General features: G+C 36.4%; 2 protein-coding genes across 2 annotated transcripts; one reads left to right on the top strand and one right to left on the bottom strand.

The window, feature by feature from the left end:
• Positions 1-22,946: 22,946 nt before the first annotated feature.
• Positions 22,947-24,015, bottom strand: LOC131066084 (uncharacterized). Its single transcript, XM_058000774.2, has 2 exons — positions 23,944-24,015; positions 22,947-23,834 (listed from the first exon to the last, which is right to left on the bottom strand). Exons 1-2 carry the CDS (start codon positions 24,013-24,015, stop codon positions 22,947-22,949), a joined length of 960 nt encoding a protein of 319 aa, XP_057856757.2.
• Positions 24,016-31,992: 7,977 nt separating this feature from the next.
• Positions 31,993-117,524, top strand: LOC131064925 (AUGMIN subunit 6). The gene is made up of 14 exons (XM_057999269.2): positions 31,993-32,489; positions 52,124-52,180; positions 52,427-52,521; positions 82,305-82,461; positions 84,986-85,111; positions 85,277-85,430; positions 88,692-88,752; positions 88,836-89,157; positions 89,913-90,038; positions 93,329-93,472; positions 103,139-103,391; positions 103,538-104,035; positions 104,477-104,685; positions 117,011-117,524. The coding sequence occupies exons 1-13, from the start codon at positions 32,226-32,228 to the stop codon at positions 104,536-104,538; spliced, it is 2,319 nt and encodes a 772-aa protein (XP_057855252.1). The 5' UTR covers positions 31,993-32,225; the 3' UTR covers positions 104,539-104,685; positions 117,011-117,524.
• The last annotated feature ends 26,655 nt before the right edge of the window (positions 117,525-144,179 follow it).

Below are 144,179 nucleotides of genomic sequence, written 5' to 3'. Positions count from 1 at the left end.
CTCTTCCAAACACAGAATCACTTATACAACTCAAAATTATATCTCTAGCCTTCTCATTAACTTCCTTCGACTTTATCTCATCTGCAGTCTTAGCACCACCCTGCGACTCTTTATATCTGGTCTGAATGATTTCCCAAATTCCATTATGCAATGTCTCCAAATGCAACTCCATTCTCTCCTTCTAGTACAGAAAATTAGAACCTTGTAATGCACTTCCCAAGCCATACTGGATCTACCTCAAGCGGTTAAGATTACTAAAGAGGAACCTTGCTCTGATACCAATTGTTAAACCCAAGGCAGGACTGAGAGGGGGGTGAATTAGTCCAAAACAAAAAAATTAATGTACCACATAAACAATTAACCATCAACACATATCAACACATGAACACCAAGATTTATATGTGGAAAACCCAAATAGGGAAAAACCACGGCGAGCACTTGCCCACGAGAATATATCCACTATGAATATAAATGATTATAAATGGGAGCTCACTACTCCGGACTTGCACACCAAGGCTAACTACTCATGGGGAAAGATACAAAGAAGACTTGCAAAACTTGAAGCTAACTGCACTCAGGGCAAGATATAGAAAAATGATCAAAAAAGAAGGATCTCTTGATCATAAAGTTGTCCTTGAACTCTGCATCAAGCAACCAACATCAACACATACAACTCTGATCTCAACTGCCAACACTTTGTCTCAAATCTCTATCATAGTCCCAACACAATTTGCATATCATTCAAACACGACTCTTCTTTTTCTCTTTACCAAACCTCACTAATTATCTTCGCATCATACATCTACACTCCACACCTCATAATCACACTCTTAACTCAATCACACTCATCATTATATACAAGATAGATCATCAAAGCTTAAACCAAGTCAGCCTGAATCAAAATATACTTTCCAAACTAAAAACACACACATTGATCCACTCTAGGAGAAAGAGAGGACAAAAACCAACATCTTCCAAAAATCAATTCACCGATCTGCAATCACTAGAACATAACCAACAACATATCCACACTCTATGCATCCATATAAGTAATTAATAGTCAACAACATACTCTCCAATGCAAATAACTCAAATCCGGATCTCCACACGCTATAGTGAGACCCATAACATATTAAACATGCTTCCACAAATCATATTTGAACCTAAGGATAGGTCAAACATATAATCTCACAACTAGCAACAATCAATGTCACAACACCCAGAGAACACAAGGATGTTTCTAGACCACAAAATCATCATATTCATAATACCAAAACTATATTCAATGAAGATAATAATAATATTGAACACCAGCAACAAATTCCAAACCCAAGCACTTCCAGAACAACCAATAGAACAACTACAACATCAACAACACAACAAGATAACTTCACACCACAAACATTCCAAACCAATCCGGAACAACAAGTTTGACATCAATGACAACAACACATCAACGCATACTTCCAATAGTTTGAGCATTCTTGTCATCCCATCTTTTGTGCCTTTAGAGGTTGTTGAATTGGTGTCTTCATAGTAGTTTGAGTTTGCTTTAGTTGATTTAGCATCTTTTAATTCAGACAATTGGATAGTTTTTTATTAAGAAAAAATAGGTTTTGAGGGGACCTGAAACCCCTTATATCATAGATTTAAGATAAAGCATTAAAGAAACACAAGAGAGCCTAGGACTTAGAAACAAGACTGGCTACGAACCAAGAGCAAAAAACCCAGTAGCCACCAAAAGACCAGCAAAAGGCCAACGATATGCTGGCAAAATTAACAACACAAACCAACTACTTAAAAATATCTAAAGCCTAGGAGGCCTCCTTCTCAAGCAGCAACATAGCCTTGGTAGCTTCCTTAAGGTCTAACAGATCCCGTGGAAGAGACTCTTCCAACGGTTTAGTGCCCTGCCTTGTTCTCCTTGTAGTATGGGGACTCAACTTCAAGCTCGAGGCCCCAGCATCATTTTCCAGATCCACAACACTTTTCTCATTATGAATACTCTCCAGCTTGGAAACCAAAACATTCATGTTGACCTCAAAAAAATTCATCATAGCTACACTATTCTCCATAATTTTCTCCATCCCTTCCTCAACTTGCATTATCTTCTGGCTGATCTTGTTGTTCTTCTGATCATTTCTGCTCTTTAACAGTTCCATAGCCTCACCATTCTTCTTAAAAATCTCTAACATCATATTTTTCTCCCCCACTATCCAAGTAGCATACTCATCTGTATCCTTAGCCGCCCTCTTATTGTTTGCCATCTGCCTATCTTTTTTTTGCTTAAGCTCCCCCTCTTCAATTTTAGCATTTGTGGCTCTAAGTTTTAAGTTTGGAGTCTTAATTTTATGGAACATCCACCTCTTGAAACGGTACTGATCAATCGCGGAGCTCCTAGCAGTGCCCAGTATGTCAATCAAGGTATCTGGCTTGTCCTGTAAGTCCTCTAAGTCTAAATCCATCAGCTCAGAATCTTGTTCATCATACTCATTAAGAGATAACTTACCCTCCTTCTTAGGATAAGACATATCATTCATGGAATTATCTCCCGATCTAGGAAGTGAACTAGCATTCTCCTTCTCATTAGAGTCCGACTCCCCATTGTCATCACTAGGTTCATACTCCTTATAATCATCCCCCAAATTATTTTGAATTTGCTTAGCCCTAAGCTTGCAGAACTCATAAATCATGAGGATAAGTCCTTGATGGGCAAGAAGGCTAGCTTTAGGATTTTTAATGAAATCTGCCACATTATTGTTCAGAGAACAGGCAATACAATAAGGGACAAAGATCTTAATGCTATGGCGAAAATGGTTTAAAATGACAAAATGATAGTTGTAGATTTTAGTAAACCTACCCTCAATAGTGACATACTCCATAATTGCCCTAAGCATTTTCCTTCAAAAAAATTTAATTTGAAGAGGGGTAAAGTAAGATTTGTTTGACTTTACCAGGTTATCCCTCTCCACATCAGACTTCGAGAAGGTCTTCAAAACACTGTCAGACGGCTTCTGATCCCTGAAGAACTTCACACCTTCCATAGACATGCTTGTCACCTCTGCAATTAGCTCCTCATCCAATTTGAAAGTTTGGTCGAACAAGGTGACATTCTTCTTAGACCAACCCTTAACAAAGGCTTTGCAGGCATGATCCTTCTTTCCGTGTAGCTTCTCCATGAAACTCGCCACTCCTCCCTTCTGGAACCTCCTCCAAATTTTATTTTCCTTCCTCCAAGCTTGGTAGCTCGAGGGTTCAATCCTATTGATATTGTCACCCATGGTGATGACCAGCCCGAAGATATCAATCACACTCACACTTTGAAAACCTTGACAGTGTAAATAGGGTAAATGAGCACTAAGAGACTCAGTGGATAAAACCACCTAGAAAGCTTGTGAAAAGAGTCAGATCATCCCGCCTAGAAGTTTCCCCCACTCAGAATAATAATTTTCATTCCTGCTCTTGTTAAGTGTAATCATTATTAGATAGGGGGGATTGATACCATTAATTTGATCAAATAGTAAGTGCCCCTTCACCTCAAAAGGTAATGATCCTTCATTTTGCCATGAAAAAGAGGCAATAGAACTAACTCCAAAGTTAGCAAAGAAGTTCGCACACATGTTGGCTTCTCTTAAAGCATGAGTTATAATACATTCCTCAAAGTCATCAATAATCTTAAGAGAATTAAGAATGATATTCTTAATATTCCAATACGGATTATCCAGTCTTTTGAGACATTTAATAATGTTTAAAGAATCTCCTTCAATCCAGACTTCATTAATATTTAAATGTCTAGCAATTTTGAGGACTTTCAAAACTCCCATGGCCTCCGCTATGTGATTAGACTGAATTCCCGATGGAGAAGAAATAGTAGCCACACAAATCCCACTAGAGTTTCTTATAACATTCCCACGTCCTGCCCTATCAGGGTTCCCCTTAGCAGCACCATCAAAGTTAATTTTCATCCATCCCTCTGGAGGGTAGCACCAGATAATACCATCCCTACTCTTTTTAACTCTGAAGTTATTGATGTCAACTTGAAGATCCCAATTCCTAGCAACAATCTTATCCTTCTCCTTGACATAGGATGGGGAAGTAGGTCCAACACCACCAATAGACAGGTTCAAGTTCTCTCTAGCAACTCTGCAAACTTTCTCAAAAACATTCTCAGAGGAACAAGTGACATTTATGAAAATTCGATTGTTTCTTTCTTTCCACACCTGCCTAGACACAAAAGGCAATAACAAAGACCAAAGATTTTTCAAAAAGGGATTAGAAGAAGGGCACTTCCATTGAATAAAAAAATCTTCCACCTTCTCAAGAAAGACCCACTCAATACTCCAAAGATTAAGAATTTTGCTCCAGATATCAGAGGTAAAAGGACAATGAAGAGCAAGATGAGAGACAGATTCACTAGCATTAAGGCACAAAAAACACCTATTAGGAAGTTGAAAACCTATCCTCATGAGGTTATCAAGAGCAAGGATTTTATTTTGAAGAAGGAGCCAGAAAAAAATGTTGATTTTAGGAATAAGAATCTTAGACTAGGCTTTGGCCCACACAGGAGGATCAAGAATTGGAGGGCTCAAAACCTTGATGGCAGAGGCAACTGAGAAAGAACGATCCGAAGTCTTCTTCCAGATAAAAAGATCATCATGATTTTGATCCACACAAAAGGACAACAAAGCCTACTAGAGAGGAGAAAAGACAACATCAATATCCTCTAGCCTAACCCAAGAAGATTGCTGCCAATAATGACTAACCAAAAAGCCAAATATTTCTGTACAAATCTCCATAAAAGGCACCAAATTATCATCACAGCATAGGGGTCTCTCAAACAGCCAAACATCTTCCTAGAATCTGATCTTATTACCTTTTCCAAGAACCCACCTAGCACTGGCACCAACAACTTGTTTAGACTTAAGGATGTTATTCCATATAGCCGAACCCTTGGGGATGTTGTTCGATTGGAGGAAGGAAGCAATATTCGGAACATCCTGAAGATACTTTCTAATCCAAACCGAGTTCTAGTCCTTTCTGTCACCAAAAGACCTCCCAATGTGTTTAGCTAACAAAGCATTATTAAAGTCTTTTATAGTCCTTAATCCAAGGCCCCCATAACATTTAGGACTATAGGCCCTTTCCCAAGCAACCAAGGGAAGTCTTTTTTTCTCTTCTACCCCAGTCCATAATTTTTTTTTTTTGAATTTTATCTATAGCATCAACAAACTTAGAGGGGATTTTAAAAAGACTAAGAGCATAGATAGGAAGATTTTGAAGAGAAGCCTTCAAAAGGTGCAACTTCCCCGCTTGACTCAGCTTTCCACCCAGCTAATTTCTTGAAAAACCTATCCACAATAGAACTCCAAAAGGAATTAGGAGGAGAGACCCCTAAAGGTAACCCCAGATAGATTAAGGGGAAGGAATCAATAGAACAACTGATAATCTGAGCAATCTTTCTCTGCCTGCAAAGGGGAGTGTTAATGAAAAAAATAGTTCTTCCAATCGATCAACTGGCCAGAGGCTCTAGAATAGGTTTGAAGAGCACTTTTAAAAGATCTAGTTTCATGAACAGAGGCAGTGCCAAGGAGGATAGTATCATCCACAAATTGCTGATGGGAGCAGACCATGTTGGAAGAAGAATGCCTAAGACCCTTAATATCTCTCGATATCACCATCTTATGCAATAATCGACTCATGATTTCAGCTAAAATGGTAAACAAAATTGGGGAGATAGGATCCCTTTGCCTTAGACCCCTAGTCGGCTTGAAAAAAGATGAGGGGGATCTGTTAGTAATAACAAACATAGAAGGAGTAGAGATAAGTTGCCAAATAATCTCTGAAAATTTACCATCAAAACCAAAAGCCTCAAGAATTGTTTTCAAAAGGAACCAATCCACTCTGTCATAAGCCTTAGCAAGGTCAAGCTTTACAAGGAAACCATCTTTTTTAGAGGCGATAAGAGAGTGAAAGTTCTCATGAACCAAAATTATAGAATCCAAAATTCGCCTTCCAGGCACAAATCCATTCCGATGCAAAGAAATAAGAGAGGGGAGAAAAGTGATTAATCTGGAAGTCACCACTTTCGATATACTTTTATAAAGAGAATTAGAGAGACTTATAGGTCTGAACTTGTCCATAGAGTCTGCACTAGGTTGCTTAGGAATAAGAACCAAAAAAGTGGAATTCACCTCCTTAAGCAACAATTTAGTTCCAAAAAATTCTTTCACAGCTTGAACAATGTCCTTCCCAACAATATGCGAGAAGTGATGAAAAAATAACATGGGGTACCCATCAGGCCTAGGAGATTTATCTCCTTGAAAAGAAAAAAACATCCCTTTTAATCTCATCATAAGAGGGAATGGCACATAAAACCTTATTTTTTCTCCAATCCAATAATCTTCGGAATATTTTCCAATAAGGAATCTAGATCTTCACTATAGAGGTTAAAATCAACAATAAGGAGTTCAAACAATTGGATAGTTGAGAAATATTCCATATCACACATTTTGAAACTATTCCTTCCATTTTCCATGTAGTTGTTTCAACCTTAGGCACTTGACTTATTTCTTCCTAAGGGGATGAATGTGGATTTTCACTCTTGGATCATCATCGACATTCATCCTCGAGCCTTCATTTTCAGCATTGGAGCTTCTCTCTGATGGGGGGATACATCATCTCTTCTTTTCTCTCCTATGGAGGGAATATTGATTGTACTTCTATGACTAATTTTTTACTTGGGGGGCCACTTTGATTCCTTCATCTTAGTCACATGTGGTACCTTAGCTTTTTCATTTCATTACATTTCTTGCTTTTGGAAAGGGTTTTTTTCCATTCAGTTTTTCTCCTTTTCTCCATCTAGAGAGACCTCATTGGTGTGATTTGCATTGGTTTGCACAAGAGTACCTAATTATACCTAGTTGTTGGGACTCATTCATGCATGCATTTTTCATTCATCATTAGCTCTTGAGCTTATCCCTAAGTTAATCTTAAGAGGGGGTGTTGGAGTAATTTTTAGATAATTATCTAATTATTTATTAATTAGATCCTTTAATTGATTTTCCTCTTAAGCTAAACTTAGGTGATTTCTTATTATCAAAAGTTTTCTTTTCTAGTTTTAGTTCTAGATGTGGTTGAGCTTAATTTAGCTCCTACTTTGTATTGCTTTAGTTCTCCTAAATTTAACATTAGGGTTTACACCTAGGGTTTCATTCATCCTTTATAAGGATTTATTCATTCATTGTAATTGTACCTCTAATATTGTGTATCTTTAATATATAATTATGCATAATATATTTGAAATTCTTTGGTTGTTATAGAGCACATTATCTTTGCTTGACCTCTTTTGTTTGGTAAGTGTTTTGCTTGCAGATGATTCTTAGCTCTTTTGGTTGATCATCAACTTCTACAAACCTAGCAATAATGATAAAATAATAGCCATTAAAGGAGGATGACTAAATGTTTCCGATGAGATCAATACCCCATGTAGAGATGGCCCAAAGAGTTTTGACAATCTATGATTCTTGAGATGGTGCATGAATGAGATCTTTGTGTTGAGCACTTATGGGCTAGACATTTTTTGACATGTTGGCATGTTTTTTTCATGACGGGCCAATATTAACATGTTTTGAGGAACTTCTAAGGGAGATCATACCTATAGTGTGGGATCCATAGACACCTTTATGGACTTCCTTGACTGTGAGGTTGGCCTCTTTAAAATTTAGGCACCATAGTAAGGTACAATCAAAGCTCCTTTGATATAAGATGTCACCAAGGAAGGTGAGTGAAATGAGTGATTAAGGAATTATTTTCATTGGTTATGTATGATGATAAGAATAAGAGTTTGGTTATGGAGATAGGTATATGTATCATGAAACTAATAGGAGTTGGGACCAACAATCTTGCATATTAGTTTGACATTAGTTATGTAGTATGCATGCATCAAAATTTACTTAGCCAACAACTAATATTGTTAATTATCTTATGAAATTCTTAAGAAGCAAATAATGATGCATGGTGGTTATCTTGTTAAGGCGAGACAGATGTTCAAATTGGATGTGGGTGATGTATTTTTACAACCTATCAACCACTTGTTTGTAATTGATTAGTTTATCATCCTTGGTTTGATATAAATAATTGACCTATCTAATATGAGCTAAAAATATTCATAGAAGTTATTGAAAACTGAATTATACTATTATTTTAAGAGTTAAAAGTAAGGCCACATATTTACTAACATTGTTGGTGGGTGATCCCCAAATACTGTTTCCCACTCTTTGGCCAATGTGGGACATTAAATCATCATTTTTAACTAAAAATTCACTTTTTGACACCATAGCAACTAAACCATTAAGAATTTGAAGATGATACAAACTAGTGATTTGTGAGATTTTGTGTATTATCACTAGTTTGCATCATCTTCAAATTCTTAGCGGTTTCGTTGCTATGGGTGTCAAAAAGTGAATATTTAGTAATAAAATGAGACTTTTTTTACGTATCTAATAATAACTTGTTTTTTATATTAAACAACATTAAAAAAAGATACCTTTATGTTGTATCAAAAAACTTTTTCCATAGAACGGATAAATTCTAATTTTTAAAATATAGATTTGTAACACCAATATCTAGTGCACATATATTTTTTTGTAATTTTTTGTTGCATATTTTTTAATTATTTTTGAAGTCAAAATAATTATAATTTGGACATTCGTGTATGTTGTAACACATAACTTGTTTTATAAATATGCAAGAGCATATAATTGGAATACTTTGAGGAAAAGTGGCTCTACATGGGCACCATGGTGCAATGGACATTTTTCAAATTTTCACCCAACACCTCAGCAAAACCCTATCTATATAGGCATTAGACAAGAACCGAGGATGTCAGAGTTTTCCAACAAGGACATAGAAGCTAACAGAAAGGTCCTGCAATAAGAAAAGGGGGATATTGGAAATGAGGAACCTTATTTTTTAACATTCCTCAATAGCATCCTTATTTCAAATAGTGAGCCAATAATGCTAGTTCTGCCAGCTCCACTGTGGTGCAGGTTATTTCACCAATTTTTTTTATTTGATAACATTCATTGCAAATTGAAGTGGACTCTTCTTTTTGGACTCTTGAGCTCATGACTTTTTGCCACGATCTATAATTTTCACGATTCTTGTGACATTGAAAAGGTATTGAGGAGATTTGTCATTCTACTACGCATTGTTTTAAGGTTTGGCCCCAGGTATTACCTATTGATTTTTTACAATTTGAGGCATTTTCTTGATTACTTGGACATCCTATTTATTGGAGATAAACTATTTGTTGGAAGGCTTCTTTTCTAGTTGCATGTCATATTAGATTTCTATATTCATGTGATGGTTCTATATTTGATATTTTGAAGAAATATTATAGTTTGTAATGGGTTTTTCATTTCATCCTTCTTTGATCATCTTTAAAAGGGTAAACTATAAACAATATAGAGACAACATAAAATTTTACCCATCTTAGATGGCTTCAAATGTTGCCACACTTGTATAATCTTATTCCCCTACGTAACACTCCTAGTAAGAAATTTGCCTGGAATTGCAAAAGGGATCATGTCTTAGGAGATATTGTTATGCATGTAAATGATGACATTTTGGAGTCTATTGTTATTTTTGAGTGTCCCCATTCTCTTTGGAATTAAATTTCGGAGTTATATGGAGATCTTGATACTCGACTATTCCCAGATGATCCTATTTTAAATTATCATGTGCCCCTTCACTCTTCAAAAAGGATACCCTATGATTGTGATATTGTTATCTAATTTGATAATTTTGAGTACTTTGAGACTTTAGATGAGTATGAGGTTGTTTCAAAGGTTCCTGATTCTTCTTTAGAGATAGTTGATGTACCTTTAGTTCCATTGAATCTTTATGTAGCATCATTTGAGAGTTCCATCATTCATGTTGAGAAAGATCATCACTGTCTTTCAAATTTGGTTGGAGGACACATTTTATTGTCTTTCAAATTTGGTTGGAGGACACACTTTGGTTTTTCATATTTGTGGTTTCAAGATGGCTTCATTTCAAGAACTTTAGACTTGGTTTTTCATTTTTCTTCTACAAATTTTGAGGACACATTTGAGGAGTTATCTCTCCTCTTTGATGATAGTCATTGCACTTTTATTGTTATATCGTATTCACCTCCATGTTCTACATTTGTTTTTGCATAGTTCAAGTTTGTCGCCTTCTTCTTTGACTAGGCATGTACTTGATTGGATTGTGGCATAATAATATTTCATGAACAAGGAGACACGTGAATAGTTTTCAAAGACATCATCATCATTCTTCATGCTTCCATCTTTCATAGCATATTCTAAATGACAAGCATTCATGTATTCATACATGGTTTTGTTTCTTTCCAAGGGGAGAAATGTTGTTTGTAAGCATTGGACCATGTTTTGCCTCCACACACTTACCATTCTTGGAGAAGATTATTCGTTGTGTGGTGGTCAGTGGTACATATTATCTATCTTTCCCTCTTATGGGGAATTGTAGATTATATTCTTGTGATGGATGCAGTTCTTGGGGGGTATTGATGTTGAGACCTCCATCCATCATTTCTTCCATCACTGGTACATGATTTGCATTATCTCTATTTTTGAGAGGAGTTTTGTCCCACAAGGTTTTCTCCTTTTCTCCATTTATGAGCGATTAGTTATACATGGGTACCTAACATGGCTTAGTTGTTGGGACCCATATTGCATTTTCATATCAGTCTCAAGTATCATTTTCATAATACTCATTCTCCCTAAGTTGCACTTAAGAGAGCGGGGGGGGGGGGGGGGGTTAGTGTGAATGTGGTTATTTCCTAACTACTTATTAGTGGGAACCTATTCACATGTTAAGTTTAATTAGGCCTAGGATTACATCTTAAGTTAGGTGTCACATTCCTAAGTTAGTTATCCTTATATATTAGGTAGCATTCCAATAGTTCTTATAATGAGGCCATGTCTCATTATTTACTTTTAGACACATAGGGCATTTAATATTTAATTTAGGCATTTATATATTGCATTGAGAAATTAATTTTTGTACCAAGGGTAATTGCCTCTACCTCATCACACCTTGCCCTATATATACAAGGTGATTACACATTGTAACATGTCTCATTAATCAATATCATTTATCAATATTCATGCAAGCTCATGTTGCAACATTCTCTTGTGGAAGGTATGTTTCTTGGTTGTTATTTTGAATTTTTGCAACTTCATTATGGGTTCATTATCATTTCAATGATTAAACACATAAACATATAAAATAAATCAGTTAACCTTATAAATAAAAATGTGAGGTGCAGAGACAAATGCACATAAATTATGTTTTTGATTTCCAATGTCACCTTGTAGAATGAGGGAAGATCATACACACCATTGGGCACACATGTTAAACAATCAAGTTAACTCACTATAAATAAAGCAAATGAAAACAAATACAAGACCTTTAAGGTCATTTCTTTGCAAACATACCTACAAACCACATGTTGGTAGTTTGATGCTATGATTTATTGTCAAACACGTAAACACACAACAAGGAGGTAATAAATGACACAAATAATATAATCACACACTTATAATGATTACAAATAGTAAAAAAAATCCAAAAACACAAGGGGATGTGTAAACATGTAAAACGTTCTAAACTCGATAATAAAATGAAATACTCTTTATTCTTGAATAAACTTATAAATAAATTAATAATTTTATCCCTAGCTCTATGGATACACAAAACTTCTACAGTTAAAATGAAATTTTTTATTCAATAAGAAACATACAAAATAATTCTTCAGATTTCCACACATTACTTAGGCTTTTTAATTTGCCTTAAGTTCAAATAACAAAAATAATACAAAGAAGGAATGAGATGTGTCTATTGATCTTCAATCCAAATCCATCTTCAATGCACTCTTTTAGAAATGAAGACGAGAACAAGATTCAGGTGCTTTTTCCACCCAACCTTGAAGCTTACACTTCCCCGAAATTCTTAATCAACCAAGAATACCCGACCCTGGATGAATTTCTTATCAAAAAGAATTTGATAGACACGATGGAATCTGATGCAAGCCTAGAATGATACATGTATTTTTAATTTTTTAATTCCATTAAGAAACAAACAAGACCAATCAAGGATATGGTAGAGAGTGTAAATAAATAAATCCATCTTTTTCAATGGTCAAAAAGTTACTCGGTCGAGTATAATGCCATGCATAGTAAAGAAATATAGTTTGGAAAAGCAAACTATTCTATCTATAATTCCATATTCGACACCCATCCCAGAAGGTAACTTTCCCCAAAAACACATGCAAAAGTATTCTAACAGGTCTAGCTTCCTTTTTTTTTTTTCACATGATACCAAAAATATAATAAAAGACAATCTTTCGTTTCACACATAATTTAGAAAATAATTTTTAAACAAGAAGGTGTAACGCATGTATGCATATTTAGCATATAAAAATATATAAAATGCAAGGATAGAATCTGAGTACACATTCTTCTATTTATTTCTCATAAAATTCGAATAGTATAATTATCAATAACTAACACTTCGCTTTCTATGGTTTACGTGTTTTGATTATCTAGTTTCTATGTTTTTCACAATGAGTAATACAATAAAAATTATATTCGTAATGCACCTAGATCTATATGACTTTCCAAAATTGCATTTGATATAAACCAACATGATTTTTATGAACATAAATCTAATCCATATTTCTAATTATTTTCTACATTATCGTTCTAAAACAAACTATTCTCAAAGCAAATCGAACTCTATTCTTTTAGATTGATACCTTAAAACATTGCTCGAATAAGAACCTACCTGTGAATTTCAAAACCAAATATGAGTTGATCGATGCTAATTCTCCTTTCAAAATCTACTGGTCGTGTTACTTTCTTTGTGTTCTTTATAAATTTCCCAACATTCTTCTTTTCTCTATGTTTCCAATTCTGTTGTTGTGTGTGTTTTTACCAAAACAATAGTCTTATTTATGTTGTTTTCCAACTACAATTTCTCCTAGTTTTTGGGCTTATACCTAACTATTGTTAATGTTTGTTGTGTTACCCATGTGACACATCTAACAGTCTGCATGGCCCATGGCCAACGTTTGTACCATGTAGGCTAAATCCCAACTACTTCCACCACGTAGAGACCATGCTTTACAACACAGTCTGTATACTTATTCAAATGCAACGTGATTATTCATTGCAAAGTTTGTGTTTAACTTAAACACTACATGTCTGTTTTGTTGCATAGTCGATATACTCATCAACTCCCATTTGCAAGGTGTTTTGTTATATGGGATAGTCCACGTAGTGCCCACGTTCCATAGCACATAGTCCTTATCACATTCGAACTCAATGAGTTCGATATGATGCTTAGTAAATATTGATATCAACTTCCCCTTTATAATGCTATATAAAAAGTTTGCCACCATATTAATACACACACACACACACACATATATAAATACATAAAATACATGAAGTATTAAATTTCATAATAATAAGGTATATATATATCATAATTATATAGTATATACATGTATATGATTGAACTCTCTCTCTCTCTCTCTCTCTCTCTCTCTCTCTCTCTCTCTCTCTCTCTCTCTCTCTCTCTCTCTCACTCTCACACACACACACACACACACACACACACACAATACACAAGTGACAAATAAGTTTATTAGCTTCATCCATTCACTCATATCTGTTCACAAAAATCGCATACATCTATAGTCAATTATCATATTTAATCTAATAATTTTAAAAGTAAAACTTACTTCAAAATAAAACATATCATTTTGTAGTCACTCGTGCAAATTCAAATTTAATTAAATCGTAAAATTAAATCATGCAACATATACACATATTTATTCTAAAGTGGTGTGTGAGATCCCATCTATTTTATCGAAGTCCATGAGCTAAGACAACTCTACCTGAACCAAGTTCTCACCTTCATCCACGTTCACATGTTCTTGCATTCACTTGCTCTTGATTGTTTATTAGCAACGACAATCCTAAATTTAATAATAAAGATAATTTAATTCATTCATTTGCATTTAAATTTCCATCCTAATCCACATCAAATTTCAATTTCAATTCCATTTCATCCATCTAATCATAAAATATAAATCATTTCCATAATTTAATAATTGCAAGTAATTATAGATAAAACGGTTCGTGACATCCTTTCCACTTGGAAGAGACATCATCCTGGGTGTCTCATTATTCTAACTATATGCATATAATATCTCAAACATCATAAAGTAATAACCACACATCATAGTCTTGAATCAAAACATAAACAATAACAGTAGCATCCATGTTATCCAAGTTCACAACATGTGAATCAAAATCAAAGTATCAAGGTATCTCATGTAATAAGAAATACTACTCTATGAAAGCAAATGAGGAAAATGATGGTCAATTGTCTCAACATCCTCCCATGTAGCACTATACTCTGTATATTGGTCCCACTAGACCTTATACTAAGTAAAATATCTACTACGTAACTTAGTGCTACGTTGGTCTAGGATTCAGATGGGCTCCACTAACACCACCCCTGGATCCTGTACCTATAAAGATTTCCAATCAAGAATATGAGATGCATCAGGATGATAAGTTTTCAACAAAGAAAAATGGAAAACATTATGGATTTGAGTCAGAGCAGGTGGTAAAGCTAATCTATATGCAATTGGATTAATAACTTTCAGCACATCAAAGGGTCCCACATATCTTGGTGCCAACTTAAATGATTTCCCAAATGAGATAGAGATCTTACGAGGCTTAACCCTCAAAAATACTTTATCTCCTGCAACAAACTATCTAAAAGTCTTGTTTCTATCAACATAGTTTTTCTATCTATTGACTGCCTCTTTCAATCTACTCTTGATCAACTTCATTTTCTCATCCATTTCCTTAAGCATATATGGACCAATGATGCTCCTATCTTCCATCATATCCCAACTAATAGGTGTGCGACACTTTCGTCCATAGAGTGCCTCAAAAGGTGCCATCCCTAAAGATGCATGAAAAGAGTTGTTATATGCAAACTCAACCAAAGGGAAATACTCCTCCCACTTGTATTGTTGATCCATGCAATACATCCGTAGAAGATCCTCCACTACCTAATTAACCCTTTCTGTTTGGCCATCAGTCTGAGGATTATATGCCAAACTAAAGTTTAGTCTGGTTCCCAAAGCTGCATTTAATGTTGTCCAAAATCTAGATGTCATCCTGGTATCCCTATCTAATATAATGGTTTCTGGTACACCATGTAATTAGAATATATCTTACACAAATTTATTCACAAGAGTCAACGATTCATCCTTAAGACTTCTAGGTACAAAATGTGCAACTTTGTTCAACTTATCGACAACTACCAAAATGGTATCATGCTTGTTTTTACTCAAAGTTAATCCTTGGATAAAATCCATACTAATTACTTGACACTTATGCTCAGGTATGTGATGTTGATATAAAAGTCCTACTAGATGAACATGCTTAGATTTCACTCGCTGGCATTCCAAACACTGTGCCACATACTCAATCACCTCTTTCCTGAGTTTAGGTAAAAAATACAAAGTTCTCAATTTAGCTACCATATTCATCACCCCAAGATGTCCTGAATAAGGTGTATTGTGCACCTCATGCAATATCAACTTCCTTAAGTATCCACCTCTAGGAATATACATCCTTCTTTGGTACCTCAAAATACCATCCGGTTCCAACTCATATCCATCAAATCGGTGATCTGAAGGATCTACTCCCAAGGCTTGCTTAACCCTTAGGTAATGCTCATCTTCAGAGAGATTCTACAACACTTGTTGCTTTAAGTTTGACCTAGTAGTAACCATAGCAAATTGATGTATTTTTCCACTGAGAGCATCTGCTACCATGTTTTCCTTTCCTTTGATATATTCAATACCAGAATCATACTCACTTAAGAATTCAAACCACCTTCTTTGTCTTGCATTAACATTAGGTTGTATAAAAATATATTTCAGTCTTAAGTGGTCTGTCTTCAACTCAAATGTCTTCCCTAGAGGGTAATGCCTCCACATTTGTTATGCATGAACTATAGCTAAAAGCTCTAAATCATGTGGTGCATACTTCAATTCATATTGCTTCAGTTTTCTAGACTCATAAGCAACCACTTTCCCTTCTTGCATCAACACTGCTCCTACACCTTCACCTGAGGCATCTATAATCACTGTGAAGTGTCCATTAGGATCCGGTATAATCAAGACTGGTGTTATTGTCAACTTCTGCTTCAAAAGCTGAAATGCCTTATCGCACTTCTCAGTCCATTCAAATTTGTTACCCTTCTTCTGAAGAGAAGTAATAGGTGTTGCTATCCTAGAAAAAACTTCCACATACTTCCTGTAGTATTCTGCAAGACCCATAAAACTTATGACCTCTGTAACACTCTAAGGTGTTGGCCAATCTAGAATTGCCTCTATCTTTGTAGGATCAATTAAAATTCCTTCAGTGGATATAACATGACCTAAATAATGCACCTTTTCCTGAAAGAAAGCACACTTCGAAAACTTACCAAAAAGCTTTCGATCCCTTAGCGATTGCAAAACTATTATTAAGTGCTTCTTGTGTTCCTCTTCATTCTTGAAATAGATTAATATGTCATCAATTAATATAAGCACAAAATCATCCAGGTAATCTCTAAAAATGTTGTTCATAAGGTTCATGAACGTTGTTGGGGCATTGGTTAGACCAAAAGGTACAACCGTGAACTCGTCCATACCGAGATCAAAATGTTGTCTTAGGAATATCCTCATCCTTAATCCTTAGTTGGTGGTAACTTAATCAAAGATCGATCTTAGAGAATACTGTAGCACCCTTCATTTGATCAAAAAGTTCATCTATCCTTGGCAAAGGATATCTATTCTTAATGGATACCTTGTTTAGCATCCTTTAGTCAATACATAACCTCAAGGTACCGTTATCACAAAATATTGCACCCTTGTTGAGCTATCAACTCAAAAACCTCGTGAAACATGGAAACAACCCCAAAGTGTGGGACCTTGCGCAAGGGGGTTGAATCTCTAGAGAGGCTGACTTCCTTCTCAATTTAGGTGCAGGTGTTGAACCAACTCAACACTTCAATACTTACTCCTAAGCCTATCCTAACAACTTGAAAAGGCAAAGGGAATAGATAAATGCTTGAAATAAAAGGAGGTGATGTACCAAGAAGATATTGTTTCTCTCCCTACCTGAAATGGCACAAAGAATCAACTAAAATACCAAGGAGATGCACGAACTTCAATTGTATGAATGACCCCAATGCATGTATGGAGGTTGGAATTCACTAAATGCCAAGAGGGGAGAAGGTTTCCCACAAGTCACACTCAGAAATAAGTTAACACAACATAAATGAGAGAAGAGCGACAAAACATACACCTATTATGAAGGTAAGCAAAACATACACAACACACATAAGTTGAAAGAAGGCAAGAATGGTGATTTCAATTAATTATAAGGCTAATGGCCAACTTACAGTTGCAAAATACAGAATAATACAAGAGAAGTGAGAGAGCATAGAATAGATCAAGCCAACAGGGAGAGAACCCTTTACAATGAGGCTTAACAACCTTTATATACAAAATTGGTTACAAAAGTGATCGTGACCCCTGTATGTCAATCTGAGAGTGTAGGGAAGTGCATGCACTTGACTTTTGTACATGCAAGAAACCTAGCCATACCCTAAGAAGGGTGGATTGACTAACCTTCCAAAGTCAGAGTATGCAGACATGACATAAGTCACTACAACAAGCATGGCCTCGTACCTCTCCTGATGGAAATCCTGCCAAAAACATGAAATGCACCCCTGTGGCTCCACAAAAGAAGGTGCACAAGTCACAAAAGTCGTCGGAGCATTCAAAGCTTTGAGTGTCGATCACGCCATCCAGAAGTGTTGCAAGCCAGAAGGAGTTTGGAAGACTTCAGAGACCTAGGTCACCGAAGTTGGGGGGACTTCGAAGACCTGGGTCACCGAAGTTGGGAAGACTTAGGAACTTGGGAACTTGGGAACCTGGGGGTTGCAGAGTTCCGAGGTTGAGGAATAAAGAACTTGGGAACCTAGGGGTTCCAGAGTTCCAAGGTTGAAGACTTAGGAACTTGCAAACATGGGGGTTCTGGAGTTCCAGATTTGAGGAACAAGGAACTTGGGAACCTGGGGGTTCCGGAGTTCCAGGGTAGAAGAACTAGGAACTTGGGAACTTGGGGTTCCGGAGTCCCAAGGTTGAAGACTTAGGAACTTCGGAACCTGGGGGTTCCGGAGTCCCGGGGTTGAAGACTTAGGAACTTTGGAGACCTGGGTCACCAAAGTTGGGAAGACTAACAACTTGGGAACTTTGGGGTTCCAGAGTTCCGGGACAAGAGAACAAGAGACCAAGGAAGGGAACTTCAGAACCTTGGGGTTCCGAAGTTCTGGGAAAGTGAGAGGAAGAGAAGGCTTGGGAAAGGAACTTCCAACAAGACAACACCTCATAATTTATGATTCCACCGTCTTCTCTTTGATCAAACTGGGGTAGCGCTGATCCATGGAACATATCTTTGATCGGTTCTCACTGATGGACCAAGGGTGTCATAAAATGACAATATTTTTGGCAACCTCTATAGGATGCTTTCCTGCTAAGCATATAGATTAGTAGCCTATGTAATCCTTTGGGCACAAAGTCACAACTGCAAGAAAGAAGAAAACTCTCTCCTCTGTAACCTGCAAAGGATCAAGATCAACCATTCTAAAGGGGAACAACCTATGCTCGTGTACTTCTTGGAAAACAAGAAACCTAACTAATATTTACATTGTTACAATAAGATGCAATTGATGTTTTTTTCTCTGTCAAAGAGGAATCTTTTTAAGGAGTTGATCCCCCTCCTACCATTGTTATATTCACCATCTAGCTACAATGGTTGAAATCTCTTATATGCATCCATTAGATCACACATACTACTCACGTGGTGAAATAACACTTCACTATTTACCTTGCCACCATAGGGAAACCATAGAAAATAGCTACTTGAGACATCTGGGGATGCATGAAGCATACACATAGTAGCAAGGGGGGAGTTTTTTAGGAGTCAACTAACATCAAAAGAACTACTCCTTGCAAAAGATAAGGCATCTCTTTTATACAAAGGGGCATCATTTTTTCCACAATAGCCGACCTCCTCTTGGCGTGAGTTGAAATCAAAAGAAAAGGCCTCAAAATCACATGGTGATGGAAAGTATACCATATCTTTGTCTTGGCGAGCACAAGGGGGCTCTTTAGACACATCAAATTGTAAACTTTTAAGCTCGGGTATACTGTCAAGTTGAGCAACCAAAAGACTATTGGCATGACCAACATGTTGTTGCTCAACGTCATCAAACTTGGCATGTCCCAAGTGACACATTCAAGCTCAGGCACATCATCCCTAGTGCCAAAAGAAACATCTTCACCTTGAATGAAGACCTCATATTCAACATCATCACTTTCAGGGACAAGGGAGAACCAACATACATCATAATCACAAGAGTTGATATCCAACTCATCAGCACAAATCTCAGGTTTATGAGACACCTCAAAAGAAGAACTAAATTTTTTAGATTGTCTCTTTGTTTTTGTTTCCTCCTCCTGGCAATTGAATGCAACAACCTCAGGTTCATGGCACGATCCATCTACTATGCAATCTGCAACAAAAACATTACCCCCTGTGCCCCCCTCAACATTAGCTTGTTGCTCCAGAGCTACCACCGGGGGAGGTGTAGTCATATCCTTCTCCTCATGATCAATAAAGAAAGGAAGAGTTTAAAATGAGAGGACAGTGTCCTCCTCTTTACCTTCACACTCCCCTCATGTTCAATGACCTTCTGTTGCAACTGATTGTTCTCAATATCCTCCTACAGCATTGTCGATTCCTCTTCCTTTAGAGCATATGAAGACTCCCCAATGGCTAATTGAACTCCTTCATCATGATGAGGATGGGAACCATCCATCCTCCATATAATAGGTCTACCCTTAAAAAGGGAGATAGCATCAGGAAAGGGCCTAGATGGTGGGTTATTTTGCAAAAGGCACTGAGGAGAAGGCTCTTGTATAACAACAACTGGAGCTCCCTTGAAACTTGGAATTTTAAAACTAGGGGAGTTAGTTGAAGGCTTGGGAGGTCTCCCCTGCTTGAAGCTTGGGATTTCAAACTTAGGAACCCTAGGGGCAAAAACCTCCTCCTGTATGAGCCGCATCTTTATGGCTGCTAGGTGCTCAATTTCTTTCTTCCTAGCAGAGGCAAGTTGTCTTGCAAGGAACTCCTCATGTTGTCTTTTGGCTCCCATCTGTTGTTGCTGAAGCTAAGCCTGATAAGCAAGTTGATCATGTTGTAAATTCCACTCTTGTTGTCTCTTCAACTCCTCCTGCTTCTTGGTGAAATCAAGCAACACACTTTTGATTTTTGTAATTTGCTTTTTTTCGTCATCTTGGGGCTGGTTGGGTTGCCAAGAAGGTTGAGCAGGGGTGGGTGGGTGGCAAGCATTAGGAAAGTACCCACCTACTGTTGAAGTGAAGTTATTTGGCATGAAACTATGAGCAATCCTAGTTTGGCCCTGTTGGTAAGGAGGGGAAAAATGGTTGGCAATCTCATAGAATGGGGGTGAATAGAAGTTACACCCTTGATATGAACTCATTTTAAAGCATTTGAAAGAGATGGAGCTTTTTTAACAAAATGCTTAAAAGAGCAAATGGACCCTCTCAACCAGAGACTGATAACATACCGCAGATCCACCAAATGATTGCAGAGTTGCCAGGTGCTTGAAAGATGTTGCCTCCAAAGGCTTGGTGAATTGAAGAACACACTGAATCTTTAGTTGGCTTGGGCTTACGACTGCATGACTTTGGAACCTCGAGGTTCTGGAGTTGAGGACTTAGGCACTTCTAAACCTGGGGGTTCTAGAGTTCTGAAGTTGGTGACTTGGGAACTTGGGGGTTCTAGGGTCCCAAAGTTAGGAACTTCATATGAACAAGAACTGGATTTTGAGTAGAGTTGCCAAGTGCTTGAAAGGTGATTGCCTCTAAAGGCTGAAACACTAAGAATTAGAACTGAATCTTAGCATGTATGTTGAACTAAGTCCCACCGGGCATGTCAAAAATTGTTATCACAAAAGCTTGCACCCTTGCTGAGCTATCAACTCAGCAACCTAATGAAACATGGAAACAACCCCGAATGTGGGACCTTGCGCAAGGGGGTTGAATCTCTAGAGAAGGTTGACTTCCTTCTCAATTTAGGTGCAGGTGTTGAACCAACTCAACACTTCAAAACTTATTCCTAAGCCTATCCTAACAACTTGAAAAGGTAAAGGGAATAGATAAATTCTTGAAATAAAAGGAGGTGATGCACCAAGAAGAGATTGTTTCTCTCCCTACCCGTAATGGCACAAAGAATCAACTAAAATACCCAGGAGATGCACAAAATTCAGTTGTATGAATGACCCTAATGCATGTATGGAGGTTAGAATTCACTGAATGCCAAAAGGGGAGAAGGTTTCCCACAAGTCACACTCATAAATAAGTTAACACAACATAAATGAGAGAAGAGCCGCAAAACATACACCTATGATGAAGATAAGCAAAACATACACACCATACATAAGTTGAAAGAAGGCAAGAATGGTTATTTTAATTAATTATAAGGCCAATGGCCAACTTACAGTTGCTAAATACAAAATAATACAAGAGAAGTGAGAGAGAATAGAATAGCTCAAGCCAGTAGGGAGAGAACCCTTTACAATGAGGCTTAACAACCTTTATATAGAAAATTGGTTACAAGAGTGATCATGACCCCTATATGTCAGTTTGGGAGTGCAGGGAAGTGCATGCACTTGAATTCTATACATGCAAGCAACCTATACATACCCTAAAAAGGAAACCCTAAGAAGGGTAGATTGACTAACCTTCCAAAGTCAGAGCATGTAGACATGACATAAGTCACTACAACAAGCATGGCCCCGTACCTCTCCTGGTGGAAACCCTGTCAAAAAAATTAAATGCACCCCTGTGGCTCCACAAAAGAAGGTGCACAAGTCACAAAAGTCATCGGAGCATTTAAAGCTTTGAGTGTAGATCACGCCATCCAGAAGTGTTGCAAGCCAGAAGGAGTTTGGAAAACTTCAGAGACTTGGGTCACCGAAGTTGGGGGAACTTCAGAGACCTAGGTCACCGAAGTTGGGAAGACTTAGGAACTTGGGAATGAGGAGGTTCCATAGTTGAAGACTTAGGAACTTGGGAACCTGGGGATTCCAGGGTTGAAGACTTAGGAACTTGGGAACCTGGGGATTCCAGAGTTCCGAGGTTGAGGAATAAGGAACTTGGGAACCTGGGGGTTTCGGAGTTCCAGGGTTGAAGACTTAGGAACTTGGGAACATGGGGTTTTCGGATTTTCGGGTTTGAGGAATAAGGAACTTGGGAACCTGGGGGTTATGTAGTTCTGGGGTTGAAGACTTAGGAACTTCAGAGACCTGGGTCACTAAAGTTGGGGGAACTTCAGAGACCCGAGTCACCAAAGTTGGGGGAATTTTAGAGACCTGGGTCACCAAAGTTGGGAAGACTAGCAACTTGGGAACCTCGGGGTTCCAGGAAAGAGAGAGGAAGAGAAGGCTTGGGAAAGGAACTTTGGACAAGACAACATCATACTTAATGATTCCCTCATCTTCTCTTGTATCAAACTAGGGCAGTGCTGGTCCATGGAACATATCTCTGATCGCTTCTCACTGATGGACCAAGGGTGTCATAAAATGACAACATGTATCATCCTTCTTCTTTATGAATATTACTAGTGCACCACACAGAGATACACCGGGTCTTATGAAACCTTGCCTAAGAAACTCCTACAATTGAGTTTTAAGCTCATACAATTCTATGGTAGTCATTATGTATGGAGCCTTGATTGTGGCTCGATTCCAGGTAAGAGTTCTATAGAGAAGTCAAATTCCCTTTTTGGTGGTAACTCAATAAGATCTTTTGGAAAAAAATCCAAGAACTCTTTGAGAACCAAATAATCCTTAGGGATCTTCTTGGCATTATCCAAGTCACTTACCATGACAACAACAATGGTACATCCCTTCCTCTGAGATTTCTTGAGTTGCATAGCTGAGATGTGTTTCAATTCAAGAGGCCTTTTAGACCCATGAATTTCAACCGAATTTCCAGTATAATCTAAGCAGCTAACAACTTTATCAGCATAGTTTACTAAAGCTTTATGTTCAATTAGCCAACTGATACCTAATATCACATCATATGATCCCAATGGCGCTACATAAAGGTTAACCCAAGTTTGGAAATTTGGAAGTTCTAAATCACTGCAAAATAGACATGAATCTACCCTCTTCTTTGCTTGATTTCCATATTGAACCATCCATGCATGTGACATATAACCAGGTCTAATAGATAATCTAGAAACTATTTTAGGATCAATAAAGCATTCATTAGCCCCTGTATCGATTAAAATAGAAACTGAGTGACCAAAAAGCTTACTCGTTACCTGGATAGGTGAAGCCTGAAAGTCAGCCTGACAGTTATCTACTGTTGTATGAATCAAATGTAGTGATGCTCCTTGCTGATTTCTTCCTCTTTGAGTTGTGGAACGTTGTAGATAGTTTGAAGCATAATGATTTCCCCCACAATTGTAACATCCATCTCTAGGTCCTGGATGCCCATCTGATCTATTCCTGTCAAAGTTCTGCCTGGTATTGGAATTAGTGAAGTTGGTATTATTGTTCACTTTCTTGTTTCCAACCTTGTTCACTTCTCCTTTATCCTGAGTATTAGGTCCTCTTTTCAGATTCCTTATTTGTCAAATGTAGTTGCCCTTCTGATGATCATTGTTTTGAAAATTCCTATTCCCAAAAACCTGGTTTGGTATTCACATTCTTATGGAAAATTTCCAGCTGCTGCAACTTCTGTTCCTGTTTAGTTGTTTTCTCAAAGACATCATCCATAGTCAATGGATTATGAATATCCACTTATGCTTTAATGTGAGTCCTCAAACCTAAGATAAACTTCCAAATGCGAGATCGTTCATCCATCTGGTACTGCGGAACATACTTTAGGAGATTGGTGAACTTCTCCTAGTATTGAGTAATTGTCATACCACCCTGAGTTAGATTCTAGAACTTTGTCAACTTCTTATTGAAGAATAACCGAGGAAGCCGCCTCTTCCTAAATGATTGCAGAAATAGTTTCCAAGTAATATCATCAGGATGTAACTTCTTCTTAGATTTCTCATTGTCCCACCATGTCGCAACTTCTCTAGTAAGCTGATAAGCAACCTATACTGCATTAGTTTCATTTGACATGTTACAGAGTTCAAAATACTTCTCCATCTCAATTACCCAAGCTTCAGCACCATCACCAATGGTCTTACCATTGAACTTAGGTGGGGCTATCCTTTTCAAGTCTTTGGCTAGCTCCCCTTCAATCCTAGCTCGATGATCAGGTTGTTCCTCGACTCTAAGAATTTCATTTCTAGGTTGCTCTTACTGTCGAGGTTGTTCATTTCGAACCTCACCAACTCTTCTAACTTCTTGTTCAGTTTCATCCATCCTAGCATTCTACTGATTTAGAAGTTCGAGAATCTGATCAAGTCTACCATCCCCATTACTTGATCCATATCTTGTAGTTCTAGAACCCATTCCTACTCAATAATTCATGTATCAAGGATTGTTTCTTAGCATAATGGTCATATGCTCTAGTGTTGTTAACCAACGAGCTCTGATACCAAAATGTAAAGATGTAAAACGTTCTAAACTCGATAATAAAATGAAATAGTCTTTATTCTTGAACAAACTTAAAAATAATTTAATAAGTTTATCCCTATCTCTATGGATACACAAAACTTCTACACTTAAAATAAAATTCTTTATTCAATAAGAAATATACAAAATAATTATTTAGAAATCCACACATTACTTAGGCTTTTAATTTCCCTTAAGTTCAAATAACAAAAATAATACAAAGAAGGAATGAGATGCGTCTATTTATGTTCAATCCAAAGCTATCTTCAATGCAGTCTTTTAGAAATGAAGACGAGAACAAGATTCACATGCTTTTTTCACCTAACCTTAAAGCTTACACTTCCTCGAAATTCTTTATCAACCAAGAATACCTGACCCTGCACAAATTGCTTAGCAAAAAGAATTCGATAGACAAGATGGAATCTGGTGCGAGCCTAGAATGATACATGTATTTTCAATTTTCTAATTCCATTAAAAAACAAACAAGATCAATCAAGGATATGGTAAAGAGTGTAAATAAATAAATCCATCTTTTTCAATGGTCAAAAAGTTACTCACCCAAGTATAATGCCATGCATAGCAATACAATATAGTTTGGAAAAGCAAACTATTCCCTCTATAATTGCACATTCGGCACTCGTAGGTAACTTTACCCAAAAACGCATGCAAAAGTATTCTAACATTTCTAGCTTCCTATTTTTTTTTACATGATACCAAAAATATAATAAAAGATAATCTTTCGTTTCACACATAATTTTGAAAACAATTTTTAAACAAGGTGGTGTAACACATGTATGCATATTTAGCATATAAACGAATATAAAATGCAAGGATAGAATCTGAGTACATGTTCTTCTATTTATTTCTCATAAAATTCAAATAGTATAATTATCAATAACTAACACTTCATTTTCTATGGTTTACGTGTTTTGATTATCTAGTTTCTATGTTTTCTACAATGAGTAATACAATAAAAATTATCTTTGTAGTGCACCTACATCTATATGACTTTCCAAAATAGCATTTGATGTAAACCAACATAATTTTATGAATAAAAATCTAATCTGTATCTCTAATTCTTTTCTACATTATCGTTCTAAAACAAACTGTTCTCAAATCAAATCGAACTCTATTCTTTTAGATTGATACCTTAAAACATTGCTCGAATAAGAGCCTACCTATGAATTTCGAAACCAAATATGAGATGATCGATGGTAATTCTCCTTTCAAAATCTACTGGTTGTGTTACTTTATTTGTGTTTTTCTAAATTTCCTAATATTCTTCTTTTCTCTATGTTTCCAATTCTGTCGTTGTGTGTGTGTTTTACCAAAACAATAGTCTTATTTATGTTGTTTTCCAACTAAAATTTCTCTTAGTTTTGGGGCTTATACCTAATTGTTGTTAATGTTTGTTGTGCCACCCATGCGACACATCTAACAGTCTACATGGCCCATGTCCAACATTTGTACCACGCAGGCTAAATCCCAACGACTTCCACCACGTAGAGACCATGCTTTATGGCATAGTCCGTATACTTATTCAAATGCAACGTGATTATTCTTTGCGCAGTCTGTGTTTGACTTAAACACTATGTGTCTGTTTTATTGCATAGTCGATATACTCATCGACTCCCATTTGCAAAGTGTTTTGTTACGTGGGATAGTCCGCGTAGTGTCCACATTTCATAACACATAGTCCTTATCACATTCGAACTCAATGAGTTTGATATGATGCTTAGTCGATATTGATATCGACTTCCCCTTTGCAATGCTATATAATAAGTTTGCCACCATATTAATACACACACACACACACATATAAATACACAAAATACATGAAGTATATATTAAATTTCATAATAATAAGATATACATATATATATATATATATCATAATTATATACATATATACATGTATATGATTGAACTCTCTCTCTCTCTCTCTCTCACACACACACACACACACACACACACACACACACACACACACACACACACACACACAAAATACACAAGTGACAAATAAGTTTATTTGCTTCATCCATTCACTCATATCCGTTCACAAAAATCACATACATCTATAGTCAATTATCACATTTAATCTAATAATTTTAAAAGTAAAACTTACTTCAAAATAAAATATATCATTTTGCAGTGACTCATGCAAATTCGAATTTAATTAAATCATAAAATCAAATCATGCAACAGATACACATATTTATTCTAAAGTGGTGTGTGAGATCCCATCTATTTTACCAAAGTCCATGAGCTAAGACAACTCTACCTGAACCAAGTTCTCACCTTCATCCACGTTCACATGTTCCTGCATTCACTTGCACTCGATTGTTTATTAGCAATGACAATCCCAAATTTCATAATAAAGATAAGTTAAATCATTTATTTGCATTTAAATTTCCATCCTAATCCATATCAAATTTCAATTTCAATTCCATTTTCATTTCCATTCCATCCATCTAATCATAAAATATAAATCATTTCCATAATTTAATAATTGCAAGTAATTATAGATAAAACAGTTCGTGACAGGATGGGTAATTAAAAGTGTTGTGCTATTACGTGGAGTGCATATGCTACATATAGAGTTTATATATGTTGTTACAAATAACACCCACATTGAATGCATAAAAGTAAAAAATAAATTGTAAATAATATATTCTGTAAAAAAAAGTGTAAGAAAGATGAATGAGATTTAAAAACACTAAAAGTTATTGCATAAATTCTAAAAGATACTACATGTTCTACTCACCATTTAGATGCATTGTAAATTAGGTCAGTTGTATTGAAATTGTTTAGACATGCCTAGAGTGCACCTACCTTACACTACATGTGCATGCATGATGGGACAATGTTGGTATGCCACTGTACTGATAACATGCAACATAGATTAGGGGTTTGGGTTTAAGGTTTGACATAATATAAATATGTTGAGGAAGAGTTCATAAATGCCAAAATTGGGAGTAGGTGCACTATTTGATAAAGAGCTTGTCTCAAATTAGAAAAAAATGTCAAATGCATGTGAGAACAAACAAAAATCACTCAATTTTTTTTGCAAATATGAGAACCATGCAGGGACCCAATCCCACCAAGCTTTCCATAATTTAAACCAAAATACAAAACAAAACATGACAAAACAATGCATAAAACAAAGCTCCTATTGTAGACTTAGCTACACATTCATTTGAGAAAATGAATGCAAAAACATGATGGACAGGGAATAATCATCTCACCAAAACAAACCTCAAGATGACTATGTGATGTTCTTGACATGGTTGATTGTTGTTGGAAGTTGATGTGGTTCTTGAGATTCAATTTTTTTATCTTGGAAATGTCTTGAGGAATGGTTAATTTATAGATTTAGGATATGATGATGGATGGATGAGATTTGATATTGTGTAGTGGAGGATAGGGTTGTTTCATTTGCAAGAGATAATGAGAAGCCCACATATGGCATCTTGTGATTGATGGACATAATTAGGGTAAAAATTGAAAAGAGATATAGATTGAATATTTTCTCATGTTTGATGGAGGGTGAATATTAAAAAAGATCTTTTAAGAGCTTTGCATGTTTGGAGTGTTGAGCAAGGTTATCTTTTTTTTTTTTGAAAAACAACAACAAGATGGTGGAGGAATTTGCAAATGATTATTTAGTTGTTTGAACTTGATTTTTTTTGAACTAATGTGAGGGTTATTTTGGATGAATTACATAAATATTATTTCTTTATTTAATTTACAGTTAATGCTAAGGGAATGAGTAGTTGGAGAATAGATTAAATTTTTATTTATCTCTAACGGTTTGGTGAATTTTGATTTGTAATGGACTTCTAGTATGTTTCTATAAGTAATAAAAACATGAAATTTGGATTCCGAATATGTGACAACACTTTGACAATTATTGAGTTGATACAAATAGGGCATTACTATATGACCTCGTAATAGATTAGGTCAAACTACATAGTTCACTTCTTACTATTTAGTCTAGATTATTACTAATATGACCTAAATATTGTGTCTTCAAACCTATTTATAAAAGTGGTTATGTTGACAAGTATAGTGGGGGTTACTTTTAAGGCAAGAGGAGAAGACCTATACGTGTCTTGATTATAGGTAAGGCCCCTAGGTAGTTATGTACGAGATCACAATCACACAACACATGCATTATAGATACAATTATGATGGAATGATGTTATATTTGGATGTAAAATTTAGCGTTAGATAATACATAATTGCATATCTTTTGGAATGATTATTGCCAATATTGACACTTTATTTTATTTTTAAAGACTTAGGAATTTTTACAAATATATACTTTTTATTTGACTAATTTGAATTTTCAGCATGTTTATCAATGGGACAAGTAGTTTCTTGAAGGATTGACTCAAGAACGAGAAATTTAAATTTTAAATGAGGTGGATAGATGTGTTGTGCAACCTACTTAACTAAGACCATGTTGGGAAATAGTTGGATTAGGATTGATCTAAAATAGTTGGATTTATAGTGCCATTTGGCTCATGAGTTCCAAGATATGGGTTGTTTGTAGACCAAAATGAATTGATTCTAGCATTACACTAATATATCTATGGCATATGCTCAAAGTTTATGAGAAGAAAATATAAAAGTGTTCGGTGTTCACTTTCACCCCTTTCATTATGAAACAATAAAAATGCAAAGTATTTAAAAAAAATCTATCATATGCACTTTTACCCCTTACATCATTAAATAATAAAAAATGGATATAATTTACAAAATTAATCATATGCATTTTAGTATAACCCCCTCGAAAAAGTTTTTCTTTTGTAGGTAAGGTTTCTATTAAGACCTTTGCCCTTTAAAAGACTATATGATCATATGCGAACTATAAATAAAAAATGTTTTAATTTTTCCGAGTAAAAAATTGGCATCTCTAAGCTAATCTAAACACAACTAAGCATGGACATACTCACCAAAAAATATCCCAATCGACACAACTAAAAATAAGATGGGATAATCTCCTAATCAATCAAATGAAATCAACTTAATCAATACCTATAAGGGCCTTATGATATTGGTGCAAAACAAAATCTTCAATGCCCATAATATTGCGCCTCCCCAACCACATATATGATTAAACCTCTTGAGTTGAACCCTCAAGCCAACTATTTCTCGAGTGATCTATCCTCACGATAGCGAAATTAAACTCTATGAATGCACTCTAAATTTTTTACCACTCATTTAAGAGGGGATATTAGAAAATACTAGATATTTCTAGCTCTCCATTCTCATTAATAACATTTAGAGTATTAGCCACCATATTTAAATCCTAAGAAATTTCCACTATTTCCTTCTTCTAAAGGAATATTGTTGAGTTTCCTTAAGAATGATGATACCTCTCAAAAGCTAAGAACCAAGATTTTTTGATAATCCTTGGCCTCATTATGCTAATCTAACCCAAAAAATGAGTTTTTTTTATTGCAAGTAAAACCACCTAGAAAATCCATTCTTTAACGGGTTTGAAATCTATTATAACTACAATTTCCTAGCCATTACTCCAAAACCCACTTCTATAGAATCAAACAAGAAGAGAAAGCAACATGAACCACATACTAACAAAGGGAACAAAACTTAATAAAAAACAACGGTAAAAAAAGGCCATAACTAACCAAATAAATAGAGTACCCATTTGCAAACTATAAGGTAATAATAATCTTGCCATTCCATTGATCGTTGGAAAACATTTGACAAAGAAATATTGAACTACCTTTGTCATAACAAATATTGAAAATTTATGTGTTATTACTAGTGTTTTGGTTATGCCGTTTGGTTTGTACTTTGGGTCAGCACCCAGTTTTTGCTGCTTCAATATATCAAAAACAAATATTGAAAATTTTAAAAGCTTCAAGAGCACAACAAAATTAAGGTGAGTTGTTAGAAAACAAAAAGTGGTTAGTTGGCCCCCCAGTGCTTCCACCAAGTCATTTTCTTTGGCCAAAAGGGGGTTTACATAATTGGTTAGATATTGACCACTTAATCACATTGCCAGTAACATTGCATCCAAATTTTTCTTCCAAACACATGCAAAAGTTAAGAGTCTCTTTCATTAAGGTAGGAACTTCATGTTTTGTGAGACTGTTTTTATTCAGTTATCCACAATTGAATCATCTCCTTCCATAATTAATTTCTTCTTGCTAACCAAAACAATCATGTTTAAACCTTCCACCACTACTAATTATTTTACCTTATTATTAATATTTGAATTTTGAATCTAGATAAAAGAAGCCATCCTTCACCAACTTCTCCCTAGGGTCACACAATGCTCAACTCATACATACAAACCCAAGATTCTGAAAAACACTCAATCAAGATAAGAATTTGAGCTTGAAAAACTCTTTAAAATTTTCAACCTTTTTAAATTTTTCCTAACCAAACTCTTGTGAATTATCTTGTTCATTAAGGAAGAAATAAATAATTATTATATTACACACGTTAACCATTTAATAGAGTTGTAGCTTTAGGGAGTACAAGTTTAAGGAACATTGAAGATGTTTTTTTGTTCTACCACAAAAGGTAGACAACTTACGTTAGTGTTAGTTTTAGTTGTAGATAACCTTGTATAGTCTTCAACATACAAAATACATAAAGTTGTGAGTGCTATCTAAAGAGTCACCTTCCACAATCAACTTCTTCTAACCAACCAAAACAACCATTTTAAACCTTCACCTCTACATATCATTTAGCCTCACCATTGAATTTTAGATCTAGAAAGAAGAAACCACTCTTCACCAACTTCCCCCTAAACCCACACAATACTTTAACTCATACCTACAAACCCAAGATTCCAAAAAACATTGAATCCAATTTAAACTTAAAAAATCCCCAAAAATTTAACCTTGTCTAATTTCTCCTAAAACTCTTGTGAATTACATTATTCATAATTTTTTTTCATTATATTACACATATTGACCATTTAATAGAGGTGTAGCTTTAGGGAATAAGAGTTTAGGGAGGAGCATTGAAGATAGTTTTTTTCTACCAAAAAAGGTAGACAATTACGTTAGTGTTAGTTTGGGTCGTGGACAACCTTGCTTGGCCTTGAATACAGAAAAGAAAATATGATAAAAAGTGTGGGTGATATGTATGTTTAGCCCACTCCAGACGAGGGTACGTTACGATTTTCATCATTCAAAATTAGAGAAAGACATGACGTCCTGTCCCATGTTTACCATTATTTCTCCACCTTGGGCGGTACATTTTAAGTGGAATTTCTGGGAATTTGAAGATATACTCGTTCAAACCTCACTCTCACTGTGCCATCAAAGTGAAAGAGATGTTGATTTAAAGCCGGCCGGGGGCAAAGTCGTTTGAGAGTTATAAGGGAACCTCTCCAGCGGCAGGGGGAAAGAGATCCGGTGAAAATCGAAATGGAAACACCCAAGGAGAAGGAGAAGGAGGAGAAGAAAGAGAAGGACAAGGAGAAGGAGCGGGACAGAGAAAGGGAACGGGAATTCGAAATGGAAGCGGCCATGTACACAAATTGTTTGCTTCTGGGGTGGGATCCAACTGTTGTTGGAGCAGGGGGAGGAGTGCCCAAGGTGGGATTGTTCAGGCATTCCAACCCCCGAGTGGGAGAGAATTTGCTCCATTTCCTACTCTGCGCTCTCCGAGGTCCCGTGCAATCTCCCAAGGTAATTCTGTCACTGGCTTTTGCTCTAGCCTTGCTACATTTCTCGTTGTTTACGTGAATACCAAGGTTGGGTTTTGGTGGGGCGATTCCTTTTGTAATTCGTTGTAATCTTCGGACCACTGATCTGGCCTAGGCCGGGAACTGGTTTCTAGACCCTGCTGGAGAATTTTTCCCTAATCCAAATGGGCTTAAAGTAACCGCCGGCACGATGTTAGTGTTTGCGGTTTTGGATGACACGATGCTAGTGTTTGCGGTTTTGGATGCCCCAAATAACAAACGACGACCTTGCTATCGAACATCTATTCTGTGAACATCCCGTTATCATTTGAGCCCTGAGTCTCACTGGCTCAAAATAACAGTAGTTTCATAGTTTGCCCCTTGGAATTAGCAGAATGTGTATGCCATTAGGTATCTTTTTTTAGCTAATTCCTGAAATTTGAATTTCTGCACTTGTAATGCACGTTGTAGGGCAGGTTCCTTCCGTTCTAACTCTTTTATTGTGTTCAAATGTCTTTCTTATCCTCCATTTGGCTGGTGCGAGGCCATTTTGTAGTTTAGGTTTGGATGTTATGTAAACTTTTTCTTAATCCACTGATTCTTAATTTTCTTCTACCATCTGTAAACCAGGAGTGTTTCTGGGATCAATGGATTCTACTCGTTAGCTTTTCAATTCCTGAAATTATTGCATGAGACAGTTGCTATAGTGGGCAAATTTTGCCCGCTCTCTTGTATTTGCAATGGATTTCTAAACTAAGTAGTATGGCAACTTCTGATTTGGATCCTTGACCATGGTTTTTATTGGAGATTGCATGAAATTATTTTGTTCATTCTTTGGGGTCCTTGATAGTAGGCCGTTATGTTGTTTTTCAATGGAGGCTGTATCTATTCTTAATTCCAAGGCAGAATTATCTATATTAATTTTTAAATTACCTGTGAAATTACTTAGTACACTGAGGGGTATAATTCACAGTTATGGCTGGTTGGTGATGGTATGTAATGCCCACAAGTGGTTAACGAATAATGATTACATACATGATATCGTATCAAACATAACTACTAATTTTAATTAAATTATTAATTGCAAGTTTGGCATTAAAAATTAGTTAATGCTTAACAGGAGAGGGCGTAATAGCTGTTTTTGTATGGTGCATGTTGGGATAAGGAGTTATATTGGTCATTTAAATTTGTTAATTACATTAATTAATCATTTTATGTGTTCAAAAAAGATAGGAACTTGTTAGGACATTAGCTCAGATATTTTAAATATATTTATCTGATAAACATAGAAGGTGCCTTGAGTTAGATATCTTTGAGACATTTTTCAGGGAGATATATTTAAGATATCTGAACTACTGTAATTTAAACATTGATCACGAGTTAAAAGTTTCAAAAATCCAAGTCTTGCTTGATTAAGATAAATTAAACACACACAATCAAAATACAACATAATCAGCATATTTCAAACAACATCCTCACCATTGACTTGCCTCAGATTACATACGATCCTCATGTATTTGAAAGGGAGAAATACCAGCCTTTTGTAATATTTAATTGTATTGAAGTGTTTTCCTTTTGGTTTGCTTCACATTGGGCATGCCATCCTTATTGTCGATGTTTATATCATTTAAATCATCATTTGTAAGGGTGATGAAGTTATATAATCCTTGTCAGGAATTTTTGAACCAAATGAACTCTCAATTTCAAAAGTTTTGCTTAAAGTTCAAGTTTCTTACATAAGATTCTCTATCAGCAGTGATATTTCTATACCATGTAGGACACGATTTCTCAAAAGCCTCTATTGATTTCTAACTTTGATTGGGCATACCTAGATCCATTCTGAGTAATAGATTTTGTCATCCAAGCCCAACCACATTGTTTGATGTTTTCCTAAAACCTATGTAGAGGACCAAAATTACTTGGTCCACAACATCCCCAAACCCCTCACCACCTTGCAATTGGTTGTAGATTGTAGCATATTGACATGTATATCATTGGTTAGGGATTATTTTCAACATTAATTTCCAGCTTTGCAGCATTTATTTAAAAGCAGTTTGATGCTTCCTTTTCTAATAGGTTACCTAGTGTGTTAAATTTCTCTTAGATGGATACTAGTATTCGACGAGGCCCACCCTTCGGTCCCTTGTTTATGTCCTTGTATGCTAGTCTGTGTTCCCATACTATTTTTCCTTTAAACTATGCTTTTGATAAAAGCATATTGTTGCTCGTAGGCATACCCTTTCTTTACTCTTGCATATCTTAATCTCCTAAAAAGGAGATTTTGGTGGAGCATTCATTCCTAAGGATTTGTGGGTAGTTTGTCTTGTATATCTAAGCTCCTCAGAAAGGTATTTCAATGGCACATGGATGGATACGTATATTTCAGGGCGAATCTTGATTTTTTGCAGCTAATGCAATTGAAAAACACTTGATTTCCTTGTAATCTTTAGTCTCCAAAAAATTGACCCTTAGCAACATTTTTCAAACTTGCCTTACCCACTAAAATTCATCTACTTTGCATTGGTAGGACTAGCATCACATACTTTATTGAGTGAATTGAAACACTCAATTATAATTTATATATATAATTCCAAGAATTGGAACTAGATATTCTTTATAGAATAAGTAAGAATCATGTTTGATTCCTCAAGTTTAACCCAAAGGATTAAATTGGACTATTTGTGGACATCCATATATCAATATAACTTTGATATTCCCATAATAAAAGAAATTAAATTGACATAGTTGCTGGACAATTGAGTGGTAGGTGATCAAGAGTCTTTATTTCTTTTATTAGATGAGTCGAGATGGGCTAAAGTGTAGATTGTGAACACAGTATATTTTTGTGACAGCCATTTTTGGTCTTTTCAGCTTCTTGCTTTGGTTTAATAGCATTGGTATTGCCTGTGTAGGTATCATTAAATCCGTACTATTTGTTGGTGTGATAAATCAAAAAATTCAAAGGTATATTTTTTGATTTAAGGTTGTTTTGTTTTTTATTGATTTTTTTAAAGTGTAGCCTATGTAGGTAGATCTATAGTTGATATAGATTGTATGCAATCGGCATAGACTTCTCAAGGTTGTGGTTTTGCATGTGCCCACTCGGTATTTTGTTGGTGCTTAATGCCGATCTAGATGGTTAGCACCTTGACACTACAAATAAACAACCAAGTGCTTATCACCTAGCCAACACTCGCTGACTATTCATCACCATTGCTGCTTTTTTTTGTCACTATGCCACCAAAGCCACATCTTTGCTCGAACTTAGCCCATGGGCCACTTCGTTGGTGTGCCTTTGGAATAGTATTGTTGTGAACTATCTCTAGCCCACAAGGAGCATTTTTTTACAGACATAACTTTTACCCACGAAGGTCTTTTTTTGTGTTCAAATAGGTGTTGGAAAGCTTAATTTTGAGCACTTCATAGTGGTGTAGGTGATATTTCAAATTTTGCTTCAAATACCTAATGTTTCAACTCAATTAGTCATGGTGGAACACCCATGACTGCTAAACTTCTCATTCTGCACAACTATCATGCATGAAAATTAAAAATGAGAAAACTACGAAAATCTAAGGGGCTTTGGCAAATGTTAAATGAAAAACCACCTAAATACACTAAGGAGTTTTAAAAAATTTCTTACAAGAATAACTTAGATGAAGCCATGGGGTTCACAGGATTACATGTATTTGATAATTTGTTGTTTGATATTGAGAGTGCACAATACCCAAATGAATTTCAAATCTTGCAACTTGGGGTAGATTAGACATCACTCTCTCCAAATGATTTTCCTACCATTCAAGATTGTTTTGCAAAGTTCAAAATGGTTTTGTCAAAATTGAAAGGATGTGGACATGATAAAATTGATAAAGAATGCATCTTTTTGATTATGTTGAAATTAAACGGTCCGTGTTAGGTGTTTTTATCTAACTTTTATTCTATTGTGGATGCCTTGGGAAGAGAAATTAAGATGCATAACTTTGAGTTGTCTTTTTGAGTCTTTGTAGGGAGTAGGCCAAGTTGATTTAGGTGGATGCACTTCCTAGTTCTAAAAGCCAAGCTTTGGTGGCCTAATATTCCAAGGGTTGAGGAAAGAATAAGAAGCCGCCTAAGATTGATTGTCCTTTAGGTAGTGAGTCTCCCTCGAAACGGAAGTAAAAGAACACACCCAAATTCAAGTTCACTCCTTCCACTTCTTCCAAGTCTATTGAGTTTTCCTTGGTCATGATGAGGTTCATTGCTTTAAGAGGTTAGGAGCATTGGAGGAAGCCATCTGGTGACACAATATTTTTCTGCATATTGTGCCCAACTCTTCTTCCACAAGCAAATGTTATGTTTTTATTTTACGAGGTTTACATTAATCGATAGGTAGATAGATATTTGATTTAGGTGCTTCACTTCACATATGCAATTCACATGATCTACTTGAGTCTCTTTTTATGATAGTTGGACTTCTTAGATCGTTGTAGGTAACTTTTCCTAGATTCTATTTTTGTGGACATGCACTATCAGTTGCAAGATGGTTGCATAAAGGATGTTCTTGTTCTCTATATTTATATGAACCTTCTTTTTATGTATCAGATTTTTCATTTTGGGGATGAGAAGATAGTTGAGTGTACTCCCCATCATGTGGTTATTCGACAACTACAAGATATTGAGAAAGTTTTTGCTTTAGGGATAGCTGATCATGATGCTCAATTGTATAGGTTTGATGGATTTGAGTCGACATCAGGTTCATCTCTTATAGCACATGTCAACTCATTAAATAGGATTTGTTATGAATAGTTTGGTCACTTTAACTACAAGCATCTTTGATAGTTGAGCACATAGGACTTCGTTGTAAGTCTTATGAGAATTTCATGCATAGAGGGGGTTTGTTGAGGTTGTTTTCTTGGCAAATATCATTAGGATCCCTTTCCTACGGGTAAGGATACTCATGCTAAGGCACCCCTAGAGTTGGTCTACAGTTCTCTTTTGTCATTTCTAACTCCATTTTTAGGGGCCAAGTATGTGTTCACCTTTATTGATGACTTCTCATGACACACATGGGTGTACTTGCATAAGTACAAGAGTGAGGTTCTTGCCACCCTCCAGACCTTCAAAGCATTTGTGGGGAACCAATCAATCAAGTCTCTCTTCAATGGATATGTACAAATAATGGGGGGGAGTATGTGAACTGAGCATTTCAAGGTTTTTGTAATCAGTATGGCATTCAACATCAACACATTGTTCCTTACGCTCCTTAGTAGAATGGTGTGGTTGAGAGGGAGAATAGGACTTCACGTGAAATGGCCAATTGTATGTTTCAGTCTAGGTCCCTTTTGGGCTGTAATAATTAATTGTGCTAACTACATTCAGAATTGTATGCCTCACAAGGCAATGCAAATTGTGACTTCCAAGGAGGCTTCATCCCATGCCAAGCTTGATGTTTTCTTTTTCAGAGTATTTGGTAGTGAGGCTTGGGCATTCATTCTAGATGGCCAACATAAGGCAATGGGGAAGATGAGTGAACGTTTGATTTTTGGTGGCTATTGCGAGTATATGAGGTTTTAGAGATTGTTTGATCTACTTGGGATGTGAAGATTTATAGGTTGTTTGATTTTATTACTTGGGATGTGAAGGTTTATAGGTTGCTTGGTCCTATTTCTTAGGATGTCTACTTTCAAAAAGATGTTTAGTTTGATGAGTTCTTCACATAGATGGATACTTCATCCCTTGTTCATCATTACCTATCTTGATCCATTTCCTCCTGATGCAGAGCCCCGAGGAACAAAGGCTTCTCACACAAACTCAATCCACTAGACCCTCAACTAAGGTCTCAACATTCACATGGATTCTTGGACAACCCTGACAACAACATGAAAGGACTCCTCTACACTCCCCTTTGCTCAATGGGACCCCACTATATCCATGAACAACTCATGGAGATACAAATTCTCACATCAAGTCTATCCTTGACACTAACTCTCTTGTAGCCACCTATGGCTAACTTGGATTACAACACATCCACCATTGCAAAACATGTATGGACGCTATAGAACCTCTTGTCTAACCCTAGAGACATTGACTACAACCAAAACAACATCCTTTTGTCTGTACAGATGCAATCAAGGTGACTGCCCTCTACAAGACACCTACTCCTAGTAGCCCTGTTTTGAACTCTTAAGGCAGAACTCAGAAATCCTCCTAATGATACCACAGACTCTTGACACTTTTTGATGCCTCCATTGATGACACAAAACTCTTCCAAAACTTAGAACCCAACTCTTGCATTAACTGGGTCAAACGCTGCTGCTACAGGATGCCTAATAGGGCTTTTAGGCCACTTTTACAAAGCAACCACACTCCTAAGGTCTGATCCAAAGACACCAATGGGTGGAAAAGGTCTGCACACATCCCAAAACACCAAATCCACAGTCATATAGGGTCCAACACACTTAGTTTTACCCCTGCACAATTTTGAGCAGTCAAAACAGGCTAGTCACATGAAAATGCCTAGCCTAGGGCTTGGTCCCATACTCCACCAGTTCAACGGCCCACTTAGAGACTTTGAAAATCCTAAAATACATTGTCTCCCCTACCATTCCTCAGGATTTGAGCCAATTTGGCTGGAGGAATGTGGGGTTAAGAGTGCATTTCCTTAGAAATCCTGGTTTTGGAGGATTTTCAGACCGCCTGTCACTAAAATGTGGATATCTTGCTTGTTATTCAGTCTTTTCGTGCCAAATCAAAACCAAATGAACATCAACACATCTGCCTATTCAAATTAGTGGTTTAGACTATACATGGGGTCTGTACTACAACCGTACAAGATACTGTTACAGCAGATTTATGTAAATTTCTGAGTGTTTATTGAAATCTGATCACTGTCTTACATCCAAACTTCATCATCATCATTCTTCTCAACCTTCGAGGCTTTAAGCAAGGTTTCTCCAACCTCCTCAACCGACTCCAACTGAAATTTGAATTAGGTAGCCGTTGGAGGGAGATTGGTTACAAAGTGACAACAAAAGTTGTCATCAAATTTGACAACTTTGCACAAGCTTCACAATCTATGACTTGTGCCTATGTAATCTATTAGGACACATCATAAACTTGACAAATAGGCCACATAGAAGCCAACATACATTGCTTGCCTCATTTAGGCATTTTGGATGTCATTTGACCATGGTTGACCATATAGGTCCTAGGAAGTTCACACTACAAAAATGGCATCAAAGCCTTACATGGCTGATCAAAACAAAATGAATGGTCTTGAAAGACCTTATTACAACTCAAAAACATTCAAAGAACCTATAAACACTTCTAAGAGCCTTCATTGTTCAAGTGGTCTTCAAAATCTGCAAGGTGCTCTTGCACCACCTCCTATTGCACAGTCTTTGCCTCATTGGGCTTGCACCACTCTTGAGGATGTTTTACCTCTTGTTGATGATCCCATAGATACTTGCTGCACACATTCATAGACTTCATGAATTAGTCTTTTGAGTCATGCAATTTTAGCTGATCCTTAGAAGTTTTCAAATGCTAAAGGTATTCTTGAGTGGGATGGCACTATGGTTGAAGAGTATTCCCCCTTGATGAGGAATCATACATGGAAATATTGTTCCTCTTCCCAAGGGCACAAAGTTGGTTCAATGCAAGTGGGTATACCATATCAAATATGTTATAGATGGTTCTATTGAAAAGTACAAGGCATGTCTTGTTGCTAAGGAGTTTTCTCAAATTCAGGGTATTGACTATTTTGAGACCTTTGCTCCTATTGCCACGATGGATTCCATTCTGCTTATACTTTCTCGAGTTGTATCATAAGGATGGTTGGTTTTTTTAGGTGGATGTGAAAAGTGCCTACTTGTACAATGATCTTCATGAGGGGATCTACATGGAGTAGCGTCTTGGTTTTGTGCAAGACTCTTCCTTTGTTTGCAAGTTTTGTCACTCATTGTATGGATGATATGTAGCAGATGGTTCTTTGAAAAGTATGAGGCACATCTTATTGCTAAGGGGTTCTCTCAAGTTGAGGGTATTGACTATTTAGAGACCTTTGCTCCTGCCATAAAGATGGATTCCATATGTCTTGTACTTTTTCTTCCTGTATCATAGGGATTGTTTGTTCTTTAAATGGATGTGAAGAGTGCCTTCTTGCATGGTTGATATTAATGACGAGATCTACATGGAGTCTTCTTGTTTTTGTGTAAGACTCATCCTTTGTTTGTAGGTTTCGTTGTTCATTGTATGGATAACTATTGGCTTGCTTTTGGATTCACACATTATTATTTTGCTCCTATAGTTTAAATTTAGAGAAATGGAGTGGATCTTTTGATTCTTGTATTATATGTGGATGATTTGATACTCACGGGGATTTCCACTTCCACGATTTAGACGAGCATTGATGGAGTGGTTTAGCATGATAGATCTTGGTCTTTTGCATTCCTCAGTGCTCTTTAGGTTCACTAGACTTTTTAGAGGATCTTCATTTTTCAGCAAAAGTGCGGTCTTGACTTGCTTCGTAAAATTGGCATGGCTAATTTAAAGTTTGCTCCCAAACCATTTTATGTGTTGTATTGTCTACTAGTTGCCGTACTTCTACAATTGATGCTATTTAGTATTGGTAGTTGGTTGGCAATCTTTTGTACTTGATATTTCGGTGGACTTGTTGCTCGTTTCTCTGAGGAGCCTCATGAGTCATTAGAAGGCAGCCAAACGTATCTTGAGGTATATATAGGGCACATTTCATTTTGGCATTCACTACACTTTAGGAGCTTCTAAGATTGTGGGCTTAATCGATTTGGATTGGGCTGGTGATGATGATTGAAAATCTACTTCTGGTTTTGACTTCTACCTTGGTTTTTGTTCGATTGCATGGTTATGAAAGAAGCATACAATTGTTGCATTATCATCCATAAAGGTTTTGAGTTGTTTTGGCTAGCTAGGAGATTCTTTAGCTTCAATAGTTGGTGATTGAGTTCAAGTTGCCTCTCGATCATCCCATCACTCTTTGGTGTGTTAATAGAGTGCCATTAACATTTCATTCAACCTAGTGGAGCATCAACAGACTAAGCTTATTGAGATCCACATGCATTTCATCAAGCAACTTAGCTAGGATATTCTCAACTTAGGATATTCATCAAGCAAGTTTTAGACTTTGTCACTAAGCCTTTGTAATCATGTTGTTATCTTCAATTGTAATTAGTGCTTGGGGTGAAGGAAGTTCTCCTTGGGGGGTCTTCTCAATTCTTTCACTTTTTCATGTTTTTTGTCTTTTATAGAGGAGTCTTTTCCCATAAGGCTTTTTCCTTTTCTTTGCTTTCAAGAGATTGTTTGTACAAAGGTACCTTAGCATGTCTTGTTGCTAGGACCCATCCTTGCATCCTCACATTTGTTTGTTCCTCCCTAAGTTGCATTTAAGGGGGGTGTTGATGTGAACGAGGTGATTTCCCTAAGTGGTTCACTTCTAGGACCCATTCATACTTATGTTGTTAAGTTTACTTTAGGGCACTTTATGGTACACTTAGGATTATCTCTTTGTGTCTCATTGCATATCTATGTTTTCCTAGTTCTCAACTTGCCTTTATAAGCAAGGCTTTTCTTGTACATTAAATATCTTATATCTTGCATTTCGTATCATTATTGGCAGTATAACATTCTTTGTTGCTTTTCACCTTTGTGTGGAAGGTTATTTGGTGTTGCAAATAGATCACTACTCTTATGAATCCTTGTGGTGACTTCAACAATTTTATCAATCTCCAAGTAAAATTAAAAGTGGCTCACTTAGGAGGTTGAGTGGCCTTAATTGTAGTTCTTTTTTTGTTGTCTAGGTGCATAGTACCAATAATAATTAAGTAGTAGATCATCCTCTAATGATTTGATGATAATTTTTAGTTAAGAAGCTGAGCAACTCTTCTTTGTTTAGTTTGAACCCATCCCATATGGAATTGCTGTATCATCAAAAGTCAGCTCCTCTATCATTTTACACTTAATTCCATTAGAGTGGAAGTCACATTTGCATGAAGCAGCTTGCTTGTTGGGTTTTGAAACTCGCTTATTATTCTTCAAAGTGCCCCATTATTGGTAGGTGATAGCTAAACAATTTATTTAGATTTAGCTTTACAGTTTTGATCCTATTCAATAAAGGTGGATTTCTCTTTTCAAGTTTATTTCATTCCATTGGAACACTTTTAGAGGCTTTTTTTTGATGCCATGCATATTAGTTTTAGGAATAATTAATAATAGTTTACTAGGAAAAATTAAAAAGGTTACAGTTATGGGAAACACTGGTTTTTCGAGATGTTGGATTCAATACAGTGTGGAAAACTCTCTACATGATATTTTATACATAGAAAATAGAAAAAAATAAGTTTATAATATCAAATGTTATGTGCATAATCAGTATTATGACAAACGAGAATAAAATAATGCTACATAGTTCAAAATATCATAGTGAACATCAGCCCATAATAATTTTTAAGAATTAGAACCTTCTCTTTTTGCTTCTTATCAACCGTAGCCCTATTTAGGAAGTTGGTGGTAACTCTTTGAGTGGAATGTCATAGTCCAGCCCATTATAGAAATACCATCAATGAATAGGGTAAAGTTTGAAAAGTCACAACTTGGTAGACTTAATTATAACTTGAACTCAATGATCTGGCCAAATTATAAAACTTGAATTGCTTAAAAACCAATTAATGCAAATTACAGTTACAAAACATATGAAATGAATTTGTTTAATGTTTGGGAAGTGTTTTCTATTAGATTTAAATAAAAGAGTATAATATCTCATATGTGCAAATACAGTAACTAATAATATGAAATGAATGTCATGAGCAAAAATTATAATTCGATACAAGTTACAATAATTTATAATTTTCTCTTCCCACATATGCCTGGTGATGGATGGTGTCCTACTTGATCTAGAAGGTTTTGACTCAGCTTTTGGATCACCATTACTGTCAATAATGATGTTATCTAATCTAGTGCCTTTTGCTTTTGCTGCACTGTTTTTTTTTTTGCTTCTCAAAATCATCAATCTTATCTTTTGTAAATGTGGGATCCCCATCTTAGATAGTAACATTTGCTGTCTTAACTTCCTAATTTCAGGCTGGTAATAGTATGTTAGGTTCTGCTCTTAATTTCTTTATTTTCTGATATCTTCTTTTTGCATTTCTATTCCTAATTGATATTCCCCTTTCTTGCTCCAGTCTCAACTCTTATTTATATCATATCATACCTCTATGAAGAGAGGTGACTGACTAAAATATATATCCCTTCAAAATAAGATGACTGTTCATTACCCATTTAATGCACCCTTTCATAATAGGTCGGCCCATAGAATAAATTAAATAAAATTTGACATAATTATTTCTGATAAAGAAGTTGCTAAACTTGAGGTCAGTCAGCATGAATAAATTGTTATTATTTTATTTTCTTTGCATCTAAGTTGGCTCTGCTGTGTCCATTCACTGGTAATTAAATTATTCTAAACTATGTTGTTCTCATTATTTTATCTCAATACTTATGTATCCCTATTTAATTTCTTCAATCTGATCTGAAGGCCGTGTTCTTAGTGGGGCATGGCACTTTATAGCTTTCCCATCAAAAGAATTGAAGTTGTCTCTGAAAAATAATGTCGTTAAGTTAGAATGCCACTGCATGAATAGGTTGGTGGTGTTGATTGTTTCACTTTCAATTGATAATGTTTCAAATGGGTTTGAGTTTTCTTCTGTCAACCATGTTATGCATTTAGATGGCCTTTTCAAGGTAACCCATTGGGTTTTTCTTCCCGTCCGCTAAGCACAACATTTTAACCAAAGCCTCAAACATCTACAGACAAATTAAAGTTGCAATTAAAAAAAAATGTTAAAAGAAAAATGAATGATATCTAGTAATTAAAATCTAGAAAAAGTGAAGTGAAAAGGATACAATTCAAAATTCAAATTGAACTTGTGACATCATCAATTTTTTATTTTGTGATTGTCTCTCCATCCATTTTCTTTGAATAAGAAGAATCCATCCATTGTTGAATCACTAATGTTTGCATTAAAGATGTTTGCTGTGCAAGGTGATGAGGTTAGTCACGCACTGTGTAGTACTTGCTAAGCACTCAATTGTGACTATAAATGTATTTGGGATGTTCTTGGTGTCTTCACCTGATCACGTTTGCCAATGTGCTCCAATTAAAGATCAAGCAGTGTGCAACACAAGGGCCCCCAAAAAGTGTTGGGTTCCTCTCCTCAGAAGCTGCTGTATTATGCATCACAACTTGGACCGCATTTTTTATGCCAACCTCTATGACAAACTCCTCCAACAATGGACTTAGCTTCTCAACTTTCTTTACCATGTTAAATGTGCTGATGGATCTCAAGAAAAAGCATTTGATCATTTGAAGCTACTCTAACATCAATGAGGGCCATTCTTTCTATTTGTCCACCCATCTGATAATATAGTGCTTCCATCCTTTCACTGATATTTCTTTTTCTCTTAAACAGTCGTTTTTCTATTTTTCACTACTTTCTAGAGGAACAAATCAGTTAAGTCATGTGGACAAGGCACCTTAAACCTTTCCCTGCAAAGGTCAAGGTTGTGATCAAATGCTCCCATTATAGGCTTCTCACCATGTTGAACAGAAGGTGGTTGTAGTACCAAACATTCCAACAGGCAATGCTTTCTTTGTCATGTTTCTCTTTGTTCCAGCCTATACCTTCAAGTGAATGCTATGAACTTAACATGTTCCATTGAATGAAAAATCCCCATGGCTGCATTTGGATGGAGCTCGATGAAGTGGATATGGTCGATTTTGTGGACCATGAGAGGAGCTGACAATCTCTGTATATGTTTCTGCCTCTAAGTCCCATGTCATATCGGGATTCATCACTGCAGAAAGGCTGCAACTGTTTTTATCTTCTTCAATTGTTCTTTATCAAATTGAGGGCTGTATCCACTTCCTATACAATTTTCGTCTCAGCATGTAGATACAATTTGACATTGTGTCCAACAATTCGTTTGAGCTGGTACTTGGGCGATTGCTGTCTCCATATACCACAATAATAATTGCAAGTGATTGATCTTGGGGTTGCTTTGTGTTGACGTGTATTTTGTACACTATCAAACACAGAATAAAATACCCAAGGGTACCTTATCCTCTCTTGAGTAAAGCCTCTGAATGCTGAAGATATCGCGAAAAGGATCAATCAGGGTGACTTCAAGGTTCTTTGTTGTAGGATCTCTACGTGTGGATAAGCTCTTTGTGGTATGATGTGATTTTGCTGGAATCACAAGGGGACTTACACTTCAATGACTTGAACGTCTGATTTGCTTTGAATATTGCTGGAACACAAGATTTTACCAGCTTTGATTTGAAAAAAAGAAAAAAAGATGAGGGCGAGGAAAGGATCTAATCCTAATACTAAGAATGTAGGAGCAATGAATGATATTTGATGAAATTCTAACTAAGTCTTGTTTTGACATCATAGGACCATCTCCACAAGGTTAGTGTGATCTTCGAAGGAAAGCTTTATGATGTTCAAATCATCACTACAGGCATAGACACCATCAGGTTGATGCATATCAATGATGAAGCGACAATTGAAGTTAAGCTTAAGCTGAATGATTCCAGTTGACTACCCAAGGCAAGTCTGCAATCAACAAACTGCTAGTAGTATACGAATTTCACCATCAATCAAGCACATTTCTTCCACTCATCTAATAATATGAAATCAAATATGAGAAGTATAGAGACCATGCAAATTGTCGAATCGACCCATAAATTTCACCATTTCTTCAATGAAGTTTGACAAGTTTTTTACAACAACATCTTGGCAACAATCTTTGCCTTCTCTCTCTACTCTACTCTAATTGCTATTCTATCAACTGACTAATCACCTCCTAACCATTCTCTATTCACTAACTCCTCTCTAACTCCCTTTACAAATGAAGAGTCGGGGCTTATATAGTGCCCACAATACAATTCGATGGCTCAGATGAATTTGAGATCAATGGCCAAGATTCAACAATGAAAACCCTAATTAGGGTTTGTTACAACCATTACATAACATTTAATGCTTGACCAACGATAAAATTACATTTTAAGGACACATGTCTTCTCTGGAAAATTCGACCAATGGATAGCTGGGGTAGGTACATCGAAGTTTGTGCCACCTCCCATGAGTTAGGTACATTGAATTTGGACATGCTGAGGTGGACCAACCCGACTGGAGGAGTGATGACTGGGATGCCAACTCGTCTGACACTTGGTTGATGCCAATTTGATGTTGCTGAGAAGCTAGCTTTAATTAACTCTTCTGGAACTATCTGCTCCTTCAACGAACCCTTGCTCTAATTTCTCCCGTCTTTGATGCGCAGGATGATGATGTACCTCGCCTTGAAATGCTGGATTGGAAGAAGTCATCCTGATTGATCCTTTTCGCGATATCTTCAGCATTCAGAGGCTTTACTCAAGAGAGGATAAGGTACCTTTAGGTATTTTATTCTGTGTTCGCATGTGCGTAAAAAACACATCAACACTTTGCTATGCCATCGTTATAAGTGGCATCCTTGTTTCAAATGCTTTGGCCTCTATGTCTTAATGCCAATAGATACAAATTACAAAGATTTTGCATTGAAAAAAATAAAAATGCAGAACCTGGCTTTTTAAAAACAAAAAATTCAGAAATGTTGAACACTAGGAAGGGTGGATTAATTTGAAGGCTTGTAAAACACAAATGTACTTGTAAAATCATATTTCTAACTGCTTGGAAAAATTAGAAATGTAAAACTAATAAAGCAGAGAAAAAAAGTGCCTGGAAGATCTTTGAAAATCTGAAATCTTGTTTCACAATTACCTGGAATAGCTATATGAAGAGCTCAAAGGCAATGATAGCTGCACGAGTGAGAAGTGAGCGTGTGAAGGGCCTAAAAAGAGAAAAGACCTGCATTGTAGGTGTGTTCCATGTGAAATCCTTATTGCAGACTTGGACTTGTCAAGTACTCAGGGTGAATTTGAATTTGCAACCCCCAAGATTTACTCACAAGTGGGTGATTAACTTGATGTCAATTGCAGCTCACTAGTTTCTTGTGAGCTTTAAATCATGTGATCATTTATCCTTCACTTTTCTTTACAATCAAGCATATTTAGGAACATTGCCTCTAGAGGGCACACTTCTGTAACCTTTTTCCTCATGTGAAGTGATGGACTCCCATTTTTTGCCAAGAATTCTTGTTGCAAAGCATTCTTCATAATTGTTTTCTCCTTGGCCATAAATGTGGTTAGAAACCTCTGTAACTAGGTCTTGCATGCTTTTGGAGCTTTTTGGTGGCCTCTGTCTAACTAGATTTGTGACTTTATTAGGTTGAATAGAAGCCCGTTTACATAACTGCATTCACCATTCAACTTTTTAGCCATCTCTCTTGACTCATTGTTGAATCCCTTTCCAATGTGTCAACGTCATTTGTTCTCCCATGTGAATGTAGATTTTCCTCTTCGGTTGAAGAAGTATGAGTTGTCCATTTAAAGGGTAATGAAGGGGCTGTGCTTGGCTTAGTACTTGTATGTTGGTTGTTTGAGGGCTTCCTTTCCAAAGGATGGGAATGACTGAGCTCTCACAGCTGCTGCATCTGCATCTGCATCCTCTTGCTCTTCTATATACTCCATGTTTGGATTTTTATGTTGCTTACCAGCTTGGTCTAGGTTATGCTTTAATTCCACATTTAAGAAGCACCTAAAAATGGGATTTAACCTGACCAAAGGAATTCTTGTATGTAATCTTCTGCTTTGTGCATTTACATATAAGAACCTTCACCTGAAATGTGCTTCACAATTGTTCTATGTATGTCTCTAAAGAGGGGAATAAAGGTCAATTTGAAGTGTGGTATTGCATTTTGGCCTTCCTCCTCAGCCAAGGAGCTTGAGATTGATGGTATTGTAGAAATATTAAAAACATATCGTGTCTGCAAGGTGTTATAGATTAAATTTTTTCTTAAAACCTTCAGAGGTTGCCATATGTTAATGAAGTATTAATAAAAATCAGACAATGATTAAAAAAACCAATTCAATTATATAACAGAAGAAATCAGTTCCACATTTCTACATTTTTGTAATGTTTCTCAGTAAATTTGGGGGCAATAGGCTAGAAAATCCTAAAGATGTGTAGAAAAGACCTCCCAAAGATTGTGGGTTAATCTTAATTTTGATGGAGATGAGAAAGAAAGTTCAGGATTAAGAGGAGGGATTGGGATTTTCAGAGATGGTGATGGACAACGTGTTTTAGCCAACTTGGACGAAACACAAATAAAAAAGCAGAAACAATGGGTTCTTTAGAAAAAAAGAAATGGCAGAAACTTGAAGCGGAATGGGAGTCAATTCTAATTATGAAGCAGTAAGAAGTGCCAATGCATTGATGATCAAATAAACATTATGCTTCAAGAAATTCGTTGAAATGGTAGAGCCAACACAAACCAAACTAAATTACACTATTGCTGCACAAAAATAAAGAAAGATATTGATCGATTGAAGTTACCAGATGTTTTTCATTACATTGCATTTTGGCTTTATAAAGCCAAGTATATTCCTGTATAAAACTACCCAAAACAACTACAGGAAACTAATTAGTAATTTCCAACTAATTATTTTTTTTGTCTACTAACCATAAACTGACTCCTTTATCAAAAAAATTTATTATTCATTTTAATCTAAACTAAAAACTAATCAAAGATGTAACAATCCAACATTACCCCCCTTATTACATCAATCGGAACAAAGGGTGGAACAGTGTTAAATAGTTAATCACAACAACCCTTCTAGAAACTTTGATGAAGCACCTCTAACAATTCTCCTCGTTCACGTAGTAAACACCAAATTAACTCCCATCAACAGATCTCTTGACTTTGAAACCTGCAAAATATTTGTACAACATGGGAGAACATAAAGTGTCCCCATCTGCCTTGCACAATGAGAGATCAACTTTCCTCTGAAAGTCTACATCTCCTCTGAGTGTGTCAAAATCCCTCCTCTAGTGCTGCACATGAAAGAACAACTCTCCTTGAGTCCACATCTCCTCCCAAGTGTGTCAATATCCCTCCTCAAGTGCTGTCCCTCCTTTGCTGTACAAACGAACTTCAACCAATGTAGATACTTTAACTGCACCCATGAGAAATCTCAAGAAAAGCCGAGCTCCCGCTTGCTCCATGGAGACAGATGTGAAATGGTGCTTCTCATGCAGTATATCATCTATGAGTGAGAAGCTAGCTTGAGATGATAAAATACCTCCAGCTTCCGATGCTTCCAATCTCCAATATGACCTTGTTACACTCTAACTTTTAGAAGTTTTGAATGCCCTCTTAGGTATAACACAGGTGAGATGAGTATAAACACCATGTTTAAAACAAATGAGTGTTGTATTCAGTTGATCGTGTGCTCTTTTACAATATAAGTAAATTATCCTTATATATCTGTTTACAAATAATTTGACTTTATTCACAATACCAGAATAACACTAATTTTAAATTACCACCTTCAATAATATGCTTTTTGTAGTATATGAAAAAAATTACTGAAGAAATTATCGAACTCCTGTCTTTTTGGCCTATGTAAGATAAATGTCTAGCTGGGCTATTCCAACAGATAGAAGAAACCAAAGGAATGCCTAGAGTTCATGGCCTTACACTTTCTTACACCCTTCATTGCTTTGATATCTCTGTAAATTACTCATATCAATAACACTTTATGATGACACACTGTGATAAACCCTAGACCACGTCAATCTGTTCTTACATAGAAGAGTAACACTAGATCACACGCTTTATAAAACTTTGCCATACATATTATATGATATGTCTGCAACTGCCTTATTCCTATGCTCCCTTCTCTCCGAACCCTTTATTCTATAGCATTTAATCACCAATGTACGGTCATTTGCATATATTCAAGGCTGCAGTAAATGATCTTCTATCAATAAATGCAAGCAGTAGAGGTCTGTCAATAACGATAGAGAGCAATGCAAACAGAAACCCTGGCCCACTGTAATCAACTTCAATAAATTAATAAAAATCTCTCAAATCCAATCCATCCATGCTCCACATTTTTATCAAGTTGTTACAATATTTTCTTCATCAGTCAACACTGACTGTAAAAATGGTAGCAACTGCACACAGGGCACCTCTCCTTGGCAGCGTTTTCAACTTCTCTTATTCATCCATCCATTATTCTAAATCATGTGTTTGTTGGATTGCATTGCAAACAAAATTTCTCCTCCCTATGCTTGCGTTTCACTACTGCAAATCAAAATGAAGTCTATAACCTTCTCCGCAGACTTGTTCCCATAGATCTCATCAAACACTAATTAAAAAGGCATAATCTTAAAATGCATTTGTAATGTTGGTGAAAATTGGACTATCACGCCACTATAGTATGCTTCTAACCGCTCATGAAATACTAACAATTTCTTCAAAATTTTTCTGGGTTTTATTCTTCTATTCTTCTTTCCGAAACATTTTGAATTTTGAAATTTTATTGAGAAACTAAAAATATATTGTAGTTATACTTCAATTGTGTTAGGTTGATGTAACAAATCGCCATATTAAAATTAAAACAATTTGCCAACATATGATATTTCTTTGCAAGCAGCTTCTTCACAGGCATAACATCATGAATGCTGTAATACCATGTCGAAATGTTAGAGCCAACAGAAACCAAACTAAATTACACCATTGCTGCACAAAAATTAAGATATATATTGATTTATTGAATTAACGAGTTTTTTTATTTTATTTTATTTTTATTACATTGCATTATGGCTTTATAAAGCCAAATATATTCCCCTATGAAACTACACAAAACAACTATAGGAAATTAATTCCCAACTAATTATTGTTTTATTCTACTAACTATAAACTGACTGATTTATCTAACTTTATTTATTAATTATTTTCTATTTTAATCGATAAACTAAAAGCTAATAAAAAATGTAATAACCCAAGGAAATCAAGATGGAGTCTAAGAATTTCAAAATCTCCTGCTAGCATATTAGGAAGACAGGAAATAGAGTGGCCAATCTAGTGGCTAGTTGTTGGGTGGACAAGTTGGGCAAGAGGGTTTATATTCATAATTTTCTGGCCATGTAATTTTTTTTTTGAAATGTGAGATCAATAAGAGGCAATACATTTGTGGATAAGAAGTGTGTTTATGTACTCGTAGTGGTGCCTTTTTACATTTGAATCAAATGAAAGAGATTGATATAAGAAGAAAGAGAGTAATGAATAAACGATGAACAGCACCCTTTTACTTTTTGGAAATTTCTTATAGTTGGAATATGCGTGATGCTGAAGAAGTGAGACTTGCTGACAAGTGGAAAAGCGGATGATTTAATATATTTTTGAATACAACCTTCTTTTTGCTACTTTATTGCATTTGGAATATGCTTGGAGCTGAAGGGAAGTTTACTGGTAGGCAGAAAAGTAAATGAATAAATTTGTTTTTGAAAGTTATGTCATATTTTTACTTTCTGCACAGTTAGACAAAAAGAAGGAAGAACATTGCATTCTGCTTTTCTATAGGGTACTTTTCTGGATTTCTCTAAAGGTACTGATTTTTGAATTCTGGAAGTCTATCCTTTAGAGTTTTAAGGTTTTGAGGGAGAAGTTGCATTTCTGCAGGATTTTGCTGGTGTTTGGCCTATATTTGATGCAGCACAGTCTCGAGACTTCCGCAAAGTAAGATTTTACCAGGTTTCTTGAAGCATTTGATAATTTAATTTATTGAACATTTGATTTATTGAGCCAATTGTCTTTATTGATTTCTTGTGCTAAAGTAATTTTTGTTAATAGTTCCTCTGATTACTTGTGAAGTTTCATGTAGTTTGATGTATATCACAGCATTCCAGTAAAATTGCTCCTTTTCTTCTCGAGGTTTGGGCTTTTCATGGTACCTTGACAAGTAGATACCACTGATTTTTGCAGATTGTGCAAGGTCTAATTAATGAGCTTGAGTCTCAGGGTGCATTACCTAGAAGTAATTCCAGAGTTTCGTCACTTGCCACTTGTTGTGGTCAAAGGTTTGCATCTTTACAGCCCTTTAACATCCTTTTGTGGAACTGGATGGGTGGTCATCTCTAGCTTATTATGATATATTATTTTTGATAATTATTTTGATTGTTGTTGATATCAAAAAGCTACTGTTAATGCATTATGAAAGGGTTTAGAGCAATATATCAAGACTCATTCATCCTAGTACATAAATCTAGTCGAGGGTATTAGTTACTTATAATTGGGGAATGGAGATGGTGTTGGAAATGTGACCCTTCAAATTTAAAGAACAGAGAAAAGAGTTCAAAAGTAAGAAAATCACATTTAAAAATTGAAAGCTAGTTGGCTAAGGATAATTTCCACCAAGGAAGAGTATACTAGCATACATCCAATTTCAACAAATTTTAAAACAGTAACTGTCCTCGTAGACTTTAAAGATATGTTATAATTGTTTATATTGTAATCATCAAGTCAGGTACAAAGATTTTCAGTCAAAGACCTTGGTGGTTAATTTTACTTTATTGATCTTTGTCGTTTTTGGGTGGAAATGCAAGATATGAGTAAGTCTGTATATCTTATTTAGTTTGTATTTTCATTTTTTATGTGCAGGAAGCCCATTGTCGCACAGGGAAATAATATAGGAGTAGGTTTATTCTAGAAAATAAGATGGGAATAAAGCATAACATCATAATTTTTAACACCCTTCCTAGAGGTAAATACATGTCATAACCTGATCCTGATCTGTATGCTTTACAAATCTTGTATGGATGGGGTGGTTTTGTGAATGTATCAGCTGTCCGCACTTGAGTCACAGAATATTTCAACCATATCTCTCCAATGTCTATGTGTTATCGAATATGGGGAAAATGTATCTCAATATGTTTGTTATTTCATCACAGACATGAATAAGAGTTATTTTCATTGCAATATGCCTGTCTTAGTGTTTAACTCCTACATGGATGTTTTGTGAATGAGCATGTAACCAATTTCACGAAACTTCATGAGCAACAATGGCAACAATTTTAAAATGTAATTCTTATAATGCTTCTAGATTCGATTGTGTGCAAGATAAAAATCTTTCACACAATCGAATCTAGAAGCATTATAAGAATTATAGCATGGATTGTGGAAATCTGATAGCATTAATTTTATAATGTGCTTAAGTGGGAGAAAGAGCTTTGTTGTTTCTTGCTGGTCCATGAAATGATTAGTGTTCCTAGGCTAAATGCATAACCTGCCGTAGATTATCTATCATCTGTTTTGCTGCTCATCAATGATCAATATTTGATTTACTAGCAAACAAGAAAAAATTGCTTTCAACACATTGAGATGAGACCCAGCAGTTGTAAGACAGATCAAGCTGCTAGTCAACTTCTGAAAAATGGGCTCATTGGTCTATTGAGGATCTCCATGCATTGATGACTTAAGACTACTTTCCATGGGAGTAGATACTCGATTTTATGTTCCAACTATTCATTTCTCCAAGAATTGTTTTGCATTTTTTTTTTGAGATAGGAAAGTTTATCATTATTTTTGCAAAACCCTACTGTTATGTAATAATTCAAGAAATCTAAATCGGTTATGTCAGAAATAGAGGATAAAACTGATTTTATTTGGTGAATTGTGTTGGTCTTGTTGCACATAGTTTCAAACTCTTGTGGCTGTGTCATATACAGTTCCTCCTCTAATCTCTATTTAGAAATGCTTTCTTCATTTCCATATTTTAATTTTTCCATTCAAAATGTGATGCAGTGGCTGTATATAATTTGATTGCCATCCTTTTGTTAATGAAGTAAAGGTATCCTTATAGTCTTTAACCTTCTCTTGCGGGAACCTCTTTTCCACCAACCTCGGCTTGCACTTCTCCAAACTTGGTTTTGCTTTAACTTTGAACTTGGTTTTGCTTTTCATCATGTCATCATGCTTTACCTGTGTATTTCTTTCCCTTTTTGGTATCCTGTTTTCTTCATTGGAAGAATTAAGCTTTAGTTCAAATGCAATGCTAGTCATCAAAGCTGAGTAATAAAATGTCAAATTATGATCAAAATTTAGTGAATCAGATACTTTTTTGCTTTTCATCATGTCATCATGCTTTACTTCATGGCATTATCTTTGCTTATGTATTTCTTTCCCATTTTTGTATCCTATTTTCTTCATCGGAAGAATTAAGCTTGAGCTCAAATGCAATGCTAGTCATCAAAGCTGAGTGATAAAAATGTCAAATTATCATCAAAATTTAGCAAATCAGACACTTTTTTGTTCCCTCCTAAGCTTTTCATTGCAAGAGGATACAAAATATTCTGAAATGTGATTTTCTTAAATTCCTGCCAGTTTGATTTGAAGATTTGTATGTATGGATCTTTATATAATCTGTTTTACCTCATTAAGAGACATTTTCAGACCAAGTATCTATTGCCATTTTATGACACCCTTGGTCCATCAGTGAGAACCAATCAGAGATATGTTCCATGGACCAGCGTTGCCTCAGTCGATCAAGAACAAAACCAATGGAATGATGAAATGTTAAGTGTTATCTTGCTAGGAGGCGGTTTTGGGCTTTCCTCTTTTCCTCTCTTTCCCCCAGGTTTCCAAACCTCCTTTCCTCCCTTTCCTCCTTTCCTTTCGGACCGTGGAGTCCCAGATTCCCCATGTTTCCAGACCTCGGAATCCTGGAACCCCCAGGTTTCCAAACATCCGTTCTTCCCTTTCCTCCTTTCCTTCCGGACCTCGAAATCCCAAAACCCCTAGGTTTCGGGACCAAGGAATCTCGGAACCCCTAGGTTTCCAAACCTCCTTTCCTCCCTTTCCTCCTTTCCTTCCGGACACCAGAATCCCAAAACCCCTTGGTTTCAGGACCCCGAAATCCCAGACCTCCGGGGTTCTTGACTCCCTTTGTAGCGTTTTCCTAAGGGCTCGATGTTCGACTTCCAAGGACTTGCGACGCTTCCAGATGATGTGATCAACACTCAAGGCTTTTAATGCTCCACCAACCCTTGCGACTTGTCTACTTTCATTCATGGAGCTATAGGGGCGCTTTTAATGTTTTTTGCAGGATTGCCATTAAGTGGATTCCAAGGCCATGCTTATTTATGGTTACTTGATGGCGTTCATGTTAGGTCTGCATGCTCTGACCTTGGAATGTTTGACAATCCATCTTCTAGAAGTACTCTTCTTGGGATTGCCTTGTCAGGGTATGGTCAGGTTGCTTGCACGCACAACCATATTAGATCTAGGCACTTCCCTGCCTTCCCGGATTGGCATTATTTTGCACACGCTAGGGTCAAGGCTTCCTATCCTTGACCATTGGTCTCTCTTCTATGACTAGTTTGCTATATATAGGCTGTTAAGCCTCGTTGTAAAGGATTCTCTCCCTCTTGGCTTGAGCTATTTCATGCTCTTTCACTTCTCTTAAAGATTTGTATATTTTCTTACATTTCTACAACTGTAAGATTGGCCATTGGCGCTTGAGAATAAATTGAAATCATCATTCTTGCCTTTTTTCATTTTATGCATGTTGTGTATGTTTCCTTACCTTCATTATAAGTGTATGTTTTGTGGCTTTTTCTCATTTATATGTTGTGTTAATTTGTTTCTGTGTGTGACTTGTGGGAAACCTTCTCCCCTTTGACATCCAACAAATTCTAACCTCCATACGTGTGTTTGGGGTCATTCATGCAACTGAAGTTTGTGCATCTCCAGGGTATTTCGATTAGTTCTTTGTGTCATTTCGGGGTGGGGAGTGTGAGATTTTGCCAAGATCAAGGGCACAATGAAAAGTATAAAAGAGAGACAAAAGAATGACAAGAACAAACTGTATTCTCATCAATGTACAAATGATCAACTGGATTAACCAATACAATGAATATGAGCCTGCTTATATAAGCAAAGCCATATGCACACAATCATGACATGTGGCTCAATGAGAAACAAGGGTAGGTAAGAAATACTAGGGGTAGGTAGGAGAAATAACATAATATTCCACAAGAGGTGGATGACCCACCGAATGTGGAGTGTAACAGCAAAATAAGACCATAAAAGGTGGAATTTCTCCTACAAGCTATATCCCTATGTGCACACTTCCCTAAGTGTCTCAAATCCAAACTACGAAGAGATGCATTATCCATCCTAAGTTAACTTAAGTAAAGTGTACTAGTATCCATAATGAATATTTATTTACACCAACACCCCCCCTTAAGTGCAACTTAGGGGAATGAAGACTCAAGTCAACAATGCAAGATGGGTCTTGGCTACTAGGCCATGATAGGTACCCATGTACAATATGCAAAAGCAAGCAAAACTATGCAATGCAATCTCTCACAAACGAAGAAAGGGAGAAAACCCAGTGGGAAAAAACTCCCCCCCAAAAGAGAGATGAATGTACAAAAGACTCTCAAAGAAGAAGGACAAAACCTCAAAAAGGAAAAAGTCCCCCCCCATAAGAGACGAAGGAGAAGTCAGCTGACCCCCCCTAATGAGACATCCCACACCCCCAAGAGAGCTCGCAACTGCTGGAACTTACTGTCGGTGAAAGGTTTGGTGAATATGTCTGCAACCTGCTCCGCTGTAGGACAATACTGCAAATCAATGACTTGCTCCTGAATCAGCTCTCGGATATAGTGCATATGGATCTCGATGTGTTTCGTTCGTTGGTGCTGGACCGGGTTCTTCGAGATTGCAATAGCACTTTGATTGTCACAATGTAGAACTGTCAGCCGTGGAGTGGTGAACCCAAACTCTGTGAGAATCTGCTGAAGCCAAATGGTCTTAGTCGCTGCGTTAACAACTCCTCGATACTCAGCCTCAGTCGAAGAGAGAGCAATAGCATGCTGCTTCTTGCTCTGCCAACAAATGGGGCCTGAACCAAGGTGAAAACTGTAACTTGAAGTAGACTTACGATCATCAAGATCGCCAGCCCAATCGGAGTCTGTGTAACAAACCAAGCGAAGTCCTGTGCCTGTTGCATAGTGAATCCCATAGTGATGTGTACCTTGGATGTAATGAAGGATGCGTTTGGCGGCTTTCCAATGAAGCTCATGTGGTTCCTGCATGAAGCGGGAAACCATGCCAACTGCAAATGAAATATCAGGGCGTGTATGAGTCAAGTAGATGAGACTACCCACAGTTGACGATACAATATGGCATCAACTGGTGGAGAAGAACATTGAGCCTCAAGCTTGACTCTTGAAAGAAAGGGGGTCGATGCAGGCTTACAATCAGCCATATGAAAGCGTGCAAGTAGATCAAGAGCATACTTGGGCTGCGATAGTGTAATCCCGGAAGGTGATTGTGAAATCTCTATCCCGAGAAAGTAGTGCAAAAGACCCAAGTCAGTCATAGCAAATCTGTCATGCAAAGCAGATTTGACACTGCCAATGATGGATGCGGTGCTCCCTGTAATGATCAAATCATCAACATAGAGCACAAGTATCAAGTGAGAGTCATCCTGTCGCAAAATGTAGACATTCGGATTGGAATGACACCTGGTGAACCCTGCGGAGAGAAGAAAGGAATCCATCTTGGCATACCAAGCCCTGGGGGCCTGCTTAAGGCCATAGAGAGATTTCCTTAGTCTGCAAACCAAGGAAGTAGCTTGGATGAAACCTTGTGGCTGCTCCATATAAATCTCCTCATCAAGATCACCATGAAGAAAAGCACTCTTCACATCCATCTGATGTACAACCCAACCATGAGCTGCAACAATAGTAAGTGTCAAGCGAATGGAGTTCATCTTGGCTATTGGCGCAAAGGTCTCAGTATAGTCAACACCTGGAACCTGAGAGAAACCTTTCGCAACAAGCCGAACCTTATACTTATCCACACTACCATCCGTTGCAAACTTGGTTCGATAGATCCACTTACATCGAACCATCTTTCTCCCCTTAGGGAGATGGACTAAATCCCATGTGTTGTTCCTCATCAAGGAACTATACTCTTCCTCCATAGCGTGGTCCCACTCAAGAACCTCTGATGCTTCCCGAAATGTCTGTGGATCGGAAGCAGTAGCAATGAATGCATGTGGAAGGTCCTGATGCTGTGATCGAGTCCTCTGTGTATCTGAAGGATCCCCAACAAGAGAACCCATTGACTCAAGTGTCTGTCGAGCCCAACGAGGTCTAGGTGGAGGTGGAGAACGAGGCTCCTCAACTGCAAGTGGACCCTGCGGAGGTGTAACCTTGCGAGTCGGAGTTGAAGGAGTCTCATCATCTGAATCACCAGCATCACTATCCACAATGGAGGAAGGTGGAGGAGGTAGAGAGGCTAAGCTAGGAGAGCTTTCCTCAAAGTGAACACTCCTCCCAATAAACTCCTCATGTGTCTCAGGATCCATCAATCTATATGCCTTAACACCCTCAGGATATACAACAAATATGCAAGGTCTACTCTGAGGTTCCAATGCCTTGCGTTTCTGCGGAGGTATGCGAGCTCATGCTGGACACCCAAAGACTCTGAAATGTCTCACAATCGGTTTCCTACTAGCCCAAGCCTCAAAAGGAGTAATACCTTGCAAAGCTTTGTGAGGAACCCGATTCTGGATGTGTGTGGCACAATTGATAGCCTTTGCCCAAAAGGCGGGATCAAGAGAACGTGTGTGTATCATACAGCTAGCCATTTTTTTGAGAGTTCTATTCTTGCGTTCTGCAACTCTGTTCTGCTGTGGAGTGTAAGCAACAGAATGCTGAAGATCAATCCCCTCAAATGTACAAAAATCCTCAAGTCTTTTGTTCACATATTCTCTTCCATTATCTGTACGAAGAATCTTGACCACTTTCCCGAATTGCTTCTCCACACGAGTCTTGAAGTCTTGAAATCTGTCAAATACTTCACTCTTATGAATGAGAAAGTAGACCCAAGTGAAGCGGGAGTAGTCATCAATGAAGGTGAGGACATAGCAGGCCTTGCTAAATGAAGGTGTTGGAAATGGACCTGCTACATCGCAGTGAACAAGTTGAAGAACTTCCAAAGCTCTCCAAGCTTTACCCTTATCAAACTTCTCCTCGGGATGCTTGCCCATGGAACAACTTGAACATACACCCTCTAAAAAATTGATTCGAGGTAGACCTGTGACCATGTCTTTAGTGCTGAGTTGCTGAAGATAGCGGTAGCTGAGGTGACCAAACCGCTCATGCCATAGCTGACTTTCTGAATTTGAATGAGTAAGCAAGGCCCTAGAAGGAGAACTTGGCACAAAGTGGGAGAATGAATAAAGCCTTGAGTTGTCATTGACTTGTCCCACTGCTACCAAGGCATCATTATCAAGTTCCTTTACCACAATTGAATCTGATGTAAACTCAACCTTTTTCCCATTCCCATAGTGAGTGATTTGGTAGATAGAGAAGAGGTTGGTAGACAAGTTAGGAACATAGAGAACATTCTCAAATGTTCCATCATCCATGTCAACTGAACCTTTCCCTTCAACCTCAACTTGTGTATCATCACCTATGTAAATTTGAGGTACCTTAGATGGCTCCAATGAAGAAAACTGCTCCTTTGTAGAACCCATGTGATAAGAGGCACTTGAGTCAAGTATCCACTGCTGTGAAGAACCTGTTGTAGCCACAAATGCTTGCCCTTTTCCCTTAGACTGTGAGGAAGAGGAAGGAGATGAATCCTTATTTGTGTAGGTGGATGGCAAGTTGATGTTGTTTTTCTTAAGAAGATTTGTCAACTCATCAACTTGCTTGGTGTGGCATTGATGCTCATCATGACCATACTTGCAATATGCACAAGTTGGTTTATCCTTCTTAGGTGGAGTCCCCTTCTTGGAAGAGGATGAAAAATCGCCTTGTGATGGAGAGGATGATTGTCCTTTTTCCTACTATGGCTTTGACTTAGATTGCTTCTTCTTGTTGTTGGAATCTTTGCCTTGGATCCCTTGATTAGCCACCAAAGCCTTAGACTTTGAAGACTTGAGAAGCCCCATGTTCAACAACTTAGATTGTTCCAATATCAACATTTCTGTGAAAGCATCAAATGAAGGCATAATGTAGGAACTCCCCACTGTCAAACGATGAGTTTGGAAGCTAGACACAAATGCTGCATATTCTGGTGCAAGCTTGTTCAACAAGTTGAAAATCAACTGAGCATCCTTTTTGTCAATTCCACAATCATTAAGCTTTGCTCTTAGCTCATTTGCTTTGGTGACATAATATTGGATTGTATCAAAACTCTTGGGATCTAAGTTGGTGAGCTCATTGTCAATCTTGTAACCTTTGATTTCATCAACTTGACCATACAATTTCTGATACATATCCCAAGCCTCTTTGATTTTAGTACACTTCTCAATGTGAAAAATGAGGTCATCTGATACATACTTACGCAAAGTTCCAAGAGCCATGCAATTCTTAGTGAGCCATTCTAACTGAGCATTAGGATCAGCCTTAAGATCAGGTGGTGCTGCTATAGTTCCATCTATGTAATGCGTGAGACCTTTTTCCATTAATTTGCTCCATACTTTAATTTTCCATGATGCATAATTATGTGGAGTTAAAAGGTGGAAATTTATGAGGACTCATTGCAACAAAAATGAAAGAGCACAAGGAAAGAGAGGCACAATCACACAAGACACCCCCCCAAATTCACTCAATCTAAGAACCCCCCCTCCAAAAGATGATTTGACACTTTATACTTTAGTGCATGTACAATGGGCCACTTGCAAAAAATGGCAAAGTGGACTTCTGATTTCAACTTTACAATTGCCTCAATAAGGCCAAAAGAGACTCAAACTAATAATGCAAGAGATCTAAACTAAGATCCAAACAATTTACAAGTACCAAATAGGCCAAATAAGACCAATATCTGAAAGTACAATGTCCACTCAAAATCTCTGAAATCTGATCATAGATTATGAAAGTAGACGAAAAAACATGCACTTTTAAAAAAAAAACGACACCTGAAAAGGAGGTCGTATGAGTTCAAACGAAGCCTTTGAAGTTGCAAAATTAAGGATTGGACAGGTACAGCTGAGAGAATCCGAAGATTCCGAAAAACCCGTGAATTAAAATCAGAAAATAACCACACCACTGCGAAGAACACAAAAAATTAGCCCAAACCAAAAAAAATTGCACCCAAAAAGGAGCAAAATTTAGCAAGTTATGAGCCTCCAAAGTTGAACCAAAAATCCAAACTGCTCAACGGAGAGGGGTCTAAATTTTTTTCAAAAAATGCTGACTGGGTGCTGACTGTGCCCTGTTGACTGGGCGTTGATTGTGCGCTGCTGATTGGGCAGAAGGTATGGGCCCGCAATTTTTTTTTGAGATCCGAAAATTCCGTACCGTACTGCCCAAATTGGGCTTCCTCCAACACCCAAAATTCGATTTTCGTCAAAATAGGTCGAGTTTATACTCGATTTTTATGGAAACGGCCTCCCGGACGCAATGGTGAGGTAAAAAATGCTCTAAGATGCCTCCAAAAAACGCTGTCCCTTAGATCCAAAAATAGAACCTTCCAAGATGTCTCCAAAAACCAATCAATTGAAGCCCCAATGGCTCTGATACCATGTGAGATTTTGCCAAGATCAAGGGCACATTGAAAAGTATAAAAGAGAGACAAAAGAATGACAAGAACAAACTGTATTCTCATCAATATACAAATGATCACCTGGATTAACCAATACAATGAATATGAGCTTGCTTATATAAGCAAGGCCATATGGATGTACGAACACACAATCATGACATGTGGCTCAATGAGAAACAAGGGTAGGTAAGAAATACTAGGGGTAGGTAGGAGAAATAATATAATATTCCACAAGAGGTGGATGACCCACCGAATGTAGAGTGTAACGGCAAAATAAGACCACAAAAGGTGGAATTTCTCCTACAAGCTATATCCCTATGTGCACACTTCCTTAAGTGTCCCAAATCCAAACTACGAAGAGATGCATTATCCTAAGTTAACTTAAGTAAAGTGTACTAATATCCATAATGAATATTTATTTACACCAACAGGGAGAGGAACATCTCTTATCTTGGTGCATCGCCTTTCATTCTGGCATTTCCTTATTTCCTTTTCCTCTCCAAGCTGTTAGGATAGGTTTAGAAGTAGAATTTGGAGTGTTGAGTTGGTTCAATACCTGCACTTGGATTGAGAAGGAAGCCGGCCTTCTTCGGAGATTCAACCCCATTGTGCAAGTTCCCACACTTTGGGGTTGTTTCCATGTTTCACAAGGTTGTTGAGTTGATAGCTCAGCAAGGGTGCAAATTTTTGTGACAACAGTATCATCCACAACAAAGAGTACAAATCAATACATCCTATGTTGTGTTTTCTTTTCATTATAATTTGCTTTTTGGTGTGTAGAAACAACTAAGGCATGTTGATCATGTTCATCCTTAAACTCAACAATATTGGGCTTATTATAATTTGACTAGGATTGTTTGTTTTTATTTTCTTTCCTTGTAACCTCTTACCACTGTTATAATAAGGGTTACTTGTCTTGCCACATATGTAACACCTTATATTTTTCATTTTTGTGGGTGGAATTGCTTGTGGTAAATGCATTAGGTATTTCTATATTTGCTACTTTTATCTTGGCAATAAATTCACTTTACAAAGATTCACCATTCTTTCCTAGTTGTTTCTTATCCAAGAGGTTTTTGGACGCTTGGGAGCTAATAACCCTGTCTGCCCTCGAATTAGGCTTACGCAGCTCTTGCAGTAGTAGTCATCACACACAGAACACGTGGTTGTAACTTGACTGGCCAACTCCTTTCAAAACTTTCTGCAAAGCTCTGATGATGACTGTTCTGTCTGAGCTGTACTGCACAAGTGTTCCAATGCGATTCTTGGGTAATGACAATCCAAAGGAACTAGCCTGAACATGGCAGAGCAATTGGAGTCTTGTTGATGTTGAGCCCCTTATCTCCCTCCTACATGTATATTGGTGTACAACCATTTTTTGCAATGGTCAATAAGAAGTTAACTCAAGTTAGTGATTTAGCTAGCTTAGTGGTTGAACATGAAGGTAGCTTGGGTATTTGATACATTTGACCTCTTGAGTATTTTATAGGCCTATGGCATAATAAAGTTTGCCATTTCATATTACATTTCTGATTACAGTGTCTAATTTTTATGTAATTCTTCTTTCCCCTAGTCTTCTGCACTTTGATATAGTTCTTGGCATTTGTCATTCTAACATACACTTCTTCCATCACACATATAGTCCACTGAGTGTGTCTATCCTTTGACCACTATCATGGGCCTTGGATTGGTGGTATTCGAGCAATCTTTGAACCATGTCCAGTAGTATTGAAGTTTACATCTATATTGTGTCTTAGCTTGTATGCATGCTTATGTGAGGTTGAATTGTTGTAAGTTGAGGCTTGAGACTTTTGATCCTTTTGTGCACTTTGCTATCTAAAGAACCGAGATGGTAGACAACTTCCGAGATACTGACTGCAAATATGCTCTGTATGACAAAAGAAGATTTATATTGATGACAAAAAGAAGATTTTGATCATCAATATGCATGTGATAGAGCAAGCATCATCGATCATTTTGCCAAGCTACCTCCAAAAACCCTTTAGTGGTTCCACATTGTACTTATAGAAATCCCTATTCTTGAAGGCAACATAAATGTATATGCTTTAGATTACTAAATCTCTTTTGTTCATACTTGAGGGTAAATCACTTATTTAAAAGAAAAAAGGTTACCTTCTTTCTTATGGAACTTTCCTTACTAGTTAAGGATTCTCTAGTTTTTGGCATAATCTCGTTTGAAGTATAGGTTTGGCTTGAGACCATATATGTTCTATACAAGGAAAAGGACCTACGTGGCTTCTTAGGACACACCTCTTGATTTGTAAAAGAAACATTTCAAGATTGGCAAGTGGTCTTAGTTCACAACGCTAGAAGTCATTTAAGTGAAGAGTGTCAAGCTATTAAAGCCCTTCTTGCACAACTAGATTTCACCGATACTACCATTGCAACTGCAGTGAAAGGCAAGCAAATCATGGATGCAGAGCCCAGTCCTATTGTTGTTCTAGTCTCAAATGTGGGCTAATGGACAATTGGTACACCTCATAATTGATGATGGAAGTAAAAAAAAATGCATTTCCTTTGAATTACTTCGCTCGTTGATCTTGACAATGATACCTTACCTTGAAACATACACCATTGAATGGATCAATTCAAATTCAGAGAAATAGGTAACTCAATAGTGTCTTGTGGTGTACAAAATCAAGCTATTCTTAGGATGTAGCCCTTTGCAATGTCTCACCATTAGAGGTATTCTATGTAAAGAAATTGATTTCCTTTGAATTACTTCACATATTGATCTTGATGGTGCATTACCTTGAAACATATATGATTGAATGGATCAATTCAAATTCGGAGAAATAGGTAACTCAAAATTGTCTCGTGGTGTACAAAATCAAGCTATTCTAGGATGTAGCCCTTTGTGATGTCTCACCATTAGAGGTATGCGATGATTTAGTTAGGCAACCATATTTGTTTCATTGACATTCAACCTATGAGGCAAATCCTAAAAATGTTATCTTAGATGTTGGTGAGCATATAGGTATTGGATACCAAAAGTAGTCTCTTAGTTATTTGTCACTAGTGCCAAGCTATGTAAGAAGCTCATTAACTACGTGGGAAGTTTGTCATTCTCATGGTCAAACTAGAGAGTAAGGGTGTCTTAGCGGCTCAAACTTGTATTACAACTTCATCAACACGATCATAACAATTGAATGAGATGTTTGAACAGCAATCCCTTTTAGTTACCAAACAAAGTTCCTCAACATTGTGTTGTAAAGTATACAATTGATTGAATACTTGGCAACCCTTACCTAATGCATCTTTGTACCCTAGATCATTCCTTGAAGAGATTAGGTGGCAAATTCAAGTACTCACAAGTAAGGGACACATGAGGCCTAACTCTTCGCTTTGCAGCAAAACAATTTTGCTCTCATGCCACAGAAGGAAACATGTAGTGATTGTGCATTGATTATAGAGCACTTTACAAGATCATATTGGAGAGCAACTACCATTTTTCCTAGATTAAGGATCTCTTAGAGAAGCTCTTTGCTTCATCAAAATTGTTCTAATCATTGGGTGTCATGAAATTCTTGTTGAACCCACAAACATTTGGAAGACAACCTTCAAGGCCAAGGAAGGTCTCTTTGAAAGGTTGGTTATGCCTTTTGGGTTGACTGATGTAGCAACTACATTCATGTTGATGATGAATGCAGTTCTCATGGTGTTCACCAACTCATATGTTGTTGGCTACATTGATGGTATCCTAATATTCAAGAAGACATGAGATTAACATATATGCCACATCCAACACATGTTTCACACCTTGTGATTGTAGAAGCACTATGTGAACCTAAATGTTCATTTGCCATGCAGGAAATATAGCATATAGGATACATTGCAGGCACATAAGTAGTGCATGTAGGTGAGGAAAGAGCTACCCCACCTCTTCATTTGAGGTTATTTGGCTTTCTTTAGTGTCTTTCGTTGGCATTAAAATTGCCAAGGCCTAGTTTCCTTTGAAAGGTGTTTTTTTAGCAACATGTCCTTTTGAAGTATTTCTTGGTTTCTGACTAGCAAGTTTTTTGTTTAGTGTAGTCGATGTTCTCCTTCTACATTGTAAGTCCAAGTGTTGGGGTTGTTTTTTAAACACCGTCTTGTAATCTCTATCTAAGGAGCCTTTGTCTCCTTTGTTAATACATCAATTATTTGAGCAATTAATTTTTCACAAAATTTCTTGGCAAGAGCTCGTAGTGGTAGAGATTCTAACGTTTTGTTATTATCTTTGTGTATACACCTCATATTTTGCATTACTATCTACATGTTTCAGATTTTTGAGATTCTCTTATGCTCAACTCTTTATTCCACCTTTTTGGGGAGAGATGACTGGATTTCGATGATGCAATTTTTTATCCTTTGCGGAACTATTTACTTTTGTACAAACAACATTGTTTTCCACAAATCTCAAGGATTATTACATTGCATTGATACCAAATTGATCTTTTATCTCATCTACAACTAATATCACAAATCGTGAAGCAGTCATGCTCATTAAGCTCTCTGTGACCGACGATCAGCTTCCTCAGATACCTTCTGGCAAAACAACTGTCGAGATATGGGAGCATCTCAAGACGCTGCATGAGACGTCTGATAAGAGTAGAGCCTTCTTTTTGAAAAATATGCTCTTCTCTATTGTCATGGATGAGCGCAAATCCCTTCAGGATCATCTCAATCGGATCAAGGAAATCTGTGACCAGTTGGAAGCCATCGGTCGGAAAATGGAGGAGGACATGGTCATGATAACTTTGAAGAGCTTTCCAAAGTCTTGCAAGCATTTTGTCGAAGTACTGAACATCACCTCAACTGGTGTTGATCTGAAGTTTGCTGATCTCTGCACTAAACTTTTGCAGTAGGATTGGTGGAAGTAGCAGTTCGGCAACGATAATATCTCATCCTCTTCAGAACAAGCATTCGTAACTAAATCCTTTCAGAAGGATAAAGGCAAATCACAATCTTCTCAGTCTTCTCAGTGGAAACCCTCTACTCCATCATCAGAAAGCTCGAAGAAGAAAAATGTTTAGTGCAATTACTACCATAATTATGGTCATATGAAGCTTGAGTGACGTAAATGCTTGGCTGCACAGGCTAAGCAAAGTGGTTCGCAGTCGAAAGCAAATGTAGCAGAGCACACTGAGCAAAGCGAGTATGCCTTTTACGCCTACGTGGCTAAAAGACCTGTAGACCATGTCAAATCCTCTGCCTGGTATATTGATTCAGGTGCCTCTCGCCACTTCACTCATCGCCAGGATTGGTTCACTGATTTTCAGCCTTACTCAGATTTAGTTATTTTTGGAGGAGGGGAAGAGTACACCGTTGTCGGAAAGGGCAATGTGCATATTCAATCTGGAGGGAGGAAATTAATTTTCCTCGATGTGTACTATGTTCCATGAATGGAACTCAACCTTCTCTCCGTCAGTCAAATTTTGAGACATTCTCCTTGGCTAGATGTGACCTTCAGTTCACATCAGTGCAGTATCATTGATTGGGAGACTCAGACAATTGTTGCTATGGGTCTTGAGGATCATGGTCTTTTCAGACTAGTTGACTCAGGTGATTCTCAGGAGCTTGCCATGGCAGCCAAACGCTCCTCTGTTAGTACACTTTGGCATCAACGTTATGGGCACTTAGATGTGCACTATCTTCCTCAGCTTGTTTGGGAAGATCTTGTCATCGGATTGCCAGAGATCCAGACCCAGAACCTCGGAGTTTGTGGAGCATGTCAGGCTGGCAAGTAGCATTGGACTCCGTTTTTAGATGGCGACTCCTGGAGAGCTTCTAAGGTATTGCAACTAGTTCATGCTGATATCTGTGTGCCTATGGCTACTCCTTCTGTTACAGGGTCTAGGCATTTTCTACTTTTTGTTGATGATTTTAGTAGAAAAATGTGGGTGTATTTTCTTCATCAGAAATCAGAAGTGTTTGCTGTGTTTCAAAAGTTCAAAGCATTAGTAGAAAAAGAGTCTGGTAATCATATTATTACTCTTCGGTTTGATAATTGGGGAGAATTTTGTTCTTTTGCCTTCTCCCATTTTTGTGAACAACATGGCATCAAGCGCCAACTCACTACACCATGCACCCCTCAGCAAAATGGTGTCGTTGAGCGGAGAAACCACACGATTACCGAAATGGCCTGATCTATGCTTGAACACAAGAGTGTTCCGAAGAAGTTTTGGGCTGAAGCAGTTAATGCTGCAGTCTATCTTTTGAACTGGTCTCCTACTGTGGCTGTGCAGAAGAAGACTCCGGAAGAGGCTTGGTCAGGCTGCAAGCCCGAAATCAATCACCTAAAAGTTTTTGGCTCCATTGCTTTTGTTTGGATCCTCGATGCTAAGCACACCAAATTGGATGCCAAGAGCCAAAAACTCATGCTCACCGGCTACAATGATAATCACAAAGCCTACGGACTGGTTGATAACGAGACATATCGTGTCATCTTTAGTCGGGATGTGGTTTTTGATGAGGGTTGAGGGCCATTTCAGCTCTCTCCTCCAGTTATGGATTCTAAGGATCAACCTTTGAAGGCTTCAGACTTGGGTGTTCGTCTTCCCTTAGGTCCACCTGATGGGAGGGCTCCAGCTGTTCTCACTCCTGCACCTACACCAGTTCCTTCTCCCGCAGGATCACCTAGACACACAGGTGCACCACCTGACTTTTCTTAGGATTCATTCGATCTTTTGTTTGATGAACCTGATCTTGTTGCACCTCCAGCATTTGATGTTGGCACTTCTACTCTCCGGCCTAAATGGTGGGCTAAGACACTTGCTGATCTTCATGATGATGAGGTCATCGAGGGTAGAACTGCTCGGAAGAAGAGCAATCAGCCTGTTGTGACCATTTCACACATCGCCCCATTAAAATGGGGACACCCTCATTTTTGCTTTTGTTTTGCCTGTTCTTCTCTCTGCTTTTAGGGTTTTGAGTGAGTGAGTGAGTTGTCTGGGCTAAGGCTAAGCCTTAGGGGGTTTCTTTTATTTTCAAGCCGAGTCCAGTCAAATTTTGAAGGTTATTAAGCATCCTCCGGAAGATTGCGATTTTTGAAATAAGATGAGCCTGTCAGGAAGTCAGATATGTCTCAGGTTAGGCCTAGTCAGGGTTTTTTGAGGGAAAAGTCAAATTTTGTCTAAGTGTTAGCATTTTGAAGATTAAATTGTATATTTTTACCTAGGTAAATTTTGATCAAATTTTGGAGGCGAGATGATGCCTGAAACAGAGAAATCGCTCCTGTCCTTCACTGGAGGCTTAGGGCGAATTTCATTCTAAGTGCAATTTCTTGTTTTGGGAAGGCTTGCTAACTGGTTCCCGGCCTTGGAGATGACCTAACCTTGCCTGGTGAAATGATTGAAGATCTAAATTGTGGATATTTTAGCTTAGAAAGGTGAAATCGCTCCTGTCCCTCTCCCATGGACCAAGGCGAAAATGTTTTTTAGTGCATTTTGGTCTCTGACTTTTTTAATTTGTTTTGTGCAGGGTCTCCCCTGTGCAGGGTCTACAGGGGAGATAATTGAACATGACTTGATGATTTTAAGGATTTTGGAGATTTGAAAATGATAAAATTTGAAGGTTTAGGAAGAATTCGCCCCTGTCCTTCCCTGAAGGACCAGGGCGATTTTCTTTATACATATCTTTTTGGACCTTTCTCGGACTTGAGCTCTTGTTCATGGCTTGTAAGAGGATGATATCTTCCCCAGCAAAGGATTTTCGAGATGAAAAGTGAAACGATTTGGCCTAGAGGGCAAAATTCGCCCCTGTCCCTCACTGAAGGACCGAAGCTTGAGTTTCAAAATTTGCATTATCCTTGCAAGATTAAAATGATTTTACGATTTGAAGAGGCCAAGGGAAGTGTGTTCTGTCCGTTGAATATAACTTGAGTGGGCCACAAAGGGGGGAATCAACCCAAAAGGCAACAATCGCTCCTGTACCTCACCAAAGAACCAGAGCGATTTTCTAAGAAGGCAAATCTCTTGAAAAGGTAAGGCAAGTTTCGTATTTGAAATGAATGAAAGAGGGCATAATTGGTCCATTGAAGATAATTTCAAAGGCTAGCAAAGCACAGGTAAGTTCATAATTGCAAAATCGCTCCTGTCCCTCTCCAGGGGACTAGGGCGAAAAATCTAAAGGACTATCTTTTCTCTCCAAATTGGGACGAACCTAGGCCAAGGCACAAGTTTGGAATGATACTTGAAGTGCTTCGGGGTGAAATGGAGTTGCAAGGACCACAAACTTCGATGACAATTGGCTAAAGCGCTCCTGTCCTTCACTAGAAGACCAGGGCGAAAAATCTAAAGGACTATCTTTTCTCTCCAAATTGGGACGAACCTAGGCCAAGGCACAAGTTTGGAATGATACTTGAAGTGCTTCGGGGTGAAATGGAGTTGCAAGGACCACAAACTTCGATGACAATTGGCTAAAGCGCTCCTGTCCCTCACCAAGGGACCAGGGCGAAATCCCCACATATGCCTATTTGCCTAACATTTTGAAATGCTATTTTTTTTGTTTCCAAGACTCAAGAAGGAGTGGGGAATGATGTTTTATGCTTTGAAGGTAATTGGAGGTTGATGTGATTAAGAGTTTGTACCATGAACTAGAAGGCGCTCCTGTCCTTCACTGGAGGACCAGGGCGAAAATCTTGGGAAAGTCTATTTTGCCTTGAAGAAACGAGTTAAGCATGCATAGAGTGGGCGAAGGAAATCGTTGTTTACCCCACAACATGAATTGGCAATTTGGAAGATAAAGATCAAGGACAAAAGACAAAAATCGCTCCTGTCCCTCACCAAGGGACCAGGGCGAAAATGTCCTAAGGTATGCCCCTTCTAAAGATCGAGTAAATTAAACTCAAAGTTCCAAATGAAAATCCCATCTTGGACGCTAAGGAGGAGATTTTGAGCATGAAAGCAAGGAATGCGAGGCTTAAAATGAAAGAGCGCTCCTGTCCCTCTCCAAGGGACCAGAGCGAAGTTATTAACATTCATTGTTTTACCATGCTTAGGCGCCAATATCCTCCCAATCGCATTAGATGCCAAATTCGCTAAAAACTTCAAAATATTTTAAAAATTTCAATTAAATTGGCATTTAATAAAAGCGCATAGCATTTAATAATTAATTTTAAGCCTTGGAAAATCGTTTTTTTAATTTATTAATTAAGGCATTCAAAATTAATTATTATTAAATTAAAATTTAAAAGGAGAGCGCTTGAGGTATCATTTTCATTGCTTAATTAAGTCGGCCTTCTTTTATTAATTTTTTTCGTTTATTTTGGCCTATTTTCACCAGGTCGGCCTATGGGAAAATGAAGTGGTGAGCGCCTATATAATAGGGGTGTGTTGAGTGATTTTAATCAATCATTCATTCATTGTATCAAGCGCGATTTGGAGAAGCAAGGAAGAGGTGCGAAATCTGGTTTAGTTGGAGCGAGTTGTCCTAAGTGTTGAAGACTAGAGGTGGTGGAATTGATGCTCATGAGGGCTAGAAGAAGGCGCATTTTGCTAAAGGGAAGACTTCAATCTACATTTTGCCTAGCGAATTCTCCTTATTTGCATCGTTTTTTAGAATTAATTCTCAAGAGGAGGTATGGCGAGATCATCCTAGTCCCAATGTTGAAATTTTTGAATTTCGAACTTCAAGTTTTTGAAAATTGCGTAGTTAATTAGGAAATGATAACTCAAAGATTTATCATGAAATTTCCTAATTAAAATCTTAAATCTTCCTTTCTACTCTATATTTCTACGTTGTAAAATATATTGCTCATTATGAAATGTTGTGTAGGTGTCAAGATGGCGACCCCAAAGGCAGGAGCATCCACTAGTCGTCCAGCTCTCATGAAGGAAGATCAGAGGAATGAAGAATTGGAGACCAAGATCGTGTCAAAGTGGAGCAACATTGGAGATACCAACTTGGGAAACTTCAGTGTGAAGAAGTTTCGAGAGGTCCCTTACATTGGAAAGCCATCACCTGTCGCAAAGAGAATAATTGAAAGTGGCATCATCAAGGCGGCCGGTTTCCCTCCAGCGGTCCAGTGCGATGAGCTGATGATCGAGTGTGCCTGCCATTATGACCCACAATCAAGATCAATAGTGTCCAAGGAAGGGAACACTTTGGCTTACCTTTCAGAAGAGGCTATAAGTGAGGCTCTCCATCTTCCAGAACATAAAGATATGATTTACAAAAGCTTAGAAGGAGCCAGGTCCATGTATGAAGATGATCCAGACACTTGCTTGAGCATCATCAATAAGAATTGGTTACTCAAAAGTCGTCCTCGCCTGAGCAAGATTCCCAACACACCACATAGGATCGACTTCCAGGAGGAATACAAAGATTTGATAACTTTACTCAATCGAGTTACAGGGGCTCCTCAAGCCTTCTATTTTGAGAAGTGGATGTTCTACTTCATCCAAGTGATAGTTCAAGGAAAAGGAACAATTCATTGGGCTAGAATTATTAGCCATTGCTTGGACGTACAGTTAAGGAGACTGAAGGCTACCAAGTCATTCCACATGAGCTCGTACATCATATATGCCTTGATTAGGAGTTTCGATTATGCAGGACTACCTCATAGAGGAGTGATCGGAAGAGGACCCGGGGAAGTCAGAGTTTGTGAATCTTATGTTCATTTGCATCATCCACCAGGAAGTGACTACAAGATAGTCAATGATACCTTCACGGTGAACATCACCAGGATATTGCAAGGCGGGATTCACAATCGGTTATCTCAAGATGCACAAGAGCTTGTAAAGAGGTATGGTGCTTGGTTCATCCAATTCCAAAAGTTTACATATATTAGAGTTCATGGGTGTCCTTCACCTCCCTATATGTTGCCAAAATATCCGACAGACAGGATAGTGCTACTTGAGGTGACTAGGCAGTTGGCGGCTTATGCGAAGGCATTCAGACACTGGCATGGAAATGGAATTCCTGTGCCTATCATACTAGGGAATTCAGTTGAGGTATGTCCTAATGCTTTAGCCTTGGATGATGCAGAAAGAGAATTGGCCTTATATTCATTTTCATTCTTTGCCTTGAGGGAGAATTTTGATCCTTATGGGTATATAGAAGAGACAGTTGGTAGAAAGCACAGGCATGAATGTCAGGTAGAAGACTTTTGGATGAATCTCTCAAGTGATCTAGAAGTAAAAAGAAAGATGCATTCCAGATTGCCTTTAGATTTCATCAGGAAATGCAAAGTTTACAGAGTGGCCAATCAAGCTCAGGACAGTGGTAGACATCTCCAATCATCTTATGACTGAGAAGACAAAGCAGTGAGGATAGATTGGAACGAGCTTGAGGTTTTGGACTTAAAAGCTTTGATGGCTCTAGTTTTGTCACATACTCGCAAATGGGTAGATATACAACATCAAAAGTTGAGAGATCAGAACGTACCAATAACTTTTACTTTGGAGGAAAGGCCAGGAGAAGGAGGAGCAAGCTTAAGTGAAGGCAATCCTCATCCTAGAAGTGCAAGTGAAGGCAATCCTCATCCCAGAAGCGCAAGTGAAGGCAATCCTCATCCTAGAGGCACGAAGAGGAAAGAAAGACCTGAGAAAAGGGAACCCTCCAAGAAAAAGCAAGAGGCCAATCGAGATCGCTCATCCGGTACATCTTCTCGACATGAAAAAAGGACGAGTCAGGTTGTAGGACAAGAGAGGAGGGTACCTGAAGTCGAGGAGGCTCTTCTCAAGGCCTTCGATCAAGTCATCCATTTGGAGGAACGAATGAGGAATCTTCTCGAGATTCCTATTGCTGAGATTGAAGGAATTGTGTCCAGATTCATTGCATATGCTAAGAAAGAGCATTGGAAAGGGAACAGGGTTCTAGAAGAGAGGTTGTTGTAGATGATGTGGCACCTTAATTATCATTGGTCTATGTTTCCTAGATTTTTGTGCCAATTAAATATTTGGCTATGTATTTAATATTGTTCAATAAAAGGGGAACTTTTTGTAATAAACTCTAATTAGGGTTTAGGTGTCAGAATCTCAGCCGTTGATCTTCTTTTGATCTGGGCCGTTCATTGTAATTGAGGATGCTATGTATACCCTCACTCATTTTCATTTTGTAATTAGAGATTAAGAGGAGAAATAGATATTAGAGTCAGATAGTTAGAAGTTATTTTGTAGCAAGATTGAGCATTGAAGAGAGAATTTCAAGCAATTGTTGTCTACTTTGGCTTTGAGATCAATAAAATATTGAAGTTATGGTGTTTTATTGCAATTCTTGTGGCTACTTTCCTGGTTGCTTACTTTCTTGAATCATTCTTGGTTGAAGTAGTATTTAAATTTGAAGGACTAAGTGTTGAGCTTGATCTTTGGTGAGATTCACGTTCCAAACCACTAGCTTCTTGCTGATTGTAAGGATGCCTTGTGTGGTCAACTGGAGATATTTGGATTGCTTAGACCTTCAATCATTATTGAACTATTGATATGTACCTTAATGGTAGTGTCTATAATTCCTGATGAATTGAAAAATCATTAGTCACCTTAGAAGATCGCATCAATTTCAGTAGAGTTGTTATTCCTTGGCAATACTGAAATTGGTAGAGTCTTACCAAGTCTAGCCTACATTGAATCATTCTTAGGATTAGATTAGAATTCATCTCTTGCAAACCCTACCTTTTGATCTGTTTGAGAACTTGTTAGTTTTAGGAAATTCTGTTCGTACAATTCGGAAACGTAAGGCCCCTTGATGAAACAGCATTCACAACGACCACTGGTGCTTATCCACACGTAGAGACCCTACATACAAGAACCTTGAAGTCATCCCGATTGATCCTTTTTGCGACATCTTCAGCATTCGGAGGCTTTACTCAAGAGAGGATAAGGTATCTTTAGGTATTTTATTCTGTGTTTGATAGTGTACAAAATACACGTCAACACAGCCTTATGTCAATTTTGCTCTCATGGCCAACATTCACAGTGTGTATGAACCACATACATAGAGGCGAAAGGGATACTTGAGTGGGAACAAGCTATGGCAACTGAGCACCAGAGCTTGCTGAAAAATAACACTTGGGTTCTGTCAGATCTTCCTTAGGGAAGAAATCCATTGGGTGCAAATGAGTCTATAAGGTAAAATACAAGGCTGATGGTACTTTAGATAAGTACAAGGCTCGTCTTGTTGCCAAAGGCTTCTCTTAGTGTGAAGGCATTGGTTACGAGGAAACCTTTGCTCCGACTGCAAAGATGAGCACCACAGATTAGTCCTAGCCATGACAACTCAGTATGGCTGGAAGCTCCATCAGACAGACGTCAAGAGTGCCTTCCTGAATGGTGAGTTACAGGAAGAGGTCTACATGACGCAACCTCTTGGATGCAAGGTTACCGGAAAAGAACACCAAGTGCTCAAACTGGTGAAAGCACTCTATGGCCTAAAACAGGCTCCTTGGGCATGGTACATGAAAATTGATAAGTACCTCACAGATCAAGGTTTCCAGAGGAGTCCTTGTGATCCAATTTGTATGTCAAGACTACTGGCAGTGATATCATCATTTCGGTTATTTATGTTGATGATTTGATCCTCACTGGCAGCTCGACATCTTTGGTTCAGGGAATCAAATAGAATTTATGCGTCTTTTGACATGACTGACCTTGGGCTTTTGCACTGCTGCCTAGGTGTTGAGGATTGGCAGCAATCTCATGGCATCTTCATTTCTCAGTCCAAATATGCCGGGGCTCTGTTAGACAAGTTTCGTATGCAGGACTGCAAACCTGCATCTACACCTATGGAGAGAGGCCTGAAGTTGTTGGCCAAATCTGGTTCTCCAGTTGAGAATGAATCTGATTTCAGGCAACGGGTGGGCAGCTTAATATATCTCACCTCCATTGGACTTGATCTGAGCTATGCAGTTACATATCCCGCTTCATGACAACTCCTACATCAGAATATTGGGCTAGAGCGAGGCGGATCTTGCGCTATGTCAAGGGCACTTCAGAATTTGGTATCCTTTATGGACGGACCAAAGATCCCAGACTCATCGGTTACACAGTTTCGGGCTAGGCAGGTTCTGTTGATGACAGAAAGTCTACATCCGGATATGTCTTCAGTTTGGGCACAGGTGCTATCACTTGGACCAGTAAGAAGCAACATGTAGTAGCTCTTTCCTGGACAGAAGCAGAATATCGAGGAACAATCAAAGCAACGTGTGAGGTAGTTTGGCTTTGAAGGATACTTTCTGACCTTCAGCTGTTTCAAGCAGGACCTACACCCCTCTTCCGTGACAATCAAGGGGTGCTGAAACTCACAAAAAATCCAATCTTCCATGAGAGAACCAAGCATGTTGAGCTTCACTGTCACTTCATCCGCAAGCTGGTTGAAGATGGATCTGTGGATTTGCAGTATATTCCTACAGAGGATCAAACTGCAGATATCCTCACCAAGTCCCTACTTCCGGATAAATTTGTTAAGTTCAGGGGGCTGCTTGGTGTAGTAGACAAATTGACCATTAAGGGAGGGTATTAGAATAATATTTTCATCTTATTTGGTTCTATTTTGTTTAGTGGTCAATATTGTGCATATCTTGTATAATTAGATTCTTTCTAATTCTGACGAGTTTCTTATTAGAAACTTAGTTCTCTGTGATTCTATTTAATGATCAGTTTGATCATTAGTAAACATATCTATTTTTTACCAATTACCTGTGTTACAGTAATATTACATTCCAATCCAGTAGTAGATTGTTTGAGTTGGTCTTTGGTGTAGGCTCTCCTCATTTTGCTTGATGTATGTGGACATGAGATTAACACTTCGACACAATTACACATCAGATGTAGAGTTCTCAAAGATCTATTATTCCTTATAGAGCAGTAAGCCAATTCTATAATTTTGCTTGCAAGATGAACTCCTATATCACCTTGGAAACTTGTGTGTACTGCACAAGGAAGAGTACTAGAAACTCATATTGGAGGCATATTTCAACAAGGTTGTAGGAGATACAAAGTTTCCAAAGATCTATTAAACCTTATAGAGCAGTAAGCCAATTCAAGACTTTTAATTGGAAAATAAACTCCTATATCACCTTGGATACTTGTTTGTATTGCACAAGGAAGAGTGCTAGAAACTCTGATGAAGTGTTAGCTTACACAACACACAGCAACACTGACTTCTTTTATTGAACTGAACACAAATTACATTGCAGAAATGGGAAAATAAAATAAAGGATGAAATCCTCAGTAGGCTGCAACACATTGCAACTTTCCCTTGGTTTTTGGCGACTTTTTCCTTTTGTATCTTCAAATTCGGTTCCAATTTCTGCCTTCCCTCCTTTCTCATGACTTACCACCTTCCCATTGTCATTCCTTGACTTGAAAAATGATCGAAAATGGTCATAAATAGACTTAGGTGCCTTCAAGCATATTTTGGGGAATTGTAACGCCCAACCCCAAAAATAAGTCACCTTTTGGGAGTGTTGAGACATGGACCAGCTAGGACTCAAACTTAGGACCTTCCATACACTGCTCAAGTGCTCTACCACTGAGCTACTGGCCCTTCTTGGACCAGCCCATCGTCGGTCCGGGTGTGGCTTGTTTCCAACACCAACACCCCCCCTTAAGCCACACCTCTCGTATGCTTGGGGCTCCTAGCTTGGACCTGGCTCTGATACCATGTTGAGACATGGACCAGCTAGGACTCGAACCTAGGACCTTCCATATGCTGCTGGAGTGCTCTACCACTGAGCAATTGGCCCCTCTTGGACCAGTCCATCGTCGGTCCGGGTGTGGCTTATTTCCAACACCAACAGGGAGGATAACTTTTGATCCAAGCACCCAATTGAGCCTGACTTTTTAAAACCAAAGTAGTTGGAGTGCACTATGATGACAAAGTTTTGGCTATAAAAGATCATTTGAAGCCTGAAAACTCAATTTTAAAGAATTTTTTCAAGATTTTCAGAACTTTAATACTTAATATTTTCAAATCCAAAATGGATCTTGGCTCAAAGCTCATTTATGATGTGAAATTTGTCCTTCTGGAGCTTTGGGGAAAATTTCAAGTCTATACATTCTTATATGCAAACTTACTAAAAATAGAAGGCCCTACTATTTTTATCCCTTTTTGAAAATTTTAAAGTTCTAAACTGTTCTCTAGGATTTTAAAGGAAATAAGCTTCATGAATATTCACCAAACCAAGTAGAAATCAAAATAAAACATTTGTTTGGGCAATGCAAGATTGCTCTTACACCCTGGATGCCCCTGCATCAAACTCATATTAGATTCTTATTTTAACAAGGTTGTAGGATATTTCAACATTGAGAAGATCCTTGTGGTACTACAAAAGTACAATCCTATTGCCCATAGTTTTGACCAAATGTTGTTGAGAATATTCAGTCTGCATTGCGGGTGCCATGATTGAATTGGTTAACAAAAGATGTGTACATGCTTTTGTCTGTTCTAACAAAGCCTTGGCCTGTCCGATTACAACCTTGTGCTCCTGCTTATTGCTCAACATGCACAACATAGTGTCCTTGCATTTTAATGCAACACTATTCATGCAACGTTCTGCATAATACTTGCCCACAACCATGCAATATTGCTTGCACATAGTGTGGTATTGCATGTGGCCACACATGCTTAGGCCAAATTGGTTACCTTACATGTGAGACAAATGGAGCATTGACATTCACATATCATGCTTCCATATGTGCACTCCATTTCGTGGCCTCTATGCTACATAAACCTACAAATGGCACCATATGCATCCAACACATGGTGGTGTTTGTGCTACATGACACAACAATTCAATTCGCACCATATTGGTTTGGCACTCAATGTCATCCCACCCACATGTGCCACCTGCCATATGTGTTGGACGCTTGGTCTCATCTTGTTCACATGTGCTATGTGCCATATAGTTAAACAAGTCAGTAACGAGGTGGAGATTAGTTGACAAATTGCCAATATTATTTTGTATAAATACATGTTTTGTATGTCTTGTATAGTTAGGAGGGAAAAACATAGATTCTCAAGTAAACTCTCTATACTTTTTTCTTGCTGTTTCTGAAGGGAAGTGACATATTTGTCAAAATTCATTCGCATCTGGGACTTGTCTTTGGTATGTATATCTGTTTTCCATTAGGCATTCTATGATCTTGTCGCATTACTAGCTATTTTCAAGATCTTCCACTAACTCACCTGAGAATTAGATCATTGGTATTAGAGCTAAAGCTCTCCATTCATGCTGATGCAAACACACACAAATCATCTAAGGGGGATCATAGCACAAGTATTCAATTTTTAGAAGTTTTGATGAGCATCAGAGAAAAAATATTGACAAACATGCATTGAAGTTCTCAGTAAGCATTCGATGAATGTTCAATTTTGCCTTGGAAATGTTATGCCAAGAATTTTTCTCTGGATAGTTCCAGGACTTCGTAAATTGACTCAAACCAACACTATAGAAAACCACAAAACTCGTGCAGCATCCCAATCCTTTCAGAGTTCAAGTGAATCTAGATATTCCTACATTTGAAGGCAAAATTGATGCCTTAGTCCTAGATATCTGGATTAGATAACTTAAAGCATACTTCTTAGTTAACAACTTAATTGATACTTTGATGATTTCCTTAGCAAGGCTGAAAATGTCTGTTTTAGTGTCCCACTTATGGCAAGCATTCAAAATTTCAAAGCACAATGTGATAGGGATAACCAAACAATTTTGGTCTTGGATGCCTTCGTTTGTGCTTTACAGCAATGGTTTTAGCCCCTGAAGACATTGTGATTATGAATACATGAAGTTCTAATAGTTGCAACATAAGAGAGCAGTCCGTGAAAGAATACGGTGATGAGGAGAAGGGCTACCGTGCACATTTGCATGAGAACCTTCTCGAGCAACACAATGTTCTCAAATACATTAGTGAACTATAACCTTCTATTTGTGCTAAGATGGAGTACTTGACTTCAGATATCTTGGGGGCAAGCACTTTATAATGTGTACAAAATTGAAGCAAAGGCGAAGCTTAACCAAAAATTCTCTATGATAAAGATCAAGCCCAAGTTCAGTTTTGGTTTTCGCTCAAAGTTGATGTGGTGTATCTTGAGAAGTTTGATTAGAAGTAGCAACAAAATTTACCTCTCTACCTTCATGTCAATAACATCCAATTGCTCTCTCTCATTTTGAATGTTCAACATGCAGGTATAACCTCCTTCCAATTTGACAGAGAGTTACAGGTTCTTCAAATATAAGGCCTCCTATCCAAAGTATGATATTTTTCCAATTCATGTTTCTAATGCAACTTTAGACCTTGAAGTTTCAGGCAACATTTCAGTTGTCACCGAGTGAATTCAAGAGCATGAAATCCCCTAAATATTTTTGTTCAGAGATCCTGATCATCCTTTAGATCATTTTTCACTCAGTCCCCTTCTGCAAGATGCTTTTGTACATCAGCAAAATTGCTGTATTTGAATGAGGCCTTAGTAACAGATTCTCTGGAGATCATCTGACTAGAAACAGTTAAATAATAGAATAGTATGTTGACAGAAATATAAAAGTGGTAATGCTGCTAAAAAGTACAAACAAAGTAAAAGGTTGCAATTAATTGCTATTTGGACTTGTAGCTGATTCTCCTAAAAATCTGTGGTTTTTTCAATAAATAAGAGTTTATCACATCCTAACCCTCACCCTAACCTGATTTTTTTCCGATAAAATCTGATTAATTAAAAAAATCTGTGTTTTGGTTTTGCTGTGTTATTCCTGCTAAATGTTTTTCCTATTAGGGTTTGTGTCACCTCAATTTCTTCTGAGCAGTCTCTTTCAAGCAATCTCTATACATGACCGTAACTTTTGGATCTGTCCTTGTTTAGAAACCCAGAACGTTTTTTCATTTGCCAGAGGATTATGAGCTCAGAAACTTGACTACCTTTGGATTAGTTTGAAATATCTCCTGAAAATCAGAACAATCTGTTTAGACCTCCATAAAATTCTATCAAGATGAATTCTTCAATACCATTCTCTTTTTCTCTCATATATAACCTTCAATTTCAACTCAAGCTACACATATCCTTCGTTTCTGATTCCATAATGAAGAATAAAATGGACCTCTAGAGTATAAAGAGAAAGAAGAGGGAGCAATGCTTCATTCGTGAATCGTAACTGATTGTTCATCTCCAACCAAATCCTAATTGTTAATAATCTTACAATTACCACTAACCCATAACTTCTATCACCATTGCATATATTCTAATATATTTCAGTGGAATAAAGTAAATGAATTCTTCAGGAGGATAAGCTAAGGACAGGGTTATGTTTGGAGACACTTTTTACTTTATAAGCATGGTGAGGCTTATTGTTAGAAGGAGATCATTGTTTAATAAAAACATGTCATCTGGTTGTTCCGCTACTTTATGCTAGGATATAGGTTATTGGAACAGGGGATAGGGCTTGTTTAAGAGCTTGGATTGTTCTGATTCTTGATTGTAAAATAAAATAGAGTTTATTTGCTTTTTTAAATATCGTGGAAAGTTCATTTCATAAAGTAGTGTATACTTCATATTGTAGAAAGTTTATATTACTAGTTTTTTATTTCCAGAAATTGGATTGCTTCCGTAATAGCAGAGCAATTTGCTTCATGAAACTAGGATTAATAAGCAGGGCATTATCTTGGATTTTGCCTTGTTTATTTTGCTTATATTCATATTCCCAGAAATATAATAATCTAATCTAATCATGGGTTAAAATACCCGTGAGCACTTGTGAGCCAAAAGTGCTAGGTGATTTACTTGCTAGAAGCTCTGCTAGTCATCAGACAAAAATGCCAGGCAAGTTACTCGCTAGAAATTGTACTCAATGATTTTCGTGTAGTACTTCAGGAACTCTCCAGCTAGTAGAACTTCTTTATTTTGAATTCGTTATTTTCAAATATTTTTCCATTGCTGTGAATTTGAATGATCTTTCAACAATTTTCAAATATTTTATTAGTGACTAGAAAATACTCAGAAAAACTCAGTGGACCGAAAAACATGTAAAATAACAAAACAATCACTGGAAATGAGAAATGACTTGTTAAAAATGTGAACTCATTCAAAGTACAAAAATGGAAACAAAAACCACTATTTCCCATTCCTTGCAACAATGAAGCCCATTGAATTGGTTTGGTCTTTGGATTGATGCAACATTGTTGGATATGTGATGACAATGTTGCATTTCCATTGCAGTTTTTTGAGCATTTGTCTTTAGTTTTCTTGTTTGATCTTTGTTTATTTTTAGTGAAAGCTTTATGTAACTCTTTCTTGGTTAATTGTAGGGGCACTTTTCTAAATTCTAAAGCTGAATGATCATAGTTACTGTGTTTTGAGTCTTTGACAGGTTTGTGGAGCTGCTGTGGCAACTTTCTACACATGCTCTACGTGAAGTTCATAAGCGGACATTTATATCTGATGTTACAGCCAACCCATTACCAGCATCTTTGACAGAGGTGGTTAATCAAAGTTCACATGCATCAACATTGCTTGCAGTGACAAAGGTAGCATTTAACGAAATTCTGATTTCTTAGCAATTTGGTTATTGATGTTGCTGGAAATATGATCTGCATTTACTCCAAGTTGGTTAAGATCTTGATAGTTGTTTAGATTTTTGCTTAAAATCAACACAACTCAAGGGGGAAGCAACATGCCATAGCACTCTTGTTGTGAAAACAAATCCTTCTAACAATGTGATAATTTTTGAAGAAAAGTAATTTGAAGATCTCAACTTAGTTTTTGGTCGTGTAAAGATAGAGTTTTTGATCGTGTAAATTTATTCATATAGCAATCAAGTTTAGCTGTTGTAATGAGTTACAGCTGGCAAATGGTTAACATTTCACGCTTCACTGTTAGTCCCTTTGTTTCTAAATTTCTAATCGGTGCTCAAGCCAGGATTGTATTATTCATAAGGTCAAACACTTGTGCTCCTCAGATTGCATCACAACCACCATAGCAAATTTTTTTCACAATTTTTAGTAATCTTCCAAGTTAGCTGGGTCCAGGTTTGCTCTAGGTGTGGGGTCTGCTCCCTCCGTTTAAAAAATCAGTTGAGAAAATAAAACGAGTATCATTTAATGTAATCGGTACTCCCATTGTACCATCTTATTGAGCCACCGCTTTATCCTATCTACTCCCTTGACAATCCTTCCAAATCTCCTATTCAATCTCAGTCATTAAATCGACAGCCTGCTTTGACAAGTCATCCGCCTCCATATTGCCCATTCAACATACATGAGAGATTTTAAACTCTTTAAAGGATAATAATTGTTCCCTAGCAGCTTTCACCAGCTTGTCAATCTTCCAATTCTCGATACCACCCTTTATAATAGCATTCAAAATAATCTGTGAATCACCCTCCAAATGGACCAAGGTAGCCGATAGTTTCTTCGCTAAGTTCACTGCTATGAGTGCTGCCTTCGCTTCTGCTTCATTGTTTGTGGCAGGGCCAAGCCTTTGCATACTCCATGCCAACGCTTGTCCCTGCCAATCTCTAGCTACACATCCAGCTCCGGATGGACCTGGGTTTCCCTTAGATGCACTGTCAAAATTGAATTTGATTAGGAGTTGGAGGATTAACCTGCCACGGCCCATTAACAGGCCATATTAACATATATATTTTATATATTATATAATATAACAATATAATATAACGTTATATATATAATTTTTTTTTTTTTTTTGTACTAATGAACCCAAACGAACCCAAAACCCATTTCAAAATTTTGCCGTACCGGCAAACCGGGTTCTTGAACCTAAACTTGAACCCAAATCCGAACTGGCAACTTAGGTAATCTCAAATGGTTTTCATTATCCAGCGTGTAAATGTTCTTAAAGGCAATTTTTATCTCCATACGTTAATTGATAACATGTATGAAGAATGCTCTGAGCATGGAAGATCTAATTTTCATTTATGGATACAAAGTCAAAATAAACATGCTAGCAAAAATAAGATTTCTTTCTCAAAAAGCTTGAGCTTTCTATCAATATATAATAATTAACTTCATTTATTAACAGCTCAAGGTCTTCTGTATGCTGTCCGATACGTATCCTAATAACATACTGGAATTTTAATAATCTTCAATTTCCTGTTTAACCATATTTCATCATTTAGAAATGGTGGAATCCATGATCAGAAGTTGCTTGATTACTCCATCAGAATTGAGAGTTGCATGGAACCTAGTTAATATCTGCCTATTATTTTTTGTAGATGTTAAGCTTATTGATCTTACATAGGACATTACCTCAGTGATGGATAACCAATATTTCTGGATATTGTGATGGTGAACCAGGAAGAAGGTGTTAGCATATGCAACAAAGGATTTTGTTTGCTTTCTTGATAACAGCAATGTCTTGAACATAAGCTTTTGATTGTTGATCCATTTTGAAGGTCTTTTGAGATGTTTCTCCTACAGGGATGAACATTTTCATAGCTACCCTGGAAAGAAAATGTGGTGTGCACTATCATGCTGATTGTTAAAGCAATGTACACTAACAGATTTCTTTCCATCATGCTTTCATATCTTTATATGCATATTAATTTATGTTAGAAAAGAAAGAAATTTCAAAGAGCATACAAAATCACTTGATTTGATATAATTTTCTTTTGACAAATAAGAGACCTTAGGAAGAAAGAGAGAAATTTCAAAGAACACACAAAATCACTTGATTTGTTATAAATTTCTATTGCCTATGGCAAATACTTGACAACTAAGAGACCTTAGGAAAAAGAAGATGAATCTTCATTGATGCTATTGTTGAAATATATGAGTTTTTCAAGCATTAGGCTACCATAAACAGCATATTTTAACTTAAAAAATCCTAGATTTTTTTGGTCATTCTTATTTTTTCCTTCATTATTTTTCCAGTTATTTTCAAATAAGTTTGTTTTAGTTTTTGGACCTGATGTTTCTTGTTTAAGTTCCAGATAAACATTCTGCTTTAAGCTATGTGTGGGGCAATGCAAATAATATCTTATTTAAAAGATGGAGATTTATTCCGGGCTTTTATATTTTGTTTCCTTTGCAGGCCAGAATAGCACTTGAAAGAAGGCGGTTTTTAGAGGGTGCAGCCACAGCTGTGCGTAGACAGGCATTATGGTCGAGCTTAGCTCATGACATGACAGCTGAATTTCGTGGGCTTTGTGCTGAAGAGGTATATCATGTTCTTTCCCCCCTACAAAACTAATGCAGAATCGTCTAAGTGATTTATAATGAATAACTATTTGTAGTGCTTTGTTTGATTTTGACCTTGAAATCAATTTCATTCAGTTAGCATTTCGGTTTGTAAATGGTTGTCGCAAAATACTATGGTTTTCAGGCATACCTGCAGCAAGAACTAGAAAAGATTCAGGATTTGAAGAATTCCAGATCTAAATTTGATGAGGATGTTAAAGACAGAACAGGTTCTGCAGATCATAGAATATCTGTTTCCAGAGCATCACGTCTTTGGGATTCTTTAATGAATCACACAAGTATGTTAAATTTGGAAATGGTCAAAGCATTTGGTTGTGCACGTCTACTCTATATGATTAGCCAAGATAATACAACTTTATGGTGGATTTAAATAGTTAATTCATTTTATTATTACTGATTTACTTCCAGGTTAATTTGATCATTGTCCAAAATAATGAAATTTAGTTGAATGAGTAAATCAATCACTTTAGTCTATCCATCTTATTTAGGAATTTTTTATACCTTTTCAATAAGTATTTACTGCTAAATAATTTGAAATTAATTAGGTAGTTTAAGAGGGGTTATGACATCCATCCCCACTAAGATTTTGCATTGCCCCAATGCCTAGTAGCAAAATAAAATTAACTGTGTCAAAAATAAAATAGACCAAGTATCATTCAAAAATAGAACTAATCATGTATTAGAACAAATGATGGTATAGATTCTGTATCTTAGCTCTATCTCTCACTTTACTGTTAACCGTTTATTCGTCCTGGGATGTTACATTGATCTATCATTCTGTTGTGCAAGTGTTACTGGTGCTGGTCCAAAATTCTCAATGGCTTAATCATTATTATTATCCCTGGGTTTCACAACTGTAAAGCTTGACAATTCAAAATCTGCTTGTCATTAGGTTTGTCTATTTTCAAGAAAGACACATGAAAACATCATGGATTTAGCTCATGTTTGAAGGTAGAGCCTGTGGAATGTGGTGAGGGTCGCCTTCTCTAAGACCTTAAAGGTTCCTGCATATCTATATGCTAACTTAGCGCCTTTTCCTAGGGATGTGGAACTCTTATGCAGCCTAACGAGTGAAAACACCTTGTCCATTTCCTTCAACATATCTGGTCCAACCACCATTCCATCCTCTAGACTATCCCAACTCAAGGATGTTCGGCATTTTTTCCTACCATCTAACGAATACATGTGCAAAGGATCCTCGACTATCTAACGATTTTTTTCTGACTGCCCATTTGTTTTCCTACCATCTAACGAATACATGTGCAAAGGATCCTCGACTATCTAATGATTTTTTTCTGACTGCCCATTTGTTTAGGATGATAGGTAATAGTGAAGTTTGGTTAAGTTTCCTAAAGTAGATCTCCGAGTGGTCCAAAACCTTTTAGTAAACCTTGCGTCTTTGTTTGAAATTATTTTCTTTGGTATCCTAGGCAATCTAATATCTTCTTTACAAATTATTTTGCTAGAGCTGGAGCATCATTAGTCACATTGCTTGGGATAAGGTGAGCTACCTTAGTAAACTTGTCAACAACTAATATTCTTTTATGCTTATATGGTGACATTGGTAACTCATATGAAATCCATGCTAATGACTTGCCACTTTTTTTGGAAGTATATCGTGAGGATGTAAACATCTTGTAGGATGCTTTTTTTATGTTTGTCCTTTGATAATCTAAACACTTGGTGATGAAGTTTACTTTTCCGTTCTTGATCTCCATGTAAATGGAGGTCTTAAGATTTGAATTCATTTTATCAGCACTTTGGTTCATTGAGTATGGAGAACTATGAGCTTTTGTTAGCATTATTGTTCTAGGTCTTTGATTTCTTGAACTCATATGCAAAAATGCTTTCTTTGTACATGAAGGCTACTCCCTAAACCTTTCAGTGGGAACATATGTAATTAGCTACAAAAAGATAGGTCAGCCTATGCAAAATTGATAATAATTTCATCTATTATAATTTTCGTCTTATAGTCTTATTTAGACTTTATTTATTAAAGAAACATTAGCAAAATATAGAGAGACGACACATAAATAACCGGGGACATCACAAAGCAACCCATCCTCATCCAAATTTGCCTCATATCATCCATTTTGCAAATTAACCTTGGAATACTCTTTGTTTAGGAGGGTAGTTCGTAGCTTATGATCTCTAGGGGTTATGAATGAGGGACCAATAGTGGCTACATCTTTGATCATTGTTTTTTAGTAAGAGGAACGTGCCACATGAAATGGAATGGCATGAGCAAAAAAGAATTTGGCAATCGAATACTATAGTTTTTCATGCTTGCACATCAAACATAGCTTCAACTGACCCTCCCTTGTCACCACCACTCAACTTCCTCTTTCCTCTTGTGCCAACTTGACATCTACCAATAGTGGATGACATAGGCAAAGATGATTATGCACTTGCAAAAGAAGGTGCCGGGTTGCCCCACCTTGTTTCCCCATTTTCGCCTTCGTGTGTAATCTATGTCACTCTATCCTCCCTTCTTTTAGTGCTGGACAAGCTTTAACTCCATGGCATGTAACACCCAAAAAATGAGATCTTAGTCTTATGTAGCTTCCTCCAAAATCTGTCAAGCAAACATGACAATTCTACACGCTACTCCCCCTTGAATTTTTTTTTCTTTTGATTCTTAGGTGTAACATATGGAAGAGGAGGTTTTTTCTTGTTTAAAGGGCCCTTTGCATATTTTCCCATGATTTTTGAAGGCAAGTTTAATAGGTTTGGTTGCTGTCCACTACTACCCTCAAATTCAACACTTGCATTTGTGTTTCCACTTTCCACTACTCACTTCCACTTCATTCTCATTATGACTATCACTTGAACTGCTGCTCATTTTTTTTGAGATTGAATGCAACCTTAAGCTGAAAAAATGCCAAAAAAAATAAAAAATAAAAAAATTCAGACATTTCATGATTCAAGTTTTGAATTTTTTTGGAATTTTTTTAAAAAATACAAATAGAAGGATTAAAGTTACCTATTTCAAGTTTCGAGCAAGATATTTGCCTTAGGTTGAGCCTCTTTTCCTTCTATGCTCTCCTGCTGCTTCTCTTTCAATGGCTTGCTTCAAACCCTCTTGCTGCTGCCCTTTTTACCTCCCTTACAAACGATGAAATGAGTCAAAATGTTTTACCTATTCACCTATAGGGCGATCTGGGAGGGAGGGGCCCACAAAGGAATAAAGAAAATGTTTTTATTTTTAACTTGAATGAGTTATTTTTTAAAATCCCCCCCTAACATCGGTGATGTCTGGTCGTCCCCAGCGTCAGGGGGCGCTGTCCCCGGGTTTCCAGGATGTCTCCTACGAAAAGTGGCTAATCGGGGATGTGATGGGGATATCCCTGGGTCATCCCCACATTTCTGGGATGGGGACGCATCCCCAGGTTATGTAGTTTTTAATAGAACCTTTTTTAGGGGAAATTGCATTTTTTTAAGGTTAAGTTTTCTTATAACTTTACTGTTACTGAATTCTCCAAAGTGGATGTTGTTTACAAATTGCACATATTGTTCACATTGATTGATATGATCTGCAGCCCAACATGAGGAGCTAGCTTCTGGACCTATTGAGGACTTGATTGCACATCGTGAACATAGGTATATTGTGATCTTGATTGCATGGAAAGTTGCTTGGAAATAGTGATTCATTCAAAAACTAATACATGAAAATGTTTATTTAGGTATCGTATTTCTGGATCCACATTGCGTGCAGCCCTTGACCGCAGCTCAAGTGTGGCTCCTGTGGATTCTTTATCATCTGAAAATGAAGATTTGAGCCAGAGACAGATGCTTGAGGATGAGAAACATCCTGGTTGTTTCCAGAATACAAATAGAGAAAGGCAGAATCAATCTCTTCCTCAAATTGAAAGACAAGGAAGTGAGGAAATATTTCCTAGAATTGATGAAAGATGTGGAAAGGCCTCACCAGCTGTTGATGTAGCTGAAATTCTCAGAAGATGGACGCATGCTTTGCAGCGGATACATAAGCAATCCCTTAGACTGGTACATATTTTAGTCCTTAGATTACTGAATGATTTTGTATTTCCTTGAGCTGGATGTGATTATAACAACAAAGCTGTGCTTATTGCAAATGCATTACTTGTGTGTAGCTTTCAAACTAAGTATACTGCTTCTTTTGTTAAGCTTCCATCACAAAGAATTGGATAATGTTGTTTCAGTTTCTTTGCTCAACGTGGTATTGCTGTTATGTAGAATTTTATTTCTTGTTAGTTGAATGCGTTGGTTTGAGGTAGGAGTCATTTTAGTTACTGCAAAATCTAGATTATAATTCGAATGGGTTTGAATTATAACCTGCCATCATGGTTGCCTTATAGACTAGTGGCAGAAAATAAGACTAGAATTTATAGATATCTGTGACTGGATACTGGGAAGCGAAAGATCAAAATGTTGCAGTGATATACTTACATGCTGCACAAAGAGACAGAACTCCGCGATTTGTGAAATGCATTGTTTGTTCTTGCAAATCTATCTATAAATCATTTTGGCGAAAATTTTTATCGGTGGCGTGTAGCTGATCCCTAATTGACTTGATTTTATCTTAAATTGTTTCTTGATGCTTTAAGATTTTTGTGCTTGTGGCAAACTTCTGAAAAAAACAACTTTTGATTTCAATTTCCAAGTTTCATATCTATGAATTTGATGTTTTTCAGACTTATGAAAGGAAACAACATAAGTTTAGTAGCTACACTTATTCTTTCTTGATATTTAAATGATACAATCTTGGGTTAAATCTATAGGCCAGATCAAATGATGGAGCTGGCCCAGAACTGTTGAAAAATACATCAGAGTCCGGAGAGAATGGACATGCAGAGTCTTTGCAGGCAACCCTCGCAGAGCACCGTCAGCATTTAGCTAACATTCAGGTATGCTGGCCAGAGATCTTTTGAAGCTTCTGGTCATGGGCAATTTGTTTCTCATTAGTCATCATTGTCGTTTCTGTACTTGGCTCTGACTCGATCATGTCAAATTAGAATTGATGACTGTGTTTTTAACTTTATGGATTGAATTGTTTATTTCGTTAAGAATAGATTACACTCACTTCTAAGATATTTCCTGTGGTATCTTTATCTCTTTCAACCTCTTTTAACTAGATTGAGTTGCTGGAAGACTATTGGGAATATCTTAAACCTCATTTGGTTCCCACGGAGCATGACGCAGCTCATACAATTTTGTTTTGTTTGTTTTGTCTTTGAAAGAGTTTATTGCAAACTTTGAACCAAGGGCATCTCCTTCTTGTTTTGGGTTAGAACTAAATCTTGTGTCAAGTGGATGATACATAAAATGTTATCAAAATAGAACTCTGATATAACTTTTTTTTGGCTTATTTTTTAAGGCCAAATTGTGATTGAATGCTATATATTTTCAAGGGGTCACTGGTTTTAGATTTGTACTGAAGCACACTAAATCTGTAAGTTCTTTATCATTGATATGCATTTTAGTTGTGTGCTGTTGTGACAAGTATTCTACCAAATTGTGTTCATTTGCTTGTGGAGTTGATGGGCCTCAATTGATCTGCCTTGATTCTACTTGCAGATGAAAACAATAGGTAACATTTCACATATATTGGGCTTCAATTATTATAAGAGGTATAAGCAGAAGTTGGTCTAGGTAATTAACATTGTTATATGATTATTATGGATGATGCTATATTGGTTTAATACTAGTTTTTAGCATAGACTACCATTCTTGTGCTGGCATAACCATATCGATTGGTCTCCAAGCCCCTTATTTTGTGGCCAACCATGGTTTAACATATGGTAAAAGTCCTTTCTATGATTGCCTTTCTAAGGAGTTTTATAGAATCTTATTTGCCTGTGTAATTTCCATGGTAGAATTGTTAACTCAAATCCACTGAATTTTAACAATCAAGTCAAATCCAGTTCTTTTTGATCACCAAGTTCCAGGTGTGGGCAAGTTGAGAGCATATGGAGATTAGAATGAGGACAATGAATATAATGAGCAACTTATTTACTGTTAGCTGACCAAATTGCAACAATATTAAACCAACAGAAATGATTGATGCCAAAATGGTAGATAATGATATTCAAATTATGATCATGTTAAAATGACAGATGAGAATTGGAAATGTATCAATGCCAGAATGACAGATTATATCACCTGATTTTGGTTCATGCCAAAGTGGCAAATAATAATATGAAAGCAAATGGACCTTGTAGTTAAACCAACCGGGAACTTCTCATAATAATAGCATGGATCAAGCAGTGAACTATCTAGAATTTTTAATAACAATGATCAAACTATTAGCAGTAAACTGTTCATTTATCACAATATTGGATTTATGAAAATAATTGTACTTAAAATGATTATTCTGCATAAACAAACTAACTGAAAAATGTTGCACTGAAAACTGGGAATAAACTGATACCTTGGAAATAAACTGAAAACCAACTGTAATTGGATAATAATCTACTGCAATGAATGGTACAGATTGGTATGAAGAAATACAATGTGCAAGAAGTAGTACGGCCTGTAGGGAATTTGTAAGGCCAATTGTTTTAACTATTTTTTTTTTCAAATCTCATACTGTATTATATAATCATGCAATGGTACAGCATCCTTTCAGCGTTGGTACAGCTTCCAAAACACCTAAACAAGGGTTGCAATCAGGTATAGAAGTGGTACAACCAGCAGACATAATTTCATATTTCAAAACAATTGCTGAAATTGTACAAATAGATGGTATGGATCACCTAGGGACTAGAATGAGCTCATTAAGTCATTAGAATCATTAAAAGTACTAATAATCATGCAACAATGTTATTATATCACCTTTTGACCAAATTGTAATCAAGAAACCAAAATCACACAACTGGATATTGGAAAGCTTCAACAGCTGCAGCATAATGACAATTCTTTGCGTAGAATTGTTTTTAATGGCTAAGAGTGTTTTTGTTTAGGTGAAGAATGAAGGAATCATATTCATTCTTGGGAATTGAATCAGCAGAATGGACAAAATGACATTTTTTTTCGAAAAAAAATCCTCTTTATATAACCTTTTTAAGGGGAACTAATGTTATATTTTATATTCATTTATTTTTTAATCCTCTAAGTTATAAAATATAAAATTGTCCTTTTAATCACTCATAGAACCTTGGGTTTAGCAACACTTTTAACTCACTTATAACAAGCTTCTTATATAATTAAATTTAAATATAAGTTGCGTTTTAAAAATATTATGTAAGATTAATTTCTTACAACATAAATTTAATTATTTTATCATTTCCCTTTCTACCATCCCATTAGTCTATGGGAAAATTGAGGAAAATAGGCTATGGGTCCTTGTTAATTTTACATCAAGGAGGGGGACATGATAGCTGGGTACCTAATAAAACTTAGAGCATAGCTCTTTTCTTTTATAAAACTTAAAGGATAGCTCTTTTCTCAATGGGTACCTTATGAACCCTCTTAAATAGGGAAAAATCTTTTTAATAGCGAAGACAAAACAACAATTTTGGCAGTTTATGGACCCTCTTAGAGATAGGGCGCTTACTTCATAAGATGAAGGAGAGGAAATTCTTAGCATACAATTTTTCTTTCATTTACTAAGGTTATGCATAACAATAAGGGACTAAAATGCTAACATTTATAATTTGTATATCAAAAACCTAAAACTATGCCATATAGGAAATTTGCAATATTCATTTTGAACTTCTGGGAATAAGTTGGACTGTTTATCATCAGCAGATCTTAAAACAGGATTTTTTGCTATTGTGATGCTAGAAATTGTAGATAGTTGGGGCATGATTGCAGTGTGCGATACTTCACATGAATAACTGAAGAGAGAATTCAATGCTGCTTAGGATAGAGCTTTGCTGAACAAAGTAGATGGATTTTGCAGTTGTTGGGCAATTTTCTTAATCTGCTATTTAATTAAGAATAACTTTAAGTCTAACTGGTAGAAAAATGTTCACAAGTTTGCTAAATTTATACAGCTAAATTCTGTGCATTTAGGAAGAAAACACCATGCAAAAAAGGGTTGAAGTTCTTAATTATAAGCTAGCACTCACACTATTTCTTAAACAGAAAGGCCTAGGTTTTTGTAATTCATTGATAACTGATCAACATAGATTACAGACATTATCAACTTGCATGGCTTAGTATCTAAAATTTCAATTGCTTCTTCTTGGCACAGGTGCTTATTGGTCAGCTCAAGGATGCTAGACCAGCAATGGAGGCATCAATATCAACCCTTCGTGAAGAAGTAAGTAAGGCTGTGGCTTGTGCTCCAACAGCAAGACATCAATCAGCATTAGGGTCTCCACACAGATCGGAGAAAGTAAGATATTTTTATAATTTTCACTGTTTTGGACTATAGCATGCCGTATATTAATTTTTCACGCATTGGAGTATTGATGTATGATATGCATGTACTTCAAAATTTAATGCCTATTGTTGTTTTACTTGCTGTACCCATATTTGTCAAGAACTGCTTTCTTATTGCTGTACCTATATTTGTCAAAAATTGATTTCTTAACAACTTCTAGTACTTTTGAATAAAAAAGATGCAACTTCTTATTGGATATAATGCATCACAAAATTTTGCCAAGCTTTCAGCATCCTTAGTTACTCTCTTCATCCCTTTTGAACAAAGAAACCCAAAAAGTGATAAGGTGACACTTCACGGTAATGACTCGACTGGCCCAAATTTTTTAATAATTTGGGACTCAGCAAAACTTTGGCAAAATTTTTGAATATTTAAAAATACATAAATTGTAAAAGTATATTTATAAAACACATATTATTGAATTTACAGAACATATTACTGATTTTCTTTACATAGAAATCAAACTTAGAGTTTAATACATATCATATACTAAAAAACAAGTTCAACCTCTCAATATATGAACTTAAAGTTTCAAAATGAATAAAAATTATAAATCATAGTTTTCTTCTCTGACTAAAGCTCAGAATCGTCTGCTGCTGTTGTGTGGTTGTTGCAGAAGCTGATGATATAGCGGTAATTTTTCCAGTAAATTCCCCAACAAGAACCTCAGCCATAGGATCAAACTATGTATGCAATGAACCTGCCCCTAATGGCTCACTAACCTCACTTTCTGCCTCTTCATATGTTGCCTGTAATGTCCCCTAATTAGTTACGCTTTAATTTAACCTAAACTTGGCCAAATCTATGAATAAGTAATTGGGTTTTATAGGCATACCTTTTTATACTGTTTTCCTGAAACAAAATTAGAGAGCATATATGAAAGAATACTTGAAACTGAAATATGAATTATATTAAATGATATCAAATCTGCTATATTAATGACTGTTAGAATCATAATTGTTGAACATAATCAGACTATTATATTTCCTAGAAGAGATCAGATTATTATATAAAGCCAGTTTGTAAGTCAGTTACTAATCAAATCCTTTAGTCCATTAGTTGGATAGGGTGTCCAAGAAACCATCCCTCCTAGGCCCAAGGGCAGAATACCATATCCCCCTTGGCTCCATATGGCAGGTGTTACGCATCCATCATGGAGTGGCATACCCAGCTAGGTGTTCTATCACCGTTCCCCCTCATCACATCCACCTTCTCTTCTTAAGCCCAAGAGCAGATGCTTCACCCCTCTTGGCTCCATGTGGCAGGTGTTAGGCATCCACTATGGAGTGGGGTACTCAAGAGAGAGTCCCTCATTTACAATGAATCATTCATTATACTTATTCAATTTATCACATTATGATAGTCAGTTATTTCTGACATGATTACCATTTTACATTACATACAATAGTGATGTGTACTGGATTATCATCAAAGTTTTCTGTTAGTGTTACTTTGCATAAGTATTAACCACTAATTGTCATTATCTCACTATAATCAGTTTGTTATTCTTTTATTATAAGAATTTACAGTATTTACCATAATTTATGTAATCTGAATCTGATTGTATTATGTATTCCTGAGATTATGTGCAGATATATCTATGTTATGTCTAACAATATTGTGACTTTAATGCCACTTGAATAATTATATATAATTTGCCTCTTAGATTAATATCATATTGTTGCCATCCATTTTATTCAGATTACACACAATAGTTGTATTAAATGATATACGAATAAGATATATATATATATATATATTACTGACTGTTACATTCTAATGTTAAATCAGAAGTCAGTTTGGTGCTTACCTGTCATTGCCGGCACCTATTTATCTCTGCTGGCAGGCTTAAGAATTCCTTGCTTGCAATCGCTGTATATTCCTCTAACCTCCCTGGCCGATTTTATTTTCTTGTTACCGTACATACTCCTCTCTTATTTTTTCTCCTTCCCCCCATGAGAGGTATCGGGCTTCCCTTAAATATGATAAGAGGGTCCCTTGGGAAGAGACGTGGCTGTAATGAAAGTCACATCCTCCCCTCCTTAACCGCTGCTTATCCCTTTTTGTTATCGTGACTTCAGATTGTCTTTTGATTATCATTCATTTTGTTTTGGTTAATATTCTTTTATCATAGGAGAACCATATAAATGTTTTCGTATTATTTTTAAATTAGTGTATGATGTAATCAACTACTGATTAGTAATCAGTAAATATAATCATAAATTAGTAATTAATACACAACCAGTAATTAGCGATTAGCAATTAGTAATTAGTAAATAGTAATCAGTAATTAGTTCTGATAAATTATGAATGACCAAACATGAATGTACACAAAAAGGATTATGGATTAGAATTTGAGCACTTGTATTTACAATTTATGATTTAGTGACTTCAGATTGTCTTTTGATTATCATTCATTTTGTTTTGGTTAATATTCTTGTATCATAGGAGAACCATATAAATGTTTTCTTATTATTTTTAAATTAGTGTATGATGTAATCAACTATGGATTAGTAATCAGTAAATATAATCGTTTATTAGTAATTAGTACACAACCAGTAATTAGTGATTAGCAATTAGTAATTAGTAAATGGTAATCAGTAATTAGTACTGATAAATTATGAATGACCAAACATGAATGTACACAAAAAGGATTATGGATTAGAATTTGAGCACTTGTATTTACAATTTATGATTTTATTATATTTGTTTTTTATTATACTGACTACTAATATTTTATAAATATGATATAAGGAGCTTTCTCCTGGATTGGTTTACTTGTTTTGATTTGGGGACATGACCACATTCACTTTCCATTTGGCTGCATCCTTTATCAAATCAGCTATCCTATTATATCAGTAAACAGTGGATCCACATTGATACATTCAACCAAAAATGGATCAATGTTATCAAGGTAAATTGTGTGATTTGTATTCTCCCTTCTACCTTATTTTTATGCAACTAAAGGTTTTACTACACATGGACAAGGTCACTCAAGCGCTTTTAAGTCAACTTCTTGAGTTTCTTTGTGTGAAATGCCTCAAAAACATTCCAGTAGTACTCACAGTCAGAAGCACTAGAAGGCTGGGATAAATGTAGATAGGAGGTGTTTGAAGATTAGGCATTTTAGTACAATGTTTTTCCCACCATAGATATGCGAAGATAATATTTATAACTTTGTAAGGATTTTAGTAAACTTAAAATAAATAGTAAAGTAAAGTTAAACATATATATTTTTACGTAGCTACAGAGTGACTCTCTTATGAATGCAAAAAAATTGAAGAAAACAATGCCCCCATGCACTTTTATAACTCTGTATTTTATTGAGCAGTGCTGATATAAAAATAGAGGTGAATTGAAATCTTCAAGGCAAAATCTGCAATATAACAACTTTGTGAGTAACCCATGAAAGTTCAACTAGTTTTCACCAAGTTAAAGGTTGCAATCAGTATGTAATGGCATGTGCCATATAGCAAGCGACTCGGCAGTGCCCCGACAAAGATGGCGGAAGTGGTGGTGTTGTGGGGGAACATTTCCCCCAAGTCTCAGAAACGTCCTGAATTACTTATTTGGCTTTATCCATGGCCTTTCATAGATATCCATGGAGTTTTGATCCCCATCCATCAATTGTTGAACCATAACCAATGGATTTGAAACCAAAATCAATAGTGGATGAAAATTAAATTAAAGAATTATGCCAAATCAACAAATGAAAATATCAAAATTTTACAAAATCAGCAACTTGTGATATTATAAGATTAAAAAATTAGCAATTGGAGTTCAAAAACTTACCTTGGTGGTATCTTTTATGACTTTGGAAAATCCATTATCAAAAACAGTCTTCATGATCCTCTGCTTTAGCCTTTTTGCAATAAGGAGTCCCCAACCACGTTTCGTTCACAAACATGTACTTAAGGTTGGGCAATAAAACTACTATACTTTGTAATGTGAGAAAAGTGTGTAACTGTTAATTGCACGAGCTCTTTGTCTTTTTTGTGCTTTCTCATAAGATTCATGATTTGTGTGGTTGTAGATGTATTTTGTAATATTCCTCGTGTCTTCTGAAAAACAGAGTCAATACTGAGAGGGGGAGGGGGTGAATCAGTATTGACAGAGAAAATTTAAAAATTAACAGATTACAACATTCAAAAGACAGCCAAAGCACAAGAACACAGAATTTCCCGTGGAAAATCCTTTTGGGTAAAAAACCACGTATTACAAAGATTATATTACCAAAGTGGGCAACAACCCAGTTACAGATAGGAGCACCGACTCCTCGATGAGCACAAACTCAGAGCAAACATCTCGACTTACATGAGCACCAACTCAAAGCAAACATCTCGACTTACATGAGCACCAACTCAACCTTCCAGTGAACAAGATGAAAAGATTAGAAGAGCATATAAGCTCTCTGTTTTACTCAGAGATAAGCAAAACCCACATGCCTCATACCGTTGTCAAACTGATTGAGTCAACGTTTCTGCATTTTTAGTCCAAGAATCAACACACAATTTTTACAGCTGTCCATAATGCTATCAGAAGCTCATTTCCACCAGAGACTTTTCATTCCTCTTTTTAACTGAGCACATCAAGATACAGATTTATTTTATACCCGCATCTAATAATATTCTGCAACATAGTTCACAGTATACATTGCCTTCAACCAGACACCACTAAAAAAACTTTTACGCATCCCTCTTTTGGATATATTTCTCCCACATAAGATTGATGAAGATATTAATCCACAGTCCACAGAATAGAATACGCTTCACACTGAAAACTTATCAATTTAATCTGCAACCTTAGCACAAATCTTCAACTTAGTAATCGGCTCCTCATCTCTACTTTTTATAAAATCATCTGAACCATTTTTTTTCTCTGTCAGAACGTATCTTTACATAACCACTTCAATCGAACAGAACATTAAATTTTTAACAACCACCTCTATTGCTGACACAAAGAATTAAAACGTCTTCTGAACACCTGTACACAAAATGCTTCAAATACTTGTCAAAGCGCAGAATTCCATATACTCTTTTTCGCGAACTGTGTGTCTACATTTAAAAAAAAATACACACCTCAAGTATATTTTCTTCTCTGCCCGATAACCACACAGCGGCTAAACACAGCAATATCTGATCATCTTCTACCCGTAACAACCAAGATGTTATCCATCAAGAGCACTGTCGATCCCAGAAGAAAAAAATAATGCCATAAAAGAAAACAGCTTTCCTGACAAGTCTGACGAGCTACAGAAAAATCACCACATACTCGCAAACAAAATTTTAACCAAACAATTGCGCCAGTACTGGCGGAAAACACAGATCAGACTTTCTCATCAAAAACGCCTCTGGTTCAGCAACTCACCCAAAATAGAGATATACGATAGTAGGCAAAGATTCCTTGAACAGTCTGAGATAAAAGAAATAACGCTACAGCACACAACACAAAAAAAGGTGGCAGTCTTAACTATTGTCTCCTTCATTTTTAAAACAACACCTTAATACTCTGCTTTAAACGCATTACAAAATTCCTGTGAGGAAATATGAAAGACACCCTGCAAAGACACCACTGCACGAACACTTGCAACCTGCTGCATAGAAACAAGCCAACAGCATATGACAAATCCAGTCACTATTTGGATGACATTTTTCATTCCCACCTCCGTCACTTCATTCAACATGTTGCATAAGGTCTCTGCATTTTTTATTTACTTTAAAAAGACTAGCTGTCTCCTTGAAGTTGTTAAAAAGTTAACGAGTGTCCTATTCTTGCCATCTGTTCACCCATTAGATAAAATGGTGCAAATCTGGGCCTTGAATGCTATATCTGACATTGTCAATGCATTGATTAAATGCTTCCAATAAGGACTTTACATAGTATTAAATGAAATATTGTCGTTGTGCAAAAATTTTGCACATGCCTTAACATAAAAATCTGTCAAACTGTACATTTTTTTGCTTTAAATATAATAAGAAAATACAAGAAAGGTGATGTTGCAGTCCTACTTTCTGCCACTATTATTTTCTTACATATGCCATAAATTGCTGTTAAAATCATACTTCCTGCCATTGTTGTTGTTGTACTTCCTCTGTAATTCCAAGTAGCCTCTCTTGAAGGGTATAATGTCAGCATCATTTTTGGGCCAATGTGCATTTAATCTCTCCTCTATTCACTTCTGCTGTTCCATTCTTCATTAACTGCATGAATTTCTCCTTAGAGACCTCCATAATCATGTTCACCTCCATGGTAACATTGTAAGCTATGAGTCTTCTTGAATATTCAGTGAGTGCTCTCCGTCCCGCTTGGAACTTATCCTCATTTCTGTGCTTCATATAGTCCAAAGAATTTCGTTAGAAAACATAAACCAGAATAAGTTAATTGTTTTATCTAATTAAGGTACAAAACCACACAGAATCTCCCTCAAATTAATACCACCTCTATAACTCCAACCCTCAAGATTAGCACAAAAGATATTCCATACCTTCTTAGCAAAGAAACACTCAAAGATGTATTTAATAGAATCTGGTTTTTTACAGATATTGCAGAAATCAAAACTAGAACTCCTCATGATACAAGGTAGTTTCTGCAATACTAATAACCACCTGAAGCATGGCTTCTTTGGTTCAATCCTGTTAGACCACAAGGACTTAAAAAATTAGATCATTGCTTTTCAGACAGATCCAAGTTCCTGGAACACTGCGTGGTTTGTACAAAACTGTAGTAGGATTCAATGTAAAAATGTAATAGTTGATACTCTATATTTAATACAATTTTTGTTTTGCACATGTCAACTTCGCCTGTTGTTGCAATTCTCTATTCTATACAGTACCTTCCAAAGAAAGTTGCATATTAGGAGTGTTACAAGGAACAAAATAAACTAGAACTACAGCTATATTCTTTTTAGAAAAATGAAAAGGAACCCTAGAGAAAGGGAGGCAACAGAAAAAATCATTAATATCAAAAGTTAGCAGCCTAAACTCAAAAAATAAAAATACAAAAAATGCTGTGTATATTAATATTAAAGGGAGAATTTTTCTCTTTGTTTTTTATAGATGTAAGGTCTGTGTTTTAATTGTTATGCAGTGAAAATTCGTGTCATTGATAATTGATAGGAAATTGAAGGTTATTAGGTGCGCTGGCCATACATGTTGGTGGTTCTTTGCTAATTGCAAGCGTTCTAGAAAAGATATACACACACACACATGCGTGTATATGTACATATACATGCATGTGTGTGTCTATATATATATGTGGCAAAGGTCCAGGCTTGATGAACCGTGGGGATTCTACTTAATTATCTTTTTTGTTATCAATTTTTAATGTTTCAACTTGGTAATTTTTGTTGGTGTTCGATTGAGGATTTCACTCATCATCTTAATATGCAATTAACTACTTAAGAATGATAGCATGCCAATAGTGGTTCACTTTAATATACTGTGCTTATTCAAGTATATTTATATTTTTCGATCTGTATCTCAGTGTCTTTTGATGGCTGATTTTTCTCTCTTTAAGGCAAGAGAACAGTTTTTGATGAACATTTAGCACACCTTTGGTTTTGAATAACATCTAGAAGATTTTCATCATGACACAACAGTATGCCTATGTTGTTTGACAAACACCAACTACATCTTTTATATCAACAAATCATTGCACCTTAATATAAAATGATAACCCTTACTACGCCAATATGGGAGCTTTGGAACAAGGTATGAACATCCATCAATCTTGAACAATGGAGAAATTTCACCAGAAGCTGTATTACGAGTCTACAACTGCCCTGGCAGACATGTCTGCATAATTTAGTGGCATGTTCAATATGTGTGAACAGTTTGACAAAATGCCTCGAAGAAATGTGTTTGCAGTGGATGCTTGGTTTCAGTGGTTTATGTATATCTATATACACAATGGATTTGATGCAAAGGCTTTAGAAACATTCAAGCAATTGTTTATCATGATCTGATTATAAAAGACAAAACACTCTATCTGATTAGCAGACGAGTATTGAATGTTAAAGTGCATTAAGTTCAATCTAAATCAATTTTTAAAGTAAAATAATATGCTTTGTACAATATCACAAAGAATCACTTTCACGGGAGGAAAATACTACAAGATAATGGAAATTATTGAATTTAGGTTTGTTTATATTAAATTTGGGGACGGTTGTGTATTTTGAAGAAGACATGACCCCTCATTCCATTTGAAGAGGCATATGAGGCAAATCAATATTGGCATCAAAGGGGGCAGGGAATGAGAGAGAGAAATCAAGCTATCATTTTGGAGAAGAACATCATCGACTTCCAGTAATTACAAAAAACAATAAAAGAAGATAATATTCAGATCAGACGTGTGTGGGCAGCAGATACATAATCAAGATCAGACCTCTAACTGATCCATTTCATATATGTTATACCAAGCATCTTATAGTCTTAAATATCACTCTTGTGGTTTTAAATCAAGGCTCATCTGGTTTGAAAGAGATGTTTTACTTGTTAAAGATAAACCCTAATCATAACTCATCTCTTGCTCTATTGCAATTGTGATTCTAGGACAAATTCTAGTGTTATTTCAATATGGGGCATTACACACACACACACACACACATGTATGTATATGTGTGTGTGTGTCATACATACATATGTATGTGTGTGTGTGTGTGTATGTGTGTATATATATAACATACATCCATATGTATGTGTGCGCATGTGCATGTGTGTTTGTATGGAGGAACCAAAAACAAACCCAACTTCATTTTTTTGTTTTGCTGAATCTGCAAGCCCAAACCCAAACGCAACTGGTAACTAGTGTATATTCAACACTAGCTTAGCCACACCTATCTCCTTATAACAGGTCCCAAGCAATCTTCTAGTTGCAAAAAACAAATCTCAAGAGATCAAGAGCACAAGTTTCTAAATGGTGGATGATAAAAAAAATTAATATGCAAGGCTGACATATGCATGGCGCTCATTTACAAAAAGATCAAGCAGTGTAAATTCAATTTTTGACATATCAGGCTCTTCTGTTGACTCTTGCATATAATCTCTGAATTACCCCTTTCATTTGCTATCCATCATATGATTAATATGATTGCAGTAATTTTGTCATGCTGTTCAATTTTAGGATTGATATATTGCTTTAGCTTTTAAGCACATCATGTACATTGCCTTTATCTTTACAAGAATAAAAATCTACATCAATGGCATAGCATCATTGTTATCATTATCTCTCTGGTTCCATTAATATTTGCATTTCACAGAAGTCAGAAAACAGACTTGAGAAACAACCGTGAGCAAGATATTGCTATCATTGTTAGGTTCAATTTTTTTGAGAATTGATAGGCTCTTTTGAAAATATTGGCATGCACAGTTTAACCTAAATTTAGGTTACAACTTAAACAAGCCTATGTATATGTCTATATATATGGTGCTTTAGTTTCATTATAGAAGATTGAATGTTTGTAAAGAAAGAATGTGCTATTTGATGAAATGGGAATGGATGTTTATCAACTTCCTATAGACACAAAAATAAATATTTTCATTCAGTGATTGAGTTGAGTGAAAAATAAATGTATTTGATGAATAATGTTTGGGATATAACATTACTTGTTGGAAAACACAGGAAGTTAATAATGAGAGAAATGGTGATCCAAACTCAAAAACCATGCCAGCACAGTTAGAGTTGGTTCCACCAACTCCTGCATTGAAGCTTCCGCAGTTGTTTTCTTTATCTCCAAATCCTCCATCAAAAGCCAGTTACCTGCAAAAGCAGCAAGTGACAACATCTCAGATTAATAATTTAGAAATTCTTCCTGAATATGACAAATTGAATGGACTTTCTCCTTCACCAAATCTGAGACATGATGAGATTCAAGGTATATGGAAGTTTAACAATTGAAAATTTATGTACAAAAATTAAGGCTTTTCAATCTGCTTGAAGACTTGCTTCCCATCATTTATTTTCTTTGATTTGTCAATTTTGAGACTGACCATCCTGATATTTCCGGACAAATCTTTACAGATATTCAGAAATGTGAACATTCTTTTTTAAGGCAATCTGTACGGGAAGCTGCACTTTCAAAACCAGCAATTAATTCAGAACTTTTGAGGGAAAGTGTTGAACAAAACATGGAACATTATTTTATACCACTTTCTTCAACAAGTAGCTTTGCCAAGGGTGGTGATGATATGAATTTAACACGATTACAACCAAAGTTACGGGTGTTTAGGTCACTAGAAGATAGTTACAAACTTAGTAATCATTCTGCAGCAGACAAGGATAAAATTGGCAAGCGGTTTGACAGGGGTTCTGCTCTTCATAGGTTGCACATTTCAAAAGAAAATGCAGCAAATGGTCATTTATCTATGAACCATTCAGATTTAGTTGGTTCTGAGGTGCAGGAAGACTATTTGTCAGAATTTGAAGCTGACAAAACTGGCGGGGATTTAGTTCAACCACTGTCTCCACCCTTACTTATGGAGCTTTCTTCATTTCCAGATGCATATGATGATTTACTAGGTACAATTTATTTTATGTTGTTAATATGCTTTTCTGAATTCCATGATGTTATGTTGTATCTGGTTCATATTATTATAGAAATATGGGAAAACCAGTGCATAGCCTCCATCACCTGTTGTGCATGTTTATTATTTGCAGGGTTATGTTTTGTATATTTTAGCTACTTATTTGCAGGTCCAAGGTTTGCTAATTGTAGCTAAATGTTTGAATAGCTGAAATATTTCTTTCAAAGCTTGTTATACTGGTTTATGTTTTAAGTTTGTGAACCATGTTCATCATCAAATTTGTTTGTACCGTTGTGTAAATCAGTCATCAATTCTCAATATTTGCACGATGCAAGTCACAAGCATATATGGTGAAATAGCCTTCATGCTGTTTTTAATCAGTGATAATGAGGATGTTTTTCATTTAACCTGATATAGTTTGTTATTATCTATGCAGCACCAATGTCTGAGGGTGATGCTGCTTTGATGGAATGTTCAATGCAAACCATGCGTGCTTGATAGGGCATTAAAACAGTTTTTTTTTCTTCTAAATTCAAAATCATTTTTCAGCTCATTGGAAGAGATCCGTATGACATGGATATGTATTTTATGACACAGCTTTGGTCTAGGTTGTCTTGGCCAAAGATAACATGTCTTGTCAAATCTGTAAGTAATTCTTTTTTCATTGCCCTGAATGGTAAATGTCTATTAAAAAGTTTTTAGGTACATATTTTCTGTTAAGATGAATTTAAATTTGTTAAAGATACATTGTTTTACTGGCTATTTCATCAACATTATGAACCTGGCATATGCAAATCTTTTCAGTATACAACTTTTCATCAAAATGAAGTTTCTTATGTGAAAATAATTTACCTTATGTACTTTGGTAATTGCATTTCATTGTTTGTGTACAACATGAAAATAGAGAGTTTAATTGCCATTATTTTGAAAACATGAAATTTCCACAGTCCATAATAATTTCTTTGTAATTCTTCTTGATTTGACCGTGTAGATTTAGTTGTTGCCAACGTTTTGGATCAAACACCATGATCCATCATCAGGGCAAGAGAGCAACAAGAGAACATAAATTGATGATATTAGCAGACCTAGAAGACTAAATAGATGGGAGAAAAAAGGGGTCAAGTACAAGGGCACAAAAACCTAAAATAAACTAAAAGAATATGTAAACATATATACATAAGAAAATAAAACATATAAATAAATAAAATATATAAGCAAAAAAGAAGGAAGAGAAGGGAAATAAAAAGTATATATATATATATATATAGAGAGAGAGAGAGAGAGAGAGAGAGAGAGAGAGAGAGAGAGGAAAAAAGAGGACTAAATAATAAAAAAGAAGAAAAAGGAAACAGATGAACAAACAACAAACCAACAAGGGTAAATATAGGAAAAATAATAGAATATAAACCAAAAATTGAATGAAAGAAGGAACCCAGTTAATGTTAGTAACCTTTGTGTTTGTCATTGATGTCAATGTATTCATGTTATTTGATGTCAATAGAGTCAATACCATTGAACCTTAGCCTAAAAGTTTGCCAAATACATTTGCTTGCAGCATCACAATCTGTATTAATATATTTCTCTGTCTTCATGAAGTTTTCTTTGTGTCGGATCTTCTAGTATGAAAGACACCAACAGTATGTTATTGTAATGAGAAGGCAGTATATTTTTGTTTAAGAATGATACAGTAATCAGATTTTTTTATTCTAGATCTTTCTAATAGAACATGGATCTTAGCAGACTTTATCGGTATTGTTCCAATCTGCATAATGTATGACAGCGGTGATAATGTGGAAAGAATTTCAGATCGATTTCTGAAGACGATATTCAGCTAAGTTACTGGTTCTGGTTTGGATTTGGGTACGGATTCGGCAAATTTTTTTTTTTTTTTGGTACGGGTACGGGTTCGTCCGTACATATATATATATTTTTTAATTTTTTTTAATATATATATATATATATATGTTCAAACTTCAAACATCAAAATTATATATGTTCACAGTTCAAACATACAAATATGAAACATACAATGTAACTTTCCCATACAATGATACATAAATGATAACAGATAAATCATAAATCATAAATCCATAATTGCCAATGCCAATAAATAGTCTGATATTGATATATCATAAAATGTAATATCATATTCATAATTTGCAAAAAAGATAATATTCAAGTTTCAAGTTTCAAAATGTGAAAATGTCATGACACAATAAAGTATAAAGTTAAACATTCAAATTACAAGCCATCTATGGGATTTAAATTCCATATTCATCTTCATCTGAAGCATCCAACCCAAGCCCATGGTCATCAAGTGGTTCAAATTCAGCATCAATTGAACCAATATCAAATGGAATGCCACTCCCACTAGCTATGTCTCTCTCAAATTCCATAACCGCCTTGTCTATAGAGACTTGGCAAAGTTGTGCAACTGTAGCATCTAAATCAGCACACTCAGGGGCTAGATCCCAATTCCTTGTTACACCCTCACTATATTCAGGGTCCTTATGTGACAACAAACGAAGGTTGGAGTGTACGTAGACCAAATCCTCAGCTTTCTTTGCACCCAAACGATTACGTTTGACTGAGTGGATGAAGGAGTATGTACTCCAATTCTGCTCAGCTGAAGAAGAACTTGCAACCTGTTAAAAGTTAAAACATAATCAGAAATTTATAAATTAAAATTATAAAATAAAAATATGATAGCATCAAATGGAATTGGAAAACTATAAAAATAAAAAATAAAAAGATACATACTTGGGAGTTAAGTTTAATTGCAAGAGGCTGCAAGTAAACCGAGCCTTGACCATGTACATACCACCACTCATCAGCATCCATCCCATATCTAGCATTAAGAGCTACAACATCATGATTTTTTGCAGATACAAATTGGCCAAACTCCCTCATGACAATATTTCTGGTCTCCTCATCTTGATATATCTTTTTAAAGGCAGCCCTATAGCCAGAAGCAACCTCTGCATCTCTATATGGTGGCACCCTCCTTGGTGTTGCAAGCATCTCTACACTATAAAATTTTGGCGTCAAAGCAAATGCTAAGAGATGTAAGGGGGTGGTCATCTTGTTCCAACGGTCAACAACAATTTTCTGCACAACTTTGAAAAATGTTTTTGTTGGGTCATTTTCTTTTCTATTTATTACTTCTTTTATTTTTTCCACCATGCAATCCATGCCATCATAAATCCCGTCCAAACATGGGCGATCAGTATCAGCATACTTGATCATGCTCATGATGGGCTCAGTGAAATTCAAAACATATTCCACATCATCCCACCATTTCTCACTAAGGATCAATGCTCTTACTTTTAGAGCTCTTTTTGTGTGGGACTGCTTCCATACACTCCACAAGCTGGCCTTTCACTCGAAAGTATGAGCTGGTATACTCAGTGCCACAATGGTTGCATTGCCAAACAAAACCCCCACCACCAGACACTGGCTTGATCATTGTTGTATAATGCCAAAGTGGTGAATCTTGATCAATTTTAAAGGGGGTATTTTTAGTTCGGACATTTGCAACTGAACTAGAGCTTGCACTTGCACTTCCAGTTCCAGCCATTATGTATGATTATATGAATAATGCACCTAAAATGAAAAGAGAACGCACAACATTATTGAAAAAAATTATTAAAATTTTGGTATTATAACCCCATACTATGCATACAAAATGTAAAAAAATATACAAGACTTATTTAAAAAAAATTAAAAAAACTTTAAAAAAAAATTTAAAAATTTGAAAAAAACTTGGAAAAATTCTTGAAAACTTGAAAAAAATTCAGATTCACTTACCTTTAATGGCTAAATCTTTCTTCTCCAGTGATTCCTATGCCTTTGATGCGTGTCTCACACCTTCGTAGTCGTCACCTTCGAAGAAAAATACAAAAACTAAGAAGCCTGATTGTAGAGAAAAAATCTTCAAAAATGCAAGTAGAATAGGTTGAATGCATGAAATGCATCATAGAGGGGCGGATTAGGGTTTAGATGTAAAAATAAGATTAAAAAAATTGTTTTTTTATTGTTTTTAATTGCTTTCTAACCCGTGGGCCCCGTTTTTGGGAACCCACGGGCTTGGGTTCACTCGGGTCCTCTTGGGTTCACCCGGGTCCTCCTGGGTTCGCCCTGGGTCCCACCCGGGTCTTGCCCAGGTGGCTGGGTTCCACAGGACCCACAGGGAACCCAGCCGCCTGGGCAGGACCCGGGTGGGACCCAGGGCGAACCAGGCTGGGACCAGGACCGGGACCCAGCCAATTTAGGCAAGAACCGGTATCATAGATATTCAGACCTGTTTTGTGCCACAAATTCTGGCTGATTGAACTGTTGTATGTGTTGTCATGATTCAGTTCTGCTTGCAACTGATTGCCACCTGTCTTGCCATGATTCTTGGGAAGTTATATCAAGAAAATCTTCGATATTGCAAGTTAAACATATTGTTGTTTTGTAGGAATGGTAAATGACATCGATGTTATAAGTCAAGAGTATTATTGTTTTAATTGGTCGGAATAAGTTGTAGTTGGGGACAGTTAAAACCAAAAGAGAAGGTAGTTTGTTAGAAGTTATAACTTCTCCTCGATCAATATTCATATATTATTTGATGGAAGATGTGGGTTGGTGGTTGTTGATTGCAATCTTTCGAAGCATCGAATAGAAGGAGCATTTGTACGAACATTAAAAAGTTTGTTGAAAAGATTCAAAAGAGATGATTGTAGCAATAACTTTCGGCAAATGACAGCAGTTCAAATTAGGGTAATATCAATCATGGAAGCCTGACAAGTATCTTTGCAGTCATATATCACTGAATGATCTGGTGAGACTGTTTCAAGTCAAACATCTCAAATGGTTAAGATTTATTCTGAATAATATTCGCTTGCAGGTTCAAGATGTTGTGAAGTGTAAACCATAGCAGTGATATTGAAACTTTATTGATGGTTTTGATTCTAAGTTTGTGTAAACAGGATTGTTGGAGATTGCAAACAGTTTTCAGACTATAAACATCTTGTTTTAGTAAGGTTGCCAAGTGCAAAGGTGTTCAAGAGTATCTTATAAGATTAATATTCAATTTGTGCTAATTTGGTTATCCACATTCAATACTGTAAATGTAATGATTCATATCAGAAAAAAACTGATAAGTTGTTTGGTTTATAACATCCTTATGTTTGATGCTCCAAGGATGCTGAGTTGGTGCTCAGTTTGTTGAGTTGAGATTTTGTAGGGAGTTGGTGTTCTTAGAAGGAATTTGGTGATTTCTTAGGGTTGGTACCATAAATACTTTGTACACATTATAATTTTGTGAGGTTGAATTAGAACAGTGGATCCTAACAGCATTTCTCACCGTGGTTTTTCCCATTCTGGGTTTTCCACGTATTTTCTTGTGTGTTTACTTTATTGTGTGGTTGCACTCGTCTCAGTTTTAAGTTTCAGTTTCAGCTTTTACAAAGTAAATCAAAATTTTAAATTGTTAAGGATCTAAAATATACTCTACTACTGATTCACCCCTCGCTCTTAGTAGTAGAATTGTGTTCTACGGTTGTTATCAAAGCCTAGTTTTTGAAAAGACTTAATCAGTCTAAGTAGGTCTTGGATATAGAACACATGGCTAGTTTGGGAGGATCCTCTTCTAATAAGGCACCTTTATTTGATGGTGCCAACTATGCGTTCTGGAGTATAAGAATGGAAAGTTATTTGTCCTCTTTGGGGCTTGATGTATGGATGTCAGTAGTAGATGGTTATACAATGCCTAAAACTTCTTTGACTGATCTTGCTGAAAAGAAATAGTATGAAAATAACACTAAGTCAAAAAATGCTATTCTTTGTGGTTTATTTAACACTGAATTTGTTAAGGTGATGCATTGTTAGACAGCTAAGGCCATCTGGGACAAATTGAAGACTATTTAGGAAGGTGATAAAGTGAAGCAAGCAAAACTACAAACTTACAAGGCTAAGTTTGAAGGATTGGAGATGAAGGAAGAAGAGCAGATTGTAGACTATCTCCTTAGAGTTGATGAGATAGTGAATGCAATCAAGGGTCTTGGAGAAACAATTAAAGACTCTATGGTTGTTCAGAAGGTTTTATGATCTTTACCTTCGAGATGTAATGCTAAAATTTCTGCCATAGAAGAAGCCAAAGATCCTAGCAAGATTACAGTTGATGACTTAAATGGCATTCTAATAGCATAAGAAATGAGAATGATTGGTGAAGAAGATACTAAGAGAGAGACTGCTTTTAAAGCAACAAAGAATGCAAAGGAAGAGAGTTTAGAGTCGGATAGTGATATGGACGAAGAACTTGCAAACCTCGCAAAGAAACTCAAAAAAGGTTTTGGCAAGTACAAAGGGAAGCTATGTAATGTCCCTTATCTAGTTACTTGGAAAGGGGGGGTAATTATATATCAAATATTAGTTTTCAAGAGATGTCTCTCCCTGATGATACTAATGTTATCTTGCAAATGAAATACAACCGACTAATAATGATAATATTATTCAAAAAGAATGATATATGGGTTGGCTAACAGATTGATATTGTATTTGATATGATCCCTAGAAGCACATAAAGTTATAACATTCCAATCTGCAAAATTATATATGCAGAGATATGTGCTCTTTCTGATATACTGGTATAAGTTATGCACCAGATCTTTGGTAATGCTGATAACCTTTCCTTTTCAACTAGACTGACACAGAGTGGATTGTTGCTTCAGATTGACTCTCAATAAGTATGCAGACAATGTTACTTATGTCTTTGCTATATCTATTGCATACTTATGCAACTATGAATACGATGATATCACCTATAGTGATAGGTTGCTGTTTTTGGTATGGAGATATGTAACTGCAGCAAGATGTGCTGTCTTTGATGTGGATAGTGTTCCTTTGCAACTGATTATGTGCCTTCGGCAATGGCTCCCAAAGAGCGATCTGAAACTAGAAGAAATAGGAATAGAACTCCCCATGAATTTGTACAATCTGAATTCCCTGGTACCTCCCATTGAATGAATTCGACCTGCGTTATATACTTTCATTTTGTCCTTTCGTTGAGAGTTGCGAATCTTCATTCAGAGGTCGTGTCTTTCCATTATGAATTAATCACATATCTTAATCATATGTTTAGCTTGTTTTACTGGATCGATTTATTAATCATGAGTTTAATATTAAATATTTCCTCATTAATTACTGCGATTCTTAAATCGTAGAAGATTATTATTGTGAATCTAGGGGATGACTGGGTAATCTGGACGGGTCCTTCTGGCTCCTCATCCCTCGATCGACTTCTTGCAGATCTGCTGTTCATGATATCGATAACTCTTTAATTCTCTCTAAACATCAATTAGACATGCCTGGTTATTATTGACGATACGATTGAAGGCCTTTGAATATACAAATCACTATCTTAACAGTTGCTGACTAAGAACTTGATTAGTGTCTTCTCCTTAGATCGATGGTTGTTAGGATACCGTAGTCGAGTTACTTGAATTATATCCTACATGCCTATTATACCATCCTTGATAAAAGAATCTTTATTTAGTTTTGGCCTTACTCACTATTGATGTATACGTTTTTGAGACTTGTTATTACCTCCGATGGCTGGAATCATTTTCCTTATTCTCCTTTTCGCAATAGACAGTGGATCTCTAATTCAGATATGATTGATACGATGACTGTAAATATTTTCGAATCTTATTTACAAATTCGTTTCCATGGGAGACTTCACGAATTTGGATGATCTTGATGGGTATTGCTTATGTGAACTAATCTTAGTTCGTGGGTGGGACATTACAAGCTACCTTTCAAATGCTTCAATTGTGGGAAGGTGGGCACTTTGTTGCTAAGTGTCCCTATGTCAAAAGTGACAGAGATGATGATGAAGGCTTTAAGAAGAAGAAGAAGAAAGGTCAATCTTCCTACAAACAATGAAATTTATTAAAGAAGAAGAAAAGTTTGTGCATTAAAGAAGAAAGTACAAATTCAAAAGATAGTGACGAATCTAATGTTGAAAATTGTGAGATTTTGTTCATGGCAGTTGGGTCATTCACTGTAGATTAGAGTGATGAGGATTTGCATGATGTTGATGAGGGTGAGATAGATCTTGAAGGAGAACTATTGTGTGCTTTAGAAGAAATTAGGAGATTGAAGAAGAACTCTCAACAAAAGATTTCAGCATTGAATAATAATGAAGCCCTAAAGAAGGAACTTGAAGAAGGAAATCAGATGATTATCAATCTAAAAATTGCAATTGAAGAAGGTAAAAGGCGAGAAGAGGTAATCAATTTTGAACTTATTTTAAAATTTTAAAATTGTTTAAAGTTAGAAAATGAAGTAGCAGTTTTGAGAAACAAACTTAAACAATTGAGTATTGCATCTGAAAGAAAAGTTAAGTTTGAGAAGAGTTCTGATTTGTTAGATGAAATGTTAGCCAAACAAAGGTTAGACAATGGTAAATCTGGTTTGGGTTTTGATAAAGGTCAAAGTTCTAGTAATTCTTTCAATAAAAAGGAAAATAATGATGGATTTGTTAAGGTATCCACAGTGGCATCCTCCTACAAGAAGAATGACAACAAACATGTCTTTTACCTTTTATGGGTATTGTAACTTCTGTAATTACTTTGGTCATAAAGCAATTGATTCTAGAGGTGTGTCAAGAAAGAAAACTAGTTTCGTTAGTCGAAATCCTTTTGATTCTTTGAGAGATTTCAGAATGATGTGTTTTAAATGTGAATTGTTGGTCACATTGCAAGGTATTGTTACATGAGTTTTCCAGACTTAAAAAGGATTGAGATTTAGAGAAGCAGAAGAAGTATGGAAAAAGAAGGACAAAAATCCATGATTGTTTAGACTGTGTTGCATGCAAAGAGACAATTTCTTTGTATAATAGACAGTGGTTGCTCACTGCCTTTACTAGTTGGAATGGTGTTGAAGTAAAGTTTGGTGATAGATCCTCAGTTCAAATTCATGGTAAAGGTTCCTTAAGCATGAATTGTACTCTAAAAACATATAATGTTTGGTATGTTGAGGGATTGAAGTATAATTTGTTGAGTGTTAGTCAAGTGTGTGATAATGGGTATTGTGGTAATTTTTAATGCTCAAGGGTGTGAAGTCTAAAAGGTTAAATTAGGAAAAATAGTGGCTGAAGGGAAAAGGACATAAAGTAATGTTTATGAACTCAGAGAGGTTAAAGGCAAAAAATGTTTGTTGGGTCAATATGATGAGAGTTGGCTTTGGCATAGACGATTAGGTCATGTGAACTTTTTGGTAATCTTGTCAAAATTAGTTCTAAGAATTTAGTAAGAAACATGCCTAAGATCATAATGACTAAAAATACTGTTTGTAAAGAATGCTAACAAGAAAAACAAACAAGATTAAGTTTCAAATCCCAAGAATACTCAAGTTCACAACCCTTAGAGTCAATTCATACTAAGCTCTATGGTCCCACTTGAACTAAGGGTTTGAAAAATGAAAGATTTTTTATGCTATTTGTGGATGATTTTTCTAGAATGACTTGGGTAACATTTTTAAAGGAAAAATTTAAGACATTTGAGAGATTCAAAATTTTTAGAGCTATGGTTGAGAAAGAAAGTGGTTTGCAACTTAAATGTCTTAGATCAGATAAAGGTAAGATAAAACGAAATAATAAAGAAAGACCAAGAAAAAATAAAGCTAAAAACGAAGACACAAGAGATCAAGGCTCAAAAAACGCTGACAAGAAGAACAAGAAGCACAAGGGAAAGGAGAGTGACATGGAGAGGAGGAGGATGAGGAGAGAGAGGAAAGGAAAGGAAGAAAAAAGACTAGAAGGAGAGAAGATTAGGGGAGGGGCAAGGGGATGACAAGAAGAGAGGAATGAAATCTAGGGGAGGATGGAGAACATGGTTGCTAGAAATGGTTTAGAAGGGGAAGCCAAGATAAGCTTAAATTCCAACCCTCGTCTCGATTAAGGTTGAAGGGGTGTTTATGGATTTCAATGCCCTCTTTGAGCTTCCTTCTAAAGTAGTTGTCTTCAACTGCAACAATTTGGGTGTCTTCTAAGGGGATGTGGTGCTTAGTCTCTGAAGGGTGCTCTGCAAGGGCGGATTTAAGGATCTGCTCATGTCTAATGTCAGCCCAATGTTCTTTAATTCCATTACTAACAAAGCGACCAGTCTCACCAATATAGGGAGTGCCACAAGAACAAGTAACTTTATAGACTCTCGAATTGAGAAAGAAGTCTTTGGGGTATTTGGTAGGAGGTATGTGATTCCTAAGGGTTTTGAAGGGTTTGAAGGAGCAACGGAGGCCTCTTTTTTAAAGAATCTTGGCATGTTTGTTGGAGAGGCCTTCGACAAAAGGTAGGGAGGCACAAGAGAGGGGAGGAGGGGGAATAGAAGGAGGATTAGGAGCACTCTAGGATTTGGCTTGCTTTGTCATTCTTTTGATTTGTGACTATGGCTGTTCATAATTTATATTGGTATCATCCGGGGTAATTCTTTGGATGAGGTAAAACCAAAACTGTTTTTGTAGAGACTCCACCTACTTTACAATACACGACTTAAACACAAGGAGAAGAAGCATTAATTGTTTCTTTGCATCACAAGCCACTTTGGAGAGTATATGATGAAGGAAGAACTCTTAGGAACAAGTGAAGAAGGTGATTGCAAATTTCTAGTTTTACTCTAGCATGCAGTTCCATGTTGCTAGGTCTCTATATTGACAAGGTATGGTGGATGCTTGTGCCATTGTAGGTCATGGGTTCAAAGCCTTGTCTTACGAGACATTGAGGGTTGATATGCACAAGGATACACTACAAGACATTAAGCACGTTGTTAACAAACATTGATTGGAGTGAGCAAAGAATGGATGTACAATAATGTTAGATGGGTGGATAGATAGAAGGAATTAAATTCTCATTGAATTGTTTTTTAATAATAATAAATAATAATTAAATTAAAATATAAATAAATATAGTAAAATATAATATACTATAATTACAAGTTAATTAAGTTTAATGAAAAGTCAAGGGGCATGCTATGAAGAGTTGTGACTCTCTCAAACATGAGATATTAAACGGAGAAAAGTTCATTTGAAAGAGGAGGAGGAAGGGAGAAAAGAGTGGAGCATAGGAATTAAGGAAAGATAAATGGAAGAAGAAGGAATGGGAAGGAAATAAGGAAGTGATTCACTCAAAAAAGGCAGAAATAATGAAGGGTTGTGACTCTTTCAAAAGGTAATTATTATGAAGGGTTGTGTCTCTTTCAAAAGGTGATAATTATGAAGGTTGTGACCATTGCAAAGGGCTGATATGATGAAGAGGGAAAAATTCAATTAGAAAGGAGGCAGAAAAGAGAAATGGAATAGAAGGAAGCAATTTTTAATCTGTAATCAGAAGTGAAGATCTGATTTGAAAGATAAGGCAGATGATATAAGCATGAAAGCAGCGATTATGAAGGGGTAGCACTATGAGTTATTAAAGAACAACAATTAAGATTAGGTAAGGGGCAATTTAAAAAGTGGAAGAGACACCACTCTTGAAACTAAAGGAGGCCACTTCAAAAGACACAACCCTTCAGCAAAGAAGAATGATATTTAAGGAGAAGAAAGACATCAATCCAAGGATCATCGAACCAAGAAGAAGACCAATCGATCCATTCGAGGAAGCATTGAACTTCTAATTGATTTCAGAATAATAAAGAGAGGAAGCCAGCAGACTTGATACTAGTAAGGGCAAGATTTAGGGCAATCCCAAAAGGGGACATTACAAGCGAAGATTTGAGGGTTCATGAGGTCCACTCAAGTGCATTGAGAAAATGTCTCCTATCCTAGCAACATTGAATGTAGTAATACAATAGTTGCCAATATACAAGTAGGCAAGGGATTTTTTCTCAAGTATGGCTGCTATGCATTGTAAGAAGACCTTCAAACCAAGTAGACTCAATAAACTTCTGATAGTCTCTTTTTGTTGTAGATTGCACATTAATAGTGTTAAGCTTCCAATCTATCCTACATGATATCATCTTAAAATAATTTTTGTTTTTCAACGTAATGGTGGGATTTTTGCGCTGAAGAAACCAAAACTCTTGGATGGATGATGATGTGTATTTTGAGGCAGCCATGTAGTTCATTTGCTTGTCTAATGGAACAATGGATGAATGACTTGGTGTTCGTTCACCACAAGCTTCGTTTGGAGTTGAAGAATGCTTGAGGTTAGAGTATTAAAATACTTGGAACCGTGATCATTATTTAATTGTTTCACCTTCAATTGCCAAATTTAATTTTTATAGGAGAAAATTAGGTATTGTTGAGTTAGAGCAGCTAATTGACCTGAATGAGATTGATCTAGATTTTGAGTGGATTTCAAATGATAATGTCGTTAGTGATGGGGATGATTTTGATGGGTGCAACTACGATAGTGATGTGGTGAATGATTTAGTGGAGACTTTGACCCAAAAGCTTCAGCATTATGACATTAAAACTTGTAACCTTCGATGTAGCTTGTTTTGTAGCAGAAAGAGTCACAATGACTGATTTTTTGAACTTTGTGTTTAGTTTGCAGGTTGACTTTGTACAGAGTAGATTGTGATTGAAAATTTGAGAACTTTAGCATCCAGTATCATTATGCACTGTGTTGGCACAATATGATAAATGGGAAAATCTATATTCCACGATTCATGGGCTAAAATCTCTCTTTTAGTTGCTCTCTGCATCTCTGTGCTATTAAAATGACTTTAAATTTACTTGTAACACAGTAAATTGTTGCTCTTTGCATGTGTTATGGAGATTGTGGTTTAAATTTAATGATATGGAAAATATGCATATCGTTGTATGTTTCAATAATCTTATTATGTAAATTTTGAACTTTTTGAAGGCTATCTATCAAAGTTTTTCATATCCATTCCTTGGGAGTGCTTGGATGCTACTTTCTAAAACTTCTTATTATGTTTAATAAATATTAGTTAATGGTTTCATTTAACTCCAATGTTCTTGCTAGGTTTACTTATTGACGTTGGATACGAGTTGAGGCGAGGCACAGGACAGGCATACAGTACAATGTTTTTTTTCTTGAATGTTTCTTGAGTTCATTTTGATTTGTTGCAGGGACTGTTTCTTGAGGCATACTATATTGTTGGTGGTTTTATTATTTCTTCCAAATTTGTATAGATATTTCTAATGAAAAAAATGTCTTTTCGTATCTTTGAAACAAATGGAGGAATTAACAGCTCACAAGTAGTTCGAGTTGCCTTTTTGTGATGTTGTTTGATCAGGTTAAGACAATGGGATGCTGTAATGCAGATTGTTTATAAACTTGATTTGATTTGTACATTTAGTCCTTTTAGGCTGACGCTTGGAGCATGTAATTTTCAGTTCTTTCCTGAACAAATATTGATTCTTATCGGCCATAAGGAGAATGGATGCAAGATCTCTAGGTCTACAATTGATAATAGAGAATGTATAATTGTGTTTGAATCTTTAAATAATGACAAGTGAATTCCCTAGTTTTCTATGCGATGCATGTAGGTTGAGTGGTGAATGGTTACATGTATGCTTTGAATTTGGTCAACTACATAGCATAAACCATCTTAGATCATTAATAAATTAACTATCAAGCATGGATGACGTCCAGCTTGAAATATATCTCACAAGTTCTCTATATTCAGTTTGTTTTGGTTAATGCACAAACAAGACAAACCGTTTTGGTTTCTTTTAAAATTTGACTTGTATGTTCCCATTTTATACAGTTTAAGAAAATTACAGACCATTTTTTAAGGGTAAAAAGTAAAATAAGTTTTGTTCACATTCAGGTTTATGGCTCTCAAAATCTGCGAAAACATTACTTAAGTCTGTCAAACTGTGATTATCCATCAGCAATGGTCATTACAAAACATTGATCCTGGATCTCCAAGCAGTATGTCAGAAGGACCATTTGAACAAACCTTTGTAATAAAACTTCTAGAACTCCATAAAATATATTTCCATTCCAAAACTATTGAGATGATACATAACAACATGATACTTTGGTGATGTTTATATCCATTTTATTACTTTTGAACAAAAGCATTGTTTGATTAAAACTTTAGTACGCCGGGTCATTATAGGACCCCTAGAGGTAGTTCCTGAAGTGGCCTTTTTTGGGATCCCTTATTTTCAGTGATAAAATCCATATCAACCAGCTTATGGGTTGTAGAATGACTAGTCTTATAGGGCATCTTCAGTGTCCAGGCCTATGTAGACATCGTCCTCTGCTTATGATCCTCGAATTTCTTCCCTTGTTCAGAACTCTTTGATGCTTCTTGGGAATGCTTTTTTGGTAACTAAGTTTTTTTGGTTCAAATTTGAATCTGCTTACTTTGATTTGAGTCTTGTTCCTCCTATGTTCAGTTCGTTATCAGCAAAAACATTGTTATCAAAACATCTATATATTGTTATCATAGGACCCCTACAACTTGTTCCAAAAAGATGTTTATTTAGATCCCTTATATTCAATGATACAATTCTTGTTAACTAGCATGTGGATTGTGGGATGATGGGGCTTGTAGGGTATCTTCAAAGTGCATGCCTACCTAGCTAGATTTGATCCTCTCCTCTGATGCTTCCATAATCTACTGATGCTGTGTGTGCATGTGCATGTGTTTCTGTAACCAATAATTAGGAGTAAATGCCTCATGGGGTTTGTGTTAAAAATCTGGGTTGAGTGCAGCAAAATTAGCTTTCCAGGTTTACTACTGTTGTCTTCTGTGTTATTCATTTGAAGACATCAATTTTTCCCCCGAGAATTTTGACATTTAAAAATATTTTTTTGTAGCTGTCAATGGTTGCAAACTTGCACTTGTATTTATTTCTAATGATAACATTGACAATCAAAGTAATGCTTCCTTTGATAGTTATTTCTATTCATCTCTTGCAATTGGTAAGCCTCTCTAGAGCGCTCTTGCTTTTGTCACATTATTGGTTGGCATTCTAATGCGCCTCGTAATATAGGAGATTGAGTTTCCCCAACTACTTTATGAAGATTCCATCTACTGCAGCAACTCCAGGGATGCCTTCTGAAATGCTGTCGAAGCTGAGCTAAAATTACCCAGCTGCGGTGCTTATGACTTTGTGACATTCTATTTTTTATCAGATATCTTTGTAGAATAGCTTTACATCAAAGCTTGAAAGTCTGAAGGTTTTATAGTTCCATCCATAGTGATAGAAAGCTTAGTTTCAATTAGCCGCTTTCCTATAATTGTCAATTCTTTTACTCTTCCCTGAAGAAAATTCTTTTGTTTCTTGCCGACCAACTAGTCTGACATGTTACCGTGGGAAGAGTTTTCCAGAATTGTTTCAGGGCTTATGAGCTGAGTTTACATGACTAAGCATATAGGATTTTCTTTAGGCTCTCAGCAGGCAAAATTGTCTCAAATTTTGCTATCATTTTATCTAAGATCTTGCTTGCAAGATGCAGTGAATCAATAGATTATCATTTTTGTCCTAAATCTTGCATAGAGGACAACACAACTGGCCTCAGAAACTTCTTTTCACCATTTTTTCTTTTGTAGAAAAAAGATTTTCGTCAGAATAATGAAGCTTTCTATTGTGCTGCCTCTTTTTCTTACCTTTTGTGGCCCTATAGATTTGAATGCCAGTTTAGAAGATTTCGCTAAGATTTAAAAACTATCTAATGCAAGCTTTTCAAATTAGCCAATTTTTTTCTCTTTCTCAAAAGCTTTTGTTCGGTTGGATTTGGGTGAACGTTCTATCTCCTTCTGACCCTCCGCCGTCCCCTGCCCCCCTATTATTCACCGAGTTATCTCCTTTCGGGATGCCCCCTTCTATGTGCTATTTTACCTGGGGATTTGGATTCCTACGAATTCTTTGTGGGAGTTCTTGAATTTGGATGTATTGGGTAAACGGTTGCCAAGTTGCCATATGTTTGAGGCATATTTTGCCTTTGAACGGAATATTCTGATACTCTATTGGTTTTACTTTTCATTTCCCGTTCCTCTTCTCAATTTCTAGCAATATTTGGTTAGGATGTTTTTTCTCCTACAATCTTACTACACAATTTCGGAATAGAGTTGAAGACACTCGTAGATTGGTGAATTCAAAAGTGATGTGTTTATTGAATGCATTTCTTGCTTTTTGTACAGAGAACTTTCTTCCCAATATTCAGTGGGTAACAATGATGATCTTACACATACGGGAATCATGCTAAATAGATTATCTATAGATTGAAAACACGTAGCCATGGTTTTTAAGAATTTTTTCTTTTATAAAGTAAACCATGGCACTGTTGAAAAGTAACGTGCTTTTTAATATATGGTGCCGAGTACAGGTACAACAAAATGTAACTTTTGACATGGAGATTTCTAGTTTTCATGAAAACAGATGCAATTTTTTTTTCTGCAAGATAAACTCTCATGAACGTCCAAAAATTTTCCTCTTATGCAACCACAAACTGAGTTTAATCATCTCATATGGGAGACAATTTATTAGTTGCAGTTTATTTCTTAGATAACTTATTTTATTTTCTCTTTTTAATATTAATATTTATGTTGAGGAAAGTTGTTCGTGATAACTTGTCCACGACCTTCCTAGGAAACGGATATGTTGTGAAGAACCCCTGCGAGTTCTAACTCTGCCAAACCACTAATTTGCTATACGAAGGATATACTTGTTTTGAAGTTTTGATAATATATGAATTTCTTTGAGTTTTCACCATATGATGCTAGGCAAGAAAGATAATACAAGTAATATAATAAACTGAAATAGACGGGAAATGCTAGAGAGCTGCAAATGATTCTTATTAACTTAAAAATATATACAATGCTCAAACATTCACAAGGCATACCCGAGATAGCCAGGTGGTTGTAAACATTAAATTCTGGAAATTACCAGCAACATATAAATCTGGAAATGTAATCGATCTGCAGCTATAAATGATTTGTCCACTAAAAAATGTATGCAAAATTCCTTGACTTTGCTGAGCGCTCACAATAAATGAAATAACAGCCAATGAATGAAGGCGTTTCAGCCTCTATGAAACACGTCTTGGCTGTGTAGACAGCACGTGGCCCTGTATGCTTGCACGGTTTGTATATTGTTGCTAAGAACAATGCTAATTGCAACCACAAGTCTTTCTTTGAATATCCCTTGAATCAAGTGTGAAACCTTCGTGTAAATTTCACCAAATTGCCAAATTACTGTAGCATTTTACTGTAGCATTTACTGTAGCATTTACTGTTCATGCCACTGTAGCTGTCAACATAAATATTGATTTGCAAATAATTAACTCTTAAACTTCTCCAGTCTTCAAATCTGCAAACATATAATCTTGAAACCCTTGAATTATCTTTGTATTTTTTTACCAATATGCTCAAATATGACCACTGTATGTAGCCAACCCTTAAAGCAATCTCCAGCTGATATTTCACAACCTCAGTATGCTGACAATGAAGAGTGAACGTTCTCCAAAGTTTGGAAAAGATTGAAATTCTGCTCAGCACAAATCCCAATGCTCCCATGAAAAGACAGTGAAAAATGCTCAATAATAATCATCGATTTCCTCTTTGGCAGCTTAGGGGAAGAGCACCAGTAGTTGAGCATGTACCAATTGTTGTGAGGGTTGTTGATACCTTTTGTTCCAAAAATTCAATAAATAAAACCTATTGTTTGAAACATTAAATATCAATTTTTGTTAGGAAATGTACCAATAGTTGTTAGGAAATGTACTAATATTGTAAAAAGTAACCAATCAGGTAATGCCATATCAGCTGCACAACTATTGGGGCCTCTTTTGCATGCCTATTGGTCTCACTTTTTTTTTGGGTTGTTTTGGACACCTTGGCAAAAAACATGCTGATGTGGCACCATACTTGATGATGTGGTGCTGAAAGCTTAGTTATAAGCAGGGGACTTGCCAAGTAAGCTACTGTAAAAAATTGGGAGTGATTTGAAATTTTCACGTAGGATTTTGAGAAGCGCGAAGTTAGGGTACTCAACTACTGGTGCTCTTCCCCTATATATTATTTCATGAAGTTGACCCTCTCCCAAAAAACCATTTTAAATCAAATTGCTTGAATTCATATTAATTGCACTTTATAATCATTAAAAATAATGCCTAGGAGTTGGTGCCCAAGACATTAATTATTTATGAATTGCATTTTATAATCATTAAAATAATGCCTACGAGTTGGCACCCAAGACATTAATTATAAATTGGCCCCCTTTTAATGATAAGTTGACCCCTCAACTTAAAGTGCAAGTATAATATTATTGTATAATGTCTTTAATGATTAATTATTAATAAAGTATTACTTTATTAATAATTAGAATATCAGATCCAAAAATACTCATTATTTTTCAATTCCGTTTGAACTGAGGAGTCGATCACTACATCCACTCCGTATCCATCTACCTTACTAAAAATAGTAAGGGCCCCTCTCGATCAATCACTAACTTATTATAAATAGCAAATGTGTGAAATTGAGTCGAACAAAGGCCAATTCTAAATCAAGCTAAGCTCTGGAGAAGAGAACGCTCTACTAACTAGGACCCTCTAACCATCTGCTTTAGCCTACGAGGGTCAAAATAATAGGCTAAACCTTTAAAAAACAGGAATGAGCTAAGAGGTAACATTACATATGTTCATTGGAAGACTAAAGATATGAAGTTGAGAGATTAGGTGTATAAAGAGGAGGCAATTGGGACACTTAAATTCCAATGAGCAATGGTTAAAATCATATATGTTTTCCAAAATATTTGGATCAATGGTAGCAACGATTAAGTGGTGGTGAGGTAGAGTTAATGGGAGAGTTCTCTATAAATTTACATACATAATATTAGTATACAATAGCTTAAGGCATTTTTGTTGTAGTTGAGTTTGGCTGCCCTCCTTAGTGTGGGTTTGCTTGGCCCTCACTTTGCTCATAGTCCACCCTTGTGGTCCATTTGCAGGATGTGTTGGACAATACAACTTATTTTGCTTGTTGAAATATGATTTGTAGGTTTAACTATTTCTAGCCCTCTCTCACAGACTTGCACTAGTTGGTTTTGTAGTTTTGGACGCTTCTCACTAACGTTGCAATCGAGCTTTTCTTTGTGCTAGGGTGTTCTTTATTCTAGGATTGAAACATTGGAGGACATGGAGTTCATGTAGAATGCTTGTGTGTGGTTGAGGGGAACATTCTCTCTATAAAATTGTAAATCTCTTGATGTTTTGCTAGTTTGGTTGAGGATGCTTAATCTTCCTCTCAATTTGGGATGATTCTTTCTTTGAGGATATTGGCTTTTTTTTGGTTGTTTTTTGATGGTGGATTCCCACCTCCAATGTTTGTCACACTATTTTAAGTTGTATCCTAGTGAACATTGACATTTCCAAGGTGCTTCATGGGGATGTGTTGATGGTTAAGGGTAGATCTTGGATTAAATTGTTTGACGTGGGAGCCTCTTGTTCTATTACAAAGGATGCTTTGCTATGAGATATATTGCTTTAGAATGCTCTCAATATTGTTGAAGGAATACATGTTTTGCTTCTTTGATAAGGAATGCCCTCCTTGATCATTTGATTATGAATGTTTTTGTTCATTGGAACTGTTAAGGGGATGAAATTGCGCTCATTGATGGACTATGGTACAACCTCTGTGGTGCATCTTGAGGCGACTTCCCCTATGGTGGATGCAATTTAAGTTGTGTTGTTGGTTAGGACTATGCCTTTTGAATTAAATGAAAGTTATTTCGCTTTGGTTTCAGTTTCTTGGAGGTGTGTGACATCTTTGGTTGGAATTTTCATTGTTGAATGAAGTGTCTTTAATTGAGGTGCTGGTGGAGGATTCTCCGCTCTCTCCATTCTCAGAGTAATTAGATAATGATGTCTTAGATGATTGCTCAAACAAGGAAAATATGTCTTCCCAAATTTGTTTTGGACTCCAATTGCTGGGTTAAGGAGGCGAGGGTTGCAAAGTAAGAGTCAAGTATAGTGTAAGTTTGGGTAATTTTTATCTAAAGGTGGCTTGGTTGTAGTTATGTTGTAAATGGTTTGGTAGCCATTTGCTTTCCTTTTGTGTTTTTATTGTTTGGTCAGCTATTTTTTTGTTGATGCTTTGTTGTAAATGGGTTTTAGGGTCTCATTAGAACTTATTTACCTTTAATAGAAACTTCAACTAACTGTTTTGCCCATTTTGCACATATGATAGTTTATATTTTTAGTCCATAATTCATATTTTGTAGATTTTGATTGAGTAAAAACAGGTTTTAGAAATACTAAAAACTATCTTAGGTTGAAAGTAGTAGTTATAACTAGTTGATAAATATGTAGTTTCTAAAAAAAATCAAAGTTTGGAAAAATTCCAAAAAATATATTAGAAAGTAACATAAGATAATTTTATATATTAAGGTTACTTTTTAATATACTTTTCATTATCAACATTTAACGTATTTACCATATTTAATAAGAGACCCATCTCCTACCCCTACATATGCATCTTGGAGATGGAGACATGTCTTCGGAATTCTTGACACATAGGGCACTTTTGGTTATTGTATCTTGTCATCTCCGAAGTCTCTTGACTATAAATTGACATCTCCTATTAGAAAACTAAGGCAAGATGCAGTAAAAAGGTAAAAAAAAGGAAAGCAAATAAATAAAATAAGTCTGCAACAAAGCGAAGTCATAGGGAAATGACTAATGGAAACCGTGTCACAAGAAGACAAAAATCCATGCAAAGTTATAGTGATAAAATCTACTAATAGTGTAGACTTTTTGAGAGGGACATAAACAGTTGTATAATTGATTTCTTGCCATTGTAATGGTCTTAAGAGAAATTGCCTTTACTATTTAGCCGACAATTATTGAGTGTGCTCAACAACTATATTACCTTACTTTCACTAACCATTTAGGTTGGCTATGGTATAGGTAATATAAGCAATTTTAATTTCATGTTTTGTTCAATTTTAAAGTTAATGTTAAACTTTACCACTGTTCTTGTTTTCAAAGTTCTTTGTCATGATATTTTTTGGAAATTATTAGTTTATATTAAAAAATTTGGCTTCTCCAAGTACTCCCGTCTCCTATTTTTGAAAATTAGTCATACTAGTACCGGTACTAGTCTTTGAGTCTCAGAGTACCTCCGTCCCTTGGTAACCTTGGTATTTACTTTATCTTTTTTTGTTCTAATAATTTATTTATAGTAATAACAAAATATAAATTGAGAATTTACATGATAATTTTTCTTAACTTGTATCTCCCTTGCTACTCTAGCTAGACATTCAAAATTGCAAGGTATCATCTTGCATTCTAGATAGAGAGCCCAATATGATAGCACAAATTTTGTACATTAGATAGATAGGGTATTCCTATCTACTCAACTAGATCAATGAAAGTTCTTCAAATGTAAAATGAAATTTTATATATTCTTTTGTCATCGAATTTAATTTTTCATTATCAACATTTAGTTTATTTAATCTAGTTTTTTTTCGTTTTAATAAATTGTTTATAAAGATCACAAAATATAAATTGAGAATTTATATGATAGATTCTCGTAACTTGTATCTCCCTTGATGCTCTAGCTAGACATAAAAAATTGTAGGGTGTCATCTTGCATTGTAGATAGAAGGATGCAACTATTTTGGCTCCAAAATGTTAGTGCCATATCGAAGGCATGCATAACATACATGCATATCCATGTGCAGTTGGGGGTGATCCCACACATGGGCAGTGACGAGGTGGACAAGGCGAAACATCACGTAGGTTAGGGCTTTGACGATGTGGACTGGCCGGAAAGGATGTCCATACCACACATCATGTCGTCGGATTTCGAGGTGCGTATAACACGCAATCGGTCCTTTGCAAACCACTAGGTCGTAGACTACATAAGGCTTAATTGGGCGAGCGAGAAAGTAGTGGGAACAGTCCCCCACTGCTATTATTGTACGATAACACGCAGGGCTGGGTGTCAATAACTTAGTTAGGTCAATAACTACGCGTTTGAAGTTTATCCACTCATATGTTGTGGTCAATAATATGCAAATATTAACTTGGAAGGCAAGAAACAAAAAAACAAGAACTGAGCAGATATCTGGGAAGGTAAAACGTGCATTATAGGACTGACAACAACAACGTGGGCAAGGGTTTGGTGCATGTGAAACTTGCTACGTATGTTAAAAGATCTGTTCACACGATTTTCCTTTGCCGTTTTCGTTTCCAAAGTCTAGCAAAAAATGAATGAAATTAGCTTTCATATGTTGCAGAGGGTTTGAAGAAGGCTAAACACGCATTATACGAGTGGCGACAACAAGGTGGGCAAGGGTTTGGTGCCTGTGGAATTTGGTAGGTACGTTAAAATCAAATCTGTTGAGATGATTTTTTTCCTTTGATGTTTTTTCGTTTCTAAAGTCTAGCAAAAATGAAAGAACTTAGATTTGATATGCTGCAGAGGGTTTCAAGAGGAAGGCAAAACACGTATTATACGAGCGACGACAACAACGTGGACGAGGGTTAGGTGCCTGTGGATCTGTGAAAGGTATGTGAAAATCAGAACTCGATGGTTGGCTCTTATTTGCTTGAATATTCTCCACTATGAACTTGCAATAAAAACCCATAAGGGAAAAATGTTAAAACAAGCGTTTTTATGCATTTGTTAGGCAAGTGGGTCGATAAAAAACAAATCTGTGTTTAGGCACGCGTTTACACTAGTTCCAAAACTGGGTATCATTCTGGTGTTTACATTTTCTTGCTCACTGCTTATTGCAGAAGATCATGTGAGTTAAATGATACTCTCTGGCTTTCTTTGTCGAACTCGTCTGCAATTGTGGCCCACTCTCTGTGAGATTACTGCCTCCTAACGACAGATGGTTCATGGAGAGATCCATATTTTTGTAATACCTACCTTCGTGTTATACAAAAACCAACGGTCAATAACGTGTGTATAACGTTCATGTTATACACAATTTGTGAGTTTTTGGAGCCAAAATAGTTGGCTCCAAAAAGGGGCTATACAACTCGTGTTATTGACTTTCTCGAAATTGTTTGAAAAATGAAAGCCGCAGGAAAATCTGCTGATCACGATCAATGATCTGTAATTTTTGAAAAATTTCGTTTTATTGACGTGCCATTTTGGAGCCAATTTAGCTGTAGCCAAATAGCCGCTGAGTACTCTTGTCGTGTGTATAACACGAAGGCTTTCTGAGTACTAATGTGACGAAACTAGCCCCAAAAAGGGGTTATAAAAGTCCTGTTATTTATTTTCCCAAAAATAAAAGCCATGACTTGTTATGCTCATCACGCTCAACGATCTGTAAATGTTGGAAAAGTCCATAATGCGAGTTTTATAACCCTGTTTTTAGCCGCAACCCACCCATGCAGGCGACCGCTAAATTAGGGGTTAGAAAACTCGTGTTATTGGTTATTTTGAAAAATCAAAGCCACAGTTTGTTTTGGTCATCACAAACAAGTATCTATAATTTTGAAAAAAGTCAATAAATCGAATTTTAGTTGAAAATTACAGATGCTTATTGTGATTAGGAGAACTAGGCGTGGCTGTGATCGATGGTGCTGTCGATTGTCTGTAATGTTTATGCATGTTTAATTTATATGTATATACTCATGATATTTGAGTAGCAACAATTGAATAATTATTATAACGTTTGTTTATAGCGATTGTTAATATTTGCATTTGGATATGTCTTTGGATGGAATTGAAATTAATATTAAATGCCTAAAATCAAAATCAATCATAACACTCAAAATCAATCAATTTAAACATATTTCATTTTCTTTAATTTGTGTGTTTTACTATCATGTCTGATTGTGCATAACAATACAAGAGGTTTTCATAAAGCATACTTTCAGAAAGTTTTCTATAAAAATTTTGATGAAATTTTGGGCCCTTGCTTTAATGTGCTTCCTTTTGAATCTTTTCAGTATGTTCTAGCCCTTTCACATCCAAAATATCATCATATGTAGGTTATCTATTTAATAGGCGCTCATCCTTATATGTCCAAGCTAACACATAGGTATATTATGACAATTTCAATAAGGTTGGGACACTAATTTTGTATGCATCCACCAGTCTTGGTGGTTCATAAATCTTACCCATTATTTTTTGTTAAAAAAATGTAGAATAAATGAATTGATACAACTCATCACTACAATTTTCATATTGCTTAGCAATTTCTGTCATTAGGATGCGTGTTCATTCACTTTATCATAGAATTCTTGTTATTGTTCACAAGATATCATATAAACAATTTCCACTTACAAGACAATGAAATCCTTGTTACAATATGTTATCGCAAAAATATCATTAGACTTTGGATCAATGGTAACAAAGCAAAAATTTGTTGTCCCATCATTCCTAGTTACTCTTTATCTTTGTACACAGTCATAGGAGATCTAGTTATAACATCTTACCTCTTTTTCTATGTAATGTGCTGATTCTACTCTACTCCATAGGTTTTTTCCATCAGTATCATTTGAATTTTACATTTCCATTGACCAAAATTCTCAATTCCAATTTTCTCATTCAGAGTTCTGCTCATAGAACCATAAATCATGAAAAAATTGTGTGTTTCTGACTAAATTGTCCATGGTGCTTTCTCCCCAAATTTATCAACTCAAAAACTTTGCGTGAATTATTTGTGTATCAATGGTTTGGCATTAGTCACGAACACAATGATGTCGACATCAAACTTCAATATTATTTTGAGAGGATTTGGTTTTGATTGTATGTGCATCCCTGTTGTAAGTTGCCATGGACCGAACCAAATTTGGCTCTTTACAGTTGTTACGGTGTCTATGACTCTAAGTATGAACCAACTATTTGTATGCTTTGTGTACTTGCAATTGTTTGGCAATTGGTATGTAATTCAGCGATATTGGCTGATATGTAGTTCACTAGGATGTTGATTCACCGACAATGACAACAGATGTTGGGATTGGAAGTGAAAGATGGTGGTGAAGGTCTCCATCACTTCTCTTCATGGGATATTTGGTGGACCTAAATTTGCGTTGACAATGATTCGACTAAAGACTTTTGTGCGGCGATTCCACTTGCTAGATTGGATGCATTCATCAAGGGGGAATCATTGGTTGAAGGTTATGAAACCAAGTTTGTCTGAAAGAGGCATACTAAAGATGATAATAGTAGTGTGCACGCCAGCCATACGACAAAGATGTACAATGAGTTAGTAGTCACATTCTTTGGTATGCTTTGTCTATGTTAAATGACAGATTGACTCTTGCTGAAAATATGATAGTTTCTATGTAAGGTATTGGTGTTCTTACGAACCAAAAGACAATAGGAATAAGCTGCTGCCTCCGAAGCGGAATCGTGTGTATTAGAAAAAATGAGGTTGTATGTGCCATTTCATTGTCAAGGTGTTATATGGCAAGGTAGACGTGGCCATCTTGATATACAAGCATCTGTTGCATGTAGACACCAATGGTGCATTCTGTCATGGTGTGCATGATACCAACAACGAGTTGTGCTTGCAATTTGCACCAAATCTATCTAACGAATGCAAAGCATATATAGAGAGCTTGTTGGTGATGGACGTCAGTGTCGATGCTATAATGGACATACACCTTGATGATCCTATTTTTTGTAGCATGTTGAGGAAGAGAGATTCATTCTTAACACAAAAGGACATTATGAACGCGGCGACAAGGGTCCGCTCCGTTCGATCACGAAAGCATGTGAACAATGCCACAAGCATCTTAAAATGAAAAAAAAACAAGATGAAGGTAATTTCTTTTTTTCCAGCAGCCAGAAGGTCCCGACACAACTTCATTATGGGAATACAAACGCCTTGGATGCTCGACATGATGGTTCAACACTCACATGAGTCAATCATCTCGATGGATTCCACATTTGCAATGAATAAATACGGGCCTAGTCTCCTTAAACTCCTTGTAATGAGTCTTCCTCATATTTTGAAGTTGCCCATTTGATTTAATTGTAGATAGAAATAATTATCGCGTTTGTTGCTGAAAATGGTACCAATTGTTACTACTTATCAAATTGCCATTAGTTTCATATCCAAAGTCATACTATATTCTAGTCGGTTAGTATTACCGAATCATGCAGTTGGTACACACAGAGAAGTCGGTATGAACAGTCTAGTCGGTTACTGAAGAAAGCAGTCACAGAACATAGTATTCACTGAGTTGTTTACCGAGTAAAGGTTCATGGCTACCGATTGGTATAATTAACTCACCAAGTAAAATGTTTTACTAGATACATTGAACCTGGACATGCACATGAAAACGTGTTACAAGATCGAGGCACATCTAACTGTTTTTGCATTGGAAATTGCACTAGGAGATTGTGTATGATTACAAGATCAATCTAACCTATGAGATATTTTGTTTAATCAAAGAATCTTTTTGTAAGATCGAAGTAATAAATCAGATCACTGCTGTAAGAGATCTATATATACAACATGATTCTAGGGTTAGAAATATGACACGATATGATGTGATAAGAGATGCAATGAGATAGCAGTGTGTATGCATGAAGGAAGACTATTACAGAGACACAGAGAGGTCACCGAGAAGGTTATCAGTGAATAGTCGAAGAACAGAGTAAACAAAAGGGTTTATCGAGTTTCATTATGGGTTACCGAGGTATGCTACAAGCTAGGTAATCTTATTTAGAGCACATAGAATTTGCTTTAGCATTTCAGATGTAAAGTTGCAGATATTTGTAATGATTATATTGTAATATTTTGAAGTTGTAAGAGAAACTTTTAACAGGGTAAAAGAATCTAACCAAATCTATAAATTGTAAATCCTTTAACCAGGTGCTACACTTATATAGTGTTGTATAAATCCTTTAGTAAGGTAGATCTAACTAATCTTAATACTTCTAATAGGGTAAGCTATCCGAAATAGCTAAATGTAGCTCTAACCGAGCATTCTTTATTATTGCAGTAGTGAAGTTGTGGGTGCCATCCCCACCGTAGTTTTTCTCTCTAACCAAGAGTTTCTGCGTGACCAAAATATATGTGTTATGGAGTGAATCATGTATGAATGTTATCTGTTGATTATAGTTTTGTTTTATATTACTGCACTATTCTGTTTATGCATAACAATAAGGTTATTACAAAAGAAAAGTTTTGGAGTACTAATTCACCCCTCCCCTCTCATTACATTAACTTTCTATATTGGGCCTAAGAATTGGTATAGAGCTTGAATCTTAGAAAAGGGTTTAACCACCTGAAGAGAAAGATCTTAGCAATGGAAGGCTACAAACAATCTCAGATGATTGTGCATCTTCAAGAAGAGCTCGATAATGCAAATCAAGTGATTACAGACATGCAGAGGCAAATGCAAAAATCTCTGAAAGTAAGGAGAATATTATCTGATGACTTGCAGGATTCTCAAGAGCTAGTGGAACAAGTCGAGACATCATCTGAGAACAGTATATCTGAAGAAACTGAAGAAATGATTGGAATGTTGAAAGAAAAGAACAAAGCATTGGCTGATCAACTAAAAGCAATGAAAAGAAAACATGAACATTTCAGTACATAAATGACTGAAAATCTAGATGCTAAAGCAAGAGATCTACAAAGAGAGAAACAACAACTTGAAGCACTAGTATCTGATAAGGATGATGAAATCATAAGGTTAACTGGTATTCAACAAAATATGACAGATCAACTAGGTTATGCACATCATGAAGCAATTCTGAAGAATGATGAAAATCAATCATTGAAACTTGAAGTATCAAGGTTGACTGGTGAACTTGAAACAGAAAAGAAATCCAAAGAATCATTGGAGAAGAGTTATGAAGCATCAAAGATGTTGGATGAGCAACTAAATACAAGAAGACTCTACAAAGATGGAGGACTCGGTTATAAAGGAAATAATACTACCGAGAAAGGAGAATCATCAAAACAAGCTGAAAAAGAAAATAACATCAAAAGGAAGAAGCCTATTTGCTACTACTATGAAAATCAAGGTCATACTGCCAACATATGCCAGATCAGAAAAGGTAAGCAACCGAATATCTCTAAGTCCAATGTATATTGTTATAATTGCAATAAATATGGTCACATACCTAATCAATGTAGAACAAAGTCTGTTAACGACCATCAGAAGGCAAAATTCAAAGGGTTTTGTAAAAACTGCAATAGATATGGACATAGTACCAAGAGATGCTGGTTTAAGCAAAAGAACTACATGAAGTATCCACATCGAGCAAACACCGGAGGTTACCGAATTCACACAGATTTCATCGACAATATACAACAGTACCATGGGATTACAATACGAGGATATGGTGCGAATGTTGTGGAAGATATGGACATATAAGTGCCAACTATTTTATAAGGTTTGGAATGAACAACCGGAGATCATGGAGAAATCCCGGTATGGCATGTTTTTATTGTCACAAAATTGGACATTTAGCTGGAGATTGCAGAGATCAATCGAGAAGAGACACTGAGGAGATAAAAGAAAAATTCAAGATGATTTGGAAAAAGAAAGAAATTATGTCTGATGAAGAAAGCACCTTACCTACCGAGTTAGGTGCACCTATTTCAAATTAGCCAAGAAAAGGTATGAAGGGACTGCATTCTTTAAAAGTTAGATCATAACAGTTCCTATTTTATTATGAAGAAGAATTCAAAATCTGCATAGTTAAGATGCAATTAGTCAGTTAGTATACTATACAGGAAACCTGTCAAGTCGGTGTATACAGGAAACCTGTCAAGTCGGCTATCAAAGCAAAGTTGAAAACTCGGTGAAAACAGAAAATGAAGTAAATCGGTAAAAGGTGAACCGAGTGCATTTAATACCATGACCTAACCTGCACGGAGCCCGATAAGGTATTTTTGAGTACTTAAAAGTATTTTCGCGGTCATTTTCATTCACCCAAGTTTTCGAGAAGCAGAGTAGAGTGAATCAAAGCGACCAAATTTCATTCAGAGCGAATTTTCAAGGTATTTACATGAATCTATTCACACTGTTTAGCTGGTTTCTAATCTAGTCAAATTGCTAGTGTCTACCAAGTGTGAAGAGTAAGCTACTTGTAAACCCTAAGGATAACCTGTCAAATTTTTACTCGAGATCTACCATGGTGCCCAAGATCTAAGACCCTGTAGTTGTCCAAAATGTGGAGAAGCCATCTCTGAAGTATTCCCTAACTCCTAAAGTCGCCTCAGAACCGGATGATAAAATGACATTTTCACTCATCCCAGATCGAGTCTTATTGGTAGAAGATGTCAGATTCTTTACCGAGTGCTGTGTTGAGGAACTCGGTCATGTAGAGATTAGTAACACATATGATGAACTGTGCATTGACGACAAACTGGATAGTAAATTTGAACATATCAGAATCAAGGGATTAACTGAATCCCTAGTCTATCCTCGTGTGTTCAAACCCCACTGGGTTAAGTTTGTACTGAGCAGAGTACATGACGATTTCATGTGGCTACAAGAGCAACCGTTCAAGATCACGAAGGAAGTCATTCACCTGATCACCAGATATCCCATCTACGATCATGCTCGTGCACAAAAAATGATATCACAAAAGGAGCTAATCAGTCTAACCGGAGTAGAATCTGATTACTGAGGACTGAAATTGAATAATGTCACTAATGCTGAATTGAAATTTGTAATCAGAGTCATTGGTTACTGTTTCTTCCAATCTGCAAGGGAAAACAGTGTACCATGTGCTGCAGTGGACCTGGCCTACAAAATAGTAAAGAAGGGAATGAAAGTAGACTTGTGTGAAGTACTACTAAAGAACTTATTTGAGAACCTGAACACCATAAGGAAGCCGAAGAACAACAACTCGGCAAACACACTCAAGTTTGGTTCATTACTTGTCTGTATGTTTTTCTATTTTGAAAAGTCAGTCGATAAAGTAGTATGGGAGCTACACTGACCTATCACCCATCAGATCAATGATTACATCAAGAAGTTAGGAGATAACTTTAATGATGTCATGGATGATTACTTTAGCAAATTCCAAGAGAAAATGCACAACAGGTACAGGATCCCACCACAATTGGTTGAAAAATACAAGGACAATATTTGTTTTGAAGTTGACACTGATTACTGCTATGTAAATGCTGTTGAACCAAGGATTCAGTCGTTGCAACCAATGGGTTATGAAATTGATTATGACATCACACAACAACAAATTGATGCCTACCTATCATTGGCAAGGCATGCAACTGAACTAAGGTATGGAACCTATGAAGAGGTAAAGGAGAAAGTAAAAATGAGCATTGTAGTTCCTAAGGCTACAAGGAAAGCAACAAAGGTAAAAGCTTTGTCTGAGAAATTCGGAGAAGAATCTTCATCTACACCTGTCAAAGGCAATCTTGCCATTACCGAGGAAGAATCAAAAGCACAGGAGGCTGCAATAACATTGAACACAGAGTTGCCAAAGGGAAAAGTTCTAAAAAGAAAGAAACAGGACATTACAAAGGCCCTACCGACTCCACTAACAAAGAGACCAAACACCAGAGCATCAGCTGCATCACCGAGCAAGAAACAAAAAACTGTTGCCGCTCCTAAGGTAACAAAGACTTACAAGAAATCTACTCGGAGACTCATTTTGGCAAAAGAGTCGAGTGATATAGAGTCTGATGATGCTAACAAATTCCAGATTGTGAAGAGCAAAAAGGCAAACATTCACAGTGTTGAAAACTTTTGTGCCAATCTCAAGGAATACGGTGGATTTGCAGGATTCAGATATGTTAAGTATGAGTCTAGGAACAATGATGAGAAATGACAGATTGAAGAAGCTGTCCTATGTACACTTCTGAAGTTTCGGTTAGCACCATTGGAACTAGCAAAGTCACTTCCAAGTGAACTCTACTCACATATTGATAACAAATGGAAATATGCAATGGATTTAGAGAGACAAATAAGAGAAAGAAGTCTTGTCCACATATTTCTTGACATGTCCATAGCTGAAATCAAGGAGCATTTATCCACATACAATTCACAATTTCTTGTGAAACAGAGAGTCTTAAAATTGATGAATGGGCTATATATTGACGTGGAGAATGAGACTAAGGCCAAGTGGCAAGACATCTTCAAACAAAAGGATGTCGGTGAACAATCTCAAATTGAAATTGTTGATGTCACCAAGCAAGATCCAGATGTCACCGAGCAAGGTCCAGACCCGGTTGACACAATACAAATTGATGAAGATGTAATGGATGAAGCCGCACCGGAGCAAGAAATGATTCAAGGCACCACTTATGCAAAACTTGTGTCTAGTGAATCGGTCTTAGAACAAGTTCAGCCTTATCCGCCGGTGAAGCCAACAGTACCAACCGAAGCCCCCAAGGACACCGAACAAGTTATCGAAGGTAACAAATCAGAAGCTGCAGAAGATACAGGTAACAAGTTCGAAGCTGCAGCAGACACAACAAAAGATCAATCGTCTCAGGGACAGACAAGCACAACAAATATTATAGCAAAGACCCCTAGCACTGAGCCATTCAAAGACACTGCAATTGCTACAGGAACAGTGCAAAGTGTTGCATCTACCGAGCAACCTACCTAGGGACAGCAAGCCTCACAAGCACTTGTCTTAGTGCCCCAGACAAAAGGAAAAGAGAAAAAGGTGAGAAAGCATGGTTTTAAATTTGACTTATCTAAACCGATCGTGTTGCCCAATGTCAACATCTCCAAATTAAAAGGGCAAGCACTCACTGAATTCGGTGAACTATGCAAAGCAAGGCTGAACAGGAGAAACAACTGGCAATAGAGAAAAAGAACAAGGTACTTCAAAAGGTTAGAACACTGCTCACAGAAATGCTACCATCAACAACAGTGTCAACCGATGCGGCCATCCATATTCAGTTGGATGAACTCCTTAATTAGATTGAAACATCTGGAGTTGATGCATCCGAATACCTAAGCAAGCTCAAGGATAAAGAGCTCATAGCAAAAATGATAGAGGAAGTCCAAAAATCAATTGCTGTTGGTAAGGTAAAACTTGTCAAATTCATTGCTGAGTTGACCCCTCAACTCAAGCACATTCTTTATTTATTCTAGAAATTGTGTACATTTTCTTTATTTATTAAAGACATAAAAAATAAAACTGATGCAATTGAGAAAGAGATCATCGATCTCTCCTCCAAGTTGACCACTGAGCCTAATTCAGTTCAGACCTTTTTCAAAAAGCTACAATAGCTCATGGCTCAACAGTTAGAATTGAAGAATGAAGAGCATAAAATTAGGATGAGTATAATGACCCTTCAAACATTATTCCTTCCTCATCTCTCATCAGTCCAAGAGCAGCTTAATTGAGCTACAAGCTTATCAACTACCTAGGAGGGAAGCACTCTTGATGGCTTGATATCACTCTTATCTGATATTCAAGCACATAACTCATTAATGGAAAGTCTCAAGGACTCACTCTCAGTCGTCCTCACTGATGCCCAGACCAAGTATAAAACTATTTTTGATCAGTTACTGCCTCTGGATGCAAATTAAGTTTTTAATGTTTGTCAAAAAGGGGGAGTAATTTTATGTTACTACATAGGAGAGGAAAGCCCAACAAAGGGGGAGTAATTCTACACTTGGAAAATAGTATAGTTTTGATAACACAATTTTGAGTATTATATACAAGGGGAGTCTACCGAGTAGAATATACAGAGCATTTAGAGTACACAAGTACAGTACAAAACCGAACCGAACATGCAAATTCAGAGTTATGTACAGGATAATGATAAGGGGAGTATATCTGCATATACTATTGACTATTGTACATATTGTCAGGTATATATATTTTTAGTTATGACTTTGTAAGTAGTTTTTGTCAAACATCTCAACTAATGTCAAAAGGGGAGATTGTTACTACTTATCAAATTGCCATTAGTTTCATATCCAAAGTCATACTATATTCTAGTCGGTTAGTATTACCTAATCATGCAGTCGGTACACACAGAGAAGTCGGTATGAACAGTCTAGTCGGTTACTGAAGAAAGCAGTCACTGAACATAGTATTCACCGAGCTATTTATCAAGTAAAGGTTCATGGCTACCGAGTGGTATAATTAACTCACTAAGTAAAATGTCTTACTAGATACATTGAACCTAGACATGCACATGAAAACGTGTTACAAGATCGAGGCACATCTAACCGTTTTTGCATTGGAAATTGCACTAGGAGATTGTGTATGATTACAAGATCAATCTAACCTATGAGATATTTTGTTTAATAGAAGAATCTTTTTGTAAGATCGAAGTAATAAATCAGATCACCGCTGTAAGAGATCTATATATACAACATGATTCTAGGGTTAGAAATATGACACAATATGATGTGATAAGAGATGCAATGACATAGAAGTGTGTATGCATGAAGGAAGACTGTTATAGAGACACAAAGAGGTCACCGAGAAGGTTATCAGTGAACAGTCGAAGAACAGAGTAAACATAAGGGTTTACCGAGTTTCATTATGGGTTACCGAGGTATTCTACAAGCTAGGTAATCTTATTCAGAGCACATAGAATCTGCTTTAGCATTTCAGATGTAAAGTTGTAGATATTTGTTATGATTATATTGTAATATTTTGAAGTTGTAAGAGAAACCTTTAACAGGGTAAAATACTCTAACCAAGTCTATAAATTGTAAATCCTTTAACCAGGTGATACACTTATATAGTGTTGTATAAATCCTTTAGTAAGGTAGATCTAACTGATCTTAATACTCCTAACAAGGTAAGCTATCAAATAGCTAAATGTAGCTCTAACCGAGCATTCTTTATTATTGCAGTAGTGAAGTTGTGGGTGCCATCCCCACCGCAGTTTTTCTCTCTAACCAAGAGTTTTATGCGTGACCAAAATATATGTGTTATGGAGTGAATCTTGTATGAATGTTATTTGTTAATTATAGTTTTGTTTTATATTACTGCACTATTCTGTTTATGCATAATAGTAAGGTTATTACAAAAGAAAAGTTTTGGAGTACTGATTCACCCCTCCCCTCTCAGTACATTAGCTTTCTATATTGGGCCTAACACCAATTGTATTCATTGCTCGTGTTTGATGAGCAACAATTGGGGGTGCCCGTTGCATGGGTAGTGACATCAAGGAACAAGATCGAGGACTTTGAGGTGTGGTTGGTGGAGCTGTAGAGACGAGAAAAGGAAAAGAGGCCCGATTTCAATGCATTCATCACAAATGATGCGAGTGTAGAGATTCAAGTGATACAATACGTGCATGTTTCAATTGTTAGTCTACTTCAGATCAAACAGTAAGATATGTTGCTCTACCATTTTTTGTATATTGATCATGCATGATTAATCATTGACTTTAAAATAGGACCATTTTTCAATGCCGTGTGATACTTTGTATCTGGCATGTGTGACGATCATGGTTGAAGAATGTCTACAAGTATGCGACAAAGGAAAGAGCAATGGACATTTTTTGTTGTTTAGGGTAGATAATGATGACAATGCATGAAAGTGAAGAGTGCACTACTCAACAAGTGCACAATTTCTTTGTTGAATTCACTGATCAACAATGTTTTCTAGAGTACTTCCATAACACATGGTGTCGAGATGGCCGTATTGGTGAGCTTTGTGTTACCTTAGATTTGCCCTCCTCGACTTATTAACTCTTTCGTTGTGAAAATTATCGCATTTGTTTGTTCGTTGACATCTTCCTTTTTTATTTGTCTTTTGGGTAGTAATGTGGGCGAAAAAATTCAGGAATTTCCCTCATGCTAACCAGGACACAGTTAATGCCATCGAATCATACCATGGAAAATTGAAGGTGCTGCACCTCAGAGACAATAAGAATATGTGCACAAGGAGGATGGACAATCTTTATCATAAGCTTGCCTATAAAGTGGAACTATTCTAGAAGAAAAAGTGATTGTTGCAACATTATGGATTCATTAGAAACTATAGGTTGTCACATTTGCAAAATAGCATGGGGAGGGCAAAGGAAATTCCTGATGCTGATTTTGTTCTAGATGACACGAATCCTGATTCGTACTGGGTGAAAAGTCTTTTGTCTTGCAATTGGTACGTGGTTACGAAATGCGGTGATCACTTGTACATATGTGACTGTCTGTGGAGTTTGCAAGGAAACACATGCAAGCATGCTTTGAAGGTTGTTGCAATGGTCGACAACTCATTTAATGATTCGCGTCTCCCAGGTAAGTTGATGTCAAGTGCAACTCAACTTGTTTGGTTCGTCAATGTTCATGTATGGTGATTTAAAAGATCTGCACTTCACTGTAAGATACTGTTTCGTGCAAAACCTATTCCTATGTCAACTCCAATATATAATAACATTAATGAAAAGCCAACACCTCTGTCGGTTGTTGATACCATTTCCTGTGCAGACACACATATAGAGGATGCTGACATCATGATGTGGAATGAAGCAAGTACAAAGTTGAAGATGGTGTCGCGAAGAATGCCACAGTCACGCAAAAAAATAATGGTATTTATAGGTTATGTGGAGAGGTTCATGGTTGATCTTGACAATTCTAGTGCCATGTCATTTGATTTCAGTCCCCATATCGATCTAGCCGCTACAAGCACCATTCGAATGCAGCCTTGGTTTAGTGCAAGTAGGGATCATGGTCGGATTCAGAGGCAACCTAGGCAGAATATGAGCACCGAGATCTTTGATGATGATATGCACCCTGAGGTCTTTGAGTTCTCCTCGGAGAATACTAGGAGGTGGAAGGGCAAGAGGCTATTCGATGAAGCACCAAAATTGCATGTCCTTTCCATAGGATTTGTTGTATCTAATACAGGTTGGTACACAACTGTGTCACGTTTGAGTGGTTTCCAAACATGCCAATAATCTGCCATGCGTAAGACAAGATGGTCAATAATATGCCATGTTGAAGACTAAAAAGGTCAATAATCTACCATGTTTAATATAAAAATGGTCAATAATCTACCATGTTAAACACAAAATGGTCAATAATCTGCCACAAAATGGTCAATAATTTGCCATGTTTAAGACGAAAAAGGTCAATAATCTGCTATGTTAAAGACAAAATGGTCAATAATCTGCCATGTTTAAGAACAATTTGGTCAATACAGGTTGGTACACAAGTGCGTCACGTTTAACTCGTTTCTAAACATGTCAATGGTGCATGTGCTTAGTTAGTAGTTTTGTTTCTCAGTTGGTGAAAGTGGACCACAAACAGGCATGACAATGTTCATTACACCGTCAACATATGGGCAGAGGAGTCCTTGCCGACGATTGGCTTTTGACTTTTCTCAATCCGGACAAGGATCAAAAAATGTCCCTCGCTAACACAACATTGGTATTATTGGTTCAGATTTGGATATGCATTATTTATGTATACCTTCCATATCTGTGGACGACTACATGATGTTTTCATATTCATGTCAACAACTAAGATGTGCTATATAGGTCACTCGGTACATTTTTTTGCAACAAATAACTCATCGTGTTATGTTACTTTGACCGTGAAATTTTTTATTTCGTTTTGCGTGGGATTTGGTGATCGCTATTTTATCTATATCGTATTTTAAACCATGTGTCAGTCATTACCTTCATACTACATTTTTCTTAGCTCTATGTTTAGCTTTTTAGCTTTCAACATGTTTAGTAATATGGACTGGATTTGTTTGTTGTAATATTGTTGTAATGCTTTGTATTATTGTCCCCAATGTTTTTACACACCATATCTTTCTCAGCAGGTGCTATTTTAGATATTTGTTTGCCTTCTACAAAGTAATGACAAACACATACACCAACGACGATAGGAGGAGGTTGTAATTTTGATTCTGTCACTTTATTTTTCAGCATTGCGCCTTTATGTATCACATTTAATGAATGCTATGGTTAAATAAGTACGACTCTTATTGTATGAATACGTCTTACAATTATTGAATGGTTTAGTTAAATAACTGACACGCTTATTGTAAGAATATTTTTTGCATTTATTGAATGCCATTGTTAAATAACAAGCAATCTTGTTGGATGAATGTGTAGGTTACATCAAGAGATGGAAGAGTGCAACCAAGATGTTGCACAGATGAGGATGCGTTCTCACCTTAGCATTGGATGGCGGGTCGACGTACACGAATGTGACAATGGCGAGACATACTATACTGTCCACATAACATACCTCTTTTTTTCATTTCGTGTTTGGAGACGAACCGAAATATATAGGGTGCTATGGCCCGTTTTCAGACCCTTTGTCAACTGACCCGTGGCTCTCCTGAGGGTGCACATAATGTGCACCATTAGCCGAGATTCAGGTCCACAACAGAGTCCGACTGCCACACCCGGATGATGACGTTGCTGCCACTAGTGCCCTTTTTCCCACCAATTTGGTGGTTCTGGATTATACACACCTCTTCACGAGACTAAATAGTCCCTGCTCATCGACGAGGTTTGCAAGGATTGAAAGAAGATTATCATCATAGAGGAGGTCTCTCCCATAAAATTGTATTATCTTTCTTGGCTGTATGACTATGGTTTTTAATAAAACCATTGAAATTTAAGTTTACAAAGGGACATGATGGTATATTTTCGTGGACAAAATTTATATTTTTGGTATTTTCCTACAGTTTTTGTGAAAGGCTATTTATTTATAGTGAGATTGGTCCATTTTTATTTTGTTTTCTTGCTTGTGCAACCTACATGTCAAACTTCAATGTATCATGCATTATTAATATAAATTTTAAAATAACTCCATGTATATCAAAAATAATATCAATAGAGAGACCACACCACTGGTCCCTATATTGCATACATCAGAGTAACATGATACACTATATTAAATACATTACACTAACACGATACGTTAAATTACATAAATCACAATAACGCAACATGTTATATTATTTCTTTCTATCTTTCCTTTACAACAACATGTTATAATGAAAATTTTGATGAGGTGTGGTGTTGTTAACAAACTCGATGTGACATTGATACCCTTGAAATAAGATTTTATTTATGTGATACAATGGCATTACTAATGCATATTAATTGATAAAAATGAGGATGCCTTGTTCTTAAAAATTTGAATGCCCACTGACTTGCAAAGTACGTTCATTGTAACCATAACAAAACTCATTGAAAAGGGCAGATGTTACATGTGTGAATCCATAAGACCACGATTTCTTCTCGAGAGGATATTGGGTTTCAGACAAAGGACCATTAAACTCATACACAAAGAAGGAAAAGTTAATTAAATATAGAAGTAATAATCATTTTCTTATACAATTGATATTGCAACAACAATTAAGTGTTAAAATAATTCAATTTATCAATAGAATTATCAATTAACTCATACACATTATGTTACATTTATTCATACACATTATGTTACTATGTTATTGACAAAATTTAGTTCATTTGCTGCAAATGAAACCCATCAACACACATACATTTTCATTTGAAAAGACAAGTTGAAAATGCTGTAAGCATATGAAACTCATATAATAGATGGACGATAAAATGAGATCAAAACAAAAAATGATATCTTTTATTGATCTTCAATAAACTGAGTGTTGGTACTCAAATCTACAGTTTCCTACACTCTAGAGAAATAGCCATTGACTCATGGTTAAGTGGTAGGATTGGATTTGGCCAATGAACAAATTGTAGCACCCTGACTACAACTTTCTACTCTTTAGGCTCTACAAAAACTAAGTGGGTATCCCTATAACAACATCACTTTGATATTCTTACTTGCCTGACAAGACACTGTACTTTAACATATGTTTCAATGAAAATATACCAAGTAAAGACTAAAAAAACTTCGTACTCTTTGGCTCAAACCTTATTTAATGTCACCTTTTGGTACATTGAAACTTGTTCTAATCTACACTATTCCTAAACTTAATTCTAGTGTTGAAAACAAATAAATTTTAATGATTGATTGATTCTGAAATTTGGAAAACATGACCAGTGCTTACTTTCTAGGGAATATAGAGTCAAAACAAGACCATGACACTTACAACAATGTGGATTTAGGTTATAATCCCGCATAGATCTTTGAACATAAATACCTTGCATAAACATTCAACTCAAGAAACAAAACCTTAACTTGATCTCACACTAGTTCATGCTATGTTGCAGTATGTTTTGATAGAATTTAATTCATTGGTTGCAAATGCAACCCATCGAATCATACACATAATCATTTAGAATAGACAAGCTTACAACACTCTAAACATTTGAAACTCATACAACTCATGAACACAGTATGAAACCAGAAAAGAGAATGTATTCTTTATTGATATTCAAGTCGAAACAAGTACATTCACATAATTACGGTGCAATACTCTTGAAGAACTATGTGCTTCTATTACTTGTAAGCCTTTCTTTAGTACATATGATCACAAAATTTTCACATGTACTCAAGGCCCTGAATTCCCTTTTATGACACAAGGGAGCAAAACAAGCTTCAGGCCAATGAGCATAGATGTCAAAAGACCCTAACTAGGAAGAAGTACATCAAAAGGTGTCCTTGCTGATAGCATGGTACCCTCCTTGTTAGCCATTCATTCCTTTCTTCTTGAGAAGTCACTATCTGGTGTAGCAGGCCTGCAAGGAAGGGAGACAAAATGGCAAAAACATAGACTAGTCCTCTTCTTGTTCTTCTAAGACTTGTTGGAGGACAACACAGTACTTGCTATACCACCCTTGCATCTTTTCAATTGGCCATTCAAATTTGCTTAGGCTTTCCAGCCTATTCATAGCTGTCCTACTTGCCTGTACTGGTACCCCCGCTGCTTCCACAACAAATTTGTGGTACAACCCCTCAACATCCATGATTCTATCCAAAACTGTACTGTATGAGGCCTCCTGGTCTGGGTCTGATTCCAAGGCTTCTAGAACCATTGAAATAGCCTTTTCAAATTTTGCACGTCAGGAGACCAAGTCTTTAATGTGTTGCATGAGTGTAAAAATTGAAGGGATATCCCATTGCTGCAATCCTTTGAATGATTTAAATTTATCATTCATTGCTTGCTTCTCTTTCTTAATGACAGGGAGTTGTTTGATTAATGTCTTATAATTCTTCCATGTGACTTATATCTCTTTAGCTTCACTCCCTTTCCTTTATGAAGCAGCCAAGAGAACCTCCTTTACCCGTTGCCCTTTAAGAATCCAAGTAGCTTTAATGGGCAAAAATAATGAAAGAATGGAATCTAAATCAATGTCAATTTTTGCTAGGGAGGAATAACTGGCATGGACCTCCT

Source organism: Cryptomeria japonica, chromosome 1, assembly GCF_030272615.1.
Source record: "Cryptomeria japonica chromosome 1, Sugi_1.0, whole genome shotgun sequence".
NCBI classification, from domain to species: domain Eukaryota; kingdom Viridiplantae; phylum Streptophyta; class Pinopsida; order Cupressales; family Cupressaceae; genus Cryptomeria; species Cryptomeria japonica.
Note: the sequence above shows the minus strand (reverse complement) of the source record. Positions and strands in the feature narration are given on the sequence as shown.

Coding starts and splice junctions, on each gene's coding strand:
- LOC131066084 (XM_058000774.2), bottom strand. CDS start 24,015: ATGGATGATGTCTTTGAGAAAACAACTAAACAGGAACAGAAGTTGCAG. Junction 23,835..23,943: donor TGGAAATTTTCCATAAGAAT/GTGAATACCAAA, acceptor CCTAATACTCAG/GATAAAGGAGAAGTGAACAA.
- LOC131064925 (XM_057999269.2), top strand. CDS start 32,226: ATGGAAACACCCAAGGAGAAGGAGAAGGAGGAGAAGAAAGAGAAGGAC. Junction 89,158..89,912: donor ATAAGCAATCCCTTAGACTG/GTACATATTTTA, acceptor TTAAATCTATAG/GCCAGATCAAATGATGGAGC. Junction 103,392..103,537: donor GAGACATGATGAGATTCAAG/GTATATGGAAGT, acceptor AAATCTTTACAG/ATATTCAGAAATGTGAACAT.